At 39.6% G+C, this 144,179-nt stretch overlaps 1 protein-coding gene across 1 annotated transcript; it reads left to right on the top strand.

The window, feature by feature from the left end:
- The first annotated feature begins 23,899 nt into the window (after positions 1-23,899).
- On the top strand, positions 23,900-99,002 carry LOC144256101 (E3 ubiquitin-protein ligase TTC3-like). The gene is given in 22 exon segments (XM_077801227.1): positions 23,900-24,089; positions 29,363-29,484; positions 37,089-37,181; positions 37,808-37,872; positions 38,790-38,926; positions 39,965-40,190; positions 40,192-40,286; positions 43,181-43,432; positions 50,607-50,653; positions 51,659-51,715; positions 52,772-52,845; positions 55,254-55,418; positions 59,229-60,291; positions 61,443-61,508; positions 82,940-83,070; positions 85,761-85,857; positions 87,176-87,276; positions 89,609-89,694; positions 90,331-90,432; positions 93,274-93,614; positions 95,441-95,581; positions 98,933-99,002. Coding segments are annotated over 18 exon segments (3,057 nt in total). The 3' UTR covers positions 89,685-89,694; positions 90,331-90,432; positions 93,274-93,614; positions 95,441-95,581; positions 98,933-99,002.
- The last annotated feature ends 45,177 nt before the right edge of the window (positions 99,003-144,179 follow it).

Raw genomic sequence — 144,179 nt, 5'->3', positions numbered from 1 at the left:
AGAATATTTTCCAAGAAAGAGTCACCTAGGGAGTTGGGTTAAGAGCACAAACTCTGCAGACAGACTCACTGGGCTCAAATCCCAGATAGGCTCCCACTAGACAGTAGGATTGACCACAGCAGGGTTACTCAACGTCTTCCCCAACTCAGTTTTCTCATCTGTCATGGAGGTAGCTAGAACACCCATCAGAGGTCAGTGGGGAGTTAAAGTAGTTAAGTGGTTCCTGGTATGTAGTCAGGGCCATTAAAGGGATGCAGAGGCAGTCACATCAAATCTTCATTCTCAGGAAAGTTTCACTCCAGGGGAAAGAATAAAGCAAAAATAATCATGATGCAGGCTGGCATGAGCTGTGGGTAAACCGAGAATGTATCTAACCTGGGACCCTTTTGTGGTAGAAAGGACTACTCAAATAATGAAAATTACATTGTTTTGAAATTATTTGTGGGTTAACAAATTAGTTTTGGCATAGTGGTAGACTTGTAAATAGTTCTATTAAAATGAACACAAAAATAAAATTATCTTTAAAGTAGAAAATAATTTTTATGTTCAAAAAGCAAATTTAAAGTAATTTTTATGGATTAAGAAAATTTGTGAATAATTATGGTTATAAGTATTTTCACTTACTGTCATCATTTTCTGAGGTCTGTCCAATACGTTAAGTCACAGGCATTTTCAAGGAATGTATTTCAATGTCTTTTTATTTTTTGATTTTTTAAATAACATTATCTGTCATACATTTACAGTTATAATTTGTGATTAATGAAATTGACCTTCCTCTGTGGGCTAAAATATTTTTGAGAAAATATACTCTACAGATGCTGAATTATTTAGTAAACTCAGAGAAAATGCATCTAAGTAAAGCCTGTTCTCAATTCTAATAGTTTCATTTTGAATTATGTTAATATTTCAGCCCAAATGACTTCATCAGTTATGTCTTTTGATCCCATTCAGAGCATTTTTATTCAACAAATATTTTACAAGGCACAACTTGTCAAACAATTTCTATTCATTATAATCCTTTCAAATGCTGCACCAGAGTTAAATGTTATAAAATTGCAGGTCTTTTCAATTATATTCCATTTCAGTACAGAATATAAATTGATCTAATTAAAAACAGGGCTTCACCAAAAGATGCTTACCACAAGTCAAGGTATCACACACCTCTGAGCACCCACGGTCTAATTTATTCCCTCCCTTGATGTGATACAGACAAACCCAATGTGACCTTGTGTAAGCTTGTTATGGATAATTACAATTCATAAAAGCTTCACAACCTGAACATTTTTGTACTCTACTTATTGAATAATTTATTAAAATATTCTAATGAATTTTCATCAAAATGCAAGCAACATTTGAGGAATTAATCCAAAAGAATTCAAGAGTATTCCAGGATGCGTAGGTTGATTTATGAAGTAGTATTCAAAGTTTCATACATTTCTAAAATCAGATCGCTGGTGGGCAACTGAGAAAGAAAATGAGTACTACCAAGCCCATATTTTTGTTGTTAGTGGGTGGCTTTTGTTGGTATGTTTTTTGATTTGTTTTGGGGGTGGTGCTGTGGGGTGCTTAATACAAACTCTGTGGCAATAAATTTTTGCTCTACTTCCTTTAGATGTAGAAATATTTGTAATTTTTTAAAATGACAGTTTGTTTCCTTTAGTGGCATATCACAGTGGTTCTGACACAATTATGAGTTATATGTTCTACAACAATTTCCAAGTACATTCTGCTCTGAGGCTCTCTTAATTTAGTAAGAACATTATTTTTCCACGGACCTGCTCCCCCCGAAAGTTTGTTTTCCCATCATTACCATAAAAGCACGCTTTATCTTCAGTGTTGAACTTTTGAACTGAATTTATGAAAGCATTGATCAATATCAGATGTTTTTCCCAAAAATAAGTTTCCAAAAGTTTTACTTTGATTTCATGAATCATTGTGAAAAAAATCAAACCATCACTGGAATTAACTGATTTTCTATTTCAAGTATCTGAGACCCTTCTATAAGAGGGGCTGCATGCGATCATTTGGTGTCTCCTCCTTTGCTAATGTAGCCAACATGCATGCAGCTATCAGTTCACTATTTGTATGTGCAGACCTGGAAAAAAATGGACAAAATTAATTTAGAAGAACTATCATTTGATCTTAACAAAAAGTCATGCTTCCCAGGGTGATATGCAAATATGCCTTCTGCCACTGCACATGTGATATCATTGTCTGGAGACATGGGCTTCTTAGGACAGTTTTAATGCTTGAAGCAGATTCTTCAGATTTGTGTCCGGTTTTCACAGGTCAGTGACATCACCAGGATCCCTGATAATGGAGAATATATGTTATCAAACATTTTGTACAAACTCTATTTATCAACTTTGTTAATATATGGAAATTCAGCACTTAGTTTTTTATTTAATATGCACATTTCAGTCCATTGCTGCTGAAAATATGCATTGTCAAATGAAAAATGTACCAAATAACAAAATGAATAGTTGTAATTTTATATTATAAATGAAAAACTCTATAGCAAGAATATTCAGGTTATTCATTGAACATATACAGTGATTGAGTAGGGCTGCTCCATCTCTAACTCCCACTAACTTCATAGACAACCAGTGTAGAATTTTCTTAAATTTCCAATAACTCTGGCTAGAGTTCTTGGTGATTTTGCACAACTGGCTGGGACACAAATAACCAGCAAGAGCAACAAGCAGCACAGAATCCAACCCCCATCACCTTCCAAGATCTGAAGGAGTTATAGAAAGTTCCTTTTCTCAATAGCAAGGGGGATGAAAGGGGAATGCTAGTTATTGCATATTCTGGCTTGCATCTCGAAAATCTCAGTAAAAGAGATAAGGTCTTGCTGGTCATCTTTCAGATTGAAGCACACATTCAAGTGAGAGCCCAGATTACAACCCAAATATGGGTCTTACATATTTGCAGACCAGGCCATGGTAGAAGCAGGTAGTACAAAGTGAACATCTACAAATTTACTTATGCAGTCAGCATTAACAATGTTTTATAGAAATTATAACATCAGAATGAATCTTAAGAACTTCCTAGAATGATAAGTATAAACTGGGAGTGTTTCAGGAGAAGCACAGTATATGCTCTCACTGGCTATCAGAGCAGTAAGCATGTCATTCCTCTGAAAGACACCCAAAAGCAAGGGAAGAGACATTAGGGGAGGTTCCTTAGGATAGGAAACACCTGCATTGAATCTTAAAAGGTAGGCAAAGGAAAAAACTTCTCCACAGCAAAAGAAACAATCAACAAAACAAAAAGCAATCTATAGCATGGTAGAAAATCTTTACAAATCATATATCTGATAAAGGGTTAATATTCAAAGTACATAGGGAACCACCTATCTAATACTCCATAGCAAAAGAGTAAATAATCTGATTAAAACATGGGCAAAAGAACTAAATAGACTTTTTCCAAAGAAGACATACAGATGACCAACAGGTGTATGAAAAGGTATTTGACATCACCCATCAGGGAAATGCAAATTCAAACCTCAGTTCAGATGGGGATTATCAAAAAAGCAAAAGCAAGTGTTGGCAAGGACACAGAGAAAAGAGAACCCTTGTACACTGTTGCTAAAATGTAAATCAGCACAGCCATTATGGAAAAGAGTGTGCACAGTTCTCAAAATTAAAAATAGAACTACCATATGTTTCAGCAAGCCCACTCTATGTGTATATCTAAAGCAAATGAAATCAGCATGTCCAAGAGATGCCTGCACTCTCATGTTCACTGTGGCATTGTTCACAATAACCAATCAGACTAAGTGTCCATCAGTGGCTGAATAGATAAAGAGAATGTGGTGCACACAAACCAGGAAGTACTATTGAATCTGAAGAAAAAAGAAAATCCTGCAATGTACAACAGGGATGAACCTGGAGGACATTATGCTAAGTGAAACAAGCCAATCACAGAAGGACAAATACCACATGTTCTTACACATATGAGAAATCTAAAATTGTCAAACTCTGCAAATCAGAGAATTGAATGGTGGTTGCCAGGGATGGGGAAGGAGGGTGGAAATGAAGAGGTATTAGACAAAGGTATTAACAAAGTTTCAGTTATGCTAGCTGAATGAGTCCCAGAGACCTACTGTATGACTGGCATAGTGCTTCTAGATAGAAATTTATAACACTTATTTAACAATATAAACGTTGCTAAGATGTAGATCTTATGGTAAGTGCTTTTATCTCAAAAAAAATGATAGAGTGGAAGAAAACTTTTGGAAGTGATGGATATATTTATGGCATCATTGTGGTGATGGTTTCATGATGTATTCTTATCTCCAAACCTAGAAATTCATTATGCATTATATATGTATAGCATTTTGTATGTCCATGCCTCAAAAAGTAGTGGTTTTTTTTAAGTGTAAAAAGCAGTTTTCAAAAAAGGTTGATCTATGTAAGCTTTTTGCTTGTCTGATTTAATTTTCATGAAACCCAACCATCCATAGTATTGCTCTCATTTTACATAGTAGGAAACTAAGGGATTGAAAGATTAAGGAAGTTGCCTGAGGGTACCTGGTAAGGCTGGAGTTCCAACACAAGTCTATGACTCCAGGCCCTGGGCATCATAGGCAGGTCAACAGACCACGTTCTACCCATGCAGTGGCTCAGCAAGATTGTTGCTGAGCACAGTGGAAAAGCTGCCGGTCATTCTGGTGAAAGCAGGGGTGGGGGTGGTCTGAAGTAGTATTCTGCTGGAGACCCACGGAGGCCAGGCTGACTTGAATAGAGTCCTGAAATTTTCAAAGTGCCTGCATCACACCTGCTATTCCTCCTGAAACCTTCCCAGGTGACAGCAGCCTGTGCTCCTCTCTCCATCTCCCTACCTGTGGTGATTTTTGATGAGCTTGAGATATGGCTAAATGAGATATGGCTAAATGCCTTACCAAGTACTCTCTTGTATAGGTTTCTTACTGTTGCCTTTGGTGTATAAAGTGAAAATTTAAGCTTCTTTAAGACAGACTGATGTTACTATAGATTTCTTAATAACCCTCACTTGGTGCTGAGCATATGAGAAACATTCAGAAAAAAGTTCTGTTGGTAGAAAGTAAATTGTCAATAAATGGCTTTTGGATTGGACTATATTAATTTTTCTAATATCTCAAATGTTTAAAAATATGGAAAGGGCAAAAAAGATAGGTAGGTATGAGTCTCATGAAAACCAAGGAGAAGTATAGAAAAGGGTTCAGGAGGGAAGAGGTAGAGAAGGAAGGGGGAAATGCTGGGGAGTGATATTAGCCAAATTATGTTAAATTGTGTACATGTAGGAATATGTAACAAAAAATCCCATCATTATGTACAACTATAATGCATCAATTACAGATGTGGAAAAAAAAATAAAAACAGAACTTAATTTTGAAACTGCTTGAATTTTCCTTTTTGGTACCCAGTGGCTTTGTATTGTTTTCCCCAAACTTGCCCTTTGGTTTATTCATGCTTTCGAGTCCATGTTAGCTGCTTGACTTTGTGTTACCTTTACACTTCCTGTCTGTTTTCCTGCTGCATCTGAGTAAGAGGCTCATTTTCTCCCAGATGTTCAAGGCTGAATAGGTCCAGGTGGGCAACAAAGGATTATTTAATGCCTCATTGATCATTCCTGTTGGTGTGTTGCCTGATTTTAATCTCAAGTGTTTGAACTTTACTGGTTTGGGTAGATCAGGCCACATCTGCATGGGACTAGAACTCTGGGGCTATGCTATAATCCATGGTGACCACTAGCCACCTGTTCCTACTTAAATGAATTAAAATTAAATAAACTTTAAATTTCAGTTCTGCAGTCACACTAGTCACATTTCAAGTGCTCAATAGCAGCCTGTGGCTAGAGGCTGCCTGATTAGATGGCACAACTTGAAACCTTTCCACCATTGCAGAAAGTTCTGTCATGATAAGGAAGATGATTTAGGATGAGAATATTGAATAAGTTAGCACAATTTAAGGCCCAGACCAAGCATTATATAACTAAATTCTGATAAATGACTCTTATTTTGACTTGTTAGTCAGGGGAATATTAGCAGAATTCCCAAGATAGAATTACTTTGTGGGACATATATAATCATTTGTTTAAATATCTGTGACTTCCAACAAATCCATGTGCTCTTCCAGCATAGGGAGATCCTGGGCTTGAAGTTATGTCTGGCACAGAGAGGGCTCAAAAATACATAAACACATAAATGTTGAAACCTCAATTAATCTTCTTTATTGCTAACTATAGTTGTTTATTTTGAAGATTATATTCTGAGACCTGCTAATTGTTTTTTTACCTATTCTTACAATTCTTGATGTTGTATTTTCTGAGAATATAAAAGAAAGAAAAAATTCAAGAATGAAAGTGTTTAAAATCTATGGTGGAGAACATAGAAGGAAAAGCCCCATGTGGGATTGGTGGAGGACTCACTTTGGAGGCCAGCATGACCCTAATTTGACTTTTGTGGGAGTTTGCAGGAGCCCACACAGGGCACCGTGACTTTTGATGGCCACAGGTGTCCCATCCTCAAGGAAGGCAGTGTAGACTTATGGAAAGCCAGCTTCCTGTCCCTTTCCTCTCTCTGGAGTGGCCCTCTGCCAGAGCCCAGGGATGCTTATCTTAGTTCTGCAGATCTTTGGAATGAGGTCATCCAGGAAGTTGAATCCCTTTGATACAATTATCTCTGCATCCGTGGCCTTTTGTTCTCATGGAGAATGACCGGTGACCGTCATGCTTCTTACGTGGTTAGAACAGCTGTGAGCAGGCAGATGCCAAATGCAGGCCCTTGTATGGGTGGACATGTCCTTCCCCAGCTGTCAGGACACAGCCAATGGATGTAGGTTGCTCCACCCCCACCCACAAAGCACAGTCCCTGAAGTTGCAAAGGTGAGCTACTAATTGTTAGAAGAAAAGGAGAACTTTGCCAATGGTGGGAATTAATCTCTCTCTCTCTCTCTCTCTCTCTCTCTCTCTCTCCCCCCCTCCCTCCCTCCCAACACACACACACACACACACACACACACACACACTCACACACACACACACACACACACACATTTGTGATGACAAGGCCAGCAGTTTTTTCTCTTCAATTCATCTTAGTTGACAACCAGTTATACCAGTTCCAAGGGCTCATTCTTTCCTGAAGGGAGGGGGGAAGTAACTATGGGAGGGGAGTCTCACCACAGCCCTGAGTCCATCTCTTCACATCTTTCAATGCACGCTTCCTAACAGTGCACACCTTGAAATATTTTCTTCCCAGTAGGAATCCTGTGTAGCAGGCCTAGATATTCACGGTATGTACCCCTCTGCTCTGCAAAGCTCCCTGCCTCCAAACTCCTTTGACCCTGAACCTGTCTTTGTGCTTTTGTGAGGGGGAAAAACCACCCTCTCCCTGGGTTACATTACAAAGAGTCATATAAGCAGGAGGAAGAAGGGTTAGTGACAGCAAAGGGGGAATCCTGTGGCCAATGCAGAAGTCTAGTCAAATCACTGGAAAACTTGTGAAGTTTGTGTTTTTTTGTGGCATAAAACATCCAGATGCCATTCCATTTGAGTTCCCTGCCTGATTATTTTCTCTGACCCTGTTTTTCTATTTTCCATTTCCCAGTTGATTATTGCTATGGGCAATTGGACAGTATTCATTCGTAGTAACAGCAGGTCTGAAGGGCTTTGCGTTTTTCTCCCTGAGGTCGAGTTCATTAAGCAACTGGAAGTCCTTTGCTCTTAGGGAATGATTCTAGAAAACAAGGCTCCTATTGTGTGTATTTTAAAAAATATTGTTCACATATGCAATCATGGCAGAATAACAAGCTAGACTAGTATACTGTCTATTAGAAGCCAATGAAGGGAAGTTTTCATGCCTCCTGTGGGTGAGTGGCAGAGGGCAGGAGGCAGCACTGAGTGACAGTGGGCACTGGCTGGTTCTGGCTGCCTAAGTCCACTTGCTACTACTTCCCAATTTTTACTGAGTATGGCAGAGTCAAACTCCAGGAAGGAAACTGAGGAAAATCATGGGGTTTAATGAAGGGGCTAATTACAAAAGTGTGGGTGGGATGGGCACAGAAACACCTCACTGTTCTGGAGGCTGGGATTTCAAGATCCAGGCACAGGGAGACTCTGTGTCTGAGGAAAGCCTGCTTCCTCATCAAAAGCTATCTTCTCACTTCAACCTCACGTAACAGAAGCGCAAGGACCCCTTTTATAAAAGACACTCATCCCATTCATGAGTACTCGGTTCCCATGATCTAACCATCTCCTGAAGCCCCTTCCTTCCTATACCAACACCTCAAGCGGGATGAGGATTTCAACATTTGAATCAGGGGAGGTCCAAGCATTCAGACCACAGCAAGGGCACCAAGCAACTGGTGAGAGAGGGAGCTGTTACCACCCTGGGGCCTGATGGGTAAGGGCTGAATGGGGTGACCAGAGCTCCAAGCAAGGGCTGGAGCTGAAAGGGCTTCCAGTATCCACAGGGTTGTCTCTCTCAAATGACATAGCCACTGTTAGAACCTCAGCAAGGCATCTTTGATCTCCTATTGGTGTTCCCATGGTCAAATCCAGCTGGAAGCTGTAGAACAAGGGAACCAGGTAAAGCATTCTGAAGAATGTCTTCATCAGACACAGCTGAGACACACAGGATCAAACAGAGCCGAGTTTTCAGGCCTCTTGTACTAACCTCTGCGCTCTGGGAGAGGAGACACCCTGCCACACACACACACACTCTGAGAGCACAGTGAGAGGTTCTGATGATCTAACCCCTCCTTGGCATGTGCCAGCTCCCAGGCTTGGTTCAGAACACATGACCCAATTCAGGCCCAGGAGTCAAAAGGAAAGTTTTTCTAGAATGTTTAGAAAAGAATATGCCTCACTTCTGAGGGAGTTACTGGGAAATTGTGTTGTTTTCCTGCAGGACATGAATGAGATAACAAGCAGTTCCTACTGCCTCTTCCTACAGTACCAACTCCACTTCCGGTACTGTCAAGATTGGGTCAAGAGCAGCTGAGGAAGATGAGTCATGGCAGATATCTATCCTCCAATCAGTTTTGGAAAGTTATTTATTTTGGGGGAACTTGTTAATTTTTTTCAAGACTTCTTGGCATAACATTCGTACTTGATAATGGGATAGGCCACCCAAACCTCCCCACTTCCCAGCCCCCAGAAGAGAAGCACCTGTTTCTGCTGGTGCAGAAGGTGTTGGCTTCTGACAGTTCCTAACCAACCCCTCTTAAGTTGGCCTGAGGCTGGGAGAGCTGCCTTACTAAGATCCGGGGCACTTCTCAGGGACCATCTGCCTGAAAATTTAGACCCAGCCCCTGCCTCAATTCTGGGCAGTCCAGTAGGATTGCCCTAACCCTACAGAAGCTCCCTGTGGGATTGACTGAAGTGATGGTCACAGCTGTGTCCCAGGTCAGTCTCCTCAGCCTACCCACCTCAGCATCTTAGACTGCAACACCATGCGTGACTTTCAAATCTCAGCTGTCATCACACATTCTCTCATCTCTACTATTTGTCTATTTGCACCTTTTTTTCTCTTAAGCAATCTTTTTTTTTTTTTACCTAAGCAATCTTGATAGAGTTTTATTTATTTTACTTTTTTTTCTTTAGTACACACTTTACTGGTTTGTGCAAAATCCCTGCCTTTGATTTGCTTGCATTGATTTTGATTTTCTCCTCTTTCTCTAATCTCTTCAATTGAATGTTTAGCTCATCTATCCTTCAGTCCATTCAGAACATTCAGTTCCTTCAGAACATGGAACTTGTAAGGCGTTAAATGTTCTCTTAACAACTGTATCTCCAGCTAGGTCCATGGTGCTGTCAAAGTGACTGTGTCCACACCTAGACTAGCCATCTCCATCTGTTCTTCTGCCTGTTCCTCCCCACCCCTCCCATGTTGGAACAGCTAACTTATTCTTCCTGTTAACCAGCCCACGATCTTGTCATAACTTTTGATCCTCTTTCTCTTGCAACCTACCTAAAATGAATCAGGAAATTCTGTTGGCTTTTCAAGTGTGTGGTCCTTTGGTCATGTCCACGATACCACATAGCCTGAGCCATCTTACCTCGTGCTTAGCATGCTCTCCATTACTGCTTCTCAGCATCCTCTCTGGCCCCCCTGAGGTCCATGCTCCATGCAGCACTTAGGGTAAAAATTCTAAATGTTGACTCACTCTTCACTATCTTTCCATCTTGTGAGAATAAATTCCAAGCCACTGTATGGCCTCAGGATCCTCAAGAGTCTGTCCCCTTACTGTGTCTCATATTCTATCTTCAGCTCCCTTTGCTCCAGATGATACCCCCCAGCTCCTCAGTCAGACCTGGCTAAGTTTTTGCGCTTGAGGTCCCCTAAATACCTGCATGGCTCACTCCATCACATCTTTTCAGTCTTGCTTGGATGTACATTATCAGAGTCCTTTCTTCACCAGCTATACATAATTCCACTTCTTATCCAGTCACTTATTCACTTATTGTTGTTCTTAACCTAATTTATTTTTCCTCTTAGTGTTCCTCATTGCCTGACATATGTTTTTTGTTTGTTTATTGTCTGTCTTTCACTATTAGAGTTAAGCTCTCTCCAGGCAGGGGTTATGTGTTGTGGGCACTGTTTTATCTGCAATGTCTAGAACATAGCCTGGCACAAAGTAGATGTTCAATGAATTTTGGATGAAAGGATGAATGAATGAATGAATGAATGGATGAGTTGCAAGTTGATTTTAAGTTACAAATTCTCAGGGCTGGCTGCTTCCCCTTTTACCTGGAGCCCCAGCTCTACCTTCATGAGGTAGTTTGGTTTACATCATTGGTTTGCATCATTGTTATTCTCTGAAGGCACAGGTGGCCCTTTGGCGATTGAGATTACTTTGCAGAGTGGAGGTGGAGGAAGGCAATGTCTGCCTTATGACTTATGCTTCCAGGGCCCAAGGCCTCATCTGTCCTCTTAATAAATGAATACTGCAAATGTCCCCAGAGCAACTTTTGCTTTACCACCTTTAAGTAATTCTGAACTCATGGTCTTGCTTCATTTGTTGTCCTCTGAGGATTTCCCTTACTTTCTTGGGAGCTTAGCTATGTATTTTGACCAATATTGCTTTATTTTATTTTAGGGAAAGATTTCCAATGATCTGACCCGCCATATATTTGAATATAGAATTTCTAAGACTCTATGTTTTTTAATGTAATACCCAGGAGCCCAATGTACTGACTTGCTCAAGATTTTACTGCAAATAAAACTGCTGGGGACCAGACCCCAAGATTCCTCTCCTCCAGGGCCTGCCACATTGGGCTGGTGACTGCCCTAGCTCCTATTGAGGGTCTAATAGTACCCACATTCCTTGCCCACTGAGTATCCCTAGGCAGTGAGGCCAGGCAGGAGAAGAACCACACAGCAGTCTTCAGGGTCATAAGAAAACTGTTATTGCCACCAAGTGCTCTGGCAGCCATGTGCAATTGTGTAATGGGCAGTAGCTCTAGGAATCGTGGGTGATTCTGCAGAGTAGCCTTTGCCAGAAGCTGCCCTTTGCTATTTCTCTAGAGGTCCAGTCTGAAAGATCCATTTCCTAAGGTTTCTACTCTACTCTCAGGCTGGAGACCACCTGCTTTTCGTCCTTGCTGTTCACTTAGGCTGCACCTTGAGTGATTGTCAGTTGAAATGCAAACATTTGTACCTTGATAATTATAGAAGGTTTTAAAGAAATTATTATTGGCTCAGATGAGAAGGTGTAGCTGGAAATAGGCTCACTATAAGCAAAATGGCTGTAGGTTGGAGCGTTCAGAACACTATGCAAATCAGTTAGAGACTGAGAAGTTCAGTCCATCAATCAATTTCATATCATGCCAGGCCAACTGACACAGTTTTTTAAAACCTTATTTGTCTCATTGAATTGACCATCTTTGGGCCTAAATTGACTTAACTACATGATTGCTTTTGATATTTGGCAGACAGTGATTGCTCTGTTGGGCCACGATCAAATGCAACAAGCCAGCCACAGGCGATAGTGGACAGCCCCAGTTGGTAGATGGCTTGCTAACTTTTTACTTGAAAAATCACTTAGTGCTGCCAATCTATCAGTGGTTTAAAAAGCACATGAACAATCCAGAGTATAGGACATAGTGGATTAAATTTTTAATGTATCATACCAAATCACTGGTCACTTAACCCAGTACAGGCTTTGATAGGTTATAATGACCTTGGGGACATAGGCAATGAGCTGCTTTAAAATATCCATCTTTGGCTTTGGCTTTGAAGATTGGCTTTTTTTTTTTTTTCTGGTACCAGGATTGAACTCAGGGAAACTCGACCATTGAGCCACATCCCCAGCCCTATTGTATTTTATTTAGAGATAGGTCTCATGGAGTTGCTTAGAGCCTTGCTAAATTGCTGAGGCTGGAAGATTGGCTTTTTGTCATCGTTGTTGTTCATATCTTTATTGTCATTCAACTATGCTTTCTGATGATAAAAGTATTATTGCAATGAATATTTGAAAATCTCACCTACCCTGGGGTGACACTAGTTAATACAATACTATATTTCCTTCTAGTCTTCTTTTTTTTCTGTTCATTTTTTACTAATTGATGATACTATATCCTGATGTGATTTTTTTCACTTAATAATTTGCATCCTAGTATTCCCTTGTCCAACTAAAAATGGCAACTTAACTATTCTCCTACATTATTACCAACTCTGTTTGTTTGCTTGTTGGTTTTAGTTGTTTTGTACCAGAGACCAAATCCAAGATGCCTTTTTTTAAATAAGTAAGCCATATCCTTAGTTCTTTTTCTTTTCTTTTCTTTTTTTTTTTTTTTGAGACAGGGTTTCACTAAGTTGATGAGACTGGCCTTTAACTTGCGATCCTCCTGCCTCAGCCTCCCAAATCATTACTATTACACTTGTGTGCCACCATGTCTGGCCCTTCATAAATATTTTAATGGTTACATAGTGTTCCATTATATGAATGTGGACTAGTTTACTTAAACATTCTCTTTTTTGGGGGGCAGTTTCCTGTTATCTATTAATACAAATACCACTTGACTGAATAGGTTTAAATATTGTTTTTTCCTGTATCTTAACTTCTTTTGTTAAGTTAATGTTTTATAGTTATAGCAGAATTATTAGCTAATAGTTATAGGTATATTTTAGGGCTTGGGACAAATTGCCAATTATTTTCCTAGAAGAAAAATACATTTATTTTTTTACATTTAATGTAATAAATACATTTTTACATTTAATGTAATAAATACATTAAAAATAAATACATTTATTTTTTTACATTTAATCTGAATCTGATAACATAAAAAGACTTGTCTCACCTTACCCAGGCCAGTATGGAGCATTACATTAGAAATTTTAATTGGTGAACAGTATAGGGTTTGTTTTGTTGTTGTTGTTGTTGTTTGTTTATTTGTTTTGTGTATTGGGAATTGAACCCATGGGCACTTTACCACTGGGTTACATCTCCAGCTTTTTGTTTGTTTGTTTGTATTTTATTTTAAGACAGGGTCTTACTAAAAAGTTGCTAAGACTCACTTACAACTTTCAATTGTCCTGCCTCAGACTCCAGAGTAGCTTAGATTTACAGTCATGTGCTTGAAGGAAAAGTATAGCTCTTATAACCTATATTTTTCTCAGGGTTGAAATCAGCCCTCTATATCCACAAGTTCTTCATCCTGGATTCAACCAACTTCAAATAGAAGACATGTGGGAACAAATTACATCTGTACAACAGGTACAGACCATCTTTCTCTTCATCATCCCCTAAACAATATAATATAACAACTATTTTCATGGCACTTATATTGTTTTCAGTATTATAAGTAATCTAGAGATGATTCAAAGTACATGGGAGGACCAGGCACCATGGCACATGTCTGTACATCCCAGTGACTCAGGAGGCTAAGGCAGGAGGATCACCAATTTAAGGTCAGCCTCAGCAACTTAGCAAAACCCTGTCTCAAAATTAAAAAAAAAAAGTATAAAGGGCTGGTAAAGTACCCCTGGGTTCAATCCCTAGAATAATAATAATAATAATAGTAATAATAATCACCACCATCATCATCATCATCAGGGGTGTGTGTGTGTAGATTTTATATATATATCTATCTCGAACTTGAGCCATCTGTGAATTTTGGTATCTAAGGAGTATCCTGGAATTAATCCCCAGCAGATACAGAGGATGGCTGTAATTTGTTTGTTGTCCTTTTTTGAGGGAACATTTTTGAACCAATCTGTTCATGACTTTTGCCCATTTATTGAGATCTCACTGCTTTTATCTCACAGATTTGCATGAAATCTTTATATACTAATTAAATTAATACTTTTGTATTATGTATGGCAAATGTCATTGTCAATCTGTTCTTTACATTTTATTTTGTGTTTTGATGTATAAAATCTCTATATTTTAATATTATTATATCTATCATTGCTTTGCTACTTTATACATTAAAATTTAAGCCTGGGAACCAGAGATAGGTACTCATTTTTAACTATTCATTTTTAAAAGTATTGTTGATGTATAATATACATACCATAAATTCATTTAGTCTAAGTATACAATCCAATAATTTTTGGTAAATTTATAGAATTATGCCAACCTCATTGTAACCTAAATTTGGGACATTTTTATCACCTCCAATATCACCTCCCTGTGCCCATTTGCAGGCCTCATCCATTTCTACCCCCAGTCTCTTGGGCAAACACTAATCTCTCTTGGGCCTCCATGGGTTTCCTATTCTGGATGTTTCATATAAACGTCACATGTATGGAGTTGTGCAACACGGGGTCTTTTGTGGCTGGCTCCTCTCACTTAGTGTAATGTTTCAAGATTCGTCCATGTTGCAATATACTTCAGAGTTTCATTCCTTTTTATTGCTAAATGTATTAGTCAGCTGTTCATCTCTGTGACCAAAATGCCTAACACAAATAACTGAGAGGAAGAAAGGTTTATTTTGGCTCACAGTTTCCAAGGTGTAAGTCTAGGGTCAGCCTAGGGTCATCCTGCTGCATTATTTGGGGCCTAAGACAAGGCAGAACATCATGGTGGAAATGCATGACAGAAGACAACTGCTCAGTTCATGGCAACAAGAAGGCGGTGGGTCAGGGAAGGGGGCACCAGGGAAAAGATACACCCTTCCAGGGCACGCCCCAGTGACTTACTTGCTCCAACTAGGTCCCACCTCCCAATAGTCCATTCAGATTGTTAATTCTTCAAATAATTGATCCACTGATGAGGCTAAAGCCCTCATAATTAGATCATTTTCTAAAAGTCTCACCTCTGGACATTGCTGCATTGGGGACCAAGCCTTTAAATACATGAACCCTTGAGGTCATTCAGATATAAACCCTAACACCAAATAATAATCCATGGATAGATGCATTATATTTTATTTACCCTTTCATCCACCAAGGGACAGTTGAGTGGTTTCCATCTTTTAACTATTATGAATACAGCTTTGTGAACATGCATATACAAGTTTTTGTGAGGAGATACATATATATATTAGAAGATACCTGGAAGTGGAATTGCTGGGTCATATGGTAAATTTATGCTTAGCTTTTACAATACAGCCAACTGCCTTCAAAGAGTCTAAACCATTTCACATTCTCATCAGCAGCATCCCTGTTTCTCCACATGCTTGCCAACATTTGTTACTATAATTGGAATTTGTTACATTGAGTCCTTCACTTGTTTTTTTGTTTCACATAGATTTAAAATAATTTCCCCTCATCCACTGGCTTATGATATCTTTTTATTCAATTAAGTTCATATTTAGATGAAGTGTTTTATGATCTTTTTCCTCTCAATATCTCCTTTCACCTGCTTCAGAATAGAGTTCTATCTTTTTCTCCTCACCCAAACAAAAACAAGCATTTCATAGAGATTTTGTCATATGAAATGATAAGCTAAACTAGCATTTAGGTTAACTGGCTTAAATTATCAGTGACTAGCTGAAATTTTTTTTGGAAATAGTGCTTGGTGGGGTGGGGGAAAGTCATGCTCATACAAATTATTGTGTTTATCCTGAAAGTATTCATTGTGATAATTCTAGTAAAGTTACCACTCAGGCCATTTTGGAGATCATTCTTTTGAAATTTTCCTGAAAATTCCAAGGCACAATATTTTGGTCATCTTTGGTGGGTATGGTGTCTGCAGCAGGTGAATTTTATTTTTAGAAAAAGCTTAAAGTCATTTGTAAAGAAACCTACTCAGCAAAGTGTCTAAGTGACTGAATCTAACCAAAAATATGAACTGCATAGTAACACACCCCACTCATGTGCCCCTGCCATGCACATCTATGTAGACACATGCACACCCTTGGTTCCTCTTTCTGTGTGTTCCTAGTCTAGACCACAAAACAATTCAAAAAAAACATAGCTGTAAAATATAATTATCAATTTTTTGTTGTTGTGGTGCTGCTGGGGTGGAACCCAGGGCCTTGCACATGTTAAGCATTCACTTTACCACTGAACTATGCCCCCAACCCCTATTCGTATTTTTAAATGCTAACACTATTTGTTGATCAAGAGAAAAACCTTCTATAGTAATGTCTTTATATTAAAAAGATGTACAAGTTCTAGCATATTTGTTTTCAAGTATATCCAGCTGTTTGACAGTGATAGTTTATTTCAAAGTTTACTTTGATAATTCTAAGTTCAAAGTTTTATTCATAGTCAAGATGTTCTCATGGGAGGTTCTCATTACAAAACTGGGTTCTTATTTGGGCTTTAAGCTCCCTACTGAGCACATAATGGGATTCATGTCTCATTGGCACTGTATGTTGAACTTGATGAACAAAAAGCTCACTGTAGGCGTGTTCAGAACACTAATGAATCATATTTCTTACAAAAAAAATGCTTGGAAAAATCTTTTTTCTATTTAATTCTGGGCTTCCTTTTATTATATCTGGGTTCAAAGAGGGTGTCCAATTGGCAACACCAAAGCTCTACTGAAGGACAAAAGGTAAACTTGCAGAATTGCATCAGCTTATAGATGGAACTTAGCTGTGGGCCAAAAGTGACACAGAGAAACCTCAGTGTACATATCAAGCAGCCTCAGTGGTTAGTTCTTTGAAAGGCTGCATGGCTCATTGGGCCTCAGTTTCCCCAATTGTAAAATGGGCACAAAATAGAAAATATTTGTCTCTCAACGTGTAATGAAGTTGAAATGTAGTGATGTTCAATGCAATGTATGGCACATGGTGAGCATTCAAAGAGGAGGAACAGTAATGTTATCAATGTCATTATTGTCATTAGTATAGCCTTCTCAGCACCCATACAGTGCTCTTTTATTTGGTACCAGGGATTGAACCCAGGGCATTTAACCACTGAGCCACATCCCTATCCATTTTAAAAATTTTTCAAATTTGAAACAGGTTCTCACTAGATTTCTTATATTCTTACTAAATTGCTGAGGCAAACTTCAAACCTGAACTTCTTGCCTCAGCCTCTGGAGTTTATAGGCATGCACCATATGCCTGGCTACAGTGCCTCTTTCTTTCTTTTTTTTTTTTTAAATTTTAAATTGCTTTTATTTTTTAAATACATGACAGCAGAATGCATCACAATTCTTATTACACATATAGAACACAATTTTTCATATCTCTCTATAAAGTATATTCACACCAATTTGTGTCTTCCTACATGTACTTTGGATAATGATGTCTATCACATTCATCCATCATTGCTAACCCCCTGCCCCCTCCCTTCCCCTCCTACCCTTCTGCCCTACCTAGAGTTTGTCTATTCCTCCCATGCTCCCTCTCTCTACCCCACTATGAGTCAGACACCTTATATCAGAGAAAACATTCGGCATTTGTTTTTTGGGGATTGGCTAACTTCACTTAGCATTATCTTCTCCAAATGTATCCATTTACCTGTAAATGCCATGATTTTATTCTCTTTTATTGCTGATTAATATTCCATTGTGTATATATGCCATATTTTTAATCCATTCATCCACTGAAGGGCCTCTAGGTTGGTCCCACAGTTTAGCTATTGTGAATTATGCTGCTATTGATGTGGCTATGTCCCTGTAGTATGCTGTTTTTAAGTCCTTTGGGTATAGACCAAGTAGAGGGATAGCTGGATCAAATGGTGGTTTCATTCCAAGTTTTCCAAGGACAGTGCCTCTTTCTTAAGAGCCAAATAAATGGAATCTCATACTGCCATTATCCTTGTATCTTTTCCATTGCTGGGCACAGAGCCTGGCATGCAGCCAGTGTTTGATAAATGAATATTACACCAGTGAAAGAATCTGCTTTTATCTATGTGGTTTTCAGTCATCACTGGTACTGGATATTCAAGGAAAGATGTTGAAGATTATTTTTAAAATTAATCAAATATTTATATTCTTCTATTATATTCTCTAAAATAACTGTGGCCATTACAAGCACAAATAACACCTGAGTTCAAATCCTGGAAATGCTTCTTACTTGCTTTGTGACCCAGGATAAGTCACGTACTCTCTCTGTACCTCAGTTTCTTCATCTGTAAAATAATAGCGACTTCTGCACAAGTCATTTTAAGGCCTGGAGTTTGTATGTGTCTAGAATGCCAGGTGAATAGTAAATGCCTGTCAGTTTGTGCCAGGGAAGGGAGGAATTTTCCCAGGGGATGACAGAGCCTGTCTCCTTAGAGAAGCTCTCATATCCTCAGGGACCCAGGGATGTCCATAAGGCTCTAGGAGCATGAAGGAAAAGCCAACTGTATGCCAGGAATTGAGAACAAGTGCCATGATCATCTGCTCCCTGTGGAACCAGCAGCTCTCGGAGGACAATGCCCCAATCAGTAGCTTCTCCCCTAATTTGCAAGCCCTGAATCTGGAGGTCCATCTGGCTTCTAAGAAGAGAGACATGAACTCTTGGATAAGGCCACTATTGATGGGGACTATGGCATCCACTCCTGGGGTGCTTGCGAGAAGTTAAGAGTTCTTAGGATAGCATCTGCCACACAGAAAGTGAACACAAATGTTAGCCATGTTGGTGTTGATGACGAAGATGAAGCAGGAGAGGACAGAGGGAAGAAGTCTGAAGGGTGGAAGGAAGGCACCACTGGAAGAGGAAGGGCATAGAGGGACAGAGCTGCAGTGAAAGAACCTAGAGACAGAAGGCTCTTGTCACCATGTGACCTGCACGCAGGGGCTGTTGGCATCAGCCACCTGTGGTTCTCTTTCATTTTCTCAAGGTTGGGGCTGGGATACTTCCTTTTCCACCAGAACAGTCTGAGGCAGCTCCCTGCACATTCCAGCTCAGGTCTGTGCTGCAGAACCTCCAAGGGCAGGGTGGGGCTTTCTAGGTGGTTCCTTGTATTGAGCCTCAGGCTCAGCATTTAATATTTGTGTGTGATCTTGTCAGTTTAGCACATCCTGACTGTGTGTGTGTGTGTGTGTGTGTGTGTGTGTGTGTGTACATGCACATATGTTTAACTCACAGAATGTACACAATTTTGGTTATTCTGGAAAATAATTGCTCTTGATTAGAACAAATAACAGTCACAGCTTCCTATTTTCACTGTGATTTGGAGGAGAAAAGCAATAGCTCAAATCATAGAACAGGTGTTTCAGATCAGATAGAGGAGAAATGTGTTTTTCAGATGGATTTGATAAACCCAGGAATGGGTTGCCAAGGGAAATTTTGAGGTCTCTTTCTCAGGAAGCTTTTAAAAATAGGATAGATGCTCATCTGCCTGAGAGAGGTGATGCAAAATCCTATCTGGAGATGGCATGATGGATTGTCTGCAGGGCAGGACTGAGGAGAAAGGAGATCACCTTTGATGGAGGTCCACTGACTGAGCATTTCATTTCACTTTTCAGAGTATCTCAGCATTATTGGTTTTATCTGATTTTAAAAGTCAGTTGTGTTTAGTATGTAAAATTCAGAGAAAACAGAAAAATATGAAAAGTCAAAATGAAACAAAATCCCTTAATCCACAGGTAACCTAAAATGATTTGGTTTTGGTATATACATATCTTTTTTGTATTTTTAATGCATTAAGGCAGAAATAGTCTCAAAATATTTGTGTCATACATTGCAAGCTTTGGTCTCTAGCTTTTGTGTTTTCTACATTATGGACCCCTTCCCACATTAGAGAACACTGCTTTACATGATTTTTGGTTGCTTAAGATTGCCCCATAGTATGCATGGAGCATGTTTTTTTTTTTTTTTTTTCAACCAGCTTTGCACTGTGGAGATTTGGCTGGTCTTCCCTTGTAAAGTTTTACACATATGTTCTGTGGAGTTGTCCAATTATCCTTAAGAATAAGCTCCTGGAAGTGAAATAGCTGTGTTAGGATATGCCTTTTGACAACTTTGCTACTCTTCCTAGATTCTCCTCCAGAAAGATCATATCCATTTACATTACCATCAATTATGTTGGAGGGCATCTGTTTCCCCATTTTCTAAGTAACAGTGGCTACTGTCCACATTCCCTGGCAACTCTCAAATGTTTTCAGAGACAGAGTCTGTTTCTTTGAGTCCTAGAAAGGTTGAAGTTTTCAATCATTTGTATTTCTTTTGTTATTTATCCTTTGTGTCCTTTACCCATTTCTCTATTGACGACTTGAAACACACAGAGACACACACACACACACCTGTACACATATGTGTGTGTGTGTGTGTGTGTGTGTATGTTTGTCTCTGTGACTATGTATGTTCTAAGCTTTGAACTGCACTGATATATGTTGTATAGATGTTTTGTTATACAGATTATTTTTGGATTACTTTAGTTTTAATTAGAATACAATGTCCTTCTGGAATCTTAGTCATAACAGTGACTCCTGCTTCTGGTCAGAGGAAGTCACAAGGTCAAGTCACCAAGGGGTATGGGGCAGAGAGTGGATAGCTGGGAAGGAGGTGTAGATGTGGCCAGTGCCTACTCTGTGTAATTAGGTTCCTGTCATGGAACTGCATTAGAGCCACCAGGCTCAAAAACGGGACACTAATTCCTGGAGCGCACGGTGGTAGGTAGAGCGAGAGCTGAGAGTCATGGGGAAGGTAGGGAAGATGGTCCTTCAGGGCCGAACCTTTAGTTTCCCTCCATCTAAAAGTAGCAGCCCCTTCCCCTTCTCAGTTCCCTCTCTTCTCACTCCACATGAAGTGCACATCCTAAGTGGCTTGACTAACCAGGGATGTGGTGGATTCTCTCCTTTCCCTTCCAGGGAAAGTGCCCAGGAGAAGGGACACATGGGCACTGTTAATACTTGGAGACTCAGAGCAAGGTAGAACTAATTGCACCTGGGCATGTAGACAGGGGTGAAGGGCGGGGCTCTCCCTGGGGCGGGGCTGCTTGTCAGGAGAAGCATGCTTCTGGAAGTGGGAAGGAGTCCAGAGTTCAACTTAGCTATGTTACAGTATCCTAGGTAATTCTAATGTGCAATCAGGGTTGAGAACCACCACTTAGGAAAAAGTTGGGGAACAGAGATTCTGATCTCAGTGGGGGCCCAGGAATCTCTACTGATACAACCTTATCCCAAACCAGGCCTGGCAGCACAAGGCAGCTGTCCTTTGTGCTTGCATTACTCATACTGAAGTAAACTGTTCTTTCCCCTGAGACCTGGGAAGTGCATAATCTTTCTGAAACTCACAAAACAGTCAAACCCAGGGCTGAGGGTATAGCTCAGTGGTACAGCACTTGCCTAACAGGCATGAGGCCCTGAGTTTGAAGCCCAGCATTGCAAAAAAATAAAATAAAACAAATACAGAGATAAGATAGGATATTTCTGGGAAAGACCCTTACCATATGCAAAAAAGCCATCAAACATATTTTAGAGAAAATGTAAATTCAAGAGTGATTTTAAGTTAGCTTTTTTTTAAAAAAAATTATCTTTTTAGTTGTAGATGGACACGATCTTTACTTATTTATTTTTATGTGATGCTAAGGTCCAAACCCAGTGCCTCATGCATGTAAGGCAAGTGCTCTACCACTGAGCTACATTCCCCGCCCTAATTTAGCTTTTTTAAAAGGAGATTATAGTCAAGATTGGTCAGCAGATCAGATATGGTCCCACTGGGCCCTCCTTATCAGTGGTTCTACATCCTGGACTCAAACCAAAAAAAAAAAAAAAAAAAAAAAAGAAAAAGAAAAAGAAAAATAATTAAATCTGTACTAAACAAGAACAGACTTTTTTTGGTCATTATTAGCTAAGCAATGCAGTTTAGGTAATAACAATAATATAGTAACAACCACTTACACTATATTAGGTATTATATATATTGATCTGGGGGCTGAGGATGTACTCAGGGGTAGAGTACTTGCCAAGCATGCATAAGGTCCTGGGTTCAATCCCCAATACCACCAAAAAATAAATAAATCAATTAAAAGATTTGAATATAAGGAAGATTTTTTGCATAGTAGGCAAATACCACATCCCTTTATATAAGGGATTTGAGCATCTCTGGATTTTGGTGCCTTGTTTTTGGTGGGCTAATGCCTTTTTAAATTAATTTGCTGTTCTTTAGGAAGCATTTAAAAAAAAAAAACTGTTTAAAAAGGGTTTTTTAGCCTACCAAAAACAAGAAACATATTGGGGTGAGGACGAAAATCCAAGGCTTCTGGGGGAAGCCTTATCACCACCACCACCAGCAGCCACAAAAAGGCTCCAAACCCCAACAGAGGAGCCATATCTCAGCAAAACTAACAGTGTAAAATGGATGCACAGCATGTTACAGAATCCCTGAAAGCATCAAATCCGCCCAGGGCTCAAGGGGTAGGCAAGAGCAGAAAAAATTAGTTGATTTAGTTAACAGAGGCCCAATAACATCATGAAAATGTTCCGAAGTAAAACTACCTAAAAAATTAAAACATTTACATCTCAAATTTCGTGTATGTTAAAAATTTTACTCTAAACTCTAAAGAATATATTTTAAATAAATCAAGTCTAGAAACTCCTGCAGTAGTAAAATCCACTCTGTAATTATTCTTCATTTTATTTTTCTCAACCAGGTTTCCTAAGGTGGCCACTGGATGTAGTGAACTTCCCCCCTTGGGTCCAGGAGGTACTTGGGTGGTACTCGTTGTGTACATTCCTAGGAAGAACTGAGAGAACCCGTTCAGTGTGTATACTATATTTTTTAACTTAGGGTGTCCTTTATTTGCTACCGGTACAATTTCATTCCACACCTAAGCACAGGCACAACAGAATGTTCAACAACTGAGACAAGATTTTGATTGTCTCATGGGTATTGTGATTTTACCTACGTTTAAATAATTTTTTAAAAATCTCATTTTAATGCTGAAAGTGAGCCAACTTTCCAGACGGAAGAGGAAAAAGCAAAAACTAAAAGCAAAACTCTTCTCAGCGTTAGTGAAAGCGGTATTGCGATGCCCATGGCAATTTGCTTAGTAGTGCACTGTGAAGTCCACTTCCCCAAACAGCTGCCTGGAAAGAACCACAGTTCCTTGTCACAGCAAGGGCGCGTTTTTTACAGCAATTATACGGCAGGCCCACGCCACTGTAGGTGACTGGGCCAGCTGGACAGTGGCCACCATCCCAAGTACCAGGCCTGGAAACAAAGACCAAGCGTCAGCCAAAGCACTGAAGATGCCAGCGGGCTGCTGAGAAGATGCAGAGTACACGGGACATGTCCGGGCCCTGGCAGGGACAGCCTCCTGCCGCGCTCAGGTCCCCCAGAGGCCGCCCACCGCGCGCGGCGCTGGGGGAGGCCGGGGTTCCCAGGCCCGCGGCCCCGCCCGCCAGGCTCAGCGGGGGCTCCCGCGGAGCCAAAGGTGCTTCCGGCCCCGCCCACCTGACTCTCACCAACGCAGAAGACGCGGCCGCCACGGCTCAGGCACACGCGCGCAGCCGGGCTGCGCCGTCGCGCCGCAGAAGGTGAAGGAGCAGCGGGAGGCGTGCAGCTGCCGCACCGTGGTGCGCAGGAGCGCCACAGGCCGGCGCCCCCAGCGCGCCCACAGGTACAGGTGATGAGCATGGCCGGCGCCCGCGGCCCCGGAGGCTCGCCCGCCGCGCTCCGCCGGAAGAGGCGCGCTGCAGACAGGCTGCGCGGGCCGGGGAGCGCGGGCACCGGGAAGGAACACCGCGCGGGGCGAGCGAGGCCCTGGAGGCCTCTGGGGCGGGTACCTGAGTGCAGTGATGCAGGGAGAAGCCCCCACGTGGGAGGTGTGCAGGGGTCGGGGAGGTCAGGACCTGAAGGGTGTTGGGGTAAAGACACTGCAAGTAGTTCCTCTTTTTTCAGTTGTCTGAGAGAGTTTGGATTGGTCTGATTTGTTTCTTAAAAAAATTGGTGAAACCTATTTGAAAATGACCTAAATTTAGTATTTTCTTTGTGGAAGCTGAGTAGTCATTAGCAGTTGAATGGTAGTAGGAGTGTTCAGGTTCTCTATTTATTTTAGTTTTAGAAATTTGTCCTTTCATTAGCATGTTTAAAGTTTATTGGCATCAAGTTAATAATATTTTAATATCCCTTTCAATCTTTTCTTTATTTGGATGTTCCCTTTTCTCATTTTGAATATTATTTATGTCTGACTTCTCTCTCTGTCTCTATTTCTCTCTTTTATTATTGCCAAAGTTTGTCTGTTTTATTAATCTTCACAAAAGACTAACTTTTTACGGGGGCAAGGCGGGTGCTAGGGATTGAACCCAGGTCCTTGTGCATGCTGATTTCCCTCTTTTATTTATGATTTCCTTCCCTTTCTTTTCTTTTTCTAACTTAAATTGCAAGTTTTAACATCAATTTTAGCCATTTTTGTTTTCTAGTATAAGCATGTAATGCTATAAATTTTCTTGAAATTCATTATTTTCTTCATCTAAGTTTCTAATGCTTTCATTAATTTTCAGAAATTAAGTTCTTATAAAAAGTTCAATTTTTATTTTTTTTTGGCTTACTATTTAGAAATGCTTTTTGCTTGTTTGTTTGTTTTGTCTTGGTACTGGGGATTGAACCCAAGGGGCTTAACTACTGAGCCACATCCCCAGCCATTTTTTATATTTTATTTAGAACAGTCTGTTTCTGAGTTGCTTAGGGCCTCGATAAATTGCTGAGGCTGGCCTTGAACTCACTATCCTGCTGCCTTAGCTTTCCCAGCCACTGGGATTACAGGCATGTGCCACCACACCTGGCATGTTTTATCTTTTCAATTGTATCTGCATTAACTTTTTCATTGTTTTAATTTTCAGGTGTATCTACGTTAATTTTTTTTCACCTATGTTGTTAGAGAATGTGTTCTTGTTATTCTTTCATTCTTATTTTTATGACCTTGTCCATAGTATATTCTATAATTTTCCAGTAATCATTAAAGATAAGAAATTGTGTTGTTCAGTCTTTATATTAGTTTTTATCATATCATTAATTGAGAAGAGTATGTTGGAATCTTCTGTTACCTTCTAATAGACTTTTTATACTTCTAACAGTTTTTGTTTTTATGTATTTTGAGGTACTTATATTAGCTGCATACAAGCTTAATATTTTCTCTTAACATATCTACTCTGTTGCGATCCTCTCTATTCCTAATTTTGCTTTTTTTTGACTTAGAGTCTTTGGTGGTAATTTATCTAGAATGTGCTTTTCATTTGATTTTCACTTTTTTCATATTGCTGGTCTTATCTTTCAGGCCCATCATACAATCAGTGTCTTTTAATTGGTAGGATTAGAAGTTCCTTTAGTTCAAGACTCTTGATTGGTGGTCAACTCAGTTTTTATTTAAAACTATTTTATAACCCTTTTCTTAAAAGAATGTGGTGAGAATATTATGCAAAGTCTGTTGCTAGTTTTATTTATGCTTTTTTTGAAAAAAAATATCTTTTTCTTATAGCTGCATTGGATTTTGTCTTTGATTTATATCATTTCATTTCTAAGTTTAGATGGAAATTAATTTTTTTTTATTCAATTTTGGATACTTGATGTTCATTCTGAATGTTGTCTTTCATGAGATCTAGAAGATTCCGGAGCCTTGTATTCTTTAAATATTGCCTCTTTTTTATTTGGACTGTTCTCCCCTTCTGGAGTTTTAACTGGCTATATGTATGTGTAACTGTTTCTAGATCAATTACTCTTCCCCCCATCCTACTTTTCATCTTATTTCTCCTTAATAAATTTTTTAGTGCTGGGTAATTTCATCCTTCTTATGGTCTAGTTTGCCATTTTTCTCTTAGGTGTGCGTAATTTTCTCTCTAATCCCCCATTTTTTTCACTTTTAACAATTATATTTTTAATTTCTCAAAGTTCAGCTTGGTTATTTTTCATATATACACATTCATTCATTGTAGTCTCATGTTACTTGCTCATTTTGTAGTTATTCACAGACTGTGTCTGGAAATCTCAATGTTTCTATCCTTAGGGGATCCAAATTTATTGCTTTTTTTCCCATCTGTTGTCTGCCCCTCATGGTGGCTTGTTATTTCCAGTGCTTGGTGATCCCCTATTATAAACTCTAAAGATCTATTTGGTAGGAATTTGTGAGAGTCTTGAGAGCCTAACTGGAAGTTACTTTTCTTTCTGAAAGCATTTGTATTAGCTCTGGCTGGGAGACAGGAGTTTAATTTGACCCACTTTTCAGTTCTGACATTTTGCTTCCGGTCTAGGGTTCACTGTCTTGAGGGAGTCTCCTGAAATATATTTCTGTGAGCAGAAAGTACTTAAAAGTATTTTTAAAAAATCCAAGATCTCCTTTTCTACTACTTACTGCTTTTGGTTGCCAAGTTCCTGTCTAAAAGTTTGCTGCTTTTTTCGGGGAGAGGGTCTCCTGAAATGTATTTCCGTGAGCTGAAATTACTTAAAAGTATTTTTAAAAAATCCAAGATCTGCTTTTCTTGCATTGGTAGTGTCCTTCAGAATCTAGTTCATCATAACTGATGTGATCAGAAGTGTATTTTAAGATTAATTTTAGTAATATATTTAGCTTGTATTAGAAAACTTTTGTTGTATCAAACATAGTATTTCTTTATGTTATCAATTTTCTATTAAAATAAATTTGTTTAAAAGGCTGGGTTATTCTGAAGGGAGATATTAAATAAATAATAGTATAGGTGGCAAGCAGACTGCACAGTGTATCCTCTGGACCCATAGTGACCTTACAGAAATGAACCTGTGGTGATCAAACAGTGTAAGAACTGTGTCAGGAGTGGGCAGGGTGCTCTAGGCTTGTAGAGTAGAAGTGCAAAAATAAACTTGGTACTGTGGAAAATGCTTCCTAGAATTGAGTGTCAAGGATTGGTAGGCACTAGGTGGTCACAGAGTAAGGTTTGTTTAGGAATGATGAGCAGTTGGGTATGACTAGATTCCATGTTATATGTCACGAAGTGACTGGAGATAGAAACAGGAATGGGATCACATGAAACCTATGCTTATAGTAAGGAGGTTGGACTTTATTCTGATAATGAAGGAAAGCTGTTGAATGATTTTCTGCTGATCAGTGTTTTAGAGGATACCAGGTTTGACAGTAAACCACAGTTAGGAGATCATTTATGCATTTTTGAGAGGAATAAAGGTAAAGATACAACTAAGGCACTGGCACTGGACATGAAGAGGTATGTGTGTGCTAAATTTAGATCTTGGGGAAGAAGAAATTGAGGACTTAGTGGTCAGTTGGATAGAAATGTTGAGGAAAATAGGGAGTCTAGATTGACCCCCAGATTTTTGGTTTGAGTAACCATGTGGCATATAGAGCAATTAACTGATAAATAGCATATATCAAGAGGAAAGAACTTGGTTTCATTTGCCTTTTTTTTTTTTTGAGGAAAAAGTTGTTTGTTTTTCAACTTACTGAAACTTACTGAGGGGCTTATGGGACATCTTGGTTAAGATACAATAGCAATTGGCACAGAGGGTCTAGAAGTTAAGAGAAGGATTTGGGATTTTAGCATTTGGCAGTTTGGAAGCCATTGTTTTCCTACAGTACCATATGAAATAATTTTAAATGGTACCTGGATAAGCACTTGAAATTTTTTAATAGTTAGGATTTTATGTGTATGAAAAACATAACTTATGGATCAAACCTATGACATCATGGACATTATCACTTAGGCCAAGTGAGTACAATGAAAGGAAAATATTAGTAAAAATACATGTGATATATGGAAATGGCAACAATCATGGTGAAGCTATGCAAATAAAGTTCAGAAAGTGCTGTTTTAAGCCCTGGGTATGGTGGATAAGGTCACCAAGGACCTTAATTTTACTGAGACTATTTTCCCATTTTTATAGTGGAGATGTTGGCATGTGGGGCTACTAAGAATTGTTATGAGAATGAGATGATGGCTTGTAAAGCACTTAGTGCAGTATTTTGACACATTGTATAAAGAGTTTGCTAGGAAGCCTGTTACTGTTCTTCACTTTAGATATTGCAAGGTTTTAATACACTAAATTGGATATAATAAGAAGGATTTATTAAAGAAATATTTCAAGGATTGATGGTGGTCTTGCTTAGGAAAAAAGAAGCTTTACTAGTTCTAATCATAATGGGATAATAGTGAAAGTGAAAAGGTGTAAGAAATGGTGTTAATCTTGGTGCTGGTGATGGTAGAAAAAGAAAGCCTTTATTTGGGCAAGAGTTAGAAGTAGTAAAATGAATTTTTCAGTGATATTTAGTGTAGCTGTTCTCTGAGAGCTCTAAAATTCCTCATTATTGAACTTTTTTTTCAGGGGAAAAAAACACAAAACCTTAGTCTAAAACTCTGGCCCTCGTTTCCCTTTTCCCCCATTGAAATAAATATTTTTAAAACATGTGTATTGGTAATGTGAGGTTTTTTTCCTCCTTTGTAGTCTAGCAGTGCTCTGTGTTGTGGTGGTTGGGAGACTATTAGAAGAAGGTGTAGTTACAAGATGGCATGTCTGGATGTGGACATCCATTCATGTCTTAATGTTTGCAAGAGATTTTTGAAAGACTCACCCTGGACCACTCTGGTCCTGCCCCTTTCTCCAAGATGGAGAGATGCTGAGAGACACATAGGGGAGTATGAACACTGATAGGAAACTGTTTCTCAGTGGTAAGGATTTAGTTCAGGCCAGGAAATTGAGAATGTAGCATTTCATGTATGGTAAAACATGGGATGCAGTAAAAGCAGGTGGAGTAAGAGTGCAGCAGTGGGAAGATGCCTTTCTATTTTGAGCAGTCATTTGAGGCTTACTGTATGCTAGGCACATACAAAGTAAATAACAGTGCCCTTATCTTCCATCTAAGGGATACATGTAAACAGATAAGTTCAGAGTAGTGATGGTGAATATCTGAGCCTGAGGAAAGGAAGAAGCAGATAAAACTATTGGGAGAGAATGGGGGGAGAATCACAGAATGGGGACAAAAATCAGTGTTCTGATTGGAGTTCCTTGAAGCATAGGTTTTAAGTGTTTTTCAGTTATACTATAGAAGCCAGGAAGAATGCTGCTCATGTCATCTCAAATGATTTAATTACTGAATTGGATTATGTTATTTCCTTAGGATTGTGTGCCATGGACAATTTTACTGATGGAGACTTCACTGTGGCAGATTATGCATTGTTGGAAGATATCCCTTATGAAGATGATTGTGTCTTTGCTCCTGAATATAAGACGGATGACTATGTTTGTGTGTGTATGTGTGTGTGTGTGTGTGTGTGTGTGTGTGTGTGTGGCTATGGGTTTTTATAAGAAGGAACACATGCTTTTGAAGAGGTTATTATTCAAAAAAAATAAGCTGTGCCTCAACAATAAGAATAGATTTCAGAGAATAAGTGAAGACATGAGGCGGCTTTCTGAGAATTAGAAAAACTCTTGAATAGAGTTGTAGAAAGAAACTCAGGAAACATGAAAAAGGCCTTAAATTAAGACTCACTGGCTACAGATATATTCAAAGCATATAAGTAAATGTACATTAGATTTTTTTCAGTTTAGTTCTGCTAATCCATTGATTGAAAGTCAAAAAGTATACTTGTGTATTTTACCAGTTGCAAATCGAAATAATTTTCTTTTTTTTTAGGGTATGAAGTATAAAGATTATGCCCAAAGCGAGAAACATTTAGGTGAGCATGTTGTCATATTAACGTTAATTTATTGATGGACCACAAATGGAGGTGATTTATCTAGCCATATCAACAAATCGGATTTATATGTCTTCTTAAAAATAGATTCTTACTATTTTTTTCCTGGAAACCAAAATCGTTCTTTGTAAATTGAGTTTTAGCCAACACTTAAATATTCTTAACATCTACCAGTTTAAAACATTAATTCATTTCTTGTCTTCTCATATCCATTTTTACCTTTTCTGTATAGCAGTGTTGATTCATTAAAAATCAGGGCACAAATATTAATTTTAAACTTTTTTATTTTAATTAAGAATTTGACATTTGCAATATATGGTGTAGTAAACCACTTTCTGTCCTGCAAGATTACTGTGATGCCATTAAAATATATATCTTCTGGCCACTTCTTTTTCAACATCAGCACAGTTCTTTAATATCACGATTACATCCCTGTGTGGAGACCATGTAAGTCACTATATGTTATTCATTTTGGATGAGCGGTGATAAGCATGTTGCACAGTGCTAAGGAATGCCAAATACAATGGAAGGCTTATACCTCATTCTTTTTTTTTTTTTTTTTGGTGGTACTGTGGGTTGAACTCAGGGTCTCCCCCATGCTTGACAAGCTACACCTTCAAACCTTTTTTAAAAATTTTATTTTGAGATGCAGTCTAGCTAAACAAAGTTTAAGTTGGCCTTAAACTTGAAATCCTCCTGCCTCACCATCTGGAATAGCTAGGATTTTAGGCATATGCCACCACACTTGGCTTACTCTTCATTCTTATATGCTATTCAGTTTTGCTTTTGTTTAACAGGTAGAAAAAGTAAATTCTTGGAATTTGAATATGAAAGAAAATTTATAACATTATAATGAAATAATTCTGAATAGTATTAGAAGGTAGACTTGAAGTTAAGTCAGGAAAAATTAAAATACTTTTATAAATGTCAGTGGTATAGAACTGAGAGAGAGAGGATATATGGTTTGGTCCATTTAATAAACTCCTTATTTATGTTACCTAGAGTGGAGAAAAGAACTGAATGTTTTTGTCAGATAGCTTGTAATATAAGCATAAAATTCAGTGAATTTGTATATATGAGAATGTAATCTTTCCACAAATAAATTTGTCTTTAAACAGTTCTCGTGCCTCTGAGATGAGTTTGAAGAAATTACAATATCTTGAGTTGATGTAAGATATTGTGGATTTGGCAAAGAAAGTTGCGGTAAGTGGTAGAATGTAGCCCCGCCTCCAAAGAATGTATATATAGAGTGTCAGTTGTTAACTGTTAACTGCTATAAACTGTGTTACCAGTTTATAGCAGTTAACACATAAGCTTTTCAGTTTTCTTTACCTGAGATTATTCTGCTGTCAGAGTGTGCATGGTATGGAAGTGATAACGTTGATGACCAATGTCCTGGTTCTGCCATGCCATAATGGACCAGGACAGCTTCTTGATATTAAAGGAGAGAAATTAGAATTTGTCACAAATGAAAGGGGGCCCTGGTTCATAGAAACCTTAATCACAGGTTCTAAAAGTAAACGAACTCCATCTTTTGACATAAAAACATACCACTATTGACAAATACTTTGCCTTTGGGATAAAATTTATCAGGATAGATTTGAGGAGGTGTCTTTGTAGTATGGTGATTCTCTCTCTCTCTCTTTTGGGGGTGGGAGACTGAACTCAGGGGCACTCAACCACTGAGCTATATCCCCAGCCTGTTTTGTATTTTATTTAGAGACAGGGTTTCACTGAGTTGCTTAGTACCTTGCTTTTGTTGAGGCTGGCTTTGAACTCATGATCCTTCTGCCTTGACCTCCTCTCTCTTTTAAAAAGCGATTTGATAACTTTTCTTATTTCATTTGGTTATGGAGCCAGGTGTTATACTTGTTTTTATTCTGACTGTGAACTTAAATTTAGAAAGCATTCTGGTGTTTATTTCTGATGAATTCTTGTTTTAGAGCTCTTAAGGGGTAAATTGATCATGTAAGTGCTTGTGGAAAATATACTACTATGTAATACAGTTACACATCATTTAATGATTGGGGTACATTCTGAGGAATGCACCATCAAATGGTTTTGTTGTCTTAGTATCATATAGTATACTTACACAGACCCAGATGGTGTAGATTAGTCACTGGATGTGGCCTCTTAATGCAATTAAGAGACAAAGCGAACACAAGTTGTGACTGCTGCTGACATATGGCATGCTACTTTACAGTGAAGTTTTTTTTTTTTTTTTTTATTTCAATAAGTAGCAGTACACTCTAAAATAACAGTTACATAAACCAGTAATGTAGTTGTTTAATATCATTATCAAGTGTTATACATATGTATAATTATCTGTACTATTCTTTAATATAATTGGTAGTGCAGTAAGTTTTATATCAGCATCACATAAGCTTGTGAGCAGTACATTTTATTGTGGTATGTAGGATGTCACCATAGCTACAATGTCATTAGGTAATAATAATCTTAAACTCTGTTATAATCTTTGGGACCAATGTCCCATTTGGCTCATCATTGATGGAAAATGTCATTATGCAACACAAGACTATTCCTAAAATGGAGATTTTTTTTTCTATTACAAAATCCAGGAATAAGGAAAAAAATGCTTTTTTGTTCTTTTTTTTTATTTTGCAGAATGATTCATTCCTTATCGAAGGCTTATTGAGAATTGGTTATAAAATAGAAAATGTAAGTGTTAAATGTGGAAACCCAGCTCACCCACTGAATAAATGGCAGTCACATCACTGCCCATTTTCCCATGTACTGAGACCATATATTCAAAGTTATATGTAATATTTGGTAGTATGGTTTCTATATTTTACTCAGTGTAATCTCATTTTGCAGGTTTGCTTCATTACATTTTTTTGCCCATATATCTTACAAGTTTTTTTCTTCTCTTTTAGATTGTTTTACTAGCATATATTCCCCCAAATGAAATTATTAGGTCCCCAGTATGAATATTTTTACTGTATAATTACTAGGTAATCCTCAGATGCAGTGATAAACCAAATTTTAATGGTGATAGAAATGTCTTCATGTTTCCTTTAAACCTTATACCAGCAGTGACAATTCAGCTATTTAATTTCTGAGGTTATTTCATACATTAAAAGAACAAACATTCCTGTTAACTCTTGACCCTTCATGAGAATCAATGCTCTGAGCATCCATTTGCCTAGCCATAGTCTTGATTATCTCATAATAATTCTTTTTGCCACAGACTATGTAAAATATGTAGTCCCTGTGGAGAACTTTAATCTATACCTTTAACCTTAGGGTAAAGAGGGAAGTCCTAGTCTAATTGAGATTTGAGACTTCTTTTCTACCTTGTAAATTTGTACTCTCATACTGCAAAGGACAGCCTTTGACCAGGTTGTACACCTCAGCTTTCAGGTCTGTAATCATTGCAAAAGCATTTTTAACTCTGAGGGTAGCCCGAGGTCACCCAAAGATGGAACACGTGAGTCCACAGTTTCTGTTAACTTGTATGTTGTAGTCCAGTTATCCTCTATTGTGTGATGGAGTAATGAAAATACATAAGTTTTGTATAAAGGTTTGAAATACTGATTAAGATAAATATATATTGCCACAGAATACTTGAGTATCATTCTTCTTTCCTGTTTTTGAAACAGAAAATTTTGGCAATGGAAGAAGCTTTAAATTGGGTAAAATACACAGGCGATACAACAATTCTACCTAAATTAGGATTAATTGACAATTGTTGGTCTATGTTAAGTATTTTCTTCATTGAATGTAAGTATAAGTTCTTTAAATTGTTAACTCAGTTTTTAAAGATATTATTTGGGAAATGGAATATATAATTATATGATTTCTCATTTATTCTAGCAGCATTTAAAAAATGTTTTTCTTTATAGTGTTTTTCTTCTGTATATGAAATAAAAGAACTTTATTTTTTTATTTCCTTTATTTATTTTTATTCTTTTTAATAGTGACAGAGTATATTTTGACATATTATCCATACCTGGAGTATAACTTGAATAAGAGAACTTCAGCCTTACAGTTAGTTTTATCCTGTTTTTTACCATTAAGATTATTGTGGCATCATACTTTAAAAATCCTATCTAATAGTTGTCATAAGTTATAATATGTAATACTCAAATAAAAAGCTCACAACTGGGCCAATGTCTTTTTATTCATATGAGAAAATAACAGAAGGTAAAATTCTGATTTTCATTTTCTTGATAAATCTGCTATTCTTTTATGTATGGAGAAATAGCCTTACATATTTCTCCAGTTTTCTGAAATGTTTTTCTTGCTTCATTTCTTTCTTTCTTTTTTTTTTTTTTGTGGTGCTGGGGATTGAATCCAGGGCCTTATGCATGCTGGCCAAAACCTCCGCCACTAAGCTATGTCCCCAGCCCTGAAATGATTTTCTTTAAAGCATTTGAATATTAGCAGTAAATTTTTTAGAGTATACTTTATAGGAATCTTGACACAGAAAATGTTTTGACTCTTTACTTGATGATAATCCATAATCTGCAATCTCCATTGTGAAGAGGGAAGATTTGTCTATTGACTTAAATAATAGAGAGGAATTAAATAAAGATAGCTCTTTCTGTTAGGCTTACTAGATAGTGGGATGTATTATACTGATAGAGGTTATTCTCTTCATTATTTTGAAAGCCTCTGATTCTGGACCAGGTTTTAGGGTAGAGGTGGAGAAGCAATATCATGTATTGTCACTATTGTGGGCCCATTTCTGATTCTCTCATAATAGCCCTGTGGGGGTGGCTGTTATTCTCTCTTTTTTTGCGGGGGTACTGATGATTGAACTCACAGGCCTGACCAGTGAGCCACATCCCTAGCCCTATTTTTTTTTGTATTTTTATTTTTTAGAGATAAGGTCTGTGTTTCTTAGTGTCTTTTTTGCTGAGGCTTGCTTTGAACTTGTGATCCTCCTGTCTCAGCCTCCCGAGCCGCTGGGATTATAGGCGTGCACCACCATGCCCAGCCTATTATTCTCAATTGTAGAAGTAAACAATATAAGACTTATGAGGTTAAGAGAGATTTCTACAGTCTAGTAAGTAGTAGTACTTAGATAAGAAGTCAGGTCTCTGGCCTCAAAGCTCATGTTTTCCTCCAGCAACTTTGTTCTGTCCCTTAGTACTACTTTATTTGGTGACCTTCCCAGTTCCTTCTTGTATCTTAAATTTTAGGTATTCTTTTCACCCTAGAAATTAATGTTTTGCAAGAAGCATAACTGTTAGTCTGTTGCAATAAAAAATTTTACTATATTTTAAAAAATCCTTTTTATATAATAGCTTAAATTGTAGAAAATGAGGCCTGATAAACTTTTCGCAGTTTGGCTAACTAACTGTGTTTAAATTAGTTTATTTTATAAGAATATTTTTATAAGGATTTTTGTAAGAATAGTATTTCAAACTTCTTTTTGTTAACATTTCTTTTTTTGAAGAGTCTACTATTCATTTTAAATACTCACTTATTATATTGAATACAGTTTATTTATTTGTGGTGCTGAGGATTGAACCCAGAGCCTTGTTCATGTGAGACAAGCACTCTACCAACTGAGCTCTATCCTCAACCCTATATTGAATACATTTTGAAAAATATTCTCTAGGGTTTTATTTTTATACAATTTTGTTGAACATTGTACCTGGTGTACAGTAGATATTTGATAATATTTGTTCAATTGACTTGAGTAATTATGAGACCGATTTTGAAAATGTTATGACAAAAGTATTTGTTATAGTAACATAGTGTAATAATAAGTGGTTTCCTTTAATTGTTAATAAAAAGAGATTACGTTTACTGCAAGCATCTGTTTTATGCAACGTTTTATACATTTTATAAGTTGTTTATTTCTAAAATATTTAATATACATGAAAGATTATAAGAAACAGGGTATTTAGAAAATATAATAAACTTTATGAATTCACCTACTTAACCTAAGAATTAGAATTTTGTGAGTACCAGTTTTTTTTTTTTTAACAAATATTCTCTCTCATTCTCTCCTAAAAATAAAACTTAGACAAGTATCACATAACTAAAGTTGTAACGGAAAACTGCAATTTACTTGAAGAATTTAACTTAAATTTTATACTGCCATTTCTCAGGGGTTTATTCTTATTATCAATATAATGATTAGTTTTAATCCATTAGTTAGAATACTTTGGAAGAGGGCACAATTTTACAGTCTTACTTCCTTGTTTCAATGTTTATTTCTGATCTATATAATCTGTGGACTTAAAAAAAGCCTTTTTTAATACTGTATAGCCCTATGCAAACCATTATCCCTAGTGGGAAAAAAATGTGATTATATTAGGTGTCTTTTAGCAGTTGGAATTATTTAAGTTTGGTAGAAACTAATTTTCACATAGATAGCTAGAGATATAACTGTAACCCTGGAGCCACTTCTACTGTCTGTTTACTTACATTGAGTTTTGTAAGCTATGTACTCTCCATTAGTTGTCTTAACCATTTCCAGAATTCTAAATACCTTCTATTAATTAGTCAGCTTTCACTATGATATGCTGAAGTAATATACAACCAAAATATTTTGTGGCTAACAATGAGAGGCTCTTTTCTTGGTTATATTACTTGTCCTGTAGTTTTGTAGTTGTTGGCCAGGGTTGAGCTACAGCCGGGTCTATTCTCTGTGGCCATGTTCTTTATTTCCAAATCCAAGTTGTGCTTTTTTGGAACATGTTTCTGTAACAGAGGAAAAAGAACAATAGCCAGTTCACACTGTGTTTCCTAGAGTGCTCATTTAGACCTGGTGTATGCTATGGCAGTTTGACTTCCTTTACCACAAAGCAAGTCACAGGGACAGATGTCTGCCCCATACGTGTGGATACAGTCTTCCTATAAGAAGGCTCTGAAATGGCAGCAATCAGGCACTTTCATTGCCTCCCTAAAGGAAATTTCATAGGATATTTTGAATGTACTTTGTGGTTAAAATAGTATATGTGTTGGGGCTGGGATTGTGCCTCAGTGGTACAGCACCCACCTAGCATGTGTAAGACACTGGGTTCAATCCTCAGCACCACACAAAAATAAATAAATAAATAAAATAAAGGTATTGTGTCCATCTGCAGCTAAAAACGAAGTTTAAAAAAATGGTATACATGCATAGATTTATCCCTCCTACACATAACATTCTTCTTCTTTTAAATCAAATAGGATTTTCTACAAGGAATTTGTCTTACCCCTGACTGTGAAGGTATCATTTCTAAGATTATCATCTTTAGCAGTGGTGGTCAAGTTAAATGTGAAGTAAGTATCTAATAAAGGAGAAACTTTATTAAATTTGTAACCAAAATCTTTACACCGGTTAAAATGTTTTAAGTTTGAGGAAGTTGTGTGATTTGAATCTTGTCTTTTGTAAGAAAAAAAAAGTTATATCATTTAAGAAAATAAATATTAGGACATGCATTGCAGTGAAGCATTTTCACATTCTTTTATTTCCTCCTAGGAAAAGCACACTTTTTATATTTTGGTTTTACTCTTTTTAATAACTTCCATTTTATTAATACCCCAAAAGGGATAGTGGTGGAGGTGTGAGTTTTAGAGAAGGGGAAGAGTGCCTTGAAGGATTACCTTTAACTTCACCATCTGAATGTGGCAGGAGTGGGTAATTATAATATATATAATTTATTGGATCTTCTGCTTACCCTTAATTATTTAAAGTTTCTTCATAAAGTGTGTCTACTCTCTTGTTCCTCTTTTCAGTAAATTATTTTGCTAAAGCTTTCTGGGCTTTTGTCTGGGTCAAAACATCATCACTGTTCTCTATCAAATTGAACATTGTGTGTGCTTCTGAAATATTTGTTACTTGTGGTTTTGTGCTTTATGTCATGGGAGTATGAGACAAATTTTGGATGTCTTTGTTTTATTTAAAGTTTGAACACAAGGTCATAAAAGAAAAGGTTCCTCCAAGACCTATTCTGAAACAGAAATGTTCTAGGTAAGATTTTTAACAATCAATCAGTAGTTTTTATATTGTCTCTTAGTATATAACTCTGTTAAATGCAGATTTCCAAATTGTGCTATTTTTTAAAATTGGCTGTGCACACATATATAAATAAGTATTTTAAAAATTATTTTTATGGATATTTAAAACAGAACTAGCTTTAGAATGATTAAATACTGAAAATTTGAAAAAGTCACTATTTAGTGGTTGAACTTGTAAGTAAAATTATAACATTTCATGTTGTGAAATTACTTATCAACAGATTTGGCATTTAACAAAAATTATATAGTCAGCTTTTGGCTTTTAATTTCAAAAGCATTTTTGCTTTTTTATGTTTCTCCACCAAACGTTTTGAACCAATGACTATTTCTTACCTTGAAATACTTAGTGTATTGTCAAAATTATTCACCTCTGTATCTTTCTGTTCAGATCAAATAATTCCAATCCTTTTTTCTTTTCTTTTCGGTCCTGCTTCTTGTTTTTCATCCTAAAAAGTGATTTTTTTTCTTATAATTTGTGACCAAGAAAAACCAAAAGAAAAGATGTATAGAATTATTTGTTGAAAAGGAATCAGTGTAGCCAAATCAACCAAATTCTCATGTTGTTATTGGGGTGAAAATAATATTTTATCATGGGATCTTGCTTGCAGAGTACGTGTACTAGTCTTATTTACCCTACACAGTAATTTATATACATTATATATGTGGAAATAATTTATATATGTTATATACATGGAAGTAATTTATATACATTATGTACATGGAAATAACATCTATACAAATTATACATAGCTTTCTTAATTAAAAGTCACAGCCTATTGCTTGGAGAATGTTTTCTATAGTAGGCAACAAAAAGTAGTTCATTGAGCAATTAACAAAGGTAAATTATCACTAATTGTAAATGTTTATCAGCCTAGAGAAGCTAAGACTGAAAGAAGACAAAAAATTGAAAAGAAAGATCCAAAAACAAGAAGCAAAAAAATTAGCACAAGAAAGAATGGAAGAGGACTTAAGAGAAAGTAATCCACCCAAAAACGAAGAACAGAAAGGTATGCAGAAGTCCAAACATGATAAGAATAGTATGCATTTGCTTAACCGTACAAATACAGAATTATAAGGCTCATATTATTATTTAATTGAAGTATAGATTTCAGTTAGTATTTTCATACTATCACTAAAATATAGAATTCAGTAAGCATCTTTGTCTTCTATTATTCTTAGATAGTGAAGGGATTGGTGTGAAGAATATCATTTTAGAAGCAGTACACAGCGATTCACATGCTGTCCTGCTGCTAACTCTAGGCAAACTGTGTCTGTTTCCTCTTCTTCAAACTGAATTGGAACATAATATCTGACGTGCATATTGTATGTTTGACAGTGCATTGTACAATTTGCTATGTGAATTTAAGTTCCAAAATTTTGAACTGTAAATTAACTACTAGTTGTCTGGAATAGTTCAAATAAAGAGGCAGTTCATAAAAGGTATCACAGAGATTGCCTTGCCCAGCTTGTATTTTCATTCTTTAATAAAATGGGGATGTCTCATAGGTGATTTTATTATTCCTATATACATCTTAACCAGTATATTTATTTTTAGTTTTAAGTTGAAGTAAGTTTTCTCAGTTTTCTACATTGTGCCTGGATTTCCAAAATGAAATAGTTACCACTTGCTGACTTTTTTTTTTTATCTAATATACGAGTACTGTTTTACAGATTGATCATAATTATCTTTGCTACTGAAAAATGTATTTTAACTTTGTGAATGTATTTTAACTTTGCATGTTTAAGAACTAAAAATATTTTGGAGGTGATGAGATTGGGTTGGGATTGTTGAGGGAAAAAAACTATTTTAGAGGAAATAAAATTTTAGATGCTATTACATGAATGGTGTGAAATGAAGAGAATATAGAAGTATTGTTAAATATTTATATTCCTAATTTAAAGTTTCTTGAGTTGTCTATGTAAAATAAAGCAATCAATCTTAATTGTATCTTATGATTTAATATAATGTTACGTTATTTCTTTATAAGTTATGCCATTGCAAATTAGTGTACTTTATCACTTTAACATTTGTTATTTATTCCTAGAAACTGTAGACAGTAGTCAGAATTGTCAGTTCATTGATGACAGAATTCTGCAGTGCATAAAGCAGTATGCTGACTAGATTAAATCGGGTATACTGAACCCTTCCAAGCTTCTCAAAGAATTGCTCTCTTGGAAAGTTCTGGGCACAGAAGACTATACAATGTGTTTTTCTAGCAGAAATTTCCTCAATGAAGCAGTGGACTATGTCATTCGTCACTTGATTCAAGAAAAGAATAAAGACAAGGGTATTTCTTCATGTTTTGAGTGAGCTTAAAGAAGTGGAACCCAAATTAGCTACCTGGATCCAGAAATTTAAAAGCTTTGGTATGTCCCTTTATATTCTAGTCTGGTAGGAAGGATAAATGTAGGTCTCTGATTTCTTTTTATCTTCCTATCTTATCTTTTATGATATTTTAAATGTGGAATACACGTGTATGGTGAAAAATACTACCATCCACACATAATTTGTAGGTTATTCTATAGAAGGGAATGGTATGTTTTTTAAAAAGATCTAAACAAAATAAAAATCAGTCAGTAGGGAAATCTACACTTGTATTATACTAAACATTTGTGAGTACTAGACACTACCCTGTGTAACCAACACACCCTGGAACCTAGGAGCTATTGAGTACCTTCTGGGATTGTGCAGCTCAATAGCCTTGTTGAGAGAGATTGATTCTGTGAAGAAAAATTAGGACAAGCAGATGGGACTCATTGTTTAGGAGCACCTCAGGCAAATCTATGTTGAAGGATGAGAAGAAATGTACCCTGGGGTACAAGTAGGTGGTTTTGAATCACAAGGGAAGGATGTGGAAGACATCCCCTACCTCCCATTCAGGCTTCTTGCCCAAGGCCATGCAGGACTGCAGAATGAGCCCTCAGGTATGGTAGCTGTCTAACACGAGTAGGGATGCTTTGGGTACCTCCCAAGATGCTATATATTATGGCAACTGGGCTAGCATGATTGTTGATTCAGCTGGCAGCTATTGATAAAAGTCTATGGGAGGTCACAGGAAAGAGAGCAGTGCTCTCAGACCCAAGAATAGCACCTGCCCAGCTTCTACCAGCTACTCCCACCTTTTTGAGTTTTTACAGAAATGCAGTTAGTAGAATTTAAGGGTTTCAAAGAAGATTCTGGTCAATTTATGTTGGTAGAGAGAAAGTCAGATGGCAGTAAGCTTGGCATAATTAGCTTAATATTCCTGCTCTGAGCATAGGTCTTAATAAGTTTCTGGTCTCAGAAAATCACTCTTTTTTTTTTTTTTGTATCAGAACATCATATTATACCCCATAAGAACATGCAATTGTGATTTTATTTTTTATTTATTTATTTTTGTACTGAATGTCAAACCCAGGGGTGCAAAATATTGAGCTATATCACTAGCCCTTTTTATTTATTTATTTTTTTTATTGGTTGTTCACAACATTACAAAGCTCATGACATATCATATTTCATACATTAGATTAAAGTGGGTTATGAACTCCCTCCTATAGTAGGGTATAGGAAAAGTAGCAGAATACAACAATTACTAATTGGGCATTATGTAAAATTGTGGATGTGTAACCGACGTGATTCTGCAATCTGCATTTGGGGTAAAATTGGGAGAAAATCACTCTTAAGTGATAAGATTGCCGATAATGTCCAATAGAAAAGTAAATTCATAAGTTCTCACTTAACACTTTAATCTTCCATAGAGGATAGAGTCACAACTGGAGAAGTGGGCCTTATAGGTTAGACTACATTGGAAGAATGCCAGTCAGTGTTTATTCAGGTAAATGCAGTCTTGCAGCTGACTGGCAGGAAAATATGACTATGTCTTGTGATATAACCCATGTATATTCTGAGCAGTAAAGGTATCACTTTAATAAGTTTGTATATATACTAAAGTATAAAATTAGCTCAAGGTTATAAATTAGTAAAGATGTTACTATAGCCCTGATGTAAACTCACATACATTTAATTAAAGCAAGCAATTTCCAATTCCAGGAGTCACATCTTGAATATTTGACACAAGAGAGGCCAGTTTATATGTTCAGCAAAAGATGGAGGGAGAAAGAAATAGCAGAGCACAAGTAGGAGAATATTAGTTTTAGTAGTAATATGGTTGGCCTACACTCCCTTCCTGGAGCCCATGCCTGCACATGAGATTGGATAGGGAAGGTGAATGTATTTCTTAACTGGAGGTTTCTTTGGACATTTTGTTCTATGAATATTTTATGTGGCCACCTATTCTGGTGTTTTATGCTAATTTCTCATGCAGCATGTCCTTTGTAAGCTATTTCATCTGAAAGAAATAGCAGTGAGCAATCCAGGGTAATTTTGACTTTAGTAATCGCTGCTCCATTTACTGATTTGAGAACTTCAGGCCCATGCATGGTTGACAGTGCTGTATTTAGAGGTATGATGAGGAATTTGTATGAATTTCCTCTTTGCTTTTTGGTGGCTGTGTTAGGAAGGAACGAAGATTCACCATCCTTTCAGTGACAATTTATGAGGCTGCAGCCACTCTATTTTCTGAGGTGGAGAACAGGGAGTAAAAACAGGAATAATGGGCTGGGGTTGTGGCTCAAGGGGTAGAGCATTTGCCTTGCATGTTTGAGGCCCCGGATTCAATCCTCACCACCATGTAAAAAAAGTAAAATAACGTTATGTGTACATCTACAACTAAAAATATTAAAAAAAAGAAAACAGGAATAGTGACCACCTTGATTTTTGTATCATGATGAGGAACCATGATATTTTGGAAGATAAGGAGCAGTTCTTGGAGGTATTGGAGGAAGAATTAAAGGCAGTTAGGCAAAATTTTGCATGTTATTGATGTTTGGTTGCTATGGAATATACATTAAAAGACATTATAAAATCTTACTAGTTTATCAGTTAGAATGAAAAGTTATTATACATTAGTCAAAAACATAGTATTTTTCTTAAGCAATTTAATGTCATTTTGTCATCTCCTAAGTGCAAAAAAGATATTTGTAACGATAGAAGTCTTTGGCTTACCATACTGAAAATTATTGCATTTTAGTATATTAGTGTTCTGTGTGTTTCTACAAATGCATAATAACTCAAACAAGTCTGCTTTCAAGTACTGGAACATTTTCACTGAAAATATAAGCAAAGTATAATGGAACCCACTTTCAAAGATGTGAAACTCCACGTAATTTTACAGTAAAATTTTTTTTTCCCATTTGTGATTTGTATTTTGTTTTCATTGTAGGCTTAGATGCCACGGGACCTTTTTTTTCTCAATATGGAGCATCTCTTAAGGAGGTTTATTTTAGCATCATGACTTTCCTCTGGAGTGAGAAATATGGCCATAAACTAGCCTCTATAGAAGGAAATCAACTTGATTACTTCTGTGAACCAGCATCATTAAAAGAAGCACATTGTTTAATATGGCTGTTGGAAGAACACAGAGACAAGTTCCCAGCATTGCATAGTGCTTTAGATGAATTCTTTGATATAATGGGTATGTGGACCAAGCTTGGATTTATATTGTATTTAATCTTAAAGAAAATATCTGCAAAGGAGCTGCTCATTTAAATACTTAATGTGAAAATTGTTATAGTACAATCAGTTCACTTGTAAAAGATGATTAATGAGAGAGCATGAAAGTGCTGAGGGCATCGGAGGGCTTTGGATAACTGCATGGAGTCCAGTTTGACACAGTAGCCTAATTAGCAGTTAATTTCTTAGGCTTCTCTTGGATTTTAGTTTCCTTATCCTTAAAAAAATGAAATGATTTGGAGCCAGAGATCTCTGATCCTGTTTTACTTCAAAATTCTAATATCCTTAGATTCTAACTTAATTTTTAATTTTTTATCTTTCATTCTATGTGTGCACCCTAATAGTCTTCTCTCCTTTTTTCCTTATCAGTCTCCTCTGTATGTTGTTAGAAGTTAGATTCAAATTTCATGCCATTTGATTTAAAAATCTGATCTTGTATAACAGTGTCACACATTATAAAGTTCAAATACAGTATAAAAAACTGAAAAGCCTGCTTTTGTTTTGGTCTTAGCAAAATGAACATTTGCATATAGATGGCTTTGTCTTTCCAGGATACTGTTTTCTAATGGGAGGTGACGTGCTACTTGATAGCCTGAATTTAGTGCCATCAGTTATTGATGTTGGTAATAAATTTTATCCTGAAACTAAGCATACAAAACCCAGTGTATGTTGAGTCACACAACAGGACCACTACAAAAGACAGTTTTCTCTTAGTGACCACTCTTCCCAATTTTTATGTTCTATACCTAAAATACTCAGAACATATGGCTGCCAGTTTCACTGCTGTCATCCATGGAGTCAGAAGCTACCAGTCAAATTCATGGTGATCTCAACAGATTTTCAACTCTAGTAGCTCTGTCTCCCACCCTCACCCCAGACATTTTGAGTATATGTCTTATTATTTAAAAGAAGGATAGTATTAACTTTTGAAAATCCACTGATCTTTTATATCAGGGTATTCAGTAATTCCAGCAATGACATGATTATTGGGACTCAAGTTTCACTTCTGAAATCTGGATGCATGTTTTCCTAGACAATTTCTGTGTAGTCAGCTAAAGGCCCTTGCAAAGCAACATGACTAAACCCACTTACCACATCTCAAAGACCTGTTTTTCCTAAACTTTTATTAGTCACTGGAAGGAAAGCTAAGAACAGGGAGATGGGAGAATGAGAAATGAAAGAAGGCGACAAGGCAGAGATACACAAAGAAGAGTGTTTGGTGGAGCCAAAAAATAAAGGCCATCTCTCCATAGACAGAGATATGCAACACAGGCTTGGGGTTCAAGACTTTTCTGGGGGAGGCTCAGGGATTAGAGCCAGGTGGTTCCTGATGTGGGCAGTTAAGGGTGGGGTTCATAAGGGCAGGGAAACAATTCGGGGCAGTGAAGCTTTGGGTTGGTATGAGGGAGTGGTGAGCCTTTCCCAGAAAGGCCTTTGGGCAGGAAAATGGCAGCTGTCACTCAGGATGGCTACCCAGATGCTAAGCAAGGACCTTACATTCTCCCACACACACTTTTTTGTTTGTTATTGGGCCCCTTAAGGGACAGGGTTGTATATAAATCTTCGATAGCTTCTTTCTGATGGGAAGGGGCAGCTTCTGGACTTATTAGGGGCATGTCAGGGGCATGTTAGGGGCATGGAGTGTCATTGAAGCAATGGTGATGGTCTTGAGATGCTTGTGATGTTAAGTCCAGATGGCCCAATTTTGGTGAGGGGTTGGAAGTCCTGTAACAGAAGATGGTTCACGCTTTAGTTAGAGATCCTTTGAATCTGGTCTTCAATTAATCTAATGATGTGGGAGACAAGCATTAACAGAAGGCCTATGACAGGGAGAGAGGTCAGGAAAGGAAGTGCCCACTGGAGAAAGGGGCTTAGCTGCCATCCTTCCAATGGCAGAGGGAAGCTTTGAGGCCTGAAGGAGATCGGAGGTAAAGGGGGAATTACTAATTGAAGTTCCCTTGGTGGTAAGGAATCCTTGCTCCTTCCAAGTAGCAGAGTGGGAGAGAAGTATGTGGAAAGCATATTTAGAGTCAGTGTAGACATTGAGGAAGGCTCCCTTGGCCAAAGCAAAGGCTCTGATGAGGGCACCAAGTTCAGTCTGATGATTGGATGTGTTACTGGGGAGGGGAGTGGCTTCCACAGTGGAGGTTAGAGAGACTGTAGCAGACCCTGCCTGATGGACTCCCTCCTGAAGGAAGGTGGAGCCATCTGTGAACCGTGTGCATGTTGCCTGGAGCAGGGGCCTCCTGTATGTGGGAGGAGTGTGGAAGGAGCTCCTCCAGAGTTTGAGTGCATGAATGGGTGAGAGGACGAGAGGTGGAAGAGTCCTGAGGATGGGGAGGAGAGTAGCAGGGTTTAAAGATGAGCAGGTGTGGAAAGTAAAACTGGGATCTTCCACCAGGGAAACCTGTAGAGATAAAGGTGACAGGGGGTAAGGAATGTAAGCCCTTGTAGGTGAGGAGTTCCTTTAGGGAGCTAGGATGGTGAGTGGGGCCCCAAAGGTGAATTTCTTTGACTTGTTAATGAGTAGAGAGTCTGTGGCCAATATTGGTAGGCAAGGGTAAAGTTAAATTGACAGGTTTTTTTTTCCCCTTTGGCCTCCTATCAAGTCTCCTGAGTCTGTCCTTTGTCAGTGATAGTTTCAGTGTGGTCTTGCCCAGGGAGATTGCTGCCTAGGGTTTTACAATGTAGGAGAGTTCTGGGTTTCTTGTTTGTCTAGAAGTAGTGTCTCTGGAGGAATCCAGAGCTTTAGTGGCAAGTAGAAGCTGGGCAGGAGAGCGAAAGGAGCAAAGGGAAGGCTTAGAGTGGAGAAAGGAGAAAGCCTACACATAAGGGATTTTCTTCCATTTTCCTGAAGATTGGAAGGTTGAATTGATTGATGGGCCTTTAGATCAGGAGCCAAACAGAGTGTGCCTAAGTGGGTGAGGAGGCAGCTGAGAGGTGAGTCAGATGGGATTTGAGGGTTCCCATGATGAGTTGGCATCTGAGACTGAGAGGATAGAGTTACCCACCACTTCCTAGTCCCAGGCTTTAGCAGTAGAGAGTCTTGGTTGTCTGGCCCAGGCTTTCTTGAGCTGAGGAGCTAAGAACCAGGACTCGAGAGTGAACTTGCCTAGGGGGAAGGAATGGGTGAGAACCTTGGTGCTGGGCTAAGATATAAGTTCTAGGGAGGAGACTTGTCAGTGCTGTCTGTAGGGAGTAGGAGGGGAAGGGCAAAGTCACTTACCCAAATGAGGCTGGAGTGTGGATGAAGAAGAAGAACGCTAGGTGAATGGAAGAAGGTGTGTGGTAATTATCCTGGGCCCTCAGTTCAGGATCCTGAATCCCCGGAGGGGAGAGCAAAAGCTCATGGGAGAATGTGATCAAGGCTACTCTGCAAAAAATTTTGCGATAGATGTAAATGGGTTCATGTTGTGAGGCAAAAGAAGGATTTGAAACATCCTGGACATTAGGGTTCACCTTGGACGGGGGTAATGGGAAGGCACTGACAGACAGAATAGGGGAAGGTCCCGAAGGTAAGGGTGTGGATCAGGGAAGCCACCAGTGAGTTTGGATGGAAGCATATATGAGGGGAGAAGGAAAGCTTAGTTCCCAACTTTGTGAAGATGTCCCTTCCCATAAGGGGAACAGGGTACTGTGGAATGACCAAAAGGAGTGGGTGAAAACTAGAGAGCCAAAGGCACAAACAGGTCTAGATGTTTGCAAGGGCTGTTAATGTTTGCCTTCTGCCCTGACAATAGAGGTCACAGAACGAGTGGTAGGCCCCCAGAACTCCTTGAGGACTGAATGTGTAGCCAGGTGTCTAGGAGGAAGGATACAGGCCTGTGGAGTTACCCTGGGTTCCTGTGGAGTGATGATAGTGGTCGGGTGATGGGAACCTGGGCCTCGTCAGTCCTCTGCAGCCAGTCTTAAGAGTTGGAAAGGGGAACCAGATGGCCGGAGGCCTCTATGGGCTGGGGACAATCAGGGCCCAGTGTCCCTTCTGATGGCATTTAGGACAAGGGCCTGGAGGCTTCCAAGGCTTAGGACAAGTATGAGCCCAGTGACCTGTCTGACCACATTTAAAACAGGTCCAGGTGGTCCTGAGGGACACTTCTACAGGCCAGTGGAATCAAGGACAGATGCTGAGGCCAGCCAGATGGCTTGAGAGAGCATCTGATATTTCTGCTTCCAGTCCTTCTCATCTCTCCTGTTACACACCTTAAAGGTTACTCCCAAAACCTGAGCTTAAGGAGTTAGGGGCCCCCTCTCGAGGCTCCTTAGTTTGGCCTTAATATCAGGAAACTCTGGGAGGAAAGTAGGTCCTTAGTAGTGGTCTCCCATCTGGAGTCTCAGGGTCTGGATTAGTATATTGCAATAAAGCCTTGGTCAGGGGTCTAAAAATGCTGAAGGTTTTCATTCTTATCTTGGAAGATTTCCTGGAGCCTTTCATAATTGATAGCCCTATGGGCTGTCTTTCTAAGTCAGTGCCAATCTGATGGCAGGGGAGGTCTGATGTACCTCATCAGCATAATTTCTAGCTGGCTCCCAAACTCACCTGTGTTCCTCGGGCAGGAGCGTGTTAGACAAGGTCATATGGGCATATATATGGTGGTGTGGTGGGACTTGAAGTATAGGATCTAAGCCACTTTTCTATCTGTGAAAGATCTGACAAAGAAAGGCACGTTGGACCCGGATTACACCATGTACCCCAGTCACCTTGTGTAGAGGATACAGAGATGCAGGTTGGGCAGTGGCAGCCTGTGAGTGTATGGCAGGAGGAGAGAAGGACAGAGGGGTGTGGGGACAGTTGCTGCAGAGGCTTCATTAGAAAGAGAATTGTGGTATGGCAGGGGCTCATCCGCTGGGTCAAAGGAGAGAGACCTGGGGAGGGTCTTCTGTCTCTTTGGAAGCAGGCAAAGAGGAGGTGAGAGCTAAGAGGACTTGTGTGGGAGAGCAGGAGTTGCAGAGAGAGGGCTTAGAAAGTAGGGAGGAGAAGACCTGAACGTATGATATCTCTTTCTATTTTCCCGATTGCTCGCAATAGTTAAAAAGATCTCTGATAATATTGGGATCTAGAGTGCCATTAAGCAGCCATTTAGAGTAGTTATCCAAAGGATATTGAGGCCAGATTTGCACAAGTGGGTAAGTTTTGAGGGGTTTAGGTCCACGGTGAGAGAGAGAGGCCCAAGGTTAGCCAGGAGGCAGCGTAGGGGACTATGAAAGGGAATGGATGAGGAGCCACACATTGTGAAACGGAGGAGGTGAGTTTGGAGGTGGGGCATACCCAAGTCTGTAGTGTCACCTAGTCAAAAGGACAGTTATGCTTGGGATCGTCACCAATGCTGATGTTGGGGAAGAAGCCCACAGAGGCACTTGGGCACCCAGCTTGGATTGCATAGTAGGAGCAGAAGCCCATAGAGATTTACCCACAGCTGAGAGGTCGTCTCACCAGGAACAACTCCCAGTCATCCTCGGTGTTTTTTTCCTCAAAAGCCAGGACCCAAACAAAAGACTACCTATAGACTTGGTCGACAGTAGGGATCATAGCTGTGAAAGCTGTGGCTGAGGGTGCCCCCAACCACCCAGTAACCCTGGGAGTGCTAGATGATCAACGGTCACTTTCCGGGACCTGTAGGTCGTTTAGGTTGACCGGAGACATGGGTCTTTCCTGAAATGTCTGATGGTGTGCAGAGAGGGCGTTTGGCAGAATAGAGGGCCTGGCCCCATGATGGAATCCAGTTTGGGGCCCAAGGATGCTCAGTGACCCTCAAAGAGGGGAGCAGGCACTCTGGGGAACCTGATCCCGGGTTTCGGCACCAATGAAAGGAAAGTGAGGAACCGGCAGACAGGAGAGCAATAAATGAAAGAGATACATATGTGAGTTTGTTTGTCAGAGCTGATAAATAAAGGCCATCTCTCCATAGAAGGAGAAAGGCAACACAGGCTTGGATTTTAAGACTTTTCTGGGAGAGGCTCAGGGATTAGAGCCAGGTGTGTCCTAATGTGGACAGTTATGGGTGGGGTTGGTACGCCCTTGGGCGGGAAAGAATGTGTGGTGGTGAAGGGTTGGGTTGGTATGAGGAAGCCAGAAAATGGTGACTGTCCCTTAGGATGGCCGCCCAGATGTCTGGGGAAGTGACCATTGATTGTCCACTATAACAAGGACCTTACAGTGATCATTGTCGTAAATCTAATTTTTAAGCATAAAACCTTAAAATTAGCCTTTATTCTTTTCCCTATTACTAGTTCTGTTCCCTATTACTAGTATTAACTAGTTTGTAACCAGGTCCAAATAAGCTTTATCTTTAATTTGTCCTTTCCTGTGCATCTCATTTTCCTAAGCCAAAAGAAGACCTTAATTCTCTTTCCATGATTAGACTATTACAGAAGTCTCCAAACTGGCTTTCATGCCTATAATTTTCCTCTTACTCCTACTGGTGACTCCTGTAGAATATCTGTTACTGAAAGCTTTCTGCAAAGGAAATATTAGTTCTGCCTGAAGATTACATTCACCATCTCTCTGCACTTTCTCTAGCTGCTTACACCTACTGCTGCTATATCAAGACCTGTCTTGTGCTTTCATGCCTTTTGCCATTGCTTATGCAGCTCTAGCCACATCTTTCCCTTTGCCTGTTTATTCCAAGTCTAACTTAAATTTCTTCTCTTCCCCAAAGCCCTCTCTAACTCCCCTTGGGCCTCTTGACTGAAGACTATTATTTCATCAGGTTTTTTGACATCTTATTTGTCATACCTGTAACATTATGTTTAGTTAGTCATTTTGCCCTTGGATTTGTTTTGTTTGCAGTGCCAGGGATTGAACCCCAAACCCTGCATACGTTAGGCAGTTCCTCAATCACTGAGCTACACCTACAACCCCTTTTTTAAAAATTTTGAGATAGGGTCTCACTAAGTTGCCCTAGCCTTTAACATGTGATTCTTCTGCCTCAGCCTCCCTAATAACTAGGATTATAAGAGTGAGCCACCTGCCCCACTACATTACTACCCTTGGTGTTTAAACTAAACGTTTATCAGAGCCAAATAAGGAATAGAATGTAGTCTGTGATAGTGGTCTTGAGGTAGTTTTAAGACTTCAGTATATTATATGGTAATGTAAATATTTAGTTTCCTCATAGAACCTTCTGTTTCTTCTACAGACAGCCGCTGTACTGTATTAGGGAAACAAGATAGTGGTGAAGCTCCGGTAAGCTACTTGATCACTTTAAATAATATGTTCTAATTTGCATTGGCCAAAGGAGAAGAGGAATAATGAGGCCAGTATTTGCTTACATCACAGGTAGCATTTCATAACCAAATTGAGAGGATTTCTGAATATGTATGCCATTTCATTAGAAAGTTATTTCCACTCATCCTCTTAGGAATGGGGCATTCCTCAACAAACTCTGAGGCTTAAGTTAAATACTTTCCATAAAGTTTTACAACTAATAAATGTTAATATTAGAAGGAGAAAAGTAAAAGTTCTTTAGTTGAGAAAAAAATTGTGGTATTTTTGTGCTGAAGGAAAATAAAGGGACTTTGTTTCACTTAGCTCCAACATGAGTTTAACTTAAGAGTAATTCAAGAGTTGTCTTCCTTGACAACTTGTGGTTGTCTTTTATTCTTTCTGGCAGGCCAGAAATTCTTCATTTGAGGAACATGATTAAATAATGAAAAGGATAGCACTGTGGCAGTTTTCAAAGAGAAAGATACTTGTTTATCAGTTTTTAGGATCAAATATATGGAATTCTGTCTTACTCTGCTCTATCAGATTTTGCCCTGCTAAGTACAGAAGTACAGCTAACATACCCATATAGAGAAATCAATACTGCTTCTTTCACTCTTTGTGCCCCATTATCTGGCTGGGTGTGGAACATCTGTTTGCTTAGTGAAAGGGATTTCATTAAATGCTACTATAGCACATAATCAGAATTACTTAAAAGTTTAGTTAATTATTTAGAATGACATAAGCCCTGTTGAAAATGAGATTAAAATGTTAGGACAATTTAATTTTAATCATAACATTTGGCATTATTAAGCCTTTTCTTCATTTTTATTATAAGCCATAGCACTTGGGCTGGTACACAACATTTCATATACATATAACTGATGATTAGTCTGTGAAACTTAATGTGGTTTGTTTATGTTGACCTACATAATGCTGTTATTTGAGTGTTTATTGTTTTGTTTTGTTCCCCCCCTCATTTTTCAGTTTAGTTCTACCAAGGTTAAAAACAAAGGCAAGAAAAAGAAGCCAAAAGACCCAAAGGTATGGAATATTTTCTGAATTAATTCCTGCCCAGACTCTCAAAAATGGATATATAAGTTAGAAATAAGCAATTCTTGCAGTATTTTGAAATATTTTGTAGAGAAAGACTTTCAAGGGTTTAGTCTATTTTGGCAGTCTTCTACATTTTGAGGAAATTTAAGGTTCATGTTGCACATAAATAACTCTTGAAAGAAACTCTTAATCTTTATAGTTATTTATATTTTCTAGATATTTCTGACTAAAAATATAATGTAGTACTCTATTATGGATAGCCATAGGGTAGAGTTCCTGTCTTGGTTCTACCAATTATTTTCTGTGACTTTGAGCAAGTTATTTGACTTTACTGTGCCTGTTATAATAACCTTTGATTATTGGGTAGTAAATCTTTAATAATTATTTATTATTATTTCTGTGCTGAATTTTAGGGAGAGATAAGAATATATAAGATATTGGTTTCTATATCTCATATAAGAGCAGATAAGATATTGGTTTCTAGTATTCAAAAGCTCTTGTTGGATTTATTTATTTAAATATTATCTAAAATATTCAAATAAGAATGATTAATTCTAGTCATCATATCAGTCTTAGAATTGATGGGAACTTTTCCTTTTCACCTAAGGCTCTATTCTCACTATTTCAGCATCATAGTGCATTCCTCTTGGTTTCAGCATGTCTTGGGGGCAAAAGAGGAACAGGGGTAGAGAGAATGAGCAAGTGTTAGAGGAGGATGCAGGCAGCTTGGAATTCCAGTATAAGCTTCCTTGTACCTTTGACCATGTGTCTTTAACTAATATGGAAATTTAAGTGACATTTAAAGTTTTTTGGAGCACTGGAAACTATCCCAAATGTTAATTTGAATTTATTTCTGGACATTGAAACTTATATTACTATGTGTTCCTATTTATAAGAAAATTTGGATAGGTTTTACATATTGTTTTAAATATTAAAAATAGGTTTTAAATATTATATAAATGTTTATAAATTTTAATGATAATGTTTTTCTTTCATAGACTTTTAAATTAGATGTCATTGTCATTTTTTTTTCTTTTAAACCAGCCAATGTTAGTTGGGTCTGGAACAACGACAGTAACACCAAATAATGAGACTATCAGTTCAGGTGAAGATTATAAGTAAGTATGATTGTTAAAATTTTTGCCTCATTATAACTCACATGCTTTTCACTTGATAAGGCATGTTAATTTAATGTACTCTAAACTTGTGTTTTATTTCCCTTTCATTTTTAAAGATTTACATATTGACAACTTGATATAATATATCTCAATTGAATTAATAGCATGGCTTGTCATTAAGAATTCATTATGAGTTAAAGTCTCAGGAATGGTGATTTATTCAGTGAGCATATATTGAGGATGCACTGTGTTCAGGGCACTATGGGAAATCCCTAGAAAAATGTCTATAAAATGGTCCTTTAAAGTATTCAGTAAAGAGAATGTCCTATTGATAATTAATTAATGCTACTATCATAGGAGAAAGAAGCTATTTTGGAAGCTATATATGATGTTATGGTTTAACTTTATATGATTTTTCATGCCTCTCATTGTTGAAACTATGTTTTTAAAGAAACTGATAATACCAAACAATCAAGCTCACATTTCTTAGGGAGTATAAGAACAGTTAAAATTTGGGCTGGGGTTGTGGCTCAGTGGTAGAGTACTTGCCTCAAATTTGTGAGGCACAGGGTTCAATCCTCAGCACCACATATAAATAAATAAAGGTATTGTGTCTATCTACAACTAAAAAAAAAATTTAAAAAAGAAGAAGAAGAATAGGGGCTGGGGATATAGCTCAGTTGGTAGAGTGCTTGCCTTGCATGCACAAGGCCCTGGGTTCGATCCCTAGCACCCCCCCCCAAAAAAAAAAACAGTTAAAATTTGCACTCATTGGGGCTGGGGATGTGGCTCAAGCAGTAACACGCTTGCCTGGCATGCACGGGGCGCTTGATTCGATCCTCAGCACCACATAAAAATAAAGATTTCGTGTCCACCGAAAACTAAAAAATAAATATTAAAAAATTCTCTCTCTCTCTCTCTCTCTCTCTCTCTCTCTCTCTCTCTCTTAAAAAAAAAATTGCATTCATTTTCATGAATTCTCTAAGTAGAGGAATTAAGATCCAGTCTTTGTCCATTTGGGCTGCCAGAACAATATACCATAAACTGAGGGGCTTACAAACAACAGAAATTTACTTTTCACAGTTTGGCTTTTCTCAGTTCTTTAGGCTAAGAAGTTCAGGATCAAAGAGCTGACATATCTGTTGTCTCATGAGGGTCTGATTCATAGATGGTACCTTCTCACTTTTTTCTCACATGATACATGGACAAGTGTTTTAGTCAGCATTTTTGCTGCTGTGACCAAAAGATCTAACAAGAACAATTTTAAAGGAGGAAAAGTTTATTTGGGGGTCATGGTTTCAGTGGTCTCAGTCCATTGACATCAGCTTCATTGTTCTGTACCAGAGGCAGCACATCATGGTGGAAGGAGGTAGTAGAGGAAAGCAGTAAGGCTCTCAGACCCCAATCATTTTACCTCAAAACTTTCTTGCATTGTCTCACATGTGAGATTTTGTGGGACACATCATGTCTAAACCATAAAAATAGGGCAGCTTTCTAAAGATACTTTTGTAAAGGTACAAATCCCATTCATCATGTCTTTGCCCTCATGACCTATGAGTTTTTGGGGAACGCAGACATACAGATCATAATATAACAGTCTTCATTGAAGTGAACAAATATGTATGAGGCACTACTCTAAGGCATTTACATATATAAATTAATTTAATCCATTCCTCCACTCTAGGATATAAGTACTGATATTGTGTCCATAGTATAAATAAAGAAACTCAGGCAGTTGTAGTTGAATGACTTGCTCCAGGCACAAGGCTCATATAAATAGCAGAGCCAGGATTTAAACCATACTGTCTGGTTTAGGTCCCACACTCAATCTACTGTATCTTTTGAAAGTACTAAAATCTCATATTCTTTTTTTAAAAATATTTATTTATTTATTTTTAATTATATGTGGATACAGTGTCTTTATTTTTTACTTTATGTGGTGCTAAGGATCAAACCCAGTGCCTCACGCATGCTAGGCGAGCACTGTACCTCTGAGCCACAACCCCAGCCATCATATTCTTTTTTAAAAAAATCTTTTTATTAGTACTTTTTACCAGTCTCAATATCACTTAAATTAATAGCAATTATAAGATCTTCATTTGTCTCTCAACCCTTTAACAAGTTACAATTAATACAATATTGATTTTTTTTTTTTTTTTAAACTGGAGCTGCGGGAAAATGTGCTTGGTTTAGGGCTAAATTAAAAGTGCTTACTTAGAATGTCAGATATAATGTTTATTGACTATAATTATGAAGGGTATCTTTACCACACTAAGCTCTCTGGTAGTACTTTCCTTCCACATAAAATCAAGTTGTATGTTCGTTACCATCATGTTGTTTTTTTCCATTAAATGTTCATCTAGCCTATCCAAAAGTTTATTAATTAACAAAATTATTTTTTTAATCAGAAGACGCAATTCAGATTCTGCAGGCCCATTTGCTGTGCCTAACCATCTTCGGCAAGATGTAGAAGAATTTGAAGCTCTCTATGACCAGCACAGTAATGAATATGTTGTTCGCAATAAGAAAATATGGGATATTAACCCAAAACAGAAATGCTCAACTCTGTATGAGTAAGTAGATTAATATTCCTACAACTAATATTCCTTATACTAAGACTGCCAATTAAAAATCAAGTCATTTTTTTACAGTACTCATTTATTGGTTCACAATCTCTGGGGAAGAATATTCTGAGAACATTTACCACATATTACATATAGTTAATTGAGGATTTTTAATTATTAAATTTAGGGTCATACTAATATTTGGTTTTGACAGTTTGAGCTGCTAATATAGATACTTTTAAAATTGTTCTGGTATGTCTCGATAGAAATGATAAACAAAGCTTTCAGCTATAATATTTTTATCATGAATTCCTAGGTATTCATTTGACAGAATAATATGATTATTTGGTCTCATTGTTCTTATGTTGAAGGATGCAGTGGCCTGGCATCTCCAAATGCAGCAACTCAATTGGCATCTCAATTATGTAGCTTGGTGAAGTATTACCCTTTTTATTGGGGGAAAGAATCCTAGGATGCTATTAGTACTTCAGCTTGGATTATAATTGTTCAGCTGTGTTAATAGTACAAATACAGAATCCTGTCTTCTATTAGAGACTGGACTTCCTTAAAATGATGTAAAAGAGAAACATACTTTCCTTTTTTAAAAAAAAATATTTTTTAGTTGTTGATAGACTTTTATTTTATTTATTTATATGTGGTGCTGAGAATCGAATCCAACGCCTCACATATCTCAGGCAAGTGTGGTATTGCTGAGCCACACCCTCAGCCCCAACATACTTTCCTTTTTAAGTGACTGGGTGTGAGTTACTTTAGGATTGAAAATATGAATGCAAAATTTAACAATTGAAGTTTGAGTAGGGTGGATAAAATCTAGGGAACCGCTTACCATTCTGAGATTGGCATTAATAAGCAGTACACAAGGCTTTGTTTAAGAAATTGAGGGTTAGGATCTCTATTAAGAAATTAATTTTAAAACTAACTGTTTTCCTGAAAATTCTGTCACTTATTCATAGTATGGTCATTTCTTCTTTTTTCTTCAACCCATTATTGCCATTCAGTCTAGTTAAAATTGGGTTTCGTTTTTGTGATTTTTCCTTAGAATTGAAATACTGAGCAAATCATATTTCCATAGGACTCCTAGATGACAAAATATTTACCTATAAAATTACACTGGAATTCTTAAAATATCTTGGAATTTGCTTCAAGCATCCAAAACTGAAGCTAAAATATGTAATTTTTAGTAGCTTTTATCTTAAAGAATTTATTGCCACTGAAGTGGGAAGAAATTAAACAGATTTATGAGAAAAAAGTAGACTGATTTGGTTTTTTTATTTTTGAGATAAAATTTATATCTTATCATAGTAGAAAACGTAGAAGTTATAGGAAGGTATATCTTAAAACCTAATTCTTGAAATTTCTAAAGTAAACTGGGTGTGGTGGTGCACAGCTAACACTCTGGAGGTTCAAGAGGCTGAGGCAGGAGGATGGTAAGTTCAAGGCCAGCCTCAGCAACTTAGTGTAGCCCTGAGCAACTTAGGGAGACCCTGTCTCAAAATAAAAAGTAAAAAGGTTTGGGATGTGGCTCAATGGTTAATCGTCCTGAGTTCAATCCCTGGTACCAAATTAAAAAAAGTAAACATATGATGGCTTAAAAATGATGCCTTATTTTATTGGCTAAGTATAAAAGGAAATTAAAATTAAACTTCTATATCTGAAAAGAATGTTGAGTAGAAAAATATTGGACAAGGAGTCAAGAATATGGGGTAACTACTATAAATTAAGCTTTTCTTGACTTTAGTGTAACATCTTTTTTTAACATTTATTTTTTTATTTGTAGTTGGAAACAATACCTTTATTTCACTTATTTATTCTTATGTGGTGCAGAGGATTGAACCCAGGGTCTCTCATGTGCGAGGCGAGAGCTCTACCGCTGAGCCACAACCCAGCCCCATTGTGTAACATCTTAAAATAGGAATTTAGCCTAATTTCTTTTTAAAGGCCCTTTGTAACATTTTAGGATTTATGAAGTTGAAACAGGTACTTTGCCTTTATTGTTTTCTAATAGCACCTCAGTAGTGTTAGCCGAGATTTATTAGCCACATAAGGTTAAATGCTGTTGCAGATTTGAGGAAAGTATAGGGCAGAGGTCTCTCATGTAGCCCTGCAGCATAGAGGAGAGTCAAGGTGATCGTTGGTAGTTTTACAGTGTATTACACATGAAGGTGATGTTTTGAAATAAGAATCATGAACATGATTTTCAAAGGGTACTCTCAGAATAGCAGAATGGGAATGTCCTTGGAAATGTCTTTCCCATCCTTGTCCTTTCCCCTGTGCTGATGGTGACATGCCCTGGCATTCTGCAAGTCCTTCTTTGACCACTTGAAATAATAGTGATGATGTGTTATGAAAATGTTGTATATACACAGAGCAACATGCAGATATATATATATATATATATATAACAACTATTAATATCCCTGATGTAATTGACTTTATTATTATTTTTTACTCTTATATGTGTGTCTACTACTTCATCTCTGATTAGGTATAGGAATACTATTCCTTTTAGAGTCTGAGGTATTTGAGGGGGGCCAGATATTGAAAGAGAAGAGAAATCTCTTAAACTACAGAAACTGAAATGATCTTGAGCCTCGTCATCTCAGTGTATTTAGCATCTTTCATTATAACTTCTTTCATCTTTACTAAACAGCCACACCAGTACTAATGTGCACTGTTGAGAGATTTGATTCTAACCCTTGTAAAACACTAGATTATGAAAAAATCATATTTGTGCTATTTTGTACCCTGTATATACTAAGACTAGAAAAGTCTAAATATAGAGTAAAAATTCATTTTGTATTTGTCAAATAATACTAACTATAAAAGTGTTCTTCATAGTATGGTTATAGTACCATTTCTCTTTGAGCTAAAAATCCTTGTCGAATTAAATTTTGTTCTGCTTGAATATATGAAAAATTCATTGCTGATTAGCATTAGAAAAAACATGGACTGTTTTTTTTTCTTTGAAGATTTTTTTTTCTAGCCAGACAGAGTGGCACACATCTGTAACCCCAGCAACCCATAGGCTGAGGCAGGAGGATTGCAAGTTTTGAGGTCAGCCTCAACAACTTAGTAAGGCCCTAAGTTACTTAGCTTGTCATTTGCTTTTTTTTTTTTTTTACCTAATTACATATGGTGGGTATTTTTCAACAGTAGAATGGTAGATAGACTCTTTTTTAAAAAATTAAAACATTCATTGGACTATGTAGTTTTGTTCCCCATAACAAATATTAAAGAGTATCACTGAGTCAAACTTACATGAGAAGAATTACATATTCTTCAGAATTGTGACTTCCTAGCTACTTGGTAATTATTACTTGGATCGGAGTCCATCCCCTTTGTTATTGGTACCTCATTGCTGAATTATAAGAGCAGTTTCCTTTTCCTTGTGAATCATTGCACTGTATGCAAATTGAGATAGGATTTTTAAAGATTTGATTTTCTCTTCTCTTGTGACATTCTTGTTATTGACCATGGTATTTCTGAATAAATTTTGCTTGTTCATTGCTTTTTAAAGAGATTGCATAATTATATAATTAAAATGTAAAAATAACTTTTTGATTTCCTTTGGCTTCCCCCCCCCAAAAAAAAAAGCTTTAAAGGATTATTTTCTAAGGAGTAGACAGTTTTATTTATTGCAATATTGATTATACTTAACCTTTTATTTGTCTTTGGAGACCATTTGAGATCAGTGAGAAGTAAAATAGTATTTTGCTTTGGGAGAATAAACTTTTATAAAAATAAATATGTGCAAGTACTTCCACTTAGTAACTTATGTAAATGTAAATTTTTTCCAAGTTATTTCTCTCAGTTGTTGGAGGAACATGGTCCCTTGGATATGAGTAACAAGATGTTCTCTGAAGAATATGAGTTTTTCCCAGAAGAAACTCGACAGATACTAGAAAAAGCAGGAGGTTTAAAATCTTTTCTCCTGGGATGTCCTCGTTTTGTTGTGATTGACAACTGTATTGCATTAAAAAAAGTTGCATTGCGACTTAAGAAAAAAAGAAAGAAGAAAAACATTAAAACAAAAGTGGAAGAAATTTCAAAAACAGAGTATTTACGAGTCAAACTACCACTGAATCCAACTGCTAGGGAATTTAAACCAGATGTAAAGTCGAAACCAGTGTCTGATTTGTCTTCAGCACCAGTTTCTGAGGATGTGAAGCCCAAACCTGTGTCTGCTGATTCTCCCAAACCAACTTGTGAAGACATTACACCCAAATCAGTACCTGATAGTTATTCCAGTCCAGTTTCTGAGAATGAGAAACCCCAAGGGGTCTCTTCTGATTCTCCCATATCAGTCTCTGAGGATGTAAATCACAAACAAGTCTCCTCTCATTCTCTCAAACCAGTTCCCGAGGATGGGAAACCAACCTATTGGACTCAATCTCACTTGGTCACAGGATACTGTACATATCTTCCTTTTCAGGGATTTGACATCACCCAGACACCACCAACATACATAAACGTGTTACCAAGTTTGCCCCAGTACACCAGCATCTACACACCTTTGGCCAACATTTCTTCTGAATATCAGCTGCAGAGATCGATACCAGTGGTGCTATCTCTTGTAGCCAGTGACAAAGCTGATAAAAACACTGCTGCCTATTTTGAGAATCACAATTTAAATGCTAAGAGTGCTGCTGGTAACCAGATTGTCTCTGAAACACAGATCCTTGAGGACTCTTTGGGAATACATGTAAAGTCACAGAGCAGCCTAGGTGATGCTGGTACAACCCCAAGTGAGTCTCACAGAAATGATGGGCACTGTGGGAACCCTAAAAACAAATGTGAAGTCAGTCCAGAAAGGTCCAGTGCCCTAACAAATATTCCACATACACAGATGGTTGCTGTACAGGTAAGATTTAAAGAGAAAGGTGTATTTTCCTTTTTTTTTTTTTTAAATCACCGTTTTATTTACTATTGACTTTATAATGGTTACTGAAGGTTTTGCCTGAAAATATTTTTAAAATATGAATTTTTTTGAGGGGCATGGTGGGTAATTTTGTCAGAAAGAAGTTTTGGCCCAGTAAATCTTATTCTTCCCTGACCACATTTTACACCAAATAAGAAATAAGGTTAATGAGACAGCAGATGGAGCCAAAATATTGCCTTCATAATTAATAAGGACACAAAAGGAGGATGTGGCCACTGCTGTAGAGAAGTACATATGCAAACAATAAAGTCCTTATCTCACCCACTTACCCAGCAGTTCCAGCAGAACCCAAATAGGAGGTCTCCCCACTTAGGGTATCTTCCCATAGGACTATTGCATGGCGGAGGAAGGGAAAATTTGCTGGCAGCTTCCCTGGGAAATAAAAAAGGAAGAGTCTGGAGTATTGGGAAAGTTTAAAAAGAGACAAGTAGCAAGACATAGTGGAACATACCCATAATCCAGCGACTCCAGATTCTGAGGGAGGAATAATATCAGAAGGTCGAGATTGGCCTTAGCAACTTAGTGAGACCGTATCTCAATGGTAATATCCCTGGGTTCAATCACTAGTATAAAGAGGGGGGAAAAAATCAGGTGGAGATAAATGAGGAATTAAGTGTTCCTATCTAACAAGCATGAAAATAAATCAGTGTTCCTTTCTAGGGTGTGAATACGTTAAATCCTTATCAAATTGCACTTCTTCTGAAGTTTTCAATTTTCTAGGAAACTTTGAAAAAAATAATAATGAAGAGGAATGAACTTGGGGCTGGGATTGTGGCTCAGCAGTATAGTGCTCGCCTAGCATGGGTGGGACCTGGGTTTGATTCTCAGTACCACATAAAAATAAAGGCATTGTGTTGTGTCCATCTACAAATAAAAATTTTTAAAAAAAATTTAAAAACAAGAGTAATGAACTGACATTTTCAGTTATACTAATTCTGTGAAACATAACCTTAATTGGTAAGGGGACCCAAAACCTTGAAAAATTGTGGGTGTGTTTTAAAATGATATTACACGGCAAATTTGTTTTACCATATCAATTGAGGTAAATTAAATTTGTTTATTTTGCAACATAGGTGTCTTGGAACATAACAAACCAAGAAGTCAACACTGAGCCATATGATCCTTTTGAGATACAACAGGTGAGTCAAAATTGTATTAAACTGTTTAAAGATTTGATTTTCATTAATTTACCTAGATGGGATGATGAATTACAACTACTTTAGAGTTAGCTAATTTTATACAGTTCTGGAATAAACTTTAGGATATAATAAAAAAATTAAGTTGCTTATATTGTTGAAATATGAGAAGAGCAAGCAAAAGAAAAGCTAAGTTTTTTTCCTGTCATTTATTTGTAAGTATAATGGCTTTATTGTTTTAACTGGTATAATGAGCATTGTATTAATTCATAATAAATAAGCTTGAATGATATGTAAATATATTATAAAGACCTTTATCATTTTAAGAATGTTTCAGTTAGAAAAACCCATTAATGTAATATACTTTGTTAAAATTTCAAAGGAAGTCTGGGGTATAGCCCAGTGGTAGAGCACTTGCCTAGCATGTGTGAGGCACTGGGTTTGATCCTCAGCACCACAAAAAAGTAAATAAAGGTATTGTATCCATCTACAACTAGAAATATTTTTTAAAATGTCAAAGAACAAAAGTTACTTGATCAACTTTTGCTGAAAAGGTATTGGATAAAATTCAAGTCCCAAACCCTTTTTTGACCAAAAGTTTTAATAAAATGGGAATCGAGTATTTCTTAGCAAGCTTTTTCTCTTAAGCTAAAAGCCATCATCTTGTTTAAAGGCAAAACTTTCTCATTAGTATTTATTATTACCCTGAGATACTGACAAAATTAGATCTGAGAAAGAAATAAGATATAAAAGAGGAAGTGTAAGTATCATTAATTATAGACGCTAAGGTTGTATACCTGGAAATTCAAAATGATAACTGAAAATTTATACCAAATTAAAAGAATTCAGAAAGGTGACTGAATACAAAATAAGTACTGTGTGTGTACTAACAACAACCTGTTAGGATGTATATTAGAAAAAAATATTCCATTTTTAATAACAAAATGTTAAACTTATATGTTTAAAAAAATCTTTAAAATGCTACTGAGAGATACACAGAAGATGTAAATGAAATAGTATTCTGTACACTTGGATGGGAAGACCTATTGTAACAGAGATTTGAAATTTAACACAATTCTGATACACATGAACAAAGTGCATTGGTTATCTATTGTAATATAACAAATTACTTCAAAATCTAGTGGCTTAAAACATTATCTTACAGTTTCTCTTTGTCAGGAACTCAGGAGCAGATTAGCTGGGTAGATATGGATATCTTCATGAGGTTACAGTACAGATTTGGACTAGGGAGGGCTTAGTTATCTGCAGGAGTAAATAGGGCTTGAGATTCCAGTTCCAAGATGTCTCTCTCGCATGGTTGGCAAGTTGGTGCTGGCAGTTGATAGGAGCCTTCATTTCCTTACCTTGCAGACCTCAATGTAGTGCAATAACTTTTATGACTTACTTTAAGAAGTCATACTTAATTGTTTCCCCTGTATTATGTCAGTCACAAAGACCCAACTCATTGGCCCTTATACCTGGTAGGAAAGGTTTGTCTCAGGGTGTGAATACCAAGAGGCTAAGATACTGGGACCTAAACTTGGAGTCTGGTGGCTGGCTACTGCACAGTATTTATTTGGAACTAGACAAATTGATTAAAAAGTTCCTGTATTGAAAAATGAATATCAAGAAGGGGCTGGGGTTTTAGCTCAGTGGCAGAGTGCTCGTGTAGTATATGAGAGGCCCTGCATTCGATCCTCAGCACCACATAAAAATAAATAAATAAATAAAGACATTGTGTCCAGTTACAACTAAAAACTAAATATCAAAAAGAAAAAAAAGGAATGACCAAGGAAAAGAAATTATAAGAAGGGGAATTGTGCTACATCTCAAAAAATCGTAATATCACATAAATAGGTCATTAGATGAGAGTCTAATAGGATAGAATAATATAGAAATTTAAGCTATAATAAAGATGGTAAATTAGCAGTGAGCAAAAAGTAGATTATTAAATACATAATGTTAAGTGAAATGGAAACCCATTATCTTAAATTTCTACCTCCTTCCTTATACCAAAATTAATTCCAGGCATATCAAAGACTTACAAATAAAGAAATGAACCCATAAAAATACCTGGGAAAATGTTTTCATAAGATTAATACAACACACAAAAGTCGATGTTTATATACATATACATACATAATGTGGATGTATGTGTGCACAGCATATCTCTCTCTCTCTCTCTCTCTCTCTCTCTCTCTCTATATATATATATATATATATATATATATATATATGAACAAGTGTAGGGTTTAGATTGTGGTTCATTTGTAGAGTGCTTGCCTAGAGGCACTGGGTTCAATTCTCAGCACCACATATAAATAAATAAGAAAATAAAGGTCCACCAGCAACTAAAAAATATTTAAAAAAAAGAACAAATATTATATGCACAGGATGTGAAAACAGATGACAAACCTGGAAAATTATCTGAAACTGGAACAGATAGAGAACTGATTTCATTAACATGTAAAGTTTCTATAAATAAGTAAAAGATTGCCAACCTATCACAAAAATGGTGAAGGAACTAAATAGGTAGTCCATAGTAAAAAATAGAGAGAGATGATTTTTAGACATTAAAAAATAACCACACATGAAATAAGAAAAGTATTCATTTATGTGTTATTAGACGATAATAAAATGAAAATATCTGGGGAAGGCAATGTGTAATTTGTCTGAACGCATATTTGTATGTAGAGACCAATGAGCAAGGATATTTGTATATTTGTTTTGTCTGTATTTGAACCAGAAAGAAATGAATACAATTCAAACATATATTAGTAGTAGACTAAATTATGATAAATTTACATAGTAAAAATTTTTTTTTATCTTGGTATTCCATTGCTTGCTTGCTTGTTTGCTTATTTATTTATTTATTTATTTAGCTGCTGGGGATTGACTCCATGGCCTTGTGCATGAGAGACAAGCATTCTACCAACTGAGCTATATAGTGAAATATTATGCTGTCATTTAACAATTAGGCAGTTCTATAATTACTGATAGTTAAATGATTTACAAAACCCAATATATAGTTAAATAGGAAGAAGTAATGTTAGAAGTTTGTGTGGCTTGCCACTATTTGAATAAAAGGCTTTGTAGTTTTAGCCATTTATAAAAGTAATATAGAACTCCTAAGTATTTTTAAATGAATATTATTGAAAATTATGAAAATGAATTTAAAATCATCTACATTTATCTCACGTTAATATTTTGATGTGTAGTCTTTCAGGCCTTACTTGAACATTTGCATATAATTAAGCAGCATTTTTTAAAAGGTGGATCACCACATATAAATTACATTTGAAATTTGTAATCTTTTATTAATGTATTACAGATTTTTAGTAAACATACAAGTTGATAATCTTAGATGTATACTGTCATTTTAAACCGATATTTGGTATTCCATTATATGAATGTATGATAATTTATTTGACTGATTTCTTATTATTGAACATTTAGATTATATCAGCTTTTCATGCTTATAAATAGTGCTGTAGTGAATATTTTTGCCTATATAGTATATACTGAGCAGAGGGACTGGTGTTGAATTTTTATGTTGCACTTAATGCTAAAACAAGTAGATTCTGTTATTTGATGAGTCAGTGTTGGGATATTCACACGTGCCTTCTTAAGTTAGTTCTTAGTTTCAGGACCATGACACTAACCTAGCTGATTGATGGTTTCTCAATCAGACTTGCATTTGAATCCCAGGGCTTCTGCTTTCTTCTCAGACCTTGAGAAGTTGGCACATATCCCTAATCTTTGTTTTTCTGATTAAAGGCAAAAATAATGTATTTCAAAGTTTAAATGTAATAATGTAGAGGTGGCACTTAATTTCTTACCTACTCTGTGATGATATGGGAGCATATAAATTTAATTCATAGTACTAGGTTGCTATTGATTGGGATCCTTTTGACAAATTGAGAATGAAAATAGAGATAAGTAAGATCTAAAACTATAAAATCTTGCTTGTGGGTCGCAAGGTTGAATGTTTAATCTGTTAATTAAACATCAAGTCTGTTCATAGTGCTAAACTCTCAATCTGTACAGACATAAGTGGGGCTTTTCCAAGTGGACTGGCAGGTGTTATAGATAACAGTTAGAGAACACAAAATTATAAATACTTGATTTCCTGCCTTTTTACACTTGGAAGATGCTCAGGTATTGTGGGGAGATAAAGGAAATGTCGAAGATGGCCCAGTTTTGTGCCTTTGAGATAGATCTCTGAAATCTGGCTGTCACAGGAGGGCAGTCTCCTGCAGCTGGGAGAAGTTTTGAGCATCCAGCAGATATTCTCACAATAGAAGTGTATAATCGCCAGCAGCCCTAGGTGTATAAGAGGTTTTTAAAAAGCTTTACATAATAGGGGCTGGGGATATAGCTCAATTGGTAGAGTGCTTGCCTCGCATGTACAAGGCCATGGGTTCAATGCCCAGCACCACATGCACACACAAAAAAATTGGCAAATCTTACTGTATGTTAATTGTACCTCAATAAAAAAAAATTGACACAAAAACATTGTTTAAAAAAAAGCCTTACATAGTAATGTTTATTGTACTATGATTTCTGGGTTTTGGTTTTTGTTTTGAAGCTGGTTCATGAGACAGATAGCTAGAAACAATTTTGATAACAATTTATCTTTTTGAAATAACCAGCAACTGTGCATTTGAAACATGTAAAAGTAGGACCAAAGTTATGTTATGTTCTATTCATATATATGATCACCATTTAAAACCTACTAAATAGTTTGTGATGTTAATCATATAGTAAAATTCAAATGAAACTTGTTCTAATACTGAACCTTTCTAAAACAAGCAAATATTCACAACCAATTATAGTACAGATTGAAAAGTTTCATTATGAATTCCAGTAACATGACTAATTATTTTAAGAGCTGGCTCTACTAAGCAAAGTTTAGAGGTTTTAAATTCCTGAATTGTGACATTTTCCTTGTAAATTCTCCTCTTCCTTTTATCCTCTTTTGTTTATTTTAAAAAACAATTCAGAACAAGTTCATAAGTAGGCATTTTAAATGATTTTATTTTTAGGGGGATATTTCACAGATTGAAAAGGAATACCAAGTATTACAAGAGCAGCTTAAGGAAGCATGTGAAAATTATGAGCAGATGAAACTCAACAGCTCAGAAGAGACCAGAGACCTGGAAGAAAAGTTGAAAACGAGCTTAGAAGAAAACAAGATAATCCTGTCTGAAGCCCTCCTTAATTGAATGTGGCATAATTGGGAACATATAACTGTGCTTATGAGCCTCCCATTAGCTGAACCACACCGTTGGCTAAATAGAGAGGACTCTTTCTTAGAACAGTCTCTTTCAAATTTCTGTACTGCATATTCAAGTGACAGTGTACCTTGCAGTGCTATAAAACCTTTGCAATCTGGTTTTGAGAAAAGGGCTGTAAACATTAGCTTTCATTTATCCATAATTCAGTTTACCTGGTTAAGTAAAAATCTCTCTCAAGGTGACTAAGTTCCAAGTTATATTTCTGCCTATGCCTCTGTATCAGAGCTTCCAAGTGTAAGCTGTCAGTCTGGCTCCAGGGCTTAGCTCCAGACTGTTTTTATTCAAATAGTTCTAGTCTGCACAGAGCTTAACTTGTCTGGGCCCTTGTGAAAAATTCGGGTAATAATTGCTCCATTTCATGGGTTTAGATTAACACTTGTAAAGTACTTAAAACTGGCTGGTACAAAGTAAGGACTCGGTAAGTATTAGCTGCCACTATTATCACTATTGCTGTTATTACCATCATCTTCATCTATTTCTAAGGACATGTGATAAAACTCATGGGGAGCCTTGGAGATGTTAGAACTTCTCATCTAAAGTATCTTATTTGACTATACTGGTATTTATTGTGGTAGTTGAGATTGACCATCAGTAAGATCTGGCTAGTGGAATAATACTAATTAGGGGAAAGGCAAGATTGCAATTTGTGGGACAGTGGAATTATAAATGTGAGGAACTTTGGTAAATTACTTTTTTTTTTTTCCTTTTGGTTTGTTACTTTTTAAAAACAACTATCTTCTGTTCAGAAACAGAAGGAGATTAATTATTTAAGAAGGGAAGAATTTGTTTCAGAAGTCTGGATTACCAGCTAAAATAACACATTAAATAGTGAAAATCAGCTTAGTGGGACATTTAATCAAGAAACTCAGTTTTTGAGATTCAAGAATACACAGAAGAAAGGGTTAGTTTGTAATAGTAACTACCATAACATTTCCCAAGAACTGTTTGCACTCAGGACAGGACTAAGGAGATTCCAAGGATGGGAAGAGTTAGATGCAGACACTTTCTGCTTAATTGTCTGGTTGGGAAAGGGAAAAAAAAGTCCTGTCTAGCATGTGACACCCAGAACACAAGTCTGAGTAAACCAGTTGGAAGGTGTAACAGAATTAAATATTTTTATATTGCCTCAGGCAAATCCAGTGTTTTTATAAATCCAGTGTGAATGTCTGTGGCCACCTGTGTGAGTAATAAGGCAGATTTGGGGAAATGAACACTTATATAAGGGTGGGTGTTTAATGCATGAAATTGTTTTTTTCTGGCAGAGGCTTTTCCAGTTTTATAAACTGGTAGTCTGACTAGGTGCTTGCTATGACAGTAGAATCCATTTTGATATCATTAAACAAGCATGAAATATATCTTATTCTAGTTGGATTCTTGAGGATGTACATGATGATGGGATTCACTGTGATATTTTTATATATGTACATAGGAAAATTATGTCAGATTCATTCCACTGTCTGTCTTTTTTCTATCCCCACCCCCCCACCTCCCTATTGTCTTAAGCTACTGAACTTAAATTCTCCACCCTCCCACCCAGGGCTCTGTTGTTTGTATGGTTGATCAGGAAGCTCGTGGGACAGAAAGCTTCCAGGGAAGAAGGCTGTGATGGAGTGGCAGCTCTGACTGCTGGGCTCTGGCTCTTGTGCTTTTTAACTTGGTATAGCCTTGGATCTTCTGTCATGTGGCTGTACTCAAGTTAGTCTTTTTTTTAAAAGGGCAATTATTTAGTATCTCAGATTATAGGCTTGTAAGGTTATTATGATTACCAAATGTACCTATTTCTTGTCAGGATAAATTGCTAACCTGATTTTTTTTTTGGTTGGTATCTACACAAAACAGATAGAATTTAGCCATGGTATTTCTTTATTAAACATAAGACAGCTATGTCATTAAAGGGTGGTTAGTACAAACATGAGCCTGTGTAGTATTTTTATTGGCTGAGGTGTGTGTGTGTGTGTGTGTATACACGTGCATACATGTAGGTGCAATACTTTGTCGCTTTTGTTATCTAACCTCCCTTAAATACTTGTTGCCAAGTAGGTCTTCATGCCCCAGCATAACCTTGTTTTTGCACATAATCTCCCAGCCAAAGAATTTAGATCCACAATGAGATCACCGGCTCAGAGTGGAAAAACAAGATAGGCAAGAAACAAAGTTGGCCAGGCTGCCAACAGTAAGGCAGGCAAATCAACATCAGTCTAGAGAGTAGAATTGAACCATGTAGACTACAAGATTTTGTAAATACAGTAGATTTGGGGGAGTTACTGTCACAGTAATGCCTTGACAAATTCAGGATCAGAAGGTTTTAGCAAGGAAAATGTGGGCAGGACTTGTCTCCAAAATTTGGAGAGCATTACTGAACTGTTGTTGAACCAATGCCACCTAGGAACAGTAGGCTGTGTGTTTCACAGCTGTCTAAATCACCTTCCCTCTAGTTAGGACTCAGTCTTAAAAAGGAACTTAACCAGTGTATCCAGCTGGCCGAGTTGGCAACTAAAAAACCATACAAACACAGAAATACCTTTTTGGGGGGTCAGGGATAGCTCTGAGACTTTAGTTGTCAGCTCCCACACTGGAAGGCAAGGGGGCAAGAAAGCACATTCGAACCCATCTATTTATCGGGTAAGAACATTCAATAGAAAATTTCACCTAAATAAGGCAAGGAATTGGGTTTTAAAGAGTGGAGTCTTGGTTGATGGTGTCTTGTGGTCAACAGATTGACATCTTGGCAAGTCACATCCATCTCAGGTGCTGTGTGGGATCACAGGCAGTGTGAGAAAAAAGGCACACATGTGTCACACAGCCCCTAAAGGACGTAACGCCAGACCAGTTCTCTCATATGCTCAAATGCACATAGCTCACACAGCCCATGGATGGCTTGCAACAGACCAACCAGCAAATCTGCTTCCCTAGAAGTTGAAACTGCATATCTAAGGCTAAAGATGGAGAAATGCTTCTAAGTCACTATCACTTCTGACTCCAGGGCCATTATTTCCCATGAAGTCTGTATGTGATGACTTTAGGATTCAACGTCCTTCCTAAGGAAGAAGGCCTAGTGTCTTAGATATGTTCTGAGCCTAAGGAGGAAGTTCAAGCTGTAGGGAACCTGACAGGAAGTAAAACATCAAATGTTCCCCTAGAGCAAATATGAAGTCAGGATTTCATTAAGCAACCATTGATAATAGTGGGATTTCAAGCTGGGAAATATTTAACATGTTGCTTTTAGCTATTTCTTTTAATAGTGCTCTGATTCATATTCTCTTTCTTAAGAGATTTTTTTTTATTTATCTGTGCCCTGTATTTATGAGCACATGTCATACCCATATCCTTCACTGCCATTGAATGGATGATGCTTCAAAAAGGACAAAAAACTTTTAGAACATTTGTAAGTTCAGATGTTTCAAAAAGTAGCACCTGCAGAAGAAACTGGCAAAAAGGGCTATGTGTCAGTTGGCATTGAATCTGACCCTCCAGGGGAAAAGGAACTCATATCACCTCAGAAGACCTTTTCATTTCTCTTTATCACACAGCCAACCCAAACACCTTTAATAAAAAACCAGAGAAGGATCCAAGATGGCAGGCTATAAGGAGGCTTATTCTGTGTTGCTCAGTGACTTGGAATACTTTTTCTCTGCGAGTGATTAGAGGACCTCGACAGCTACTCCCACGCAGTAATCCTGGCCATGGTTTCCATGCAGAACACCTGGCTGCTGCCCGTGCACAGAAACTCTGGCCACCACTGCCTTGTGGACCATAATGTACCAGTGTGGGGCTTCCCCAGTCACCTCCATCTTTGGACATTGCAACCACTGCCATACTCCCCTACACACAGTTGCTTGTACCTAGGGACACCGCACAGCCCTCAGCCACAACACTGTATGTCACACAGCTGTATCTCTGAACAGGCCACACACCACCACTGCCCGCCCCACCTGACCAGACACCCCATAGTGAAAGTAACCACTTCCCTCTTGGGACATCTTCATTGCCATCTTTAGTTGGGGTAACCCCCAGCTTGGAACACCGGCTGGGGCTTAGAAGCAATATCAAAGATAGGTATTGGAATGCTGCAGGGACACTGTAAGCTTATAGGGTAAATATATGCCTCGGACCGCAGTGCAATAAGGGAAGACACAAGAGCAACATGAAAAAACAAGGGAAGAATGTGCCCCAAAAAACCAAGATCCTACATCATTAGAATCCATGGCCAGCACAACAGAAGAAATGACAGAGGAGGAGTTCGGATGTACAGAATGTAAATGTTCTATGAATTAAAGGATGATATAAGAGAACAAATACAGGCAGCAAAACATAATTTTGATGTAGAGCTACATAAGCAAACACAGAAAGCAAAAGATTACTTTAATAAGGAGATACTGGTCCTGAAAAAAAAAACATAGAAATCCTTGAAATGAAAGAAACAATAAACCAAATTAAAAACTCAGTAGAAAGCACCACCTACAGATGAGAACTCTTGGAAGACGGAACCTAAAGATGATGAAGACAAAATATATAATCTTGAAAAGAATGTTGACCACACAGGGAAGATTATAAGAAACTATGAGAAGAATATTCAAGAATTATGGGATAACATCAAAAGACCAAATTTAAGGGCTGGGCTGGGGCTGGGGCTCAGTGGCAGAGCACTTGCCTAACATGTGTGAGGCACTGGGTTTGATCTTCAGCAACAGATAAAAAACAAATTAGTAAAATAGAGATATTGTGTCCACCTACATCTAAAAAGAATTCTAAAAGAAAAAATTTAAGTAAATTATTGGGATCAAAGAAGACATAGAGTTACAAACCAAAGGTATGAACAATCTATTCAGTGAAATGATATCAGAAAATGTTTCAAACATGAAGAATGAATTGGACAATCAAATAAAAGAGGCTTACAGGGCAACAAATGGACAAAATCTCACCAAGTTACATTATAATGAAAAGGCCTAGCATATAGAATAAGGAGAGAATTTTAAAAGCCACAAGATAAAGGAATCAGATTACATATAGGGGGAAACCAATTAGGAACTCTGCCAATTTTTTCAACTCATACCCTGAAAGCCAGAACATCCTGGAACAACATATACCAAGCTCTGAAAGAAAATGGATGCCAACCAAGAATCGTATATCCAGGAAAATTAAGCTATAGATTTGATGACGAAATAAAAACCTTCCATGATAAACAAAAGTTAAAAGAATTTATAACCTGAAAGCCTGCTCTACAGAATATCCTTGGCAGAATAGTCCATGAGGAGGAAATGAAAAACCACAGTGATGGGCTGGCGTTATGCCTCAGCAGTAGAGCACTCACCTCACAAGTGCAAAGTCCTGGGTTTGATCCACAGCACTACATAAAAAATAAATAAAGTATTGTGTCCAACTACAACTAAAAAAATAAATATTAAAACAAACAAACAAAAAAGACCCAACAATATGTTCCCTTCAAAGGACTCATCTCATAGGAAGACACCCACAGACTGAAGGCAAAAGGTTGGGAAAAAAACATACCACTCAAAAGGACTTCAGAAACAAACAGGGGTTTCCAGGCTCTATTTTATTTATTTGTTTTTTATCATATCAAATAAAGCAGACTTTAAGCCAAATTTAATCAAAAGTGACATAGAAGGACATTTCATACTACTTAAGAGAGGCATACACCGGGAGATCCAACATGGTGGCGGGCGGAGAGGCAGCGCTTTCAATACCTCCATAGTATCGGGATCAGAGAAACGCATCAATACGCTTGGATTCTAACGGTTGAGAGGCTCCTGGTGAAATTCCACTGAAAAGAGACCTGCTGGCAATTGGTAGGATTTTTGGAGGTGACAGTTTGCCCCAGACAAGTGAATCTCCGCCAGGCAGCACAGCACAGAGGTCCGGACCTGCCAGATGCTGCCCGCGCGACTCGACTCGACAACCACCTGCCCGCCCGCGGCCCCCCGCAACTGGGCGGCTAGAAACTGCCCGCCTGCCAGCGACCGTGCGGCGAGACCCCCAGGTGCGGCCCAGCAGGTGTGGCGCTGGGACTCTAGGAAGAGGTCTATATCCAGGCATTCATGAAGTAGCGAACTGGGAGCTGAAACCAACCAGAGACAAACCAGTCCCACCCTTCCCTTCGGACACTCCGGCAAGGAGCCTGGAGCCCGCCATAGCAGACAGGTGACGTCACCGGAGTTTGGCCCACGGAATTCCTTCCCAGCGGAATCCACTTTTGCAGGTGTGTGACTCCAACCCCTTCTAGATACAAGCAGCCAGGAAACCTCGGGAATCTCCCTGGGGGCATGTCTGTAGGGAAGCAGAGGGGATTCCCGATCCCCAACTCCTCTTAACACCAGCAGCGACACCCAAGGTCTTAGCCGCCAGTTTCTGGGGGCATGCCCACCAAAAGGGTCCAGAAAAATTAAAACTGTTGGTCCCCAGATTACCGCACCACAGCACTGGGGCTTAGATGAATGACGGAGAGAGCACTCAGTAGTTCGGGAAATAGACACGCGGTGGGGCTGCAAGTGTAACCGGTTCTTTGGGGAACTGCCGCCGGTGAACAGGACCTGGCTGGCTGGCTGGCTGGCAGGAGGAAGAGGGGATGGGTCAAAGAAGTGAAACAGCTCTGGACTAACAGGACTGAGAGACTCTCAGGAGCTTCCTTACAGGGATTGCTATTGGCACGTAAAGGGCAGAAGCTCGGTGCGGATGGCACAGCTCTGCCTACTGGAAGAGAAGAAAATGGATCTCTAAGACTTCAATTTTTTTTCTTTCTTCTCTTTTTTTTTTCTCTCTTTGTTCTTTTCTCCCCTTTTCCTTCTTTCTTTCTTTCCTGTTTCAAGTTTTATTGTTCTTTCCATTCTCCTCTAATCTATCTCTCTCTCTCCTTCTTTCTTTTTAAGAGCACCTTCCTTCCCCTACCCCTCCCAACTTTCATCCCAAGCATTACGTCTTCCATTACTTGTAATTGTCTAAATGCAAATAGGTGAATGTTTTGGGGCTGTCTATAGGGCTCCTAAATACCTAGCTACTACGAACACCCTGATCCAATCGCCTGTTAGTATCCCCCTTCAGTAGAGCAATCTTCTAAAGCAGCCAAGACATACTAATCCTCATACCATCATAGCACCTAACCTAAACATAAAGTCCTAAGAACAAACAACGAATCACTATATGCATACAGAATCCAGAAGCCTTTTATAAATTTAATGAATCAGCTTTAAAGTACAATAAAGCCCAACATTTCTAGGCATAGTCTACCACCACATAGGAGAGAGAACAGAGATATACAAAATCAAAACAAGTTTATAGGAAAGAGCAGAAACACAGCAGTCAAACAGAGCTGGAAAGTAACGTGAACAACATGAAAAAACAAGGGAAAAAAGGATTCCAAACAATGCAGGACAACTTAAATCTACAGGAGGACCTAGAAGCATCAGAAACATGGACAGGGAAAGAACTCAAGGCATACCTAACTCAGATGGAATGGAATATTAGAGAAGACATGGGACAGCAAGTCCAAGCAATAAAAGTATATTTTGAAAGCTAATTAACCAAACAAATTCAAATGGCAAAGAACGAGTTTTACCAGGAGATAGAGATTAAAAAAAATCAAACAGTAATCCTAGAAATGCAGGAATCCATAAAACAAATTAAAAACTCAAACGAGAACATTACAAATAGACTAGATCAAGTAGAAGTCAGAACATCAGATAATGAAGACAAAGTTTATCAACTTGAAAAGAATATAGTCAACACAGAAAGGATGCTTAAATCTCAGAGCAATCTATTCAAGAGATATGGGATGTCATAAAAAAACCAAACCTGAGAGTCATTGGGATAGAAGAAGGCATAGAGGTTCAAACCAAAGGAATGAACAACCTATTAAATGAAATAATCCTAGAAAACTTCCCAGTGATGAAAGATGGAATGGATTGCCAAATCCTGGAAGCCTACAGGAACCCAAACATTCAAAACCATAATAGATCAACTCCAAGACATATAATTATGAAGGTAGCCAACATACAGAACAAGGAGAGAATATTAAAAGCTATGAGAGAAAGGAGGCAGATTACATTGAGGGGTAAACCAATTAGGTTAAAGACTGATTTTTCATCACAGACTTTGAAAGCGAGAAGATCCTGGAACAACATATTTCAAACACTGAAAAATAATGGATTCCAACCAAGAATACTGTATCCAGCAAAATTAAGCTCGAGATTTGACAATGAAATTAAAATATTTCACGATAAACAAAAGCTAAAAGAATTCGCAGCCAGAAAACCATCACTGCAAAGCATTTTGAGCAAAATACTACACGAAGAGGAATTGAAAAATAACGCCCAAAACTAACAGTGGTAGGTATCTCAGTCAAGGGGGAGAAAAATAACCAAAGAGGAAAAACTAGCCAAACTAAAATAAATAAATAAATAAATAAATAAACATGACTGGAAGTACAAACCATATTTCATTTGTAACCTTAAATGTTAAGGGCCTAAATTCACCAATCAAGACACATAGGCTAGTAATCTGGATTAAAAAAAAAACAAATCCAACAATATGTTGCCTTCAGGAGACTCATATGATAGGAAAATACATACACAGGCTGAAGGTGAAAGGTTGGGAAAAATCATACCACGCACACGGTCCTCGGAAGCAAGCAGGAGTGGCCATACTCATATGGAATAAAATCAACTTCAAAGCTAAGTTAATCAAAGGGGATAAAGAAGGACACTATATACTGTTAAAAGGAACCATCAACCAACAAGACATAACAATTATCAATTTGTATGCACCAAACAATGGTGCTGCAATGTTCATAAAACAAACTCTCTTCAAGTTCAAGAGTCAAATAGACCACAACACAATAATTATGGGTGACTTCAACACACCACTCTCGCCATTAGACAGATCCTCTAGACAAAAGCTGAATAAAGAAATTATAGAACTCAATAACACAATAAATAACCTAGACTTAACCGACATATATAGAATATATCAAGCATCATCAAGTGGATACATGTTCTTCTCAGCAGCACATGGATCCTACTCAAAGATAGACCATATATTATGCCATAGGGCAACTCTTAGTAAATATAAAGGTGTGGAGATAATACCATGCACCATATCTGATCATAATGGAATAAAACTGGAAATCAATGATAAAAAAAGGAAGGACAATCCTGCATCACCTGGAAAATGAACAATATGTCACTGAATGATCAATGGGTTAGAGAAGACATAAAGGAGGAAATAAAAAAATTCTTAGAGATAAATGACAATACAGACACAACATACCGGAATCTATGGGACACAATGAAAACAGTTTTAAGAGGGAAATTCATTTCCTGGAGTTCATTCCTCAAAAAAAGAAAAAACCAACAAATAAATGAACTCACATTACACCTCAAAACCCTAGAAAAGGAAGAGCAAAACAACAGCAAATATAGTAAAAGACAAGAAATAATTAAAATCAGAGCGGAAACCAATATAATTGAAACAAAAAAAAATTGAAAAAATCGATAAAACTAAAAGTTGGTTCTTTGAAAAAATAAATAAGATCGATAGACCCTTAGTCATGCTAATGAAGAGAAGAAGAGAGAGAACTCAATTTACTAACATACGGGATGAAAAAGGTAATATCACAAGAGACACTACAGAAATACAGAAGATAATTAGAAAGTATTTTGAAACCCTATATTCCAATAAAATAGAAGATAGTGAAGATATCGATAAATTTCTTAAGTCATACAATATGCCCAGATTGAGTCAGGAAGACACACACAATTTAAACAGACCAATAATAAAGGAAGAAATAGAAGAAGCCATCAAAAGACTACCAACCAAGAAAAGCCCTGGACCAAATGGGTATACAGCAGAGTTTTACAAAACCTTCAAAGAAGAATTAATACCAATACTTTTCAAGCTATTTCAAGAAATAGAAAAAGAAGGAGCTCTTCCAAATTCATTCTATGAGGCCAACATCACCCTGATCCTGAAACCAGACAAAGACACTAAAAAGAAAGAAAACTACAGACCAATATCTCTAATGAACTTAGATGCAAAAATTCTCAATAAAATCCTGGCGAATCGAATACAAAAGCATATCAAAAAAATTGTGCACCATGATCAAGTAGGATTCATCCCTGGGATGAAAGTCTGGTTCAATATACGGAAATCAATAAATGTTATTCACCACATCAATAGACTTAAATATAAGAACCATATGATCATCTTGATAGACACAGAGAAAGCTTTCGACAAAGTACAGTATCCCTTTATGTTCAAAACATTAGAAAAACTAGGGATAACAAGAACTTACCTTGACATTGTAAAAGCTATCTATGCTAAGCCTCAGGCTAGCATCATCCTAAATGGAGAAAAACTGAAGGCATTCCCTCTAAAATCTGGAAGAAGACAGGGATGCCCTCTCTCACCACTTCTATTCAATTTAGTTCTTGAAATACTAGCCAGAGCAATTAGACAAAAGAAATTAAAGGCATAAAAATAGGAAAAGAAGAACTTAAATTATCACTATTTGTGGATGATATGATAATATATCTAACAGACCCAAAAGGGTCTACAAAGAAACTGCTAGAGTTAATAAATGAATTCAGGAAAGTGGTAGGATATAAAATCAACACGCATAAATCAAAGGCATTTCTGTATATCAGGGACAAAACTTCTGAAATGGAAATGAGGAAAACCACTCCATTCACAATATCCTCAAAGAGAATATGATACTTGGGAATCAACTTAACAAAAGAGGTGAAAGATTTATACAATGAAAACTACAAAACCCTAAAGAGAGAGATAGAAGAAGATCTTAGAAGATGGAAAAATGTACCCTGTTCATGGATAGGCAGAACTAACATCATCAAAATGGCGATATTACCAAAAGTTCTCTACAGGTTTAATGCGATGCCAATCAAAATCCCAACGGCATTTCTTGTAGAAATAGATAAAGCAATCATGAAATTCATATGGAAAAACAAAAGACCCAGAATAGCAAAAGCAATTCTAATCAGGAAGTGTGAATCTGGAGGTATAGTGATACCAGATTTCAAACTGTACTACAGAGCAATAGTAACAAAAACAGCATGGTACTGCTACCAAAACAGGCAGGTGGACCAATGGTACAGAGAGACCAATCCACAAAATTACAACTATCTTATATTTGATAAAGGGGCTAAAAGCATGCAATGGAGGAAGGATAGCATCTTCAACAAATGGTGCTGGGAAAACTGGAAATCCATATGCAACAAAATGAAGCTGAACCCCTTTCTCTCGCCATGCACAAAAGTTAACTCAGAATGGATCAAAGAGCTTGATATCAAATCAGAGACTCTGCGCCTGATAAAGAAAAAGTTGGCGCCGATCTACCTATTGTGGGGTCAGGCTCCAAATTCCTTAATAGGACGCCCATAGCCCAAGAGTTAGTAATAAGAATAAACAAATGGGACTTACTTAAACTAAAAAGTTTTTTCTCAGCAAGAGAAGCAATAAGAGAGGTAAATAGGGAGCCTACATCATGAGAACAAATTTTTACCCCTACACTTCAGATAGAGGGCTAATATCCAGAATATACAAAGAACTAAAAAAATTAAACAATAAGATAACAAATAACCCAATCAACAAATGGGCCAAGGACCTGAACAGACACTTCTCAGAGGAGGACATACAATCAATCAACAAGTACATGAAAAAATGCTCACCATCTCTAGCAGTCAGAGAAGTGCAAATCAAAACCACCCTAAGACACCATCTTATTCCAGTAAGATTGGCAGCCATTATGAAGTCAAACAACAATAAGTGCTGGCGAGGATGTGGGGAAAAGTGTACACTTGTACATTGCTGGTGGGACTGCAAATTGGTGAGGCCAGTTTGGAAAGCAGTATGGAGATTCATGGGAAAGCTGGGAATGGAACCACCATTTGACCCAGCTATCGCCCTTCTCGGACTATTCCCTGAGGATCTTAAAAGAGCATAATATAGGGATACTGCCACATCAATGACCATAGCAGCACAATTCACAATAGCTAGACTGTGGAACCAACCTAGATGCCCTTCAATAGATAAATGGATAAAAAAAATGTGGCATTTATACACCATGGAGTATTATGCAGCACTAAAAAATGACAAAATCATGGAATTTGCAGGGAAATGAATGGCATTAGAGCAGATTATGCTAAGCGAAGCTAGGCAATCCTTAAAAAACAAATGCCAAATGTCTTATTTGATATAAGGTGAGCAACGAAGAACAGAACAGGGAGGAAGAGCATGAGGAAAAGATTAACATTAATCAGAGACGAGTGAGGGGAGGGAAAGGGAGAGAGAAGGGAAATCATATGGAAATGTAAGGAGACCCTCAATGTTACACAAAATTACATATAAGAGGTTGTGAGGGGAAAGCGGGGGGGGGAGACAAGGGAGAGAATTGAACAACAGCAGATGAGGTAGAGAGGGAAGATGGGAGGGGAGGGGTGGGGGGGATAGTAGGGGATAGGAAAGGTAACAGAATACAACAGTCACTAATTTGGCATTATGTAAAAATGTGAATGTGTAACCGATGTAATTCTGCAATTTGTATTTGGGGTAAAAATGGGAGTTCATAACCCACTTGAGTCAAATGTATGAAAGATGATACTTCATGAGCTTTGTAATGTTTTAAACAACCAACAAAAAAAAGAGAGGGGCATACATCATCAACAAGATATGGCAATAATAAATATATATTCCCCAAACAGTGTAGCATATACATTCATCAAACTCTTCTCAAGTTCAACAGTCAAATAGACCACAACACAATAATACTGGGTGACTTTAACACACTTCTTTCACCACTGGATAGATCTTTCAAACAAAAGCTAAACAAAGAAACTAAAGAACTCAAAAGTATGATTGATAACTTAGACATAGATTATTTCATCCATCAATGAGTGAATACAGTTTCTTCTCAGCAGCACATGGATCCTTTTCTAAAATAGATCATATATTATGCCACAAAGCAACTCTTAGCAAATACAAAAACATAATGATACTACCCTACATTCTATCAGATCATAATGGAATTAAATTAGAAATCATTGATAAAATAAAAAATAGAAGATACTCCAACACCTGAAGACTAAATAATATGCTATTGAATGAATAATTGGTTGCAAAAGACATCAAAGAGGATTAAAAAACTTCTTAGAGGTAAATGAGAACACTGATACAACATATCGAAATCTCTGGGACACTATGAAGGCAGTGCTAAGAGGAAAGTTCATTGCATGGAGTTCATTTCTTAAAAGAAGAAAAAGTCAGTAAATAAATGACCTAACACTACAACTCAAAGACCTAGAAAAAGAAGAACAAATCAACACCAAACGCAGAAGAAGACAAGAAATAATTAAAATCAGAGCTGAAATCAATGAAACTGAAGCAAAAGAAACAATTTTAAAAATTGACAAAACAGAAATTTGGTTCTTTGTAAAAATAAATAAAATTGATAAACCCTTAGCCATGCTAATGAAGAGAAGGAGAGAAAACTCAAGTTACTAAACTCTGTGATCAAAAAGGAAATATCATGATGGACACTACAGAAATGCAGAAGATAATTAGAAATATTTTTTGAAAATTTGTACTCCAATAAAATAGAAAATATCAAAGGCATCTACAGATTAGAGTCATTTGATTTATCCAAACTGAATCAGGATGATAAATACAAGTTAAACAGATCAGTTTCAACCAATGAAATAGAAGACACTGTCAGAAGTCTACCAACGAAGAAAAGCTCAGGACCAGATGGATACACAGCTGAGTTCTACAAGACCTTCAAAGAAGAACTAATACCAGTACTCCTCAGATTATTTTATGAAATAGAAAAAGAGGGAACACTTCCAAACTCATTCTCTAGGCCAGTATCACCCTGATTCCAAAATCAGACAAAGACACATCAAAGAAAGAAAACTTCAGACCAATATCTCCAATGAACATAGATGTAAAAATTCTCAATAAAATTCTGGCAAATTGAATACCAAAACATCAAAAAGATAATGCACTATGATCAAGTGGGGTTCATCCCAGGGATGTAAGGTTAGTTCAACATACAGAAATAAATACATGCCTTTAATACACACTTAAAGATAAGAATCATATGATCATCAAAATAGATGTAGGAAAAACATTCGACAAAATACAGCAACCCTTTGTGTTCAAAACACTAGAAGAACTAGAATTAACAGGAACATATCTCCAGGCCAACATCATTCTAAATGGAGAAAAGTTGAAAGCATTGCTTCTGAAAACTGGAACAAGACAGAGATGCCCTCCTTGATCACCTCTATTTAACATCATTCTTGGAACTCTAGCTAGAGGAATTAAACGAAAGAAATTAAAGGGACATGGATAGGAAAAGAAGAACTCAAACTATCACTATTTGCCAATGATATGATTCTATACCTTGAAGATCCAAAAAATTCCATCAGAAAACTTCTAGAACTAATGAATGAATTCAGCCAAGAATCAGGATATAAAATCAACACCCATAAATCAAAGGCATTTCTGTACATCAGGGACAAATCCTCTGAAAGAGAAACTAGGAAAACAACCCCATTTACAGTAGCCTCAAAAAAAAAATTAAATACTTGGGAATCAGCTTAACAAAAGAGGTGAAAGACCTCTACAATGAGAATTATAGAATGCTAAAGAAAGAAATTAAAGAAGACCTTAGAAGATAGAAAGATCTCCCTTGTTCGTGGATAAGTAGAATTAATATTGCCAAAATGACCATACTACCAAAAGCACTATACAGATTTAATGCAATTCCAATCAAATCTTAATGACATTCCTCATAGAAATAGAAAAAGCAATCATGAAATTCATCTGGAAAAATAAGAGACCCAGAATAGCCAAAGCAATCCTTAGCAAGAAGTGTGAAATGGGTGGCATCATTATCCTAGACCTTAAACTATACTACAGAGCAACAGTAACAAAAACAGCATGATATTGGCTCCAAAATAGACTTGTAGACCAGTGATACAGAATAGAGGACACTGAGACAAACCCTCACATAAATACAGGTGTCTCATGCTAGACAAAGACACCAAAACCATATATTGGAGGAAAGATAGCCTCCAATATATGGGCTGGGGTTGTGTTTCAGCAGTAGAGCACTCGCCTGACTCATGTGAGACTCTGGGTTCAATCCTCAGCACCACAGAAAAAAAATAAATAAGTGAAATAAAGGTATTGCGTCCAACTACAACTAAAAGATAAAATATTTTTTTAAAAAAGATAGCCTCTTCCACAAATGGTGCTGGGAAAATTAGAAATCCATATGCAGCAAAATGAAATAAAGGCCCTATCTCTCACCATGCACAAAACTCAACTCAAACTGGATCAAGGACTAGGAATCAAACCAGAGACCCTTCACCTAATAGAAGTAAAAGTAGGCCTAAATCTTCATCATGTCTGATTAGGCCCTGACTTCCTTAACAAGACTCCCACAGTGCAAGAAATAATATCAGGAATCAATAAATGGGATGAATTCAAACTGAAAAGCTTCTTCTCAGCAAAAGAATCAATCAGTGAGGTGAAGAGAGCCTACAGAATGTGAGCAAATTTTTACCACACGCACATCAGGTAGAGCACTAATCTTTAGGATATATAAAGTACTCATGTATGAAGACATAAATGGTGTGACTCTACTTTTTGTACAACCAGAGACATGAAAAATTGTGCTCTATGTGTGTACTATGAATTACAATGCTTCATGTAAAACTAATTAGAATAAATAAATAAATATTTTTAAAAGCTGCCAGAGTCATCTCACTCATATTTTTAAAAGCAAACAAAAAACCTCAGACTTGTCAAGTAAACATACAAATTATGTCTAGATTGGGGAATCATGTAGACTGAAGAGTGGAGTGTGAATACCTGTGAACCCGTTGAAGTGGTTCTTCAGTGTAACTTTCCTGGGTTCAGATGCACTTAGTGGTTAGGATGCAGCTGTGTTGTCTCTATCCCATGGCTGGCCACAGGGGCATAGCCTGCATAGGTGCAAGTTTATGTGTACTGTTCCCTTGAACTCAGGTGTCTTAGTGTAAGCTAAGTAAAAGTAAATCTTGTCGTTAATTAAAGTACTTTCTAAAATGTTTTTATATCTCAAAGACAGAATTAGATTGGTTCCTTCAAGATTTGGAAAGAGAAATTAAAAAATGGCAACAAGAGAAAAAAGAAATCCAAGAAAGATTAAAAGCACTGAAGAAGAAAATTAAAAAGTTTTTAAATACAAGTGAAATGTAAGTAACAATAGAAATCAATAATCCTTGCTTTTTTTTAATATTGTGGAATTTTTATTATTTTCACCTTTTTTATGTTAAATTTCAAACTGTATCAAGGTAAAATTGATAGATACTGTTTTCACACTGTTTTTATCTCATTTTAAAAAGCATCCATTGAGATCTCATCTAAAACTATTTCAAACTTATAGTGTTTTCAAATTAATTTTGTAAAAGTGAGAATGGATTGGGCCTGAGAATCAACAAAGGAATTGATGTCCTGTTCATATGAACGCCATGAACACCATTCTCACTATGAACATTACCTTTGACCTTCTTTTTCCTCATTGGTAAAATTAGGGGGCTGATTAGATCTAAGGTTCTTTCCAGCACTAAAATTCTGTGATGATTACTTCATTCATACTTTTATTATGGATCTGTAAATTATTAGAATTTGGTCTTATTAATATGAAGAATTTGCTAGAGTATAGATCCTGAGCATAAGAGGGCCAAGTGTGTTTTATTATGTCCCCTGTGATCCATTCCTAACCTCCTGCTCTAATCAGTGAGTGTTGTCATGTGATTCCTCAGCTTATCCACTGTGGTGTAACGAACATTCAAAGTCAGTAGCTAAAGTTAATAGCCATTTTATTTGCTCATGTTCCTGCAATCTGGATTGAGTTCAGCTAGACCATTATTCTTCTGGGATGGCAGTTAAACTGGCTATTATTGGAAACGTGGGGGGGTTTATCAAGTACAAGTAACTAAATAGGAATATTAGGAGAGCATGAAAGTGGCAGAATCTGCCTGGTTTAGGCATCGCTTAAGTCAGAGGCTTTCACATTGTGTCTGAAGGGTTATCAGAGAGTGTGTGTGCATATTCTAATTTCACTCCAAGTCTTGTTAAGGAGGAGGAGGCTGGTTGCATTTTGACTGAGAGTCCATGTGTTGTAATCTAAATGAAAAACCCTGATGATGATGTCTCATTACCTGTGCTTCCTCAGGTTGAAACCACCTGAGGCATGCATCTTGGACCAAGGTAGTGATTTACCAGTAATCAGGTGACTTAGAGTGAAGAAGAAGCTGATTTATTCTCCAAGTATAAAGGAAAATTTCCTACAAGGAAAATGACCCCCAAATTCTTGCTTAATTGGAAAGATAAATTTAAAAATGGCAACAAGAGAAAAAAAAGAAATCCAAGAAAGATTAAAAGCACTGAAGAAGAAAGTTAAATGAGATACTAGAAGATGATTAGATTAGAATTAGAAGATACTAGAAGTGAAGCAAAATATATGAACAAAAAAAAATTTAAGAATGCTGTGTGTAGATATGCTTTCCTGTGTAAAGTTGTATTGAAAAAAAATCTGAAAATTAATTAAAATTTGGTGACTATGCTTTTATAGGTCTACCCTTAAAAATGATGGGATGGATAACAAACCTGAATTACATCTGGATCAGTCCCTTGAAATCAGGCAAAGGAAATTTAAATTTATTTTTAGTACCTTCTTACACTTTTACTATCAGAAGCACAAGCATTCTAAGACTTCTAAATCTGTTGCTCCTCCCCCGCCCCCGTTTCTTTTAAATAATTATGTATCTTTTATTTTTAAACTAATGTTTAAGTGTATTTTTGAAGTATTTTGATTTTACTAGATTTCTGCTTTTATTTTATGTCAGTATAAAAAATATTGTTGTCAATCGTTCCTTTTATTTTCTTGAATTGATTGAAACTAAAAATGTGTTTTAAAAACTTTTATTTTGGACTAGGGATGTAGCTCAGTGGTAGAAGCACTTACATAGCAAGTATGAAGGCCTGGGTTCTGTCCCTGCATCACAGAAAAACTTCTTGTATGTTACTCAGCTATAGAATGATAGTTTTTTACATTGTTAGTCTGTAATTATATGTTTATTAAAAATTGTTGCTAGGCATGGTAGCACACACCTGTAATCCCAGTGGCTCGGGAGGCTGAGGCAGGAGGATCATGAGTTCAAAGCTAGCCTCAGCAATGGGGAGGTGCTAAGCAAATCAGTGAGACCCTGTCACTAAATAAAATATAAAATAGGGTTGGGAATGTAGCTCAGTGGTAAAGTGCTTCTGGGTTCAATCCCCAATACAAAAAAAAAATAATTAAAAAAATTTTTAATTATAAAGCTACAAAAAGTTTCCTTGTAATCTTTAATTGTCCTTATATGTTTTCACATACTTGTGATCAATGTATTAGTAGTAAGCAGTCACATTTTGCTTTTCTCATTTAATATTGTTTCACATGCACTATTCCCATCATGGTCCATAGTCATCTTTTTTAGCCACCACTTTCACTGACACTTTTTAGCTGTTACAAAAGTATGGCCATGATCAGTTTTCTACAGATCACTTTATTCTTTAGGATCATTTCCTTGTGTGAGAATAGAATTTCTGGCTGGTGAAGAAAGTTTTGTAAAGTTTATCAAAGTAGCCAGATTATACTCTACCTACCCTCATAAAACTAGTGAACTGTACAGAGTCTTCGCTTCTTTCTCAGCATTCCTACCAAATATTCATTTCTTCTTTTGATCATTCATGAAGTTCAGAGAATGCATATGAATCTGTATGTTGTGTGGTAATATATGAGGCAGGAAGTTACTGTAGAAAATGTAGAAGCTGTCCTGAAACCTTTGTATTACTCCCTAGATTTGTTTTAAAGTTTTTTTTTTTCTTTTAACATTTGCAGTAATACATTTACAAATGAGAAGATGAAAATAGAAGAATGTATTAAGAAAGGGAAAGAGCATTATGAAGAGAGTCATCAAAGAGCCGTGGCTGCAGAGGTGAGGTTATGACTGGTGGATGGAAGGGTTTCATTTTTTTACTGTTGGGTCTCTTTAATTGCATGTGAGGCATAACTGTATTACTGGCAAGTATGGAGGTTAGGGTTATCCTATTACTCATAATCCTTTTTCCCTAAAATATCCACTCTTTTTCCTTGGCTATTCCTTTCTAATTTTTATACATGCTTTGTTTCATAGATGTACTCATAATGTACATCAGATTTTATAACCTGTTTTCCTTGACAGTATAATTCAGTCATTTCCCATACTCTACATTTTGCATAGCTTCATCTTTAATCAAGTGATATAAAAATGTAGGCAACCATAAAACATTTGCCAGTTCTTAAAAAGCAAATGAAAATAACCTCTTTATTTAGAATATATTCCTCCCTCCCCCTAAAAGAATATATACCAATGTCATTGTACTATTTGAGAAACTACTGAGACAAAAATGAAAAGACGACATCTGGCTTTATTTTATGTATGTTTTCCTAGCCTGTCTTAAGAACATCAAGCTATCTGAGAAACAAATGATATGTATTGGTATATATATATCTATGATTATTCTGGGAAAATAAAAAAAAACAATTAACTTATGTAGTCTGCAAATATTAGAACTTTCAATTAAATACAGACCCTTGTTACTGCTTCTGGGGAAAGAGTGAAAGTACAAATACTTTGTGGGCCCTACCCCAGTGTCTATATTCCTAAATTTGTTTGATTCACATTTATCACTGCTTGGCAAGCCAATTTGCCTGGAGGGTCCTGTCAAGGTTACTGAGAACTGAATTAAAATGAGACTATTTTACATCTCCTGCAGTGATTTTTGCAAAAATGGCAAGTTGACTAAGGGGAAGTCCAAAAGTTTGAAAGCATTCCCCAAGGCTGTTTGTGTTAATGCTGAAACAACTTCTTAGAGGCTTTTTGGTTGGGAAGGTACAGCCTCAGGTTTTATTCTGTGGGTCCCTGGGCCCTTCCTCACCATGGGCCAGGACTATAGATAACCCCATTCCATAGTTGCATGCAATTAACCTGGCTCTGTTTTGTCTATGGTTTAAGCAGAAAGCCATATACAATTTCATATCCACAAGAATGATCCTGAAGCACAGAATTTTAGCGTCATTTTGTTACTCTGTTTTCACATCCCAAAGTTTTAATTTGTGTTTGCCTGGGAAAATGACATAATCAAGTTCTGGTGTTCCTGTCATCAGATCTTACTTAAGGAAAAAATGGTTTGGAATGTTTTAAGTTTTAACTCTTAAAATAGTTTCAGGATTTCATTTATAAAATACTTAGATATCCTCTAATCTACTGGCAGGTATCTGTGCTGGAGAACTGGAAGGAGAGTGAAGTGTTTAAGTTACAGGTCATGGCATCACAAGCAGAAGCCTATCTTAAGAACCTCAAGCTGACAAGCAGGTAGTGTGGCTTCCCAGGTGTTCTTCCCAGCATGTCTTTTAGAAAACACAAGTTAAACGTACTTGGAAAAACTTTTAAAAAATATTAGTATCATTATATTTTTAGTAGTTACCCAATTGGTACATGTTCATTTGTAGAAAAAAATCAAAACATACAAACAAAAATGATTTTTATAAGTTATTCATAAAACTAATTAATATTTTAGAATAAATTCATTTACATATTTAGGGAAAAGTGAATGTTTACTCTTTTTTCCCCACTAGTTAGTGTATAGGAAACTTCTTTTCATTCTGAAATGAAGTGTTTCTTGAAAATCAGTTCTCCAGCCTGATTTTAAAAGGTTGAGTGGTGTTCCAGCATGTAGCATGTCAGGATTATCAAGTGGGATATTTGTTTGCAAATTTTTTTAAATATAAGCTGCACTCCAGTGAGCATCCCTACATCTAAGTGTTTTTGAACCTTATTAGTCATTTCCACGCAAAAACTTTCTGAACAAAAATAGTATTTTCAGAGCTTTTTAAACTTATTGCTCAGTGGCTTTTCATAATAACTGTTAGTTATTAATGACTGAGTGTAGGAAAGTTATTATTAAGGACTTTAAGATTCACACATGTAAATTTTTTAAATTCTTCATAATATTTATCTGTTTTTGTTTGTTTTCCTTTGTTTTTAGAATCCTAGAGGATTGTCTTTAGTCTGACATTTAGCTGCTTTCTATATGGTGTTTCCCCCCCTTGGTTTTGATTTTGTTTGTTGTTTTTTGATGCTGGGGATGGAACCTAGGGCCACCTCCATGCTAGGCAAGTGCTCCACCACTGAGCTGCACCTCTAGGCCTCTGTGTTTGCACACGTGGGATTACTTTTCATCTGGTTTTTGTATCATGTTCAGGTTTTCATATTTAATCCCAGATTTTTCATTCTTCCTAGTGCTTGCTTTTTATTTGAATTTCAAACCCTCATAATTGAACCAGAGATTGACTAGAAGAGTGATAGAGTAGTACATATAGTATACTACACTGTAGTATATAGTATCCTTTATTTTTATCCTTTATTTTCAAGATTTTTTTTTTACCAGAAGACTTTTCTAATCAAAGGTGAACTGACATGCAGATTCAGATTACAGAACTAGTACAGCTGAGGTTGAGATCAGCTAGTGTTCAGAAACCTCTTAAGTAATTCCCATAGGCTATGGATTGTGTCTTATCTGAAAAACAAAGACACTCAGACCTTATTTTATCCAGTAGTACTGACTTTCTTCCATTAAGCCTTAGGCATATGTAGATTCTCGGGTATGCTATGCTGAATACTGATCCCACCAAAGGATAGCAAAGGAGAAAAGTGGGGGAGGAGACCATTCTGAGTCTTCTTTGTAAGATGTAAAGAGAACTGACACAATTACAGATTGAAAGGAGTGTTTAGGCTCTAAATTGGGAGTAGGATGTTTGTCACTATGTGTGTGTGTGTGTGTGTGTGTGTGTGTGTGTGTGTGTGTGTGTATGTAGTTGTAGTTGGACAGTATGCCTTTATTTTATATTATTTTTATGTGGTGCTAAGGATTGAACCCAGTGCCTTACCCATGCCAGGCGAACACTCTGCTTCTGAGCTACAGCCCCAGCCCCTTGTTTGTCACTTTAGATAGACCAGATTTATAAAGTTCTGAGGTTGTAAATTAATCTTAATCTCTAAGGCTGCATTCTTTAGTTTTACAGTTAGATGGGGATTTAGGTTTTATTGCAATTTTTGGAATATTCCAGGCTGACTAAAATTTTTAAAATGCAAAGGTAGTGTTTAATATTAAATATGAAGAAGTCAAATGAAGAACAGTCAAATTTTCAAACTTGTGGGGGGAAAAAACTCAAGAGAATATCTTCTCTCTGTCCCTAGTTTAAGGGTTTTGTTTGTTGTGTTTTTGTTTGGTTTTATCCATAGTTAAGGTATCCTTAAATGTCTAGGGGCAGGTTTACATGATACATAATTCTTTAGAAGTAGTCATGTGCCCAGGCATAATGGTGGATACCTGTAATCCCAGCAACTCGGGAGGCTGAGGCAAGAGGATTGCAAGTTTGAGGCCAGCCTGAACAACTTAACAAGACCCCAAGCATTTTAATGAGACTCTGTCTCAAAATAAGAAATAAAAAATTCTGAGGATATGGCTCAGTGGTAAAGTGCCCGGAGTTCAATCCTTATTACAAAAAAAAAAGTTAATATGTGCATGGATGGTGTTGAATGTATCTTTTGCTAATGTTTAAGTATTTATTTTCATTTGCATTTAAATGCTTTCATTTTTTAAATTTCCCAAGTGGATATTAAATATATTTTTAAACTTTTTCAGTGATTCCACAGAATACCCCAACATGGAGTCTGATATCTGTTCATGGGAATCATTTCTTTCTAATGTTACAAATTGAGAGAGCAAAAGTAAGTTATGAAACCTTTTATAATTCCATCAAAATATTTATGATGGTTACAGTTCTTGTGAGGCTGGTGTCTTATTTAAACCATTTCTTTTTTGACATGTTAATATGAAATTAATGATATTTTCTTAATATTTTGGGGCTAAGGATATAGGATAGTAGAACATGTGCCTAGCATGCCAAGGGTCCTGGGTTCAATTCTCAGCAATACAAAATAAAAAAATTAGAAAAATAAGGAAATTATCTTAAATTTTGCCCCTGATTGATGATATTAAATATATATATATATATATATAAGACTTTGGAGCATTCTGATTAATGAGAATTATTTTTTTTAAATATTTATTATTTTAGTTTTCGGCAGACACAACATCTTTGTTTGTATGTGGTGCTGAGGATCGAACCCGGGCCGCATGCATGCCAGGTGAGCACGCTACCGCTTGAGCCACATTCCCAGCTCCCGAGAATTAATGTTAATGTTCTTATTTTGAACAAATTTTCTTTAAAAAAATTGTCTTAATACTTTGCATCTCATTTGTTTCTTGGGAAGCTGTTGACTGTTTTGATAGTGTTAACTGGAAATTATAGTTTTCTTGGAATTTGTTAGAGAAAAACTTCACATTTTCCCTTCCACCTACAGTCTGAATTTGAAAATCAAATTAAGGCCATTAAAAATGGTTCTCGACTCAGTGAGCTTTCTAAAGTGCAGATTTCTGAGCTTCCATTTCCTGCCTGTAACAACGTAAGTCGGTTGCATCTTTTTTTTTTTCTTTCCCTGAAACAAAACATAATGAACCACAGTTTCTTTTTTTAATGTGCCAAAGTTGTTTGTTTATTGTTTTCTGGGAATGGGATGAATTAACAGTTGCCTTAATGTTTTAATTATTGGTACCATTGATTAACCTTTTAATCTTTATAAACATTCTTATATAAATAGATCAGTCTTCTGCCTCTGTGCATTGGTGCAGGACTAAGGCAAATACTATTGGTCCATGTTTTTTCTAAACTTTGATATACTATAGCCTATCGCCATTCTTTTCTAGACGTAGTATGTATGATGTGTATGTACGTTCTAGCATTTGAATAAATAATACAGAGTAGCAGTTTCCTTTGATTGAAGCAGGCCCTCTCTTCTGTACCACCTGGGATTATTATAATTTCTAGATACTTGGAGGCATAAAACCAAAATCTTAAAATTAAGATCTGTTTCCTCATCAAATATAGAATAAAAACTAGTGTATCTGAGATGTGTAAGACTTTATTGATCCAGCATACCATATTTTACTGCTAATGTGAGGTTGTTCTGAATCTTTTGAATACTAGTGATTGCTCTTATAAAATACCCCAGTAAAGAAAAGCATTAGTTGTATTTTGGGGGCTTTATAATATAGCTAAAACTAATGTCACTTTATTGTATTCTGGGATACTTGTTATCTGAAGTTTACACACAGAGATTCTTTGTTAATACTAATTGAAACGGATTAGGTTCAAAGATGGTCAGAGGATAGGAATTTAAAGACTCTCTAGAAGAGTTGATTAGAGATGGATTTCAGATTGAAATCCTATAAGTTGGGGAACATTTTCTACAGCACAAAAAGTGTCCTCCTGCTGGTACCCTACCTTTGCCAGGGATGCTGATCCAGGCTATGGGTGGTGTTCCTTTCATCTCGCCTTCAACTGAATGCTTAGTCAGGGGCTTCCCTCTTGGCCTTCCCCTGTGGCCCTTCTGCATGTAGGTTGAATCTCCTATATCTAGATGGCTGGTTCCTTTAATCAGTCTGGTCTTAAATGTCTGAGGGGTAAAAAGGTACATCTACCTTGAACTTTAGTTTATAAAATATTTTATTGATCCAAATTTTTCTGTCTCCATTGAACTGAATAAGAAATTGTTTTATTTCGGACTGAAAAAGCACTTCTTATTTATAGTTCTCTTGGTTTTTATAGCAGATATGGAGAGAAAAATCTGTGGATTCCAATATACTATTTTATTATTAATTTGCAATTTTAGCTCATGTAATTTTATAAATACTCAAAAGAATTTTCATATCCAAAATCCTGGAGATTTAGTTTTCTAGGAACTTACTTAATAAATATCCTTAAAACCTATTTACTTTTCGTCTCTTTTCTTCCTCAGTCATTTGGAGGATGTTTAATGGTTATTGAGATTAGATGTGAGGTAGGCCCTCTAAGTGCTTATGGGCTTAAATTCAGTTATAAGCAGATGGTGCTAAGGTTTTGCATAGCAGAGTACTATAGCAGCAGAAATCAGGGTCACTATCCTGGTCTAGAGATGGAGACCTCCATGACACAGAGATCAGAAGAAAGAACAGACCAGATGAAGGAGTTGAGGGGATGAACTTTTGGGGAAGGGAGGATATTGTAATGCTTGGGGTCAGAGTGTTTCAGGTAGAAGAAAGAAAGTATTTGATTGCTAGAATAAAAGAGTGGGGCAGGGTGACATACTCCTTTCATAGCTATAAAATAAGTTTACTTTAACAAAGGTATCTATCTATAGAGTGAGTGTGGAAGTAGCCCGGGGCCAGGGTCAGGAGATCCTTGTGCTCTAAGCCATGTTATGTCACTAGGAAACTGATCTATGGTTCATGCAGGGAGTACTATCAGCTCTACACTTAATGAAGATGAACTGAATGGCAGTGTGGAGAAGTAGGAAGGAGGGGCTGGTTATTTACTTACTGCCATTAGCCATGTCTGGATGAAGGAGTGGAGAGGGAGTGGATGGAAGAGAACTAAATGGGAGAGGGATCTAGGAGGAGCAGATGAAAGAGCTGTGCCATGCTCAAGACTGGGACAGAGCATGTGGACATGGGAAGTCTAGGGTGGACTTGAGGGGAAGAGCAGCCCGATGAGACTGCACTGGGGCTGGTTTTGAACACCTTTGGGTCCCAGAGTCATCCAAGTGGATCTGTAGATATGGCTCTCAGGATAATATTCTAGACTAGAAACTTTTAAAAGTGGGTATTAATTAGCAGTGAGCATAGTCACTGAGGACTGAGAGGACATGAAATGGCCTCGGAGAAGATAGCATGTGGCAGAGGTTCCAGCCTCAGATGACATTAGAAGGAACATCCATACTTAGGCATGGAAAGAGGATAAGAGCTACAGGGGAGAGCTGAGCTCTCCTTGTTGAAGGAGCCAGCAGAGCAGAGCCAGAGGGCACATTTTGAGAAAGAAGAGGCAGCTGGCATTCCTAGATGTCCTTGTGACTTAGTGGAGTAGACACCTTTGGAGAGTGCTGGACAGCTAGCTTTGATCAACCAAGTTCAGCTAGGAAGGAGAGAAGCATTAGAGTGCAGACTGAAGGAGGGGTATTAGGCAGGTGAAATGTTCTCATTTAAGCAGCTTTTCTAATTTTACAGGAAAAAAGTATACTGTAGAAAATTATTTAGAAGTCAGAAATCTACCCTTGCTTTAAGAACTACCAAGTTATGATCAGCAATTATTTTAAGACAAAAACATTGTATTCAGATTTCCTATATTATAGTCATGCAGTCTCTGTCCTTGCCTGTTTCTCCTCTTAAGACAATTCCTAAGTGACCCAATTCCTGTGGTGTGTCCCTCACAGATTCATCCTGAGTTTCCCCCTGAGTCTTCAGGCCATGATGATCAAGGGCCTGGGACATTTGTAAACAGTGCAACTGGAGCAGTTAAGGATATAGATCTGTTCTCCACCGGTGATTGCCCAGAGGAGTCTACTGCACTGTCACCTCGATTGCCCTCTGGTCAAACTGAAGTTACTCAGCCATCAGAGCATACAGGGGCCAGCCAGACAACTCCATCTGAACAAAGCCCTGAGGCACATCAGAAAGTACCTGTTCCTCCAGAACGTGCTTCAAGCAAGTCTCCAAAAAAGCCGTTCAACAGTATTATTGAGCACCTGTCAGTGGTGTTCCCATGGTACAGCAGGTATGAATATAAAACATTTATGACTGTTAAATACTTCATTGAACTGATGTTTCCTGATCAAATAAAATCAAGGCTGGCTAGAGGCTAACATGGAAAAAACTGCATGATGTTTTGCTCATTAGATGCTACTTTTCTTTCTTTTTGTAAACATAGAGGTGAGCATTTTCTTTCCTTTTTTTGTAGTGCTGGGGACAAACACACACCTCATACATGCTAGACCCAAGCTCTACCACTGAACTACACCCCTAGTCCTCAAATAAATTTTTAAACATACACATCTAGATTGAAAATATTGAGCACTGGGTAATCAACACTGAACAAAATCTGTCAGTTTGCTTAGATTTTTATGAGATTCATAGCACTCTCTTAACAGTAGTTGTTATGAAATTAGTAAATTAATTGTAAAATAATAGTTTTCTGTCTTTTGAGAGAAGATAAATCACATATAAAAGAAAACAGCAGCAATTTACACCTTGTAGATAGTACCTCTGATTTGTTGGAGGTGCAAGGTTGAAAAAACCAGACTGAATTTGACAGTACATGAGGACTGTATAAATGTCACAGAGGATCCTTGGGAGACTGGGGAAGAATTCCTCGTATCTGGGTCAAGAAGAGCTATAAGTGGGGCTGGGGATGGTTGCTAGCACTTCAGCAGTGTTTCTGCCTCCCCATGGCTCCAGGTTGGGACAAGAAAGAGCAAGATTAGGATTGATGAGTAGCTCAGAAGAGAGGACTCCACACAGAGAATGGCCTCTGTACCTGCCTTGTTAATTCTCATTCTCTGTCAATGTTAGTTACAGGCTTTGCAATTGAAATTTGGAAACAAAGTCATCATTAATGATTGGTCAGAATTAATATTTTACAGTCTCAGTGGAACCCTGCCACTTGAAAATAAGTATATTTTGTCTGCATTTGGGCATATTTTGCCCTAAGTTTGACAAACATTGTAAGTTCTCTCAATAGCAGTTCTCATGTCAGTTGTAAAAATAATCAAGTTGTAATTATCAGAAGTACCCTACAAATAAAATTTCGTACAGTCTTAATTAAATTTGGCAGAAATGTGTTCTGATTTTCTGAAAGCTAAAATATTCGGGGCACTAGTGGTGCAAATATCAAGTTCCCATTGACTGATGGTGTACTATTCCCATTTGATGGCATTTGAGAAACATTCAGACTTTGAAAGCTGGTTTGTTAGGGATTTTTTCAAAGAAGGAAATCTACAAAGCTAGTTTTTTCTTGGATAGAAAGAGATCTTATTGATTTTAAGTTATTTTTAAATAAATAAAACAAACAACTAAAAATTTTTTTTAAATAATATTGTGGAAATTTTCACAACTTCTTGGAAAGATTAATTCTGCCTTAAAATATTCATGCTTTTCATGTGTAGTTATTATTGTCCTATGTTCTACAGATTAATTTTTGTATATTTACTTTTTCGAGTTGGACTTCTGGGTTGATATTGGCACATTGACTTTCTGTTGTCATTTATTGTTTACTTTCCCTTTCAGCACTAAGCTTGCTGGTTTTATTAAAAAGGTTTGAAACAAAAACAAGAACTTACTCTCAGGATTGGGTATTGATGAAATTGTCCAAAGAGTGACAGAACACATTGTAGATGAAGAGAAAAAGAAAAAGATATTTCATCCAGATGCAGTAAAATGTTCCCCCTAATCTTTATTTATTGATATGAGAATTCTTTTTTTTTTTAAAGCTTCAAACCAAAATATAGAGAAAATTTACCAAAAAAGATGATCAAACTTTAGGTTACTAAGTTGAACATTGCTTCCTTTGTGCTCTCTCACCCAACCCCCTTGTTATCTCTTAAGCCAAATCCAGGAAAGGGCAAGAGAACATCTGAGGCCAGCTCTGCTGCTTCTGTGAACCAGTCTTCCCAGGGCCCACCCTCAATTGCTGGACCATCATCCAAAACTAAGGGACAGAAAACAGAAGATGTCCCCATGAGTGTCGTACGTATAATGTCGTAGCTAGTTTTACTTTTTTTTTTTAACTTTTTTAGTTGTAGTTGGACATGGTACCTTTATTTTATTTATTTTTATGTGGTGCTGAGGATCAAACCCAGGGCCTCACATGTGCTAGGGAAGTGCTCTACCACTCAGCCCCAGCCCCAACCTAGTTTTACTTTTTAATGAAGAACAAGAACAAAACAATTTTTAACCCATGATTTAGCACCATTCTTTTCATTTATAGTCCTACTTTATTGGATCCTAAAATTAGAAACCAAATGTTGCTGTATTTGAAGGTGTCCAATTTGAACAGCAGTGAGTAGTTCTAAGGAATGCCCAGGACCTAGAACAGGGAAAAGCCTTACACTCAAGCTCTAACTGCATCGAGAGAACTGAGTTTTCTGTCTTCTTGCTGTGTTGCTGCAGATGGGCAGATATGTTGATATATTTACTTACTTATATATTTTAGTATTAGTTGCAATATTTGGATTAGTTGAAAAAAATTAATCTTTAACTAATTTTATTCTTCATAATCATGGACTATGAAATCAGCCTGGGTTGCATCACTTCACATCACTGTTTGCTGGGGTAATATCTGCCCTGACCAAGCTATTTCTGGATGAAATGCTGCCATGAAAGGACCAGGTCAGCCCTGTACTGAAAATCTGGTTTTTGCCCTTCACCTCTTCCCTCACACACCTGGGAAGGGCACACTGGAATGGGCTAAATGTGCCTGAAATCTAACATGCTGATTTAAGTTGTTTCTTCTCCTTTTAAACAGTAAGAATCATTTACATTTACATGGAACATTTTGTAAAATGCTGTTATAACTATGTCTGAATTGATAAGGCCTTGTAATTGTTTATATTTTATAATAAGGAAATCAAGGCCCAGATGCGACTTTCTAGCATTCACTGGACTGATGGCATAGTTGTAGCTCGGACTGGGCCTTTTGACTTAAGTGAGCAGCATGTCATTCCCAGTTCTTTCCACACTGACCAGCTGATGCCAGAGTAGGGACTGCATGTGGTTGAAAGAGGGGCCATCAACTCATGGCTCAGGTAGGGGGCCATGATTGAATTCTGGTGTGAAGCACATTTCCCTGTTGCTCCAACTGTGGTAGCAGAGTGTAGAGGACAATGAAAGGTCACAGCCCCATAATGTTCTCAGCAGTGAGTTCACAGTACAAGATGTAGAGTAAGGCTAGTATGTTAACTTGAGCTTGCAGTGAGTCTTTTCATGAACTTACTTTTATTCCTTTTATACATTTTGTGCTTTACACTATACCTTTGAAGACTTACCACACCACATACACTCAACTCCCAGAAAGTCTCATCCCCAACCATATCCTAGAGAGAGTGCTTATAGGCATGTGGAGTACCCACCTCGAGTCAGTCCCTGCTTCTCCCTGGGGTTTCTTATGTGTCACATGTTCTGTGACCCTTTAACCAGGCAGGATTCCCAGGGCATTCCCATTCATGTGCATGTGTGTTATGACCATCCCCACCTCAAGGTAGACTTGAAGTAATCACCTGAAAGAGATCTCCTAGTTCATAGTCAGTGTTGATAATAATAAAGTTATAAAAGCCACTTTATTTAAACTTTACCAAATTACATGAGAAATAAAAATTTATATTCAAACTGATACTTAACTAGATAATTATAGGTAGTGTTTGAAAAATGAAAAAAAGTTGTTTTATATTTTTAGATTACAGAAGTAATGCACACTCAAAATAGAAAATAGAAATAAAGGGGGCATATTAAAAACCCTAAAGCTGAGCATGGTGGGACACGCCTGTAATCCCAGTCACTTGGGAAGCTAATATAGGAAAATCACAAGTTCAAGTTCTCTACCACAATACTCTGAAAAAAAATAAGAACTCTTAAAATTTACCCTCTAGTTAGCATTATTACATTAGAATATATTTTTCTAAACACACACACACACACACACACACACACACACACATGTATGTATTAATTTAATCAAAACAAATACCAGAGCCATACTTTTTATGTTCTTTGGGGGATATTTCAATTTTTTTACCGTGGTTTGCTTTTTACTTAGAAATATACTGTGTTCATCTTCCTATACTAGAAAACAGTCAAGTTAACTATATATTTTCCCAGCTAACCTGGCTTTGAATTTTGCAAAGTGAGTTGGAGAGGTCTTCTCCTGCCCTTCCCCAGGGCTCACACCTCCCTTTCTTCCCTGATCCTTGAGTCACAGACAGCAGTAGAGCAACATGAACACCTTTGTTCTCTCTGGTCTGCCCCTGTCTAATTTGTAATTCTCTGTCTGCACCCTTCCAGCACTTATGGAAGGAGCAGGACCCCACACAGTAGTTCAGGATCTACACAGCTTGATGTCTGCTTCAGTCAGTCACTTGGGATGTTTTCATATTTTTGGAACATCAGTTGGGGCAAGGTTTCTTACCAGATGCTTAAAGTCCAGAAAAATAAGACTCATGTCCTGCCTTTAGAGTGCTCAGAGTTAAGAGGCAAGTTAGAATAGAGCTGATGCAGTGCATGATAAGTGCTGTAAGCTGCAAGGCGAACTCTGTGCTTGGTGGCCTAAGTGTCACTTGGGGTATATGTCACATAGGAGGCCAGAAAACTTACACTCATCTGTTTCCAGTGTCTCACACAATCCCCGACTGTGGATGTTAGTTGGTTTAGCTGTCTGTTTTGAAATGTACTAATATTCCATGTTCATGGAAACTTTTAAAAAATTATAAAAAAAAATTAATCTCCTTGGCCAAGGGGTAACCCTATTAATATTTTTATATCAGATTATTTTCTAGGCACTTCTGTAGACATTCTCTCTTTTTAAAAAATTGAATTACGTGATAGACTGTTATATAACTTGCATTTATTCAATGATTTGTGGTGACCAGCTTTCTGTGTCAAGGATCATGGTATTCCATCATGATGTTAATTGGCTACATGATAGTCTATTGTGTAGATTTGTCATAATTTAAGTCCCTGTTAGATAATTAGATGAATAATTAATTTGTAATATCTAGTTAATAACCATACTTCATGTATGCTATAGGGATAAATAGTATAATATAAGTAGTAATATCTCACCAGGGAATCTGTTAATTATAAAAACCAGTATTCCCTCTGAGAACATTAGAAATTCAGAAATATACTTTTATTTTTGTATTTTTATGTTTTCTCTTTAAAAATGCTATTTAAAAACAAGTTGTTTCTTCATTCTGCCCAGCCATAATTTACCACCCTTTGTGGCAAAAATGTTTGAAGGCCACTCATGTCATGAGTCATGAAAAACTCATGTCATAAACAGAGATTTCTTTAATCTTTATTTTTCAGATATGTTTGTTTCCACAGGTACTAGATGCAGATTCCTGTGAAATATGCCATGAGGTGTTCAAATCAAAAAATGTGCGTGTGCTAAAATGTGGGCATAAGTTTCACAAAGGGGTAAGAATTCTCTTTGACCATCTATATCATGCATTGTGACTGCCAACTGTTTTGAAAATAAAAAAGGAATTTTTTTCTTAAGTATCAATACTTATAATTCCAAGCCACTCTATAAGCCTACACATGTCTCTGGTCATTGCCCTTTGCAAAGACTGGTGCTGAAGAAGCGAGAGAGTGGTCCTGGACCAGGGGTGTGTGCAGCTCTGCAGACTGTACTTTCTGTAATAATGTCACGGGTAGAAAAGAGTTGACTTCAGGAACTATAATAGGTACTGAGAGTCAAAGCAATATGAATTCCTTTAAAGATGGTTTATTACATGACTAAATGAATAAACAGTGTAGCACTTTATTAATTTAGTGTACTGTATAAAGGTGGTTTAACATTTTAAAAGAGAAAAACTAAACCTTGTTGGGTCCCTTGTGCTTGACTCTGAGCATTTGTACTGTACTCTTTCTGCTGAGTGAGGACAGATCAGGTCTCTGTTGTGCTGATTTATTCATCCTTGAGAAAGGGATGCATACAGAATACCCACTAATAGGAAATGAGAAAGCTTTCTCCTCCAGATAGGGCATCCTGGCTTGGACTTTCTAGGTTTCCATGCATACTCGGCCATGTTGCAACAGCAGACTGGCTAAGAGCAACAGGGTACATGGCACACGGTCTGGTGGGATGTTTAAGAACCAAGCCAAGACCATGAAGAGGAATGGGCTAACATTTGGGTGATAGAGTCCCAAGAGTCATCAAAATGCTGACCTCCTACAAAACATGGCGACTGGTGCTGAAGAATTGAGACTGGAGCCAGATGTAGTAGAGGGCAAGGCCACACAAGGGGCCATATCTGAAGGGGGCTTATTTCCACTGTAGTTTTATCCATACTCCTGTTCTAAGCAGCATTACTGTCCCTGAGTATTGGGCAGCATTAGGCCCCATCAGACTTGCAGGTGACATTATCCGTGTATGCCAAGGAGTCCAGCAGTGCAGGGGAACTAAGGCCCCCACATGGTCCTGAAGGCACTGACTGATTTTGTTTTCTTCTTTTCAGTGCTTTAAGCAGTGGCTAAAAGGGCAGAGTAATTGCCCTGCCTGTCGTGATGGTGATCTGTCAGAAGAGTAGTCTGTGTCTACCCTCCAGGACTGGCCAGCCAGGACTGCCTTCCTGCTGCTGTAGGTAGTCACTCTTCACTAAGCATCACTCACCCACATACCAAGTTGAAATAATGATAATTCCTACTTTCAGTATAAAAAACAAACATTTGACGAATCTCTGGCATTCTGTATCACAAAGCCAATCAGTGGAAATCTTTAATTCAGTTGTTATTAGGTAATTTCTCCACTCTGATTCAATATTTCAATGATAGTCAAATAATGGCTTATCAAATGATGTGTCATCGCATTCTTACATTGTTAGGGCTGTTGTGGAAGAGATCTGTGAGATGGGAGCTTCTTTGGGGAAGTATTGTGAGCACCCCAAAGCAGTTTAAATTATAAGAATTCTTAACCTGGTGAAGTGCCCAGGTTTCCCTTTTGTGTTTGAAAAATCTGTTCCAGTGGCTCTATAACAGAGATGATATTGACCTTTAAAATTTTTTATACATTTTCCCTCAGAGATACTGCATTTTTAAAATGGGCTTAAACAAGTCACATTTTAATAATTTGTACTTAATATTAAAATATTGGCTGATATGGACCAAAAAAGATTCACATTTCCTCTTCATGAAATGTCATGTGCTTTTGATTTTCATTTTATTTGTTTTTCCATATATTTTTTCCCCTTCATATGGTAGTAGATTGAATCCTGGGCCTCACAAATGCCAGTCAAGGAAGCTTTCCACCAGTGGGCTACATCCCCAACCACTCCATAGGTTTTTATTTTATTTTTGTTTTTTAATCTTTTTATGTTGTAATTTGATATTTGAAAATCAATTGCAAAATTACTTTATTAGTTATCAGCCAAGACTTTCTTACCCCCCAAATCAAGGCTGTGTATTCAACATACCAACCCCATATTTGAATTTGTTCTTAGAATATGCTGCTGTTCTCATTAGCAGTATTTGGCTCTCTTTGTGAGTCAGTCAGCAAGTGCTTGGATATCTACATCTAGCTCAGTGCTGAGCCCGCACAGGCGCTGTATAGACTAGTAACCATCGTTCTCCTCCTTACCCACCCCCCAAAAGAGAAACTTGTGTAATTAGACAATTCTGCGGTGTCTGTGTTACAACTGTTCTGTGTTTGACATTTGTGTAAAATAATGCATGCAATCTTGTACTGTGCCTAAGAACAAAACTGTGACTGCATTAGGAACTATTTAGATTCTTTTAGTGACCTATGGACAGTGGTAAATATGGAAAAGTGAATCCTGGACACATTCCACCTCTCAAACATGAAGGATCAAAAAGTGATTTTCAGTGTGTTCTTCCTTCCACTGCAAACTCAGTCAGTCACGAGTGTATGGGCAGATTTGGTCACCTTCCTCTGCCTGTGCTCCATGTGAGTTGTGATGTCTTGGTGACGTAGTCCATAGAAGCCCCCTCCTTACTCTGAAGCATTCTCCATCTTGGTCCCTAAAACATTGTCTGCATTTTCATGGCAGTTAAGAGCTGTGCATATTAAATACACAAGGGACAGTTTGTAGCAACTGGTATGAAGGAGAAAAGCAACTAACGAGTGAGAGAATGTATTCTGTCCTTAACTTCAGAGCCTTGTGAACATGCCTTACATTTGTCCAGTAATTGTCAATAAACAGCATTCTAAAAGACCGGCAGTGCACTGTCATTCTTGCCCATTCTTTCTCAGATAATGTTAAAATACATTCTACATGAAAATTCAAGGCCTCCATTCTATGCTAACATTTTAAAAGTGACTTACTTCATTTGGAAAGAACAGCCATGCTACATCTGCTAGAACCTGGTTCAAAACTCCTTTGTGCCTAAAGAGAACTTGACAAACTCACGTTTACACAATTAACTATTTAAATTTGTGAATTGAATTTTTATGCAGAGATGATAAAGAGTTCACTATTTTAGGCTTAATTAACAGATTTTTCATGTGAATACAAATACACACATATAAGGACCCTGAAGACAATTACATTTCTCAGGATTTTTTTTTTTTTTTTGGCATCTGGAACTAATGAGGCTGCTTGATTTAATTTATTTTTGAGTATACTCACTGTAAAAGATTAAAGAATGCAAATTTTAAAAATCTAGTGTTTATTCAAGCATATTCAAAGAATTATCAGTACATATTTTTAATCTGTTAACATTCAATTCAGAATAATGTATAACTTAAAGCAATAATTATTCTTTTAAAAATAAGGTTATTTTTCTCTACTGAACTGCTTAATCTGTTAAGAATAATGAATAATAAATAAAATTGAAGTGGTACCCAGCACATTATTACTACATTTTTAAGTTAATTTTAAAGATAGTATATACAGTGGAGGCAGGTGGTGAGAATGATCAACACATGACAACTTGTAGCAATAGAACTAGAATAGAATAGTTTTCAATCAGACAACCCTCTGTGAAGGGAACAGGTGGAAGAGACAGTGCAGAGATGGGAATTTCTTTCATCCACATGAGGCTGTCACCCAGGAGACTGAAAGGCAAAGGTAGTCAAGTGATGAGCAGTTTGTTAGAATGAGGACCCCAAACATCTCAGGACCCAGCATGAAAGAAGCACAAAAGATATTTAGGTCTTTTAAACACATTCAATAGGCTTGATTAAAAGGCTTATCTTTAACAGAGTTGGTCCAGTCATGTCTACTTCCTTTTTATTTTTCTTCTTTATTCTTGACACAGTAAAGACGTCCATATTCCTATGGCCATGTACACTTCAGAGCCTTCCAGGCAAGACCTGCCATGGAAACAAATACTGGAAACTATTTATTTGACAGGGGTGTAGGAGTAGTTTACAAGGCAACAGGCCAGATGTTTTGATTACACTGGTAAACAAAAGTTAGGGGCCCCATGAATCCTGTTATGGAGTTAAATAGATAACAAATATACAAAGTCATCTCAGGTAGTCAGAAGAGTTTTGAAGGAGAAGCAAAGAAAGCACTTAGATTAATAAAATTTTCAAGGGCTTAGCACAGTGCATAGCACAAAAACCCTTGAAAAGGGGGAACTAGTAATTGGTAAGATGAGGGTCTGGAAAGTGCAAAGGGAGAGTTTGATCCTATAAGAAAAAGTTTTTGTTAGGTTAGGTCATAGCATTTTCTCAACACAGCCCAGACTGGAATGCAATTAAGTAGTGAAAAGACCAAGAGGAAATCAGATCATCTCAAAATCATTTTGAAACATAGCCGTGTTCCTGAAATCTTGACTTTAAGGGTAATGTGATTGTAGAGGAAAGGACAGTTTCACATTTGGCTTTCCCAGATTATCTGTACGAGCACTCTTGAATTGGCCTTTCCTATTCAGTTTGAGTTTACAGTCAGAGCCCACCCTCCCCAACTCGGGGTATTTGAACTGACACGTTGGAAGAGCCCAGACAAGGTGATCCCTAGTGAAGAAGCTGTGTACTCCAGACTCCTCAGCTTAGGGTGAGCTTGGGGTGTTCTCATTCATTCTAACATTGCCTTAGCTGTGTGTTGTCACTTCCTATTCCCCCTTTAACTCCTCACTAAAAAGAAAATATTTAGGGCTGGGGCTGTAGCTCAGTGTGCAGAGTGCTTGCCTAGCATGTGCAAGGCACTGGGTTCAATCCTCAGCATCACATAAAAATAAACACATAAAATAAAGGCATTCTGTCCATCTACAATTACAAAAAAAATTTTTAAATATTTAGCAAAGATGCAGAAGTTGAACACCAATAGTCAACTACAAACTCCTAATGAATCAATCATCAAATCAAAGTGGTCAAACCATCAAGTCAGAAAAAAAAAAGTTTTTTTAGCTACATTAAGAATGATTTTAGATATCCCTTGTGGGGGGAAAAAATACTTTGATCTCATAGTATATAGAACATCAATTCCAAATGGATCATAGTCCTAAATATGAAAAATAAAATAATGCTGCTCTATAAGAATACAGTTTTCCTTCCCTTGGAATAGACAAAGATTTCTTAGAAAACAAAAAGCACTAGCTTTAAGAATAAAAAGCTGATAAGTTGGATTTTGCTGCAGTTAAGAAGTTACCAAGGGCTGGGGCTGGGGCTCAGTGGCAGAGCGCTTGCTTAGCATGTGTGAGGCGCTGAGTTTGATCCTTAGTACTACATAAAAATAAATAAATAAAGATATTGAGTCTATCTACAGTTAAAAAAAAAAAAAAAGAACTTACCAAGTTGCCACTGATTGTGAAAAAGCAAGCCATCGTGTGGAGGAAATGTCAATACATGCTTCCAAAGAAAAGAAGGCCAATGTCGTGAACAGGCACAGATTTTGAACTGGTGTTTCACAGATATCCAGTTGGCTTATATGTATTTTGATAGCCAAATTTGTTCACTATCCATCGTCAAGGAAATTTAAGTTAAAATCCTAAAATTTAACACCTAGAAAGATACAGTCTTGAAGTTACCTGGTACTGGTAGGGTGGTTTATCTGCTTCTCATGGAGTTGTTCATCTCTAAGATGTGTGTGAAGGTCTGGGGTGCTGGAGTCAGCTCAGACCAGGCTCCAGAACAAGGGCCAGTTGTTAAATTTTTAGGAATTTTGTGAACCAGTGGTCAAACACAGCTACTATTAAACCGTGAACAATACAAGCAAGCAATTACTTCGTGATTACTGTAGTTTGTTATGTTTTGGTGCTATTGTTACCTCATCTGTAGAAAGCTTTTAATCAACCATAGTGAGAGTAGTTAAACCCCAGAAATTGGCATATGCTAAACATCAGAGCCTGGCCTGCCTGGAGAATCTGATGAAGCCTGTAATTCTCTCTCTTGGAGAAACAGCTCCTCTATAATGCTGCGTGTGTCCTTTGGCCTTTCCCTTCACATTTGAATTGATGATTAGGAGACGCACAGACCATTCTGAGATGATCTCTGCAGGATGAGCTCCTCAGGGCTCTGGCCAGGGCCTCGCCCCTGCTCTTCAGGAAGTACACTGCTAACCAGGTCTGTCTGGCTCAGGGACCAAGACCTGAAATCTGTGGTGAGACAGCCCTTCACAGTTGCCTGGGAGCCACCATTCCTGGCCCTCTGCCACACCCAACCAAGGTAGACACCCTACCTGCCTCTGGCACCACTGCCTCAGGAGTGGTGCAACTCCCCTAGGCAACTCAGAGTATGTTTCAGGAGTGTGAATAGGAAGACTCCAAGCTGGAGGTGACTCATCTAACCTCCCTGGGAGGGAGGCAGGAAGGGTGGGCTTGAAATCCATCAGTCCCTGGACCTTGCCAAGAGAGCCTCCAAACAGTGCAGTTGGTGTGAATGACCAGGCTTCTGTGGTAGGGCACTTCAAAGAGAAACTTGCTCCTTTCAACATGCTTTGTTGTGTCAAACAGAGGTGTCATTGTTTTCAGCAAATACCTTGCAACTCAATAAATAAATACCATTCTGTTTTCTAACATTTCCCCCTCGGTTTTTCAGAAGTTATGTATGAAGGCATTTTGCTTAATTCCTTCAGTCCTGTATTTCAGTTTCTATGTATTTGGTGTGATAGAAAGGTCTTAATTTAGATCTCCCTGCCACCACTTCCAAGAAATCTGCCACCAGCTTCAGCTTCGTGTCCTGAAGTGCCACCCCATTCCAGAGGGATGAGACAACAGCTTCTGAAAAAAGAAAGCAACTGAACAGATGGACATTGTGCTCCAGACGCTGGCTGCTGCCGTAGCGCCAGCAGGACTCTGGTTTTCACTGAGGTCCTGTTGGAAGCCACATTGCTCTTGCTGTCAGATTCAAAACTACCTCAACCTCTAAACTGCCAGACCTTTGAAAGCTGGGGCATAGATGGCACTTGCTGCTGCTCCTTCCTTGGGACAAATCCTGAGCACATCCTGGGCCTTCCTGCACTGCCTGGGGATATCTCCACATTCCTCCTCACCCCAGCCATGTACCTTTCTGGTAGAGGTCCTGGTGTCCTTGACCTCATCCTTGCCCCTTCTCACTCTCCTCCCAGGGGCCACAGAGCATCCCAGCTCTTCTCCATGGGAGCAAGCCAAACGGACCGGGTCATTATGATGGACTGATAAACACGTGCACGTGTTCTTCCTCATTCACTCTGGGCAGGCAGTGTTGTAGGTGCCAGAAAAACAACAGGGAACAGAAGAGAAGGACGGCTGCCATGTCCATCAGGGGAGGCTGAAGTCAAGTATGAGAGTGAAATGACCAAGAAATCCAGAGAAAAGGAGCCAGCAAGGGATGTGGGAGCACATATACAGTGGGAAAGAGGTCACAACCTCAGACAGGCCAGGGAAGGTAACCACGAGTTGCAGCCTAGAGGAGGGGAGGGAGTGACAGAAGAGGGGTGCTGGGTGGGTAGTGGGGAGCAAGAGCAAAGACTGCTGGTACTGCAGGAACTCGAGTTGTGGATTATGTACAGGTGGGGGGTTCCCAGAGGGTGGATAGGGGTACTTGGGGTGGGGACAGCAACTTAAGACAAGCAATGTGGACACAACTTGCTGGTCAGCCCTCTTTAAGCATTAGTTCTGCTTACAGCCTTAGACTCCAGGGACTTGGTCTGGGAGTCAGGCAAAGTGCATTTCTAATGCAGTATCATTGTGTTACAGCAGCTCCTAACTGGGTCACTGCTCCCACCTCTGTCTCCTCAGTGGCTAGTAATCCTGGGCCTGCACTTGGCCACCTGTCCAGGGCAGCAGCCCCCTCACTTCAAATCCTCATACCTTGTCTTACCATAGCCCCAGAGAGTCCCCAGCTTGTAGCAGCCAACTCCCCTTCCTGTGCTACTGTAGACCAAGACACCTTGACTCTCATTTCATCCTGCCACATCCCATTGTGTGGCCTTCAGAAGCTATTCAACATCTAATTTTCCCCTTTCACAATGGAGATTAAATGAATGCTCCTTGTTTATAGTTGTTCAGTTAACATTTTCCAAAAAAACCAAATAAGAGCCACACATCACAAAACTGTGGTGGCCTCCAAATCTGCCCCCCCATCCCCACCTGACCTTCCTCATACCCCCAGCCCAGACTCTACACCTGTCTCCCAACATGATTTTACTAGCAGCCATTTCAGGCTCCTGCACTGTTTACAAACATCATGGCACTTTTTTCCCCCAAGTAGCCTATGAAATAGATATTGTTTTTACCCCCATTTAAGATGCAGAAATAAACCTAAATGCTACGTAACTTTCCTTAGGTCATATAAATGGAAATGTCTGAGTCAGGATTTGCACCTACCATAAGTAAACTCCTTGCTCAAGATATTATCTGCAGGCTGCTGCCTCCCCTTTAGCCCAAATCTTGTCCTCCAAGGTACAGCTTGGGTTTTCCTGCTGCAACAAAACCTCAGCTCATGTAGGCAGCAGCAGCCTCAGAACCCAATTCACTGCTGATTGCACCCACACCACAGCTGCTGTGGATACCGCTCCTTCATGCTGCTTCCAGAGGCCACACTATGATGGCTGATGGATGCTGAAAACAACACTTGCCCACCTGGTTCACTGCTGTCTATTCTAGTTAGGCCAGCTGTTTGCTGTTAGTTTTTCCTGAAGTTTTGGTTGCCTCTTTTTTCTGCCTTTGCTGTCTTTCTTTGCACCCCTTTTCTCCTAGAACTGCCTTTATTGCTATCCTGAACAGGACCAGATACTTCCTTAAATTCATGCTTTTCTCTCACTTGGGTTACAGCCCTGTATCACTGGAGTACATATTTCAGGGGCTCCAGGAAATACCAACCTTAAGACACAGCGATCAAAACAAGGAGCCCACTGAAATGTGTCAAGTCTCTCTACATCTTGGCTATGCTAGTGGTATATAATGATATGCAATTGGGGTTCTAGTTTGTGTTTAAGAACTAATGATATTGTGCATTTTTCTTGTGTTTACTTGTAATCCATATATCTTTGTGGAAAAGTGTTTAAATCTTTGACTAATCTTAAAAATTGAGTTTCTTATAATTGAGTTGTAATAATACTTTGTTTTAGATACAAGTTATTTGTTGGATGTATGTTTTGCAACTTCAAGTCTGTGGCATAGCATAGGTTTTCATTTTATTAACAGGATTTTAATAGTCTTGAAGTGTTTATTTTAACTGATATGATTGTACAATTTAATGGAGTACAGTATGATATTTTGATACATATATACATCATATAATGATCAAATCAGGGCAATTAGCATATATACTACCTTAAGCATTTAGGAACATTCAAAATCCGATCTTCTAGCTCTTATGAAACATATAATAAATTATAGTTTTTTAAACTACATTTTAGTTGTAGATAGACACAATACCTTTATTTAATTTCTTTTTTTAATTTTATTTTTTAGTTGTAGTTGGACACTTTTATTTCACTTGTTTATTTTTTTAAGGGAGAGAGAGAGAGAGAAAGAATTTTCATATTTATTTTTTAGTTTTCGGTGGACACAACATTTTTGTTTGTATGTAGTGCTGAGGATCAAACCCGGGCAGCACCCATGCCAGGCGAGCGTACTACTGCTTGAGCCACATCCCCAGCCCCTCACTTGTTTATTTTTATGTGGTGCTGGGGATCCAACCCAGGGTCTTGGACATTCAAGGCAAGCGCTCTACTGCTGAGCCACAACCCCAGCCCTATTTTCTTTTTTATTTATTTATTTAGGTTCAGGGGTTGAACCCAGGGGCACTCAACCACTGAGCCACATTCCCAGTCCCCTTTATTTTGGTTGTAGATGGACACAATGGCTTTATTTATTTATTTTTATGTGGTGTTGAGGATTGAACCCAGTGCCTCACATGTGCAAGACAGGAGCTTTACCATTTAGCTGTAGTCCTAGCACTCCCAGCCTTTTAATTTTTTTTTTAGACACAGGGTCTCACTGAGTGGCTTAGTGCTTCACTTTTGCTGATGCTAGCTTTTAACTCTTGATCCTCCTGCCTCAGCCTCCTGAGTTGGGATTACAGGCATGTGCCACTGCACTGGCCTTTTCTGCCATATTTTTAATTAATCATATGTCTTTCTAATTCCATATTACCCATTTATTAGTTGTTTTTAAAAATTTTATAGTTCATTTAGGATTTATAATATTCACCATTAGCTATCTTCAAGTAATGCTGTAATAGCCTCCTTACAGCATAACAATATTAGAACTATGTACTTCCATTTCCCATTTTCCATCTCCTGTTCTTTATGTTGCTGTCATCATATATTTTAATTCAGTAGATTTTATAAACCCTATAATACTTTGCAATTTTTTTATTTAAACAATTAACTTTTGTAACAACTTTATTTCAATATAACTTACATATTACATAATTCACTCATTTAAAGCATATAATTTAATGTTTTTTCACATGTTCACTGAGTTCTGCAGCAATCACAATTTTAGAATATTTTCATTACTTCAAAAAGAAACTTTTTGTCTTCTAACAGACACCCCACATCTTCTGCCTTCCTAGATGCTAGATCGCCACTAAGCTACTTGCTTTTGTGATTACCTGTTTTCCCATAGCATAATGCTTTCAGGGTTCATCCATGTTGTAGCATTACCAGTACTTCATTTCTTGTTATTACTGAATAATAGATCATTGTATGGACAGGCCACATTTTCCTTATCCATTCATCAGTTGGACATTTTGTCTGTTCCTATTTTTTATTTTCATGAATAATGCTGGGCTATTATATTTAAGTTTTCGGGTGAAGATAGGTTTTTTTGAGCACATAACTTGCAGTGGAATCACTGGGTCATGTGTCAGTTCTGTGTTTAATTTTTTAGACTGTTTTCTAAAGTAGCTGCACCACTTTGCATTCCCACCAGGAATTCATAGATTTCCATCTTCTCTATGTCCTCATTAACACTTGCCATTATCCACCTTTTAACTTTTTTCCATCTTTACAGGTGTGAAGTGGTGTTTTTTTGTGTTTTTGATTTGCATTTCTCTGATAGTTGATGATATCATAATAATCTCTTAAAGGTATTTTTTAAATAGGAAAAAAACCCTCATATATTTATCAATATATGTTGCATTTCCAGTATTCTTTTTTCTTTATGTAGATGCTGATTTCCATCTGGTATTACTTTTCTTCTCTTTGAAGGACTTCTATTAACATTTTTTATGACTCACATTTGCTCATAATGGATTCTTTCAGCTGTTGAATGTATTTCTGGTGAGTGTAAGGTCCAGATTGACAGCTTGTCACTTTCCATATTCTTAATGTATTTGCTCCACTGTCTTTGGGACCATGTTATTTCCAGTGCAAGTCTCTAGCCATTCTTGTCTATCTTTGTCATGTGCTCTTTTGCTCTGACCACTTAAGATTTTTCTCCTTGGGGCTGGGGATATGGCTCAAGCGGTACCACACTCGCCTGGCATGCATGCGACCCGGGTTCAATCCTCAGCACCCATACAAACAAAAGATGTGTCTGCCAAAAACTAAAAATAAATAAATAAATATTTAAAAAATCTCTCTAAAAAAAAAACAAAAGATTTTTCTCCTTGCAAATGGTTTTGAGCAATTTGATTATGATGTGCATCAATATAGTTTCTAGTGCTTAGTGTTCAATGGGTGTCTTGAATTTGTGGATTTGATTTTCATCAAATAAAATTCTCAGGCATTTTTTTTTGTCCTTCCTTTCTTGTGGTGTCCAGTTACACAGGCACATAATGCTATTTGAGTCATCTTGCTGTTCAGTTATGATATGTTCATATTTTTAGTTGCTTTTCTGTCTGTTTCATTTTGGACCATTTCCTTTGCTGTGTTTAGAATTCCCTGTTGCTGGACATGGTGGTGCTACTCAGGAGGCTGAGGTAAGAGGATTGCAAGTTTGAGGCCAGCTTCAGCAATTTAGACAATTAAAAAAGGGCTGGGGATGTAGCTCAGTGGTATAGCATTGCTGGGTTCAATCCTCACTTCCAGAAAAAAAAAAGAGAAGAAACTTCAAAATTTTTCTTCCTATAATACTGATCTTCTGTTAGTCTCACCAAGGGCATTTTCATCTCAGACATTAATTTTTTAACTCTAGAATTGGTCTTTCCAATATTCTATGTCGGTCCTTAATGTTCTTGACATTTCTTTACCTTCTTAAACATACAGAATATGGTTGTAATAACTTTTTTTTTTTTGGTCCTGGGGATTTATTCCAGGTTGCTGTACCTCCTGAGTCCCTCAGATTACAGGCATGTGCTACAATACCTGGCAGGTTATAATAACTTTTAATGTCCTTTCTACTGAGTCTATCATCTATGTTCTTGTATGTTTCTATTGATTTTTTCATCATTAATTTCCCTGTTTTGCATGTCTGGTAATTTTTTGTTGAATGCCAGATAATGTAACTTTGATAGTATATTTAGGGGAAATTATACTTTCACATGGCAGAGAAGGGGGTGGTTAACTTAACCTTACCTGATTCTCAGATATCCAAGAAACCCTGCTGACACCTGGGTTGCATTCCATACAGCATGTAACACGCCTCCCACTTAGAAAATAAGATCTCACAAACAAACAGTGAGTAAATGAATGCAATGTGTTTATGTTCTTAACTTCAAAGACAAAGGAAAATACTGTTGTATTTTTTTTAGACAATTAAAAAGGGGCTGGGGATGTAGCTCAGTGGTATAGCATTGCTGGGTTCAATCCCCACTTCCAGGAAAAAAAAAAAAAGAAACTTCAAAATTTTTCTTTGATAACTTTTGCTGTTTTTATCTTAAATGCTCAAAGGATTCTAGATAGTGTTTAAGTTCTCCTATCAAACTCTTTGCTTCTAACACTTTCCCCCCAGGCCACACTTTTAAAAAGGTAGGCATTTTCTGACTGAGGAAGTTTGTGCTTGTCAGGTCAGCCTGACCGCCCAGATGCAGGTCATTAAGCAGTCTAGAGCTGCTGCCCCGGTATCTGAGCCTGCTCTGTCTTGACAGGGCTGCCAGTGTGAGCCTTCATTTACGGTAAAGGGCTTCAGGGGGTGGAGGAAAGGAAAATGATTGTACACAATGGAATCTGCAGCTGGTCTCCAAGTTTCTGCTGCCTTGAACCAAGCCTTTTAGTATCTGCCAGCCTGCGGACATGGAGCACAACAGGGGCCTTGCCTCGCCTTTCCATCCTGAGGGAGCAGCCACAGACAGCTGGGAAAGGAGAGGAAGGGAAAGGCTGGGGGATCCAGCCTAGGGAGCCAGTCCTTACTTACTCACTTGACTTTCTCTTTGCCCCACCTTAGCTCTGTTACTCCCTAGGATGTCAGGAGGGAGCTGTGCTGTGGCTGGTGGTGGGACCCACAGAGCAGCCCCAAAGTTTGTTAACTTGAAGACACAGAGCCAGGTCCTCAGCCACATCTTGCCAGGACAATTCTGGCCTGGAGACAGAGAGGAAGAGCTTGCAAACCACTTCCCTACCTACCATATAAAGGGACGAAGTGAGACCAGAGCTCAGATAACATAGACAAAACTCTGGAAACTCTTGGGGTGCCTCTTGCCAGTGATCACCACACTGATCCTAAAAATAGCCTATTCCAAGGAAGTGAGTAGAGGAGAAAGGGACTGCAGTTGTTTTTCAAGTCTTCTGCACATACAAGACTAGCTGTGTGACACCCACAGTTCTTGCCATCAAGTCCTGAGATCGTGTGTGGTGAAGTAGAGGAGGGTGGACAGACCATCGCTGACTGCCTCTGGGCTGATGGACCCCAGAAGCTGACAGCATCCACACACGGGACCTTAAAATGAATAGAAACCATTGACATCTCAATACTGTGGTCCTAGCCAACTAATGCTAGACTTATTCACTCCCTGTTTTTTTACGCTGCGTTTCCCCACAGCCTGAAATTCAGCGTGGGTTGGTGGGAAGACACTGAATACTGAAGGGAAGCCAACGTGAATCTAATATTTGGCTGATAGTTTCTATTTAATGAGTGTTAAGTTTGGATATGAGGAGTCCTGCAGAAGCTCACGTGAGACAATGGGAAGGAGTTTGGAGGAGAAATGATTGGCTCATAATAGCCTTAACCTCATCAGTGAATTAATTAATCCCCAATGGGATTAACTGAGTGGTAACTGGAGGCAGGTGAAGTGTGGCTAGAGGAAGTTTATTGGAGGCGGGACCTTGGCTATATATTTTGTATCTGGAGAGTGGAGTCTCTCTCTCTGTTTTCTGATCATCATGTGAGCCACTTCCCTCTGCCACACCCTTCCACCATGATTTCCTGCCTCACCGTGAGCTCTGAGGAATAGAGCCTGCTCTCTGGACTAAGACCTCTGAAACTGTGAGCCCTCAAAAAGCCTCTCCTCATCTAATGTTGTTCTGGTTGGGTCTTTTAGTCACAGTGGCCAAACAGCATCACTTTGGGCCCCGACATTGGGCTGAGTGCAGTATGTGGGTAATTCCTGGATCACCTAAGTGTAGGGCAAGTGTCTGAAATGGCACTCTTTTCTCATCAGGCCCTTGAAGTGTTCAGATGATGTCACCCAGCAGTCATAGTTTGCAGAGCCTCTGAGAGCTTGTGTGACTTCAGATCATCTGCAGATCTAAGTCCTTAGTCCTGGATCAGTGGTTTTTGACTGTGGCTACCCATGATAATCCCTGGGAGCATTTAAGTATCCTACAACCAGCTCACATTCCCAGATGGACTAGATCAGACTCTTTTCAGGATTAGATTCATGCTACCAAATGAATCATGGTCTCCCTCATTTGTAACCATATTTAGAGATTAGGTTGTTAACTAGGTAATTATGTGTTACGATTTGGAGCTGGAATGTCCCTCAAAGGCTCTTGTGTGGAAGGCTTGGTTTCCAGTGCAGAAATGTTCAGAGGTAGGGTTTGGCGACGTGAGTGGATCTTGAGGACTCTGACCCATCAATGAATGAATCCACTGGCAGGTCTATAATTTATGGATTATTGGGAGGTGATGGAGACTGCTGTAGGAGTAGATCACTGGGGGTGTGCCCTGGAAGGGTACATTTTATCCCTGGCACCTTCATCACTCTCTCTGCTTCCTGGCCACCCTGAGGTGAGCAGCTCTGCTCTGCCATGCGCCCCCACCAGCCTCACCATGGGCTGAAACCCTGAGCCCATCATGAAATCTTTCCTCCTTTTAAGTTGTGTCAGCTGTTTTGTCTCTGCAACAAAATGCTAAGTAACACATTAAGGTAAATGAGGACATAGCGTTGGACCTAATCCCATAGGACTGGTTTCCCTCTGAGAAGAGGAAGAGATACTAGAAGCCACATAGATACACAACTAGAAAGTGGCCAAAAGAGGGTAGAAATCCACCTGCTGACCCTTGCCTCCAACTGCCAGCCTCCAGAACTATAAGGAATGAGTTCTGTTCTTTAAGCTGCCCAGTCTATGGTGGTCTTTACGGCAGCCCTGCCAAAGTAACACAATCTGCCATCAGCACTTTTCCTTTTTCCAAATAACTCTGGCTATTCTAGGTCTTTTGCTTTTCCAAATACAAATTTAGAAGCAGGTTATCATTTTCTACATAAAGCTTACTGGAGGTTTTGGGATTGCATGGATCTATAGATCAACTTTGGAAAAACAGGCACCTTAACAATTTGGGTTATCCAGTTGATAAACACAATATTTAGATAATTTAAAATTTCTGTCATCAAAGTTGTAGTTTTCAAACTGGTCTTTTAAGTCTTTCATTAAATGTATTCCTAATTATTTTAAGTATTTATGTATTTTTTATTTTTAATTTTTTTTTAGTTTTAGACAGACACAATATCTTTATTTTATTTATTTTTATTTGGTACTGAGGATTGAACCCAGAGCCTCACAAGTGCTAGGTGAGTGCTCTACCACTGAACCCAATCCCAGACCAGTATTTATATTTTGTTACTACTGGAAACACTGTTTTTAAACTAGTACGCAGAAATATCATTTTTGTGACCTTGTATCTTTAATCTTGATAAATCCTGTTTATTTTTAGAATCTGCTATGTGGACAGTCATGTGAACAAAAAGAGAAACTTTTTCTATTTCCCTTCCAATCTTTGTGTCTTCTGTTCTATTGACTTAACTTATTGAATAGGATCTCCAGTATAAAATGTTCTTGCCTGGTCCCCAGTTGTAGGGGAATATGTTTAGTCTTTCATTATTAAGTATGCTACCAGTAGGGCTGGGGCTGAGGTTCAATGGTAGATCACTCCTCTCCCATGTGTGAAGCCTTAGGTTCGCCCCTCAGCACTATATAAATAAAGGCATTGTGTCCATCTACAACTAAAAAAATATTTTAAAATATATTAGCTGTAGGTAGATGCCTTTTTGCCCAACTAAGAGTTTCTATAATGTTTCTACTTTGTGGAGCTTTTAGTTAGTTTGTTCTGAGACAGGGTCTCACTGTGTTGCCCAGGCTGGTCTCCAACTTTGGGCTCAAGGGATCCTTCTACCTCAGCTTCCCAAGTGCTGGGATTACAGGTGCAAGCCACTGAGTTCAGCTGTAGAGGTTTTAAAAATCATTGGTGCTAAATTTTTTTCAGATTTTTAGTGATCAGCCAATTTTTATTTTGTTAATATGGTAAATCACATTGATTTTTCTTGTTCTTTTTTCTTTTCCTTTGCTGTGCTGAGGATCAAAGAGCCTCTCAGAGGCTAAGAGCTCTACCACTGAGCTATACCCTTGACCCTTTGAAGATTTTCTTTTTTTATTTTTTCTTTTCCCGTCACTATTGGGGTGCTATACCACTCAGCTATATCCCCAGCCCTTTTTATTTTTTATTTTCACATAGGGTCTCGCTAAATTACCCAAGCTGGCCTCAAACTTGTGATCCTCTTGCCTTAGCCCCTGCAGTAGCTGGGATTGCAAATGTTCCATCATGCCTGTGATTTTCCTTGTTAGAATGTCATCATCAGGATGTGGTGTCATGGATTTTGGGGCCTTATAAAGTTAGTTGCAGTGTCCCCTTCACCTCTGGTTTCTGAAAAAATTTACATTACTTCATTAGATGTTTCATACTTTAGATTTTTTATGAGACAGTTTTTCAATGAATTTAACATATATGATTATTTCAATTTTTCATTTCTTTTTGAGTCAGTTATGACAATTTATCAGAGAATGTTTAGTTCATTTAAATTGTTGAATTTGTTGAAATAAGATGTTTGCTCCTTATCCTTTTAGTATCTCTAGGTATTTAACCTCAGGTGTTTCTCATTCTACTATTCATTATTTGTATTCAGTCTTTTTTCTTCCTACTATTGCCAATTTATCAATTTTACTAATCTTTTCAAGGAACAAAGTTGTAACTTTGTTAACTTTTTCTAATATTGTTCTTCTTTTTTAGTTTCTTGGATCATTGATTTTTAAACTCATGTTTTTTACATTATATTCACATAAAATTACACATTTCCCTTTGAAGAATGCCTTAGCTTCAACTTACACATTTTTATATTTTGTGTTTTCCTTTTCATTCAGTTAAAAATATTTTCTGACTCAAAAAGAAATGAACAATTGAAATAATCCTATATATTAAGTTAAAGGAGGCTCTCTATTCACAGGCTCCCTGGCACAGACTTCACAGAGGTTGCCGGAGGGAGGATCAAGTGGATAAGTGGTCTTGGGCATGTGCCTCAGGTCTGGCAGCATGGGCTTTGGGGCTGACTGCTGGGCAGGGATAAGCCACAGATGTCCCCTGCTTGTCTACACAGGAGAGGTAAGGGCTGCATTTGTCTCCTATAGCAGCTGTAGCAGACCACCACACTTACTGCCTTAAAACGGCAGGAATGTTCTTTCTTACAGTTCTGGAGACCTGAAGTCATTCATTGTCACCAGGTTGAAATCGAGGTGTCTGCAGGGCCAGGATCCCTCAGGAAGTTCCCAGAGGGAGTCCATCTGATGCTCACTTGTTACATTTTCTGGTGGTTTCTACCAATCCTTGACTGTATGGTGGCCGTCTTGCTCTGGTTTTCAAGGTGAGTCTGTCAAGTCTCTCTGCTCCACCTGTGCCTTTTCCCCTGGGTGTGCTGCTTCTCCCTCTGCCTCCATCTCAGGAGGTTATGTGTGATTGTGTCAGGGACTGCCCTGAATCCTCAGCTTATGGTCTGGAACTTCATCATAGCTGCAAAGACTCTTCTTTCAAATCGGGTACTATTCATAAGTTCCAGGGGTTAGCACCTGATGTCTTTGGAGTTGTTATTCAGCCTTCCTGCAGAGGTCAGTGAGATAAGGCCAAGGAGGAGGATGTTCAAAAGGACATAATCCCGAGACCCATACTCTCAGGGGCCTGATGAGACTCACCTGGGGCGAGGAAGTCTAGGGGCCCTGCCAACTAGTAGAGGGTCCTGGGAAGGGGGGAGGATTTTTCTTAGGGGGCCTCATTCTTTGTGGTTTCACCAGTGGGATTCAAAACCTTGTCCAAGAGGGAAGCAACTTTGGAGCAAACTCAGAGTCCCCCAAGGAATTCAGGGCTGCAGAAGCACAGGTGTGAGGCAGAAGTTGTGAGAAAAGGTGGAGGAGGAAAAGGCAGCTCCAAGATGTAACATTTCTCAGCATGGGTGGTGCGCACCTCTGGCCCTGGGCTAGATGTTATGGAGCCATCCGAGGATGCTTTGGTTGAAGATGAACTGGGATCCAGAGTAACCTCAGCTAACATCAGTCCATCAATGTGAACTCATACATGATTTCAAGATTTTTCAAATAACTACTTAAGTAAAAATAGACAGGTAAAACAAATTTTAACAATATATTTCATTTAACCTAGTATATCTAAAATATTTTCTGAACTTATATACTTGAACTTAAATCAATGTAAAAATCATTAATAAGGTAGACTGTACTCTCTTTTTTGTCCCAGGTCTAGACCAACCAGAGCAGCCAGCCACATTTCATGTGCTCAATAGCCACAGGTGGCTAGTGACCCACGGCTGCCATATTGGGCAGTATAAGTTGAGGCCCTCACTCCATTTTATGTACAAAACTGAGTATCTTAGGAGTTTTAATGTACTTGAAGGTACCAGGAATGCTGGTATCATACAAGTAGAGTCTTGAGACTTGATTGTATTTCTGATTTTTCTGAACTTTAACAAGCTGCCTGGGTACCACCGCCTCCTGCATTCTTCTTCCTGAGCAGGCCAGTCGACCAAGCACAAGACCAGGGCCTGGAGCCTCCACCACAGAGGACATCCCAGCTACTGGTTACCTTATCACTCTGACACCCACTATCCCATGCCCTTGCTGCCATGCCAGCCTGGAACTCTTCGCTGCAGCCAACCAGACTCCCCACATGGCCACTGGATGCCACCTTCACTGTCCTGCAGCTGGACCCCAGTTACTTCTGCAGGATGAAGATGCTCACTGCTGGACACTGCCTGTTGTTGCTGCCCCTGCTTCTGAACTCTTATGGTGCCACCACCATTGTGCAGCACTCAAACTTCCAAACTTCAGATGGACTCCAACAATGCCCACCAAGGCCCCAATGTCATTGTACTTTACACCACACCTGGTGCCTGACCCCTATACTGAGGATGGACCCCTGATGCAGCTGCATGTTGCTCCTGCACCTGCCAGACTCCGGAGCTCCACCCTGCTGCCACCAGACTTTACATGGATACTAGACAGTGACACTCAGTACTGGAGCCAACTTCATTGCAACTGCCAGAGTTTGGTCCATTATGTTTTTGCCAAGAAGCCCCTCTCCATAAAGTAAAAGTGCAAGGCAAAAAAACAAGTGCTGATGGAGAAGCTCTTGCAAGTTATCTAGAAGGTCTTGCTAAGCTATTCGATGAAGATGTGTTGTGCTTGGAGGTATTGGTGTCTGAAGTTCAATGATGGCAGTGGTGGCAAAGGCAACTGAGGAGTCTGTAGGTGGCAACGTCAAGCCAGGCATCCAGAGAGTTGCATTCTCATCCTCTGGCAGTGGCAGGAGTCTGGTCCCAGTGCAGTGATGGTGGCTGTGTCATCACTGGTGGCCCTGTGGGGACTCCAGTGGCTTCAGTGTGGAGCTCTGTTAGTGGTGATGGAGACAGCTTTGGACAGCAGGCCTCAGAGACAGAGGGTGACTGGAGGCTGTGATGGCCTCTGCAGTGGCTCCTACAGGCAACTGGTATTGCTCCTTGTAGGGCCTGCCTGCCCACAAAGCAGGGAGCAGGAGCCGGTGGAAGCCAGACACCTGCTGAGGATCTTATGCTGCCCATTCCAGCAATGCCTGGCATTGGCCTTGAGTCCACCAGGCTGCTCACCTAATCCTTGAGTTCACCCTGCTCCTCCCTGAGTTGCAGCCTCTGAGGGATGAATAGGCCTGCTGCCAGCTGGGGCAGCCTTTGGAGAAGGCACCCAACCTCCCCAGCTACATCTCCCCTGGGCTGGGGTAGCAGAGTGCAGAGGTGGGAGGTGGGGGGGGGGCTAGACAATTCTCACCCTCCAAGTGCACCCCTGGGGTGGGACAAGTGTGGAGGGCACAGGTGGCAGTGGGAGTCTAAGGGCAACAAGTTCTCTGCCTTGGTCTTCTGCCACCCCCAGCCACAGAAATGCACTTTGGGGGTGAAGATGTCCTAGGACCTCTGCTTTCTGCACCCACAGTCCATGCAGGATGTGGCTGGGGATGGTGAGGTTCTCTCCCAAGACCGCCCAACCTAGCAGACAGCCTAGTTCCTCAGTAGAGAGGCTATATCAGGCTGTGGGGTGAGCAGACACACAGTGGGCTCATGGCCAGAGCGAGACATGGCAGCTGTGGGAAGCATAAGGTCCTGGGCAGCTGCCTGGGTACCACCGTCTCCCGCATTCTTCTTCCTGAATAGGCCAGTCCACCAGGAGCAAGACCAGGGCCTGGAGCCTCCACCTCAAAGGACATCCCAGGTACTGGTTACCTTATCACTCTCACACCCACTATCCCATTCCCTTGCTGCCATGACAGCCTGGAGCTGTTCACTGCAGCCAACCAGACTCCCCACATGGCCACTGGATGCCACCTTCACTATCCTGCAGCCGGACCCCAGTTACTTCTGCCGGATGAAGACGCTCACTGCTGGACACTGCCTGTTGTTGCTGTCCCTGCTTCTGAACTCTTATGGTGCCACCACCATTGTGCAGCACTCAAACTTCCAACCTCCAGATGAAGTTTAACAATGCCCACCAAGGCCCCAATGTCATTGTACATTTCCTCACTCCTGGTGCCTGATCCCTATACTGAGGCTGGACCCCTGATGCAGCTGCATGTTGCCCCCGCCCCTGCCAGACTCTGGAGCTCCACCCTGCTGCCACCAGACTTTAACATTGATACTAGACAGTGACACTCAGTACTGGGGCCCACTTCATTGCAATTGCAGCCAAATCCTTGTCACTATGCAGATGAAAACACTCATGGCTGGATGCATCTGTTGTCACAACCACTGTTTCTGGATTGTTCCACTGTCACTGCCACCATGAGTAGGAAGCAAGGAACTCCCAAATCACAGCTGCATGCTGACACCGCCACAGTCGCCCCCACCTCACACCAATACTCAACTCCTTACTTTCGATGCCTGATGCCCTCTGCCCAAATCGGCTGGATGCTGCTCTTGCCACCATATGCCACAATTTCATGATGGTGCCATTGCAGTGAATTGAGCCCAAGGATGCCTCTCTGCTCAAGATGTATAAGAGCTGGGAAACTGATCATTCTCCATTACAGTCACCTCACCAAGTTCCACTGCATGCTGCCTGCCTTTTGTCACCCCAGGACCAGACACCAGTCCTCAGGACCCTTGAGGAGTTGTGGCTCTAACTCAGGGAACTCATCCAAATAAACAAGTGAGCACTCTAAATAAAGGCTGCAGTCCTCACAGCAGGCAGTGGGTGGGACTAGGTGGGTCCAGCTCACTGGTGAGAGGGTGGGGTTAGTGCCTGGGAGCTGCTGGCAAGGTCTAGACCTGATCCTGTAGGGCAAGATAGAGAGGGATCTGTGGCTGCTCTGGGAGTCTAGCCCTGGAAGAACCTTCTGGTCCTTTCTCCTGAATTTTCCATGGTGTCTCCTTCTCCTACTCCTCCACTCTTCCCTGAGGAGACTCTGTGTCCTGGACATAGGGTCATCTGGGCACAGGGTCTCTGGGCAGTGGTGTGAGGCCCCAGTACATTGCAGCAGGCTGGGGATAGCCAGACTGGCCATACCTGGACTTGTGGGAAAAATAGCCTATTGGGAAAATACCCTCCTAGATCTACCAAATTTAGCCTAACACTGGCTTCTTCCAAGAGATTATCAAGAAAGGAAAAATATAAGTAAGCAAGTTTGTCTGGCTAAGGGGTGGTGTGAGGAGAAGTAAAGACTTCAGATTGGGTAGAGTTGGATTTAAATCCCTCTTAACTGGGTGACCTTGGCCAGGGTGCAGAACTAAGTACAACCTTGGGTTTGCATCTGGTAAAGTAAATTTGGTGAGGAGGATAAGCCAGGGGTAAAATTAAGCCTTTGAGCAGTATCTAAACTTTGGGAGCCAGGCATTTGACATGATTTCCATGCAAAAATATATTCTGAGATTAAAGTCAACCCACATAGAGGTGCACCTTTGGAAGGCAACTGACCTGTGAGCAGGCGGTTGAATTGACTTCATTTTTTAGATGAAGAAATAATATATGGAAGATCATAAGCCGATGTTGGGTCAGGCTTGTGAAATTATAGGCTGTTTTCAAATTTGTTTAAAGTTACATTGAGTTAGATCTACATAGTTCAAGCCTCCTGGGATATCTCCCACCTCTTGTCACACCCCCACATAGAGCACTATCTACAATCCCTTACTCTAATTTTTTAGAGTGTCACCAAATATGTCAATGCATGTATGTACATATGCAAAGATATACATTATGTGATACTTTGTTCCTTTTAGCCTGCTTTGGAACCTCCTGAAAATAAAATCTCTTATTCTTAAGTACATTCTTTTGCAGCTTTCCCTCCTTAATTTGTACCCCTTAAGCTGAGCACCAGGAAGAAGCAAACACCAGAGAAACTCAAAGATCCAAAGGACACCAACCCTGCTCAAGTCACTCTGGAAGCCGACTAGCCTGAATGTGTCCAAAGCTGGAGGAAACATCAGCCCTGCTTCAGCCACTCTGGGTTGGATGTACAAGGTGAAAGATATACTAACCAAAAGGAAAATGGACTGTTTCACTCTTATACTGTCATTGCCACCCCTTACTTCTGTCATATACAGAGTCCTTTGTTTTGTCTTGACTCTAGGACTGATAACAATCAAACACATAGTTAATAATATCAGAAAACAAACACATGTACCAGTTCAATCCTGAAAGGGCATTGCAGTTGAGATCCAAGCTCACTATTTGGAGGATGGTTTCCTTATCTTGGTGGATTCCAAAGCTTAATTGACATAGCATGGATTGTGCTATGAACTTGTGTATTGCTTCCATGTTTGTTTCCTCTTTTCATTAAAAGTAGTGGTTCTACAATAGAAGCAGGTTTCCTTTTTAAAAAATGGAAACAAGAACTATGATATTACATTCTATAAAGCTTTAAGCCAAGAAGATAATAATGCCCTTTGACTTAGAGGATTAAATAATGAGCATCAAAGGGGATAATGCTGTAGTTTTCAAAAGACTCCCACGTTAATTGTAACACACAAGTATCTCTCCTAATCAAGAAGAGATTATTTTAAGAAGTCAACAAAATTTCCAGAGCACTCATTGTGCTTTGAATTCCTTTTTGTTGTAAAGGCCAGGTTTCTCTTTCTTGTAAGAGTTAGGCCTGCAGGGCTGGGGTTGTGGCTCAGTGATAGAGCACTTGCTAGCACATGTGAGGCCCCTTGTTCAATTCTCAGCACCACATAAAAATAAAGGTATTGTGCTCATCTACATCCTAAAAAAATAGTCTCCAATCAAGTTTTTTGATGTGTGAAAATTTCTGTTTTCTGTGTAAAACATTGTGAAACCTCTGTTTAACCTATGAATGTGGAACAAAATTAAGTTATATTAAACATTGTGCTGTGTAACCACCCACTGCAATGTTACAGAATTTCCAGACCTGGGGTCCAGAGCTTGTTTGGTGTTATCCCCTCTGGGTTGCTGCAGCTTAAATAAATCTGCTTCCTCCAAATTCCTCAGGTGTCCAGACTCATCTTTCCTGCATCAATGCCTACTTGAAATGCTAGAATGTCCTAATTCTTGAAGGGCCTGAAGAGACAGTCTCTCAGACTCTGTCACAGTATGAATTCTAGGAAAAGTAATTCATCACAATGAATCTAATTTCAGGTTTCATTATAGGGACTTCCTGGATGTAATATCAAAGTTGCATGATAAAACTTGTATACGTCTATTGAGTTGCCATAATATACTCCATAAAGATATATAAATGATATATTTGAATAAAAATTTAATTTGGGGGAAAATATGTTTTCTGAGAAATCTAAAGCCATGCTTGCATTTTGTGTTATTTTAAATATTATGGTGTAATAATATTATATTTTATTATTACATTTTTAAATCTGAAAAAGACATCAGAATTTTGTACCATAATATTGTCAAAAAGGGAAAATTTTATTGATTAGAAATATGCTTTCCTGTTTTTAGAGCTAACAGTTGAATTAAAGTTTTGCACCAGACACCAAGTCCATCAGAACCTCAGTCTGGTGAAACCACATCTTGGTGCCTGCCCAGGCCAGTGCCCAATAGCAGGTCCCAGAGGTAAATCAGGCTGGCTCTTCCTGGAGCCCTCTGGACAGAGGTTGGCCTCCTCCACTCTTAGTGTTATTTTTTTCTCTGATTGCTTGGCTCCTCTCCATGCTCTTCAAGCTGTCCTCTCCCATCTTTGTTGTTCAGTGACATCACCTGTCATTCATGTTTTTATAGACCTCTGAGGAAGAGAAAATCCACATGGATTTCAGAATGGCTCAAGATGTAAATAACTGGTCATAATTGGACACCCTAAAAGGGGATGGTATTGATGGCACAGGGGTATAAATCTCATGATGGGCCAGAAAACTCATTTACAGAGCAGCCAAAGGTCTATGTAGATCCATAAAATGGCCACAAACAACCTGAAAATCTAGGTAGTAACTCATCTGGAGCAGTCATAACCTCTTTCTGCTGGAGAAATATCAGTGGCTTCTTTTGGAAATGAATTAGGTGTGAAAAAATAGCTCCTATGCCATTTGATTAGGAAAAATGGTAATGATGATGAAGGTGATAATGCAATAGCTTATATTCATAGACCACTTTGCATACATTATTTCATTGAATATTCACAAAATCCTTTCACTGACTGTCCTAGTCAGTTCTAGCTGCTACAACAAAATACTCTAAGCTTAAGAAACATTTATTTCTCCCCATTTGGGAGGGTGGGAAGTTCATGGTCAAGGTACTGATAGATTGAATTCTTGGAAAGAGCCCTCTTTTTGCTCATAGCTGGCTGCCTCTCACTGTATTCTCAATTGGTGGAGAGCAAGTAAGCCCTGGTCTCTTTTTGAAATTCTGAGAAAACTAATCTCATCTTGGGAGACATGCCCCGTGCCTCCCACCCCCCACCGGCCTATCGAAATCTGATTACCTCCAAATGGCCCCACTTCTCATGCAATCACATTGGCATTAGGGCTTCAACATGAATTTGGAGGAGACACAAACATTCAGTAGGGAATGCACTGTGGAGTCTTGGGCATATTCTGTATCTTCTCTGTGCTTCTGCGGCCTCATAAAGAAAAAGGATGGTAATAACTCCTGATCAATGTGTGTGTGTGTGTGTATGATTACATTGAATTAAAAACGTGATTGGATGATATATGCAAATAATCCTCGATTTAAAAAAATGAATATACAAACACAGGTGTCAAAATAAAAGCTGAAACCAAGTTTAAGAAAAAATTTCAGTGTGGGAATAGAAAATATTTCCCAGGAAGAGGATAAAAATGGAGTTTTTTCCTGATGATATCAACTTTTCAGGAAATCTAATAGATATGTATGAAATTTAACATGATAATTTAGAAACAACGATATATGCTTATATTATACATGTATTACTTTATTCTGATTCCACATTTAGAAATCAATTTTAACTAAAACTCATCATAGTCCTCTCCAACATTAGTGTTTTTTTACCCTCTCCAAAACAAATTTGGAGTCTTAAAGGCAGTTTCCAGGACTTGGGTTCTGTTCCCTCTAAGGCGAGGGAAAGACGGGTCCTTGTGAATCAGGATGATCTTGACAAACCACAGTGAGGCCTTCATGTGGCTTAGTATATTTGCAAGTTCATCCTACAGGTGTATGTTTGCGACCACCACAATGTGTATTCCTTTTAAATGACTGAACAACACCTGTACACAACACTATCCATAGACTCAAACCCAAGGCCACATTCCAAGGAATCTTAGCAATCTGTACTTTCTATCTGATCTACCCAAGCATGAATTGCTGATTTAATAAGAAATAAAACAAGAAATAAAGACTGTGTTTACCTTTGTTAGTAGAAAATAAAGAGTTTGGCCAACCTCAGACTCCAGTACCACTCAGGTGTGGCCCCGATTTGTGGTCACCCTGTCCATCAATGCAGTCAGTACCCTGACTCCAGAGGCAGGCAAGATCTAGAAGGGTGCCCATTTTTCCTCCCTATGCAGCAGGAAATGGTGACTGAAAGAGGAAACTGAGAATTTCCCAGCCTTTAAGCCTGTGGGGAGGCCTATGGTGGGGGACATAAACCCATCTTCCAGCCATTTTCTCAAAAGCACTATGATTTCATGACACTCGGGAAGTGAAGGAGCTTCTGGTTCTGGCCACTCCAGAGGAAAGTTCAAGATAAGTGCCAATTCAGCAGTGTGGCATGAGGAAGGACCTATACACTGAGCCCCAGGACCATGTTCTTGGCAACCCAACTCCAACTTTGTCACCCACTGCAAGTCTGTGCTGCACTGGCCCATCAGGTGATTCCATTACTTCCAGGACCCTGATTCCCAATGCAGCCTACTGGGTAGCACCTCGAACTGGGTTCAGGAGGATACCATGCCAGGAATTGTCCCACCAGGAGAGATGAGCACTGCCACAACCTCACCCAGTGGCCTTCACTGATTACTGAAGGTCCAGTGGACCCAGAAAAGGCCATGGGCAATTGAAGGGGCCCAAGGAGCACCCACTTGGGACAACAGTCCCAGGTGAGGCTCCCTCCAACCTCACTCCTCCAGGTCCCCACTCACTGATATTTTGTCCAGTTCAGAAGCAAGCCCAGAACTCCACCAGTGGGGAGGAGGGACAGTTCTTAATAGCTGAGCATGGAGGAGCATGCAGGGCTGCTTAGTGGGTTATGGGAAGCTTGAGCTTGATACCTCACAGCTAACTCTGGCAGGGTGCCCTTCCATCCAGGAAAAGCCAAGACCCATGACAATTGGAACCTCCAAAGAGTGAATGCTGAGTGGATCTCTGGGTCTGTAGGTGTCTGTGTTGGATTGGACTGGTGAAAGGTAACATATCTTACACTTTAGGAACAGTAGGAGGCCTAGTATTGTCCCCAGAACAGCTAAGCATGAAGACAGTCAAAAAATTGGAGAGCTGGGGTTGTGGCTCAGTTGCAGAGTGCTTGCCTAGCAAGTGGGAGGTACTGGGTTCAATTCTCAGCACTGCACAGAAATGAATAAAGGCCTGTTGACAACTAAAAAAAATAAATTTAAAAATTGGAGAATCTTGATAACCAAAATTCAAAGAAAGCAACCCAAATATGAATAAAACTCGATTTTGTGAGCACACGGCTGGGTTTTTCTGGTTTCCACACAAAGAGAAAGGACTGTGCACAGAGGGTAGCATTCCCTCCCAGCCTGCCCTGATGAACCCCTCAGCTGGACTGTGGGGGATGCCTTAAATGCATTCTCAGCAGCTGTTCCCTTCACTGTTCCCAGAGGAAGTGCAGGAAGACACACAGGCCATGATCCCAAAGCTGCCGCCACCTGCAAATGCTGCTCAGCCAAGAAACTTGCCCCCCAGCAGTTCCCCTTCTGACTGGCCTGGCCCAGGCAGGAGGGCAGACAGAACTCTGACAGCTCAGGGGCGGGGCATGGGCTGAGGGATTCCTGCCATTGCAAGAGCTCCTGGCTGTCAAACTAAGTCCCGCCCACCCTCACCAGAGCAAGGCTAGATACAAACACTAGCTCACACCTTCAAGGGAGGACAAGGTGTCCTTCCCAGCCTCAGCAAGCGAGATCCTGGAGATGCCACCACCACTTGCTCACCTGCTGGTGCACCGCCTATCTAATGGCATTGCTTTCCCCTTCAGAGGCCCAGGGAGGCTACCCCCTGCTTCAAGCTTGGAGGTATGGGGGGCGCTTCTATTGGGGCCATGGCACTTCCCGCCTTTTCAGAGAAGAGCACTCCTGAAGAGGCACCGACCTGTCCCTGTGCAGGTACTGCCAGCCAAACACCTGCTCATCACCCTAGTCCGCAAGTGCTCCAAGCCCCAAGAGCTACCCTCAACCCGCAGCAAGAGCCTTCTCAGCCCTCTGACTGCCCCCACATCCATTGGAGTTCAGCCCATCAGCACGTGCCTATTTCTTCCGCATCTGGTGCAAGGACATGGACTTTGCACATGCATGCAGACTTTGCACATGCACTCGGAATTTGCATGCACGCGGAATTTGCATACACGTGGAATTTGCACGCGCGCGTCCGTTCCTGGAGCAAGCCTGCCTCTTGTCCAGTATTAATGGTTTTCCTCACGTGCACGCGTGTTCTCCACTCATTCCTTCCTCAGCTGCGTCCTGGCAACAGGTCTGACAGCCATTTCGCCTGAAGCTGTGCGAGCAACGGAAGAAGGCCTTCTTGAGATCAACACTACAATTACCCACTAGCGCCTTCGCTAAGACTGCCATGGAGACTTCTCACAGCAAGTATTGTCCCTCACCGCTGCCCCCGGCGCTGAGGGGCAGAGACATGCCAGAAGGGTCCCACCAGGAGCCGGGTCATGGGCCGCGCCGACGACATCCCTATACTGGTTGGCCACTAAGGGCTTCCTGGGCTGGTGGCACCACTCACAGGTCATCTTGCCGCCATCCTGCAACTGCTCCTCAGCGGTTGCGCAATGTGCCTGCTCGGTGCTTTTCCAGGGTCCTGCGGACCCTGCGATCTTTTCTGGGAGACTTGGATATTGCCTCCTCCCTCCGCATGCCAGGTCTCCTGAGGAGGACGCTGCTGTCAACTGCAGCTTTCATGAATTCCTGCATCCCAGGCCGCAGACTCAGACAGCCGCCTTGTAGGGTGCAGGGGCAGGAAGTGGCTCCTTGCCAGCTTCCAGCAGCCCAAGAACCTTGCCCAGGGAGGACTGTGATCACAGCCCCTGGAGACAGTGGCCAAGTGGTGGCTGAGCAAGCAGAGCACCCTGTAGACAGAGAACATCAGAGGGGGCGCCCTCAGGTCACTGGAAGAGCATCTGCTTTTAGGCCCCTGGGGACCCATAGCTGTGTGGCTGCCTTTGTGCCCAGGCCTGGGCCTCTGTGGAGTAACTGCTGCACCCAGAGCTCCCAAGACAGAGCTGAGAGCTCCCGGGCCATCTGCATGAGCTCCTGCCCCAAAAGAAACCCCATCAGCAGCTCCTACAGCTCCACGCAAGGTCTCCAAGCCCTGAAGAGGAGGGCTCCAGACCCATCCAATGGGGAGCCGCCCCTGGGATGTTCTTCATCTCCAGGGATTCCCCCAAAGAAGGCCCAGGGTGAGAAGGTGGCAGAAGGCAGGGCGGGACACCCATTTCCCAAGAAGAAGTCCTCACCCACGGGAGACACCAGTAGGCCACGGAAACGCAAGTTTCCTCTCCTGCAATGCCACCGAGGGGAACCTCTGAAGCTGCCACCACCTCTGTTACTGGCCTGTGCAGTGACGGCTGAGGACCTAGACAGGGAGAAGAAGAAAGCTCTGCAGCACATCAATGGTCTTCTGATGGGTGAGACCCAGGCCATTGGGAACAGCTGTGCCATGGCCCCACAAGCCCATGGGGGGGTCCCCTCTCCACCGGGAGGGGCCAGGCCTCTGGCATCAGTGGGCCTCAGCCAGACCTTTCCCCATCCCCCCAGCAGCACAACCATGGTGGCCCACACCCCAGTGTGGGTCAGCTCTGCTGTCTCTTCCCAGAGCCATCCTCCCATCACCAATCTCACAGGACCGCTCTCCCCCAGCCTGCCAATTGCTGCTTTGGCCCTTCCTCCCAGGCCCTCTCTCAGCACATTGGCAGGCTTGGCTGCACAGCCAGTGGCCCCCTTTGGGGTCTCACCCTTCAACGCCACTCTGCCTTCACAGCCCCCACATCTGGGGCCTCCCTCCACCTTGGGTAGGAGCTTCCAGCGCTCTCACCAGGGCCCAAAGCCCTACTGTACTCACAGGCCCTCACCTGCAGCAAGCTCCAGCTCTCCAGCTCCAAGGGTGCGAGGACACATTCTGCAGGGGAAGCAGCCTCTCACCCCTGGAGCCACCGTCCCACCCAGTTCTGGGGTTCCTGGTGGGATGAAGCCTGGAGCCCCTAGCTTTGTCAGCTGCCGTCAGCATGGACACGTAGGAGCTCCAGGTCCAGGGGCAACTCCGATGCCACCCTTGACTGTGGGCCCAACAACCATGGGCAGCCTAAACTACTCAGCCCTTGGGTCTGACAAACATAGAAACTCCACTGTGGGTCCTCGTGGCAGCACCCAGACACATTCAGTGACCTCAAAGGCAGATGGGAGGAGAGACTTGTCCTTGGGTCGGACATCACGCAAGCAAATATCAGGCTCAGAAAGTAGAGAAACCCCCAAAACTAGAGAGCACCGTGGGGCAAGTTTGGGAAATGACACCTCCAGTGCCCCTAGCCAGAGCACCACCATGGCACCCAGAAAACACCCAAAAGAGGGTAAAAAAGGGCAAGGAAAGAGTGGAGTTCCTACCCCGAGTGCCAATCCTCAAAGCCTGCCCATCCAGAAACACCAAAGCTCACCTCAAAGGACAAGTACTACAAAGGGTATCTCTAGTTGCCCTGCAGTCCCTGGGACATCAAGGAGATCAGAGAGCCCAGACTTGCTTTCTGACCTCATGTCAGCCTTTGGGGCCTGGTGTAGCTCCTCCCAAGGAGGAGAAACCCCAAGCACCAGGCAGCAACAAGGAGCAATGTTGGAACAGAACACCTCCAGTGCCCCTAGCCAGAGCACCACCATGGCACCCAGAACATACACAAAATAGGTAAAAAAAGGGCAAGGAAAGAGTGGAGTTCCTACCCCAAGTGCCATTCCTCAAAGCCTGCCCACCCAGAAACATCAAAGGTTACCTCAGGGGACAAGCACTCCCACTGAAAAGGGTATCGATAGTTTGTCTTCAGTCCCTGGGACATCAAGGAGATCAGAGAGCCCAGACTTGCTTTCTGACCTCATGTCAGCCTTTGGGGCCTGGTGTAGCTCCTCCCAAAGAGGAGAAACCCCAAGCACCAGGCAGCAACATGGGGCAAGTTTGGAACAGAACCTCTCCAGTGCCCCTAGCCAGAGTACCACCATGGCACCCAGAGGGCACACAAAAGAGGGTAAAAAAGAGCAAGGAAAGAGTGGAGTTCCTACCCCAAGTGCCATCCCTCAAAGCCTGTCCACCCAGAAACACCTAAGCTCACCTCAGGGGACAAGTACTACCACTGAAAAGGGCATCTCTAGTCTCCCTATGGCCCTTGTGACATCAAGGAGATCAGAGAGCCCAGACTTGCTCCCTGAAATGATGTCATACTTTGGGGCCTGGTGTAGCTCCTCCCAAAGAGGAGGATCTCCAAGCAACAGGCAGCAACATGGGGCAAGGTTGGAACGGAAAACCTCCAGTGCCCCTAGCCAGAGTACCACCACGGCACCCAGGAAAAACACAAAAGAGGTTAAAAAGGGGCAAGAAAACAGTAGAATTTCTACCCTGAGTGCAATCCCTCAAAGCCTGCTCACCCAGAAACACCAAAACTCACCTCAGGAGACAAGCACTACAAAGGGTATCTCTAGTTTCTCTTTGGTTCAAATGACATCAAGAGGATCAGGGAGCCAAGACTTGCTCCCTGAACTCATTATAGCTTTTGGGCCTTATGTATCTCCTCCCAAAGAGGAGGTACCCCAAGCAACAGGCAGCAACATGGGGCACAGTTGGTACAGAACACCTCCAGTGCCCCTAGCCACAGTATCACCGTGGCACTGGGGAAACACACAGAAAAGGGAACAAAGGGGCAAGGAAACACTCATGTTCCTACCCTGACTGCCATTCCTCAAAGCCTGCCCACCCAGAAACACCTAAGCCCACCTTGCGGGACAAGCAGTACAGCCAGTAAAGATACCTCTAGTTACCCTTTGGTCCCAATGACATCAAGAGGATCTGGGAGCCATGACATGCTCTCTGAACTCATTGTAGCTTTTGAGGCCTTGTGTATCTCCTCCAAAAGAGGAGGTACCCCAAGCAACCGGCAGCAACATGGGGCACAGTTAGAACAGAACACCTCCAGTGCCCCTAGCCAGAGCACCACCATGGGGACCAAGGGACATAATGCAAGGCACATCCCAGAGAAAGAAACCTCTGGTGTGGCCACAGTTACTGCCATCCCCCAAAGCCTGCCCACACAGAAAGGCTTAAGCTCTCCTGGGGGAACCAGAACCACATCCTCAAAATCAAACTCTACTTTGATGTCCACCCATAATCCATCTATGAGCCCTGGGAGCCCAGACTGGCTCCCAGATCTGATCTCTGCTTTTGGAGCCATGGTCATCAGCCCACGTGGAGAAACAAGAAGCACAAGAAAGCGCTAAGAACACACTTGGGCTTTAACACCTTCAGCCCCCCTACCCAGGATAGGTCGATGCTAACTTCTTTAAGGACTGACACTGCCTAGATCCCAACAGTCCTCCACTGCCCTCAGCTGCACCTCAGCAGGCCCTGCCTCCACTCCATGTGGCCACTGGGCATCCTATGACCTCCACCATAGGATGGTGATTCTGGCATGCTGTAGCACTTGAAGACCTGTGAGGGCACTCAATTTGGCCAGGGCATCCACCCCAGTGAAGCTCCATGTGTCACTCAGCAGGAGTGAGACTTTTAATATCACAATCTTGAAACTTTTCAAAATAATTGTGAGATTTAGGGGGGTTATATGGGATTTTGTTTTCCCCTTTTTATTTTTAAAATTGTAGGAAAAAGTTGATATAAACTGGACCACCATTAGCTTTAGAGAATGGCCCAGCACTGTACAAGTATTTAAACAGCAAGAAGTGACAATACATATTTTTATTTGGCCAGGAAAATTAGCAAGAGGGACCTGTGATGCAAGGGAGGATTGTTAAAGTCCATGCTGTCGAACTAAAGAGGGCACCACAGCAAAAGGAGGCCTAGACTTTGTTGTTTTGTTTGTTTTTATGAGTCTTATGGTTTTCCTTTGTCTCTACTACTGGGGTAAGCAATAAAAGTATAAACTGGGGCCAGAATGGATACTAAAATACAGAATTACAACTTGTTTGTCTTATAAGTAATCACCTTATTATTATAAATTACCTTCAGTTGTTACATTAAAATTTGTACTTGCATAAGGCTTTACGAGATAATAGTTTTAAAACTTGTAAGGATAATACAATATAAAACTAATAAGAGTAAAATACTTAATTTTATAATAGTTATAAATTAAGGAATATAATTTTTATAATTTGAAACATTTACTTATTTATATATAGTGTTTTTGTTTACTTTAGGAATAGAGTAATCTTTATAACAAAAGCCTACCTTCTGAGTTTAATTTTAAATAAACTTGAATAATTGTCTTAACTTGGAATGATATGAAAGAATTTTAACTTAGGTATGGTGGCCACTTGTTCAATCTTAGGCAAGATGTTTTGATTTTGAAACTAATCTTAATTTTTTACTTGAATATTATTTTATAAAAAATTATACAGAATTTTTAAATTAATATTAACTAGTGAACGTAATTTATCATTATATATGAAACATGAAACAGACAAGGTAAGAGAGCCTTTAATTCCCTCTTAAGGGAAAGAGGCAAAACATTTTTAAACTTTAAATAAGTTAGGCTCTCTTTGTTGTCTTTTAGAGATATATTTAAGTTGACTTCTCAGGAGAACATAAAATTTTATAACATTTCTCGGTAGTCATCATGAACCATAGAGTGAAGCTGCTTGAAGAGGTATCCCATCGGCTTATAGGAGGGTGCAGTTGGCTGAGCGAGCAGGCCAGTGGTGATACCCTGTCTTTCATCCATAATGAGGTGGAAAGGGTGTTTAGCGTTAGGAAGAGAGAGAGAGTGTAAGAATATGTAAGAGCATTCCTGAGCTTTTAAAAGGAATTGGCTACTAGCTTAGGGGAGGTGAGGGTACAATGAGGGGTCTCCTTAGTGGCCTTGTATAAGGGGTTGGTAAGAAGTGCAAAGTGGGGAACCCAATGCCTGAAAAAGTCTGCCAGACCCAGGAAAGAGAGGATGTATTCCACTGTTTTGGGTGGTTGTAGGTCATGGAGAGCTTGAATTCTGTCTGATGTGAGGCTTTTAGAGGTTGAAGTGAGAAGTGCACCTAAATAGTTAACTGAAGAGGTAGTAAGCTGGGCTTTGGCTGGAGAGGCCCAAGAGTCCAGGGACCCCAGGAAATTGAGGAGCTGAGCAGTGTGAGTTCACAAGCCTTGAATGATGAACCGCATAGAAGGTCATTCACATATTGTAAGAGTGTGCTGCCCCCTAAGTCACAAGCAGTTAGATCCCATGCCAAGCCTTGCCCAAAGAGATAGAGACTATCCCTGAAGCCTTGGAGTAGGACTGTCCATGTCAGCTGATGATACCTTCCCATGTGAAGGCAAAGAGCTAATAAGAGTCAGGATGGAGGGACACTATAAAGAAGGCATCTTTAAGATCCAGGACAATAAAGTGAGTGCTCAAAGGGGGGACATGAGAAAGAAGAGTGTCAGGGTTGGGAACCACCAGGTGGATGGGAATATCTGTCTCATTCATTAGGCGAAGATTCTGGACTAAGTGATAGGCTCCTGAGGGTTTGCATCCTGGCAATATGGGAGTGTTGCAGGGGGAGTCTGTAGGAAAGCGGGGTCCCCGGGCAAGTAAGCAGTCTATAATGGGTTTAAATTGCTCCCTATAGGTTTTGGAGATGGGAAAATGGGGACATAAAGGAAGTTTAGTTTGCAGTTTCAGCTAAATATGTACTGGCTTGTGGTGGGAGGCTATGACCGGCTTGAAGATGTCCCAGTCCTGGAGATCGACTAGATTAGGGGACAATGGCACAGTAGGTACTGTCTGGTTATTAGAGAGGTAAAGATTAGAGGCAGAAGAAGGACATGGGTGGTAGTATTCTCTGGATGTATTTTGGACCATGGCTCTTAGTAATTTGAGAACATCTCTGCCTAGGAGAGGAATCGGACAGGATTGAATGACTAGAAAAGAGTTTGTGAATGGGTGTCCGTTCAGGGCACAGGTCAGCTGAGCAGTTCAGTTTGGGGAGGAGGGTTTGCCTTCAATCTCCATAACTGAGTCCTTGGAAGAAAACACAGTCCCAGAGTGGGCAGGCAAGACCGAATAGGTAGCCCCTGTGTCCACAAGGATGGTTGTGGACTTAACCACTACCCGAACTGTTATCCTGGGCTCCATGAGTGTAATGGAGGTCCTCAAGTCTGGGCTTCTTCAATCTTCTGTGAACCCCAATGGTTTAAGAGAAGATACCACCTAGCTGGTCATACTCCAATGTAGAGGCAACAAGGAAGGGCCAACCATGGGGCAGTCACTCTTCAAATGTTCTGTGTGCTTACAGATAGGGCATGGCCTGGAAGGAGGGTGTGGCTTTGGGCATTGGTGATTTCAGTGACCTTTGCATCCACATTTGAAGCAAGTACCTGGTGTAGAGGAATGATGGAACCTCCATGGAGCTCTTGCTTGAGCTGTAGGCCTCAGGGCTCTGGTAAGGCCTGGGTTTGAAGTGTTACCTTTTTCTGTAATTGAGCCTACCTATCTAGTTCAGCTGACTCCTCCTGGACATTACAAACTTTAAAGGCCATTTTCACCAGATATTGGATAGGGTTCTGAGGGCCCTCCTCAGCTTGTTTGAGCTTTTTTCTGATATCATAGGTTGACTGAGTCTGCTAGATGCAGGCTCACTCATGGGGGTAAGGATGGAGGACAGAACAACAGAGATGTCATGCCAGATAAGATCATAAGTCTGGGAGAGGTATTGGCATTTTGAAATATAAGTAGAAATGTCAGCAGAGAAGGACTCAAGGTGCTCTTCAATCTGGGAAAGATCTTGAAGTGAGAATGGGACATGTACTTGGACAATCCCTTCAGCATGAGCCACTTCCCTGAAGGGACAAAGGAACTTTGGGTTATCTGGTAAGAGGGTCTGGTGGGAGTGGGTGTGGACACTGACAGGAGAAAAGAGGGGTGAGTGGGTGGAGGTAATCATGGCTTCAGGAGAGGAGGAAGGAGGGGGGTGAGAGGGATGGAGGGGGAGGGGAAAGGTTGTGTCAATAGAAGAGGTGGGCAGAGGAGCCTTAGCTGCAGGAGAAGAGGGAGTTGTATGGAGCGAGGGAGGAGGAGCTGTGGTGGCAGGAGGAGGGGTGGGAGGGGTAAGAGGGGTGGCAGGAGCACATTGGTGTGTATTGGGAGGGGGAAGACAGGTAAGGTAGGGCTGAGAGCAGCTCAGGTGGTTCTGAGGATGTGCAAAGAGAGGTTGGAGAACAATGGGAAGGAGTTTGGGATTTTCCTAGCAAGGAAGACTGGATCAGGAGAACAGATAGAACAGAGAGGAGGACAGAGCAGAGAGTAGAGGGAAGGACAGGATCATATCTCAAAAAGCCTGAATGTGTTTGCCCACTTTCCTGTCCAGCAACAAAAATTGTCCAATTCAGTGAGGGTTTCAAATCAAAGTTCCTTCTGGCGGCCATTGTGATTCATTGTTTAAGTCTGGTTCTTTTTCTAACATTCTCTTTCTGGGTTCATGTTCTGCCTTAAACCCCTTCAGTCTTTCAGCTGAATTCTCTCAGATTCCATTGATATTTTTAAAAGATTAATGTTTTGCATAGTTTGTCTGGCAAGTTCAAATATTTGGCATCAGTGCCAAGAAGGTTATAGAATGTAGGAGGTGTCAGGTTTCCTTGTATTGTGAAATTTCTTGTATTTGTGCTAAATTTGCCCTGCCGATGAGATGGATGTGTCTCTGCTATTTATTTCTTTATTTATATATTTTTAATCTAGGATGGAACACAGAGGAGCTTAAGCACTGAGTCAGCCACTTTTTTTCATTTTCATTTTGAGAGAAGCTATCACTAATTTGAATAGGGCATCACTATGTTACAGAGGCTGGATTTGAAATTTCAATCCTCCTACCTCAGCCTCCCATCTTCTGGGATTAAAGGCAGGCACTGCCATGCCCAGTTGTGTCTCACATTTGTTTTGGATCCATTCTTATCATCTGCCTTCTCCTGGTGCAGTCGGCTAAGGATGGTTTGGTGTGTGGTGTTGAGTTTCACTCCAGATGCACTCCATTGCCTCTATTCCTTGTTGCATCTCTAGCTGTGACTAGTGAGGACTGACCCTGGGCATTGAGTTCCACAGCGTGAAGGAGTGGAGTTCTCTGTTTGTCAAGAGAGTGGGGAGCCTCTGGTGTTCCTGTGGTGTGATGTAGACAGAAGGGTCTGTGGGTCATGCCTCTCTACTTCCTCCTGCAGTTGGTAGGGAAGTGCCTACCACTAGAAGAGGTTTTCTTGAGCACTTAAGGACATTGGTTTTGTCCCTTAAAATCTCATTTTGGAACAGATATGTGTATGCAATTATCCAGACAGCTCTTCTGAGGAATTGGAATGCTTATGACAGAAAAAAATATGTGACTCAGATGCCAATTCTGTGTCCAAAAGAAACTGAAAATGAAAGAGCTGCCAAAAATAGTGGGCCCAATTTGAAGGCCATATTGTTTTGAATATTGGCAATGAACATCACCTAAATGTCCAAGACTGGTAGAAAATTGAATGGAAACGGGCTCAGAAGTACCTTGAGGGTGACTATTGGGAGACAGCTTCCCCAGGGAGAGTATAGGTGACTCGTTCAATGTAATTATGTTCTCACCTTTGTCTCCAAAGTAATTCAGCAGTTGATCAAATCTTGAGGAGTTCTTTGGAGACTGTGTGATGCCTGAAGTCTCAATCAACATGGAACACACAAAATATGACTCACACCCTAAAATGTAGGTAGGGAAAGAGCTGGGTAGGCAGATAGGAGACTTGCACTCACCAAGGTCAAGTTTCTCCTAACAGAAAGACGACAGTGGAACAGAATACAAAGACCACAGATGCAAGGCTGAGCTTCAAACAAAGGGTGAGACATCTGTTAAAAAGGGATAAACTTCAACACAGTGACCTTAACATGAGGGGAAGAAATGGCACATGAAGTGCACATTGTCCCTGAATGCCTTACCAAGAGTGGGCTGGAGGCTTATTTTCTTAACCCTTAGATCCTTATAAAACCTGAGACAATTGCCACTCATTGGCAACCCTCCCTTGGGACCCCACCCATGCAGGAGTTCTGCTTTCTTTATATTGTTTTTGTATAATCTGACACTTTGCCCTCACACTTTCACTATTTGTGTCTGTGAAATTCCTTCAATGGATGAACAAGGCAAAGAACGCAGTCAATTCCATGGTGTGTGTCACAAAATCACTGAAGACTGATTATGTCAGGAAACTAGATTGATAGGGGAAATGATATTACCTACTGCCCAGCTCCACATCCTCTCTGTCCCCAGAATGGGGCTGCAGTTGAACCCTTATGAGATCATTCAGACCTCACTAAGAAGAATGCATTCTCCATTTTGAAAATATGAAGACAGCACTCAATATTCTTTACAGCTGCTGAAACTAATTCTGACCTCCATGCAGGAATTTCCTTTTTCTAGGACAACACCCTCTCCTCAGGACTCTTCTCATACATTCTAGGCAGGAGACTCAATCCTACTTAAGACATAGAAAAGCCAGAGATCAGAAGTGCAACTCATGGATAAGTGGACAGGCCCTCATGAATTTCTCCTAAGCACGCACTCACACATTTCTAACCCTCCTTCACCACATCTGAAGAGGAAGGACACCACCAGAAGATGATTGTCCTGCTCATCCTGGGAATCCACAGTCCCTGGTTAGCTGACAACCCCTCTACAAATCTCACATGTCTGTTCAGGAGACAAGCCCCAGATGGAACATACCAAGCTTTCATGTGTTCAATTACTGTTCCTCTTGACCTTCTCTATCCCTCCCTCAATCCAGGTCAGATTCCTTTCCACCTGGTTACAGATTGGGCTCTCAGTTTCTGATCTCCATCATCAGGTAGATGGCTGGGACTTCAGAGAGCTCCCTCTGCTGGACACTGACTAACTTGGAAAATTCAGGCAGCCATTCAAAGTACCTGGCAGCAGTCTCCTAACTGGCTCAGATCAGCGGGGAATGCTGCCATGCTCAACCGAAAATGCCTCCTTCCCCCTTCTAACCAGGAGAGTCCTGAGATGTTAAAAATCAAGGCTGAGAAGAGAAAATATGTCTCTTCTAGAAAGAGAAGGATTCGACACCACTCCAGACAAAGGCAATGGAGTAGGTAATGGAGCCAGATGGCTACTGGCAGGAGAAGCTGAATGGGTGAGAGATCCACTTCATGTATTGGTGCCCTACATGACTTTTGTGGGACTCTCCACCGAGTAGATAGGGCTCCCTAAAGATGTGGAATGCAACCATCACCCCAAAGAAGACCGTGTGCCTTGGCCTATAGATGCATTCTTGCAAAATAAAGCATCCCCTTTTCTGGCCTATTCAAAATATTTCTTGAGTTGAAGGGATGCTAGCCCCTGATCTCTTGCCCCCACTTTAAGTGTAAAGGGAAGACTCACACTTGATGTACGAGCCGCCACCTGTCACCCACTTCCTTGGTCTTGAAGGGTCTGAATCATCTGTCACATCCACTAGGGGCCCCACTGCCGACACTTTGCCCTTTCTGAGGTGGCCTCTTCTTTTCGATCCTTTGTGCAGTTTGTGAGTCTTGGGCCAATCACCATCACAAACATCTTAAAAGAGAGTGCAGGCCTGGCATCAAAACACCTGGGCCAGGAAGAACAGGAAACGAAAACTCACTTTTTTTTGAACCTAGGGAAAAATTAATTCAATGGTGTAACATATTCTTGAGGCATTGGTGTCATTCTGCTTTGACAGAGGAAGAGTGCCCCCTGAGTACATCTTCCCACTTTCTGGAATTGGGATGGTAGTAGAGTGTTTTCTGTGTGAACAAAAAACTTAATCACAGTAGAATACACTAAGATGGATATTCTGCACCTATTTTATAAATTTCATGAGAAAAATTAAACGGTCATAACTACTACCCAAAGTGGGGGTGGGGGAATGTAGTATCCAGGAGCAGCTCTTGGTTGAGTCATCACCTCTAGGATTCCAGCTCTCCTTTAGCTTGATTTGGATCACTTCACATTTCTACCAGGACACTTAATTTACTGACAGCCATGTTGCCTGCCTCAGAAAGCTGACACCTGTGAAGACTTGTGTTGGAGTTTCTTTAAGGGCTTCCTCCGATGTCATCAAACAAATATCTTGTGGCATTTTTTCTATATTAAAGGGTAGGCGAATTGACAAGTCCCCTCTCTCCCCACCCCCCCCCCAAACAAGCAAGCAGTGGTTTTATGTGAAATGAGATACCTCTCAGTTTTTGAGAGCTGTTCCATTCCCTTAATGACTGGTAGTCTCAGTTGTTGGGGTTAGTATCAAGACTTCCTTGAAATCTTTATCATTTCCCCATATTTTTACTGATGCAATATGGCTCAGTTCCCCTACCCCTACCGCTTGGTCCCTTTTCTCTACTCATCTTTCCCACATTCCTTTTCCGTTTTGTTCTTTATTTTTTGCATATCAGAGAAAACGTACATCCAATATTTGTGCATCTAAGTTCTTTGGGGATGTTGATGTGTAGGTTTTTTTTCCTTGACGTGTCCTTATCTGGTTTGGGTATGTGTGCAATGTTGGCTTTATAAACGTGGAATGTGTTCCATCCCTTTGTATTTCATGGAGTAATTTGAGGAGTTTTGGCATCACTTCTTCTTCAAAGATTTTTGGTAGACCTCAGCTGAGAGTCCATCCAGCCCTGAGTTTTTCTTTGTTAGAGACAGTAATGAAGAGCCTTCCATCTCATTACAAGTCATTAGTATGTTTGGGTTTTCTTTTGCTCTGGATTCAGTTTTGGGAGATCCTATTTATCTAGAAATGTATTCATTTCTTCTAGGTTTTCCAATGTATTGGAGTACAAGATTTCAAAATAGTCTCTAATGATCCGCTGGATTTCTGTGATATCTATGGTGATTTCACCTTTTTAATCTCTAATTTTATAAACTTGGCTTTTCTCTGCTTTTTTCTTGGTTATTTTAGCATGGGGGCTTTTCAATCTTGTTTACCTTTATAAAGAAACAACTATTTCATTGGTCCTTAGTGTTGTTATGTTGGTTGTCAAGTTCATTAATGTTGGCTCCGATTTTATTTCCTTCCTTCCTTCAGTGTTTGCTCCTCCATCATAGCCTGGCTTTTACACCATTTCCCATTTACACAGTGCACGCTGTCAGCTTCCTCAGTAGAGGGCGCTGAAGTGACACCGCAGGAAGCAGAGGCCTCTTGTGGTTAAGCTACTGCACCATTGCTCTGTGATGCTGGTATGAGTCCATGTGAGGGCAGCATGGATCAGGTGAGGAGATCCTCAGATCCTGAGGAAGGCTTTGGTCTCCAGGAAAATTTCCCAACACTTTCCAAGCTGATCTTAGGTGATGGTGCCCTCCTAGTGAATGGTCCAACTGTAGTGGTTGGCACCTGGCTCTGAGTTCAGAACTTGGCAGTCCCTGGCTCTACCCATGCCCACCTGAGTGGTAGCACACCAAACACACTGCCCTTACCAGGCACATATTCCCAAGGGTCCCCCATCCCTTTCTGTTCAGAGGACGCTGTGAGAGCCATGGCTGCTGCTCCCTCAGGTAAGGAAGGTCAAGGTGGGCTGGAGAGTGGACAGCCCTGGATGCTCCTACCATGCGATCACCCATGCCCACCGGCTTGTCCCCTAGAGATGAAGACCTGGCATAAGGCAGAAGCTGCTGTAGAGTATTGAAGCTGCTGCTGACCTTGAGGAAGAAGGTAGGTGCAGGCCACACATCTGGGAAGGCACAGCCAACTTGGGTGGGGGCCAATGGTTCTTAGAGGGGTGCTCCCTGGTGACAGGAGCTGCCACACTGTAGGCAGGCACACCCAGGATGAGCATCTACCTCTGGAGGCCTGGAGGGGTGACCCATGTGTTTAGGGTTCTGGGGCTGGAGGTATGGGGTACGTGTGGTGTCTTTAAGCTGTGTGCAGGGGTGGATGCAGTGTGAAGATCCTCCAGGTTGGGGGCATACCTTGAGGTGTCTGGTTGGGACCCCCTGTTGTGCAGGAACAGTTGTGTGGGTCTCAGTGAGGGGGCTTTAAAGGAGAGACAAGCTCCTGGGGACAGGTAGGCCTGTTTGGGGAGGACCATGCCAAAGAGGGCCCAGCGTTCAGCAAAGGAGAGGTTCAGTTTGGGGACAAAAAGACTCCCTCCTGCACGCACACATTTGCAGTACCCAGAGCTACCACCACCAGGAGACAGAGGCCACTTCTTGGGGGTCTCAGGTCTGTGGACTGCTCCATTGACAGGCAGCATCCCATCATCTTAACCACCTTACACAGAAGAATGACAAACAGACTTCTGCTGCCCTGCTGCCCATTTCTGTCCCTTGGGCCATGGTGGAGATTAGTCCGGCCTCTGGATTTATAGCTAGTCACCTCTGAGGTCCCTGTAGAGGTAGGGAATATTTATAGTGGTGGGGCTGAGGATGGCATCTGCAGGTCTGGACTGAGTGTGCATGGGTACACACATGGCTGTGTGTGTGTGTGTGTGTGTGTGTGTGTGTGTGGTGTGCATATGTGTGGAGTTTGGGCTGCAGTGTGTGAGTAAGAGAATGTATGTGCATCTGTCTGCAGATGTCCAAGTGCATTTCCAGACATTGCATGTGAATCGGTGTGAACTGTTTTTGTGAGTTTGTTTAGTGTAATGCATGAGTATATATGAATAAATAAGGCTATGATTTTTTTTTGTGTGTGTGTGTATGTGTGTGTGAGATTTGCCCTTCTCTTGTCACCCCCCACCATTGCTCAGCTTGGCACCCCTTTGCAGCCATGTTTGCATCTTGTGAGCTGTCAGCTCGAGATCTTGCATGGTGTAGACATTTTGGGCCAGCCTGGTCTGTGTGTGTGTGTGTGCGTGTGTGTGTGTGTGTGCGTTTGTGTGCATGTGTGTCTGTGTGTTAGGGGTGGCATCATGTGGTAGACGAACTGAGCACCACTGAGGCTCCCCTCCCCGTGCAGATGCAAATTGAGCACTTACTCACATGCTTTCATTGAGAGTACAATCCAGTCTGAGGACAGGTAGATAAATAGTAAGTTCCATGGCAGAAATAAAGGTCAGAAAGACAGGGAAAGGGCTCACCAGAGGTGGTGGTCAGCTTGGCCTCGCTGAGGGGATAATGATTGAGCAGAGCGTTGAAGGAAGGGAGGACATATGCTTGTTCAGGAAGGGTGTTCCTGGCAGAATTATCAACACCTGCAAGATCTTGAGCTGGGAAGACAGAGTAGGAAGGTGGCCAATGAAACCAGAGCAGAGTGAAGGAGAGTGATGATGCGGTCAGAGAAAGAACAGGGTCCACTTTGCAGAGTCTCGTGGCTGCTGAGGTGTTTGGCCCTTACCCTGGGTAAGATGGGAGCTCTGGGGGAGTTTGGACCAGAGGAGGAACATGGAATTATCAGGGACCAGTAGGAAGGAAGCACAGTCACTAGGGTGTCAGGCCAAATAGGAAACTTCGGCCTATTCTTTGCAGAATTTTGCCTCTGGGGTGGGAACCCCAGGCTCAGCCTCCACTTTTTAGCATTCAGAGTAGGGCTGGCAGAATCCTTGCTCATTGAATGGGCACAGAACTTCCAAGAAGGACATTTCTGGGTCCCTTGAGTCCTGTAGGATTGACTCAGTTGAGCCTGTGTGTAGGCTCATGGGGGCAGAACTTCTCATGAATAATGCAGTCCCACCCATATGATGTGTTTTGAGGCTGTTTCAGGACTCTGGCAGCACAGCTCCTGGGAGCTTTGATAGTGTTGGGTGTCTGGTAGCCTTGATCTTCCTGGTTACCAATAGTGAGAGTGGCAAGAGGGGCCTGGCTTTCTTGTTTGCTTGTGTCTCCTGTGCCATGCTGTTGGGTCTCCCTGCAGAAGCCTCATGAGGTGCTGTAGTAGCTTGGGCGAGGATTTTGTTATGGGTTAACAAGTAGGAAAGGGCACTTTTGTCACCCCCAGGGGCCTGCAAAATTGCTAACGCTTCAGGCACCTGATGCAACAGGACATGGCTGGAGCTTTGTTCCCAGGCCTCTGTCCATAACAACCATGTTATTCCTAAAAAGTCCCTGCTCACATCCCCCTGTTCCTGCTTTCTAAGCACAGGAGGTTCTAGAGCTGACCACCACCTCTGGTGAGCCCTAGGTTCTAGCCACCAGCTGGCACCACGCTCTGTGACCGGTCCTCCCTGGAATTTGCCAAGGCTGTACTTAGATATAATAAAACAGCAGCTGATAAGGCTTGCTCCCCTCCAGGAAGCTCAGGATTCAGTTAAAGACATCCTGAGTAAATAAAGGCATAAAAACAAACAAACAAAACAAAAAATTACCATATGATACCTAGCTGTTCAATAGACAATCTCATTTAACCACCCCCATGCTCTGTGGAGTGAACAGCACACCTTCTCTGGTGCATTAGAAAACGGGGACAAGGACATGGCAGGTATCTTGCCTAAGGTCACAGAGCTAGTGAGTGGTTCACCCAGGGATCTGTCTACAAACCATGCTTTACATTGCTCTGCAGCTGCAACCAACAGCCCACAGGTGGTTGTGACCTATGCTGGGAGTGTGAGTTGGAGTTGGCAAAGGGCCAGAGTTTGGAATCAGACAGTCCTGGGTTCAAATTGTGGTCCTGCCCATTTAGTAGCACCTGAACCTCTGGAATGACAGTCTCTTTTCCGTTGTGCAGCAGTGTTGCTGACCTGTTCTCGTGGTGCCATCTGTATGCAGGAAGGAATGCTTTGCTCACTCCAGTGGGAGCAAGATGGACTCAGCTGCAGGGGGTCATTTTCTGCCATCTGCTTACAGATGACT

Source organism: Urocitellus parryii, chromosome 7 (assembly GCF_045843805.1).
Source record: "Urocitellus parryii isolate mUroPar1 chromosome 7, mUroPar1.hap1, whole genome shotgun sequence".
Classification (NCBI taxonomy): Eukaryota; Metazoa; Chordata; class Mammalia; order Rodentia; family Sciuridae; genus Urocitellus; species Urocitellus parryii.
Note: the sequence above shows the minus strand (reverse complement) of the source record. Positions and strands in the feature narration are given on the sequence as shown.